At 40.0% G+C, this 132,931-nt stretch overlaps 3 long non-coding RNA genes across 3 annotated transcripts; 2 read left to right on the top strand and 1 right to left on the bottom strand.

Moving 5' to 3' along the window:
- Positions 1 to 73,777: 73,777 nt before the first annotated feature.
- Positions 73,778 to 99,607, top strand: LOC128154149 (uncharacterized). Its single transcript, XR_008239271.1, has 3 exons — positions 73,778 to 73,912; positions 84,316 to 84,485; positions 99,492 to 99,607. It is a non-coding gene; the product is annotated as an uncharacterized LOC128154149 (long non-coding RNA).
- A 179-nt stretch (positions 99,608 to 99,786) lies between these two features.
- Positions 99,787 to 132,191, top strand: LOC128154146 (uncharacterized). The gene is made up of 7 exons (XR_008239263.1): positions 99,787 to 101,901; positions 106,269 to 106,479; positions 108,231 to 108,458; positions 110,403 to 110,492; positions 112,745 to 112,839; positions 115,912 to 116,015; positions 131,368 to 132,191. It is a non-coding gene; the product is annotated as an uncharacterized LOC128154146 (long non-coding RNA).
- Positions 108,217 to 116,130, bottom strand: LOC128154147 (uncharacterized). Its single transcript, XR_008239270.1, has 3 exons — positions 115,927 to 116,130; positions 114,842 to 114,984; positions 108,217 to 108,330 (listed from the first exon to the last, which is right to left on the bottom strand). It is a non-coding gene; the product is annotated as an uncharacterized LOC128154147 (long non-coding RNA).
- Positions 132,192 to 132,931: the final 740 nt, after the last annotated feature.

Raw genomic sequence — 132,931 nt, 5'->3', positions numbered from 1 at the left:
TTACATTTGTAGTTATCTAACATTTCAGTATTTCCAAAAGAAGCAGTTGAATGAGACCCACAAGTATTCATAAGAGGGAGAGGCGTTGTGTCAGATGATTAGGTGTCATGTCCCTCCGGGAGTGCTTCTCTGACGCCTGCCTTACACAACAATGAGGAAGCCATTGCGTGGCAGTCCCTGTGTAGGCTGCAGCTAGTGGCAGCATTTTCTTAACATGACTTGTTGTGGCAGGAAACTAGCAAAGGCAATTACAAGATTAAATGTGGTGTATTTATTGAAAGCATTTGTTAGTAGTGTCGTGGTTTATTTTTAGCTTTTTTTTTTAGAAAAAAAATCCTATTTTTTTATTGCAGGTATTTTATTCATTATATCTTGTGGTGGTTTTTTCCTAAAGCAGTCTTGAGTTTGCATAAATGCTGCTTTTCTAAGTGTCGGTCAGAGTCTGCATGTGGGGAGGGCATTGGGTGGATTTTTGTGCATGTTTTTCTGTTCAGTAAAGTTAGTAATAACACTGTAAAAGAACATTTGTTCTGACAACCTTGTTTTCAGCTTGGAACAGTGTTTGGGTGTTAGGTGAATGGTCAGCATTTCCCTGCCAGTTTGTACCTGAAACTAAGTGTGACTCTACGTAGAGTGTGATTCTTTTCTTAACGTGATAATAGTTCATTACTACGGTAAAAGATTTTGATTTGGGAAAAGGCATTTGCTGAGTGATTTGTGAACTGCAACCTCACTGACTGTCAACCGAAAATGTTACTCTAACAATTACGGTTTTATTTGATGTGTGCACTGTGGTCTTTTGCTTGTTCACAGTTACTGCCTGGGATGCTATTTTACTTTGTACTGTTTTGTACCTACCTAGTTAGTTATTCCGAACTAGTGAGCTTACAGTTTAGATCAATAGTTAAGAAAAAGGAAGAAAAATACTGTTTCTAGTTTGTGGTTGATGGATGAGGAATGAAATAATGAATTGGCCTGGCCATGCTCTGTAGTCTGTGGCAAAGCTAGAATGTGAAACTGTATTCTGAGTCAGCTATTAGATAGGACTCATTGAATGGGAAGAGTTTCAGCTGTACAAAACCTTTTTTTTGTACAGAGTAGTTTGAATGTCACCTAACAAACCAAGTTCTCTTCTTGTTTTGAAATGAATAACCAAGGTTTCCTCTTTTGCTGGCAGACTTCATTAACTGTGGCTTTTTTAATCACCAGGCACTCACCCAAAATAGCCTACACATTGTTGGAGTGTCCTTACTGGTAGGAAGCATGACCTTCTCTCTGATACTGGGCCACCAAAAAGAATGTAGTAAATTTTAATGTGATTGTAACTTAGCCAGCATTTACATAAAAGAAAACAATGATCTTCTTGTTATGGAGATCATTAATGAAACATCAGCACTGGTCTGCAAATGCTACCATGTTGTGATCCAGCTGAAAAAACAGCCTTGTGTAACTTGAGTACATTGCATAACACAGGAAGTGGAAAAACAAACTAAATTTTCAGGGGTTGTTTACATTTTAACTAGATCCGAATGAAAAGTCTACAGTGAATAGCTTTTTGAGTAATTTAACTTATGTATCCTCTGAAGGAATATCTATGAGGCTGAATATATTCTTTCTCACCTGTTCAATGCTGGTATTTGTGGTTGCGTTTTTCAGCGTGTTAATCTAATGTTTGAAATTCAAATAGCATTGAATTTCAGATAAGTCATGTGGCACTGTTTCTGTTTCCTATTGGAGAAGGGTATGAGTGCTCTGCGGTCGGGATATGTAGGTGATTCAAAATTCATCTTCCTTATACAGTCAGGCATGTAACTTTGAAATTTGCTTACCAGTTAGTGTCTTGAAAGATAAAAGCAGTAAGTCACGTGTTGTGATAGGCAAACTCATGTTCCAGTAAACTCATGGAAGCATAGTTTGCAGAACTTGCTTGGTATTTTTTATCTAGCTATAGTTCAGTGTGTTTCAATGCAAGACAAACTCGTTTCCCTTAAATAATATTCTTCAGTTAAATCTCACTGTAGAAAGGGAAAGTTGCAAGACTCAGCAAGATTTCAGGTGGACACAGTCAATCAAGAAACTCTACAACAATTTCTTGTAAGGTCTGCCATTTTCAAAAGTGTTAAATTCCCATAAGGATGGAGTGTGTAAACAGTGATCTGAACCTAGGTTTTGGCATTCAAGTCTGAAATGTTTGTTAACAGCTTTAAAAGTCCTCCCCTGATATTTTTAAACTTCACAGATCAGAGGTTTCTTTAGGATGAGTTACAGCCTGTGGAAGTTTATCTTGTTATAAAGTTTTTGAAGGAAATTGCATCCAGGCAAAAGAAGGTAAAAATTGAATTTGAAGACTGAAAAATCAGAAAACTGAACTGCAAAATGAAACCGTCAGCTCTTGTTATAAGTGTTGTGTAAACTAACATGGGCACAGAGTTCAGGAGACTTATGTTGACTTTTCATTAGCTGAAGATCTGTTTCTGTGACCCAGCTGAAGGGACACAGACATTGCTGACCAAAAAAAGATTGCTCAGCATCGACCAGCAGATTGATACTGGCCCAGATGTGAATTATTAATGCATAGGACAGCCACATTGTGAATTGTATTTTGTCTTTTATTAGTGGGAGAGGAGGGGAGGGTGCTCTGCTGCCTTATTTTAGTAAATAGTGTGGAGTTGTAAACTTAAATTTCTCATGTACTGAACTGGACAGAATTGCAAGGCGCACACTCATAGTTTCTTTGTTATCATTAAAATTAATAGCCATCTGGTGAATATCAGCTTCAGTAGAGATGTTCTTTAGTTTGGTCAGCCTTCAGTGGATCAGTGAGAGGTGCAGGGGATCTGTGTCTTCTCAGACATTGCTTGGCATTGGGTATTTTCTGCCAGCAGGATCTAATGGCAGATGGTGAGAAAGCACTTGACAATGGATATAATTGCTGTATACCATGGGACTGAAGTAACATTCTCAGCCTGTATTATCTGTTCAAATAAACTATGTAATACTAAGTATGCATTAAGTATTGTGGTTTATTTGATCAACAGAACTCTCCCATCTCTCCCGTCCCTGCCTCCCCAAGCCACAGATGCAGCAGTGGCTTTTGAATTGAGTGAGGACACCACATAATTTATGGTTGCCTGGGGATTATTCTTTGGATTTGGGTTAACTTAAAATTTGGCTATGTTTTGATAATTATTTTTTCCTTTATTTTATTTCCCCATGTGAAAGAAAATCTGCTTTTGATATATATTATTACCCATGTATTTAAAATATGTGACAATATGCAAACTATATTTCAAATGGCACAGCACTGGCCAATTTCCAACCTGGGTTACATTTATAGGATAACAGTATATGGTATTGTTTTGTGTTAAATTCTTGGACTGACATGACAGTTAATTTTAACACCTCACCCCCCCATCTTTTACATATAAAACAAATTTTATGAAACACAGCAAATAGGTGAAAGATGCATGCTTCTTAAAAGGGCTGATTGTTTCAGGGAAAATATTCTGTCTAGAGATTTGTTGAGATTAAACTAAGTGTGTTCCATTATCTTATTTGTTCTCTGTGTTTCAGTAAAGTCTAGAGGTCCTTGACAGTTGTGCTAAGTGTTGTATGTACATAATAAGAAAAGCAGTCTTCCCTGCAGTTGAAGAAGGGAGAAACAAGAGCTGGATGTGAAGAACAATTGTAGAAAGCATAGCGCGTGCTTTGTGAATGTAAGTTTTCGGGTTTTTTTACCTTTATAACATACATGTGAAAACAAACTGTTTCCTGTTCTCGTTGCTTCATTTCTTATTTCTCTCTTCCTTAGTGATTCTGTCTATACCAAGTAAACATGATGTAATGAATTAAAGATTTCAGAAACTCAAGTGGGAAACCAGACATGATAACTGAGATATGTGACTTCACCTTTGTGAAAATCTGACCCCGTTCAAGCCAAAAGCTTTTTTTTTTTTTTTTGTCTGCCATTGCTTTTGCAGTGATGTGGCTAATGTATATCCTACATACTTATGGGTGGATCAAAAAATTATTAAAAACGTGGATCCAGCTCCATGAAATAAGTGTTGTAAATACAAGGGAAAGTAAAAAAAGGTGAATAAAGGCAGAAATGCAAATATGTTTTGATTCCATGTATTTTTTTTTTTTAAAAACTGCATTAGATTTACTGCAATTTTCTAGAAAATATGTAGAAATGAAAGGGTCTTTGTAATGCTTAAATGTAGGCCCCAAATGTGTTGTTTATTGAAGCCCTGTTTAATTGCTTCCTAAACCTGGAAGGATGTTAGTTGTTAGTAATACCGTTCCAGAGATGAGTAAAGTCTTCCAACTCTTTTGTTGCTGAAGGTGCCTTACTCTTGGCAAGATCTGTCTTTTCTCTTGTGCTTGCAGCATGTAGGGTGCATGTATTAGGTACGTAACTTCCTATATCTCTTGAAGGCTCATACCAGGAGCAGTCCTGGAAATATAACTAATAGAAAAATGCTCTACATTCAGCACAACAGTGGTTGCCACTTTCACTTAGAACAGGTAATGAGTTGACATGCAGTATTTCAGTGACTGGAGTGCATACACTGACCTTGGGAAACTTGGATTGAGTTTTGTCCTCTGTTTTTTTTTATTTTGCTGAGCAATGGCCTGGAATAGAAAAGTTTGTTACAGTTTGCGATGTGCCACTTTGAGGAGAGAGGGAGGGAGGCAGGCACATCACTGTCCTTAAAAGATGTTTTTTGTGGCTGTCTTTATCCCTGGAAAAGTTGGTTTTATAACCCAAGGCTCTGAATCCCAAAATGGGAAAAGAATGACCCCTGAGTTTCTTTATGAACCTTTGCTTCTTACACTACAGCAAAGAAGGTGTCTTAACAGCCAGATGGGACAGAGACAATTTTCAGTTAAAAAATGTACATTGTTTTTGCACTGCACTCTGTTTTATTTATTTTTTGTCTACTCTTCAGTTCAGTCTCCTCATGTTTCTCCATTTACAAGTCTGAACAAGAAAACAAAACCCTAAATGTTTGCTACACTCGGAATTACCAAACACATTAGAAATCTAAACTGGAAAATGGCTGCATGGTTTGTTTATCCTTTTAATTAAAGGTGGATTTTCCTCTAAAGTACAAAAAATGCTGCTTTTTTTTTTTTTAAGAAAGAAAGAAAAAGGTATTTTCAGTGCAAAATGTGGTTTGAGAACTGTAAACTGCTGAATACCTTATATTCTTAAATTCAGTGGGAATACCTTGGAAACAGCTATAATCCAGAACTCTGAATAATTTACTGTGGCTACTTTATTCTGTGATCTATCAGAGCCAGGCTGCAGTAATTGAAGCTGAAGTAGCTTAGCCACTGGAACTGCATAAGACAATAGGGGTGAATGTATTTCAACAGAGTATAAGGGTTTGATCAAAGTTCTGTGCGTTATCAAAAGTAATTCCCTGTTGTAACAGGAGATTGCCTGCTGATACACATGTTTTTAACAGATACCAAAGCCTATCTTCTATTATTTTTGCAGGAGGATGAACTTCTGTTCAACAGCCCATCCTTTAGTAGAAGTAAGTTCAAAGAAATGTCGAGCAAATGTCGCTAATCCTTTTGAATTAGTGGTGCAAGTTCATGAGGTCACTTGTAAAAGTGATGTAATATGCAGAAAACCTCTAATAACTGAACATATGTTGTATGTAAAGTAAGAAGCAAAGTAAACTGAAACACTGACATGAAATTGAGCGGCATGTATTCTGTATCCACATCAAAGGTCTGGACGGAAGGCATTTGAGACAAAGACATGGAGCTGGTAATGTCTCTATTTTTCTGGCTTGTAGCATCAAACATGAATACATTGTATTCCAACAGTCTGAACTTGAACCTCTTAAAACGGGCTCAGACTTGAGGAGATTTAGCGTTAATGGCACAGTTGCGAATAATTGGGGGCATTTTGCTTGTTTGTTTGTTTACCTCTGTGATCAAATTTATTATGTTTGTGGATCTGTTGATATGCATTTAATGAAATCCCAGGTGTTAAATACCATTTGACATTTTTCATTTTTTTTTCTCCTGAATGGGCTAAGAGGTTGCACGCAAGAATTCCTATGCTTGTTGCAGTTGTATTAAAATGCACAAATTCATTCTATGTTAGTTAACACTACTACTACAAATTAGCATGCTAAGAATTTGTCATCTTTTTTTCTTGAACTAAGCAGAATGCATACCCATTTAGCCTGGTGCTTCATGACATTCAATCCTTTACATTTGCTGCTTAGGTTTTTCTATAAACCTGCACTCGAAATTAGGACGAAAGTAACTGGAAAAGGAGTGCAAAGCCCTCTAAGTTAGCTCTGATTTGGAGAGGCCATAAGGTGCAACACAATACCATGTAGATAAACTAGCATTGATACTTGAAGTAGCAGAGCCTAGCTCTTGGCTGGAGTAAGCAAACCCACTTTTCAGGTCTTCTTAATTTGGGAAAGGGCTGTGCAGTCTCAACTATATGGTTTCCAGGTTTGAAGGTAGCTCAGTGCATCATAGCTTTGGGTGTTTGCTTTGCAGTCCATTCTGCAAAGTAAAATCCTCTGCGATTTCCTTGGTGGAGGGACAAAACGTTGTCCGCTCCTAGAAAAGAAATGAGATTACATTGACTGTAAGATAGGTCCTGTTCTTTGAGTGCATATGCAGCACGGAACGACTGATTAATTGCTTGCCTGTGCAGGATGCAGTCATTTTATACCACTGCAAAATGAGTGTAAAACCGATGGCTTACACTGGGAGGTTTTTAAGTGTGCTTTGCTTTTGTATTTATGACTCCATCTACGTTTCTGAGTTTAGTGGAGCTTCCAATGCAAAGCAACTCTGGCAGGCAGCCTAGAGAGGCTGCCCAGTCTGGGTAATGGGTGGACTGGGATTCTTACTGCCTTGCACTGTACCCCAGTATCTAGTCATGATGCACACAGTACATGTATGGCCAGAAATGGTGAATGAAGACTGTAATATTTTGCCCTTGCTTAAAATTGAATACTTTTGGGAACTTATGGCATATATACATGTAATACGTGTCTTCTCAGATGTAATTGGCAGTTTAACTGAGGACCTTTGTACAATATAGTTTGTAATTTGATTTATTTTGACTATCAGCTACGGTGATCTCTTAGAAAATCAGTATGAAGTAACTTGGAAAATATTTCTCAGGAAATAACTTTTTTGATATCTTCAAGGCATCAGTGTTACTCTCCGTGCTCAGGATGAACAAAGAAATAAATTCTTTATGTTCACTGGGGTCACTTTCTTTTTTTCAAGTGCAGGAAGAGCACAGTGCCTCCCAAATGGCTAAGCATTACTGTGTCCGTAATATGTGTTTGGAGAGCAGAGCTTTTCACCCATCAGCTGTCCCTCAATACATCAGCTGGAATTAGGTGGCTACGGAGTCAGTAACATTAAAATTCAGAGGGAGATGCCGATGTTGGCATAGGATGATTTCTGGTCCTGGAGCCTTCGTGCAAAGTGTACAATATTCCTCTCCTCTAATCAGAAGCAGATCCTCCCCTCCCAGCTGTCCCCTGTACTTTTGCTCACATTCTTACGTTAGTAGCGTGGGCCAGGCAGTGAAAACTTCATTTCCCATAATATCTTCAAGGAAATCCCTGGGATTATCACCACCTGTTACCACTGTGCAGCACTCATGTACTGTTCCACTCTGCAAGGTGAGATAGAAAGTAAATGCAAATGTGAATGACAATTGCAGGAGCAGATGGCTGCAAAAGAGAGCCTTGCAGGTAGGATTTCCTGCCTCAGGATCCCTGTCTGGATATCTCAGGACTCTACACTTCAGTCCGTGTTCTTCCTTTGTTTATTTTCCCCGTTCATCTTTGTATACCTTTTCTGGTTTCTCCGTGTCTCACTAATGCTTTTTGCTCTCTTGTTTTCAAATTGTTTTCATAACAAAAACCAACCGACAAACAAAAAGTTGAATTTATTGTGACAGATCTGAACGTGCAGACCGATACTGGCGAGCCATACTCTGTGGGTGGGATTCAGTTGCCTAAGCATTAAGCCCTATTGTGCTCTGGAAGATGCCCTAGGGCAACTCACTTGGGCCTGCATTTGCCCAGAAGGGCACGAGGTCCTGTCTCATTTGTCAGCCTCATGGAGACATTTTCACTTGCCCTGAGGCAGCTGAAATGCTGCTGGACACCTATGTTTACACAACTGAATCTCACCCACAGTGAGGCATTGCACTCTGTGCAAAGGTTGAGAGAAAGTTTCCTGATGAGGTTTTTTTGACAGAAAATTGGGGTTTTATTTATTCTTTTGTGTGGTATGTGCCTTTCCTGTGGGCAGAATTCCCAAGGAAAGCTTGGTGGTTCAGCTCACTGCACGCACGCACCCTGCCAGAGGGGAGAAAAACATTTTCCAACCAGTTTCATAGCAGCAGTTTACACCAGTGACTCCCGTGCTCTGTTCTATATTATCGCCACTTATGAAGCCTTGCATTTATAATGAAATAATGCGCTGTTTGGAGGATGGTTTCCACTGTTTGTGAATCCTACTTTTTGCCAGAAAAAAACAAAATAGGAACAATTAGCAGAATAACAGGCAATTGCAGGAATGTTTGTCTTCCTATTGTAACCCTAAATTGTTATAATACGAGTTCATCTGGAAATTGAGTAATTGTGCCTTGTGCTCTTAGTGATCTTAGAGCAAGTAATGAGAAGGTAAAGAAGACTTGAATGTTTTAAAACAAAAGAGAATATATTCCTGGAAGAATATGGAACAAATTGCTGTTCAGACCCCTTCTTTTTGTTCTCTGCCTTGCCTTGTGCAGTCTTTGTGGAGAGTGCATAAGGATTTATTTAGAAATGCAACCCTCACTCCTCTGATCATCTCCACATGGGGGCAGAGGTCGGTCTGACGATCATTTTTGCTGGGTGGGGGTATTAATTTTGAAAAGATCTGGGTAACAGACAGCTTATATGTTTCTGAAATTTCTTAATGTGGTTATGGTGGCTTGTGCTTCCCTCCTGTTTCTGAGGAGGGGATTTTCAAAAGTGCTCTGTTGGCCAGAGTCTGTTCCTATTAAAGACATCAGGGAGACTCTCCTGGGTGTAATGGAGGTTGAGATTGGACAATAGTCATCAGTCTTTTTAAAAATCTCATCATTTGTATTTTTGTAGACAGCAGGTAGAATAGTTGAAATGAAATACTTGGTATACAGGCAGCCTGTCAGTAGCTGCTAAGAAATGCCTGAATTCTGCACTGGGAAATATAGTTTCTGGTATGTGCTGACCAAAGTATCACTTGACAGTTTTTATTGCTGGGCAAGAATGGAGGGAAAAGGGAAACCGAGGGTAGAATATATGCTGAGAAAATAGACGCTTATCTCACAAAACCAGATGAAAATTACTCTTGTTTTGTTGCTTAGCTACAGGTACTCATAATTTCAGTATTCTCTTGTCATTATCCCATTCTAATCCCCCCATCTTTTGCTATGATTTATTCCACAGTATGCTTAAGCAGCATCATGCATGGGTGAAATTATTGATATAATTTATACAACATATGAATAAAGGGTGTTGGTGTTCACCTAAGTGAACTAGAACATGTAAAATACAGAAAAGATCTGAAAGTGTATTTTATGTTTTCTCTCAGCCACATCATATTAGCTATGACATGATTGTAGGTATTCTGATTGCCTGAAGATCACACTAGCAATATTTTACCTGTAGCGTAAAACGTAATGTGGACATAATATGCATAAGTAGTGCCTGTTTCCAAGGAGAAGTTAAAAGGAGAGGAAGCAGACATCCTTGAAGCACTCATGGTTTTTGCTGAAAGGGACAGGTTTTATATCCATCTGTTATATCAGTGCACTTTATGTAGTATTTCAAGCCTTTTGGATGTTGTTAGTCCCAAGCAGAATTTTTTTTTTGAGAACTGCTGCAAGATGTTATAAGGGCCATTCAATGCTATCAAATGCTTTTCTGGCAACCTGTGATAGGACAGTCAAAGAATATTCAGATGATCAGGCCTCCTCAGGCATTAACCGTATTATTCCTTGAACATAGATTTTTAACACCTGATTTATGAAACCCATTTGACCTTTCTGTACACTTATGGAAATCTAGTAGTGCAGTCTGACAGCCATGAGTTTTTGCTACCTTTTGAAATTTAGTTAGGAAAGCTATTAGCTGGAAATCCCTAATATGTTTTCCTGTTTTATCTGTTTTGGGATTAGTGTAATCAGATGAGTTTTCAAATTGGCTTGGACAGTGCCAATATTGAAGTATTTCTCCTACAGCTATTCCAGTGCTATTCCAGTATCATCAGTATTTGTCAGTGATAGTTCCTCTTTAACACAATATTACATTTCTAGCTTATCTGGTTTTTTTTTCTAGCCTCTCTATGTACGTAACAATATATATCTCAGCTGTTTCATTCATGTTATTTTGTTAGGAAAAATGGGATATTTATCAGTCTATATTGGTAGATTTCCTAGTAAAAGGATAAAGGGAGGAGTTTTGCTTTTTTCAGCATTGGGCCTACAGATGTTTTTATTAATGAAGTTACTCTTCCAGGAACATTTTTTGTCTTTATCTGCCGCTTTGAAATTTCAGATTTGCTCAGTCACATTTATCTTGTAAAAAGTTTCTGCACTTGATTGGAAGTTGCTGTCACAAATGTGAATAAAAGAGGGAGAGATAATTACTACTTTGCAATAATGAAAAATGTAATTGTGGAGTCAGTGCTACTGGCTAAAAAAGCCAAAAGAGAGCCAAAAAATGTGCTAATGCTGCAGAGTTTGGTTCTGGATGCCAAAATTGCATTTGATCTTCCCCATTGGTATTCTAGTATAGTATTCTAATCCCGTCTCATTCCAGAGAGAACTGTGGCATTTTGATTTATTTTTGTTACACAGTCTACATTTCCCTAAGCTAAGCAGAGTTTCTGGAGAAGGATGCAAGGTCCTTGTTGGACGACATTGTTCCCCATTCCCAAACTGGTCCTCTGCTCTACAAAAGTGAACAAGGCATGCTCTGGCACTTAGGTCTTTTTTCACTGGGCATTATGGCATTAAAATATTACCTCTGTCAGGAAAAAAAAAAAGAAAACCCAAATCCACATCTGACCACCTCTAGCCCCAGCTATAGGTCCTTGCTTAGGTTTACTAAGCTTGTTATATCTGACTGAAGCCTGGAGCTGTTTAATGCAAAAGCTGTCAGGATTATCTTCACCATAGCGTGGCTAAGCTGGGAAGTGGAGAACTAGTTCATCATCTGTCTTCTGGATGGCTTGCTTTGGGGAGTTCCTGGAGTCCCAGCTGGGATTTAATTCTTACTTGCTTTGGTGACAGCTCCGTCTGTTAGCAGTGGTGGCAGTCTCTGGGAGTCATTCCTTCATGCTCTCAAGGGCTCTTTCTTCCCTGTGGTTAATTGCATTGAAGTGAATTAAGTACTAAAGCAGAGTTCGGCAAGGAAACACACACCTTTTAAAAATGAACAGAACGTTCACTCATCATTTATACTGATCCACTGTGAGAACTCTTAAAAAAAGATAAATTAAAAAAACTAATATCTTAGAACCACGCAACTGATGGCTTTTGCGATGAGCTGTGGACATAGAGTGTATTTGGGATGGGTTTGTTGTGACAGGTGTGACTTGCAACATAGTGACCAACATTTGGGAAAAGAGATTTTTGTCTTCTTTGACCCTGAACAAATTTACACACTTACAGGGACTGCAGACCTACTGGTGCTGACAACAGATGGCTCAGAATATTCTCACAGGAGAGCGTGAAGTAAAAAGGGAGATGGATAATTGTGTTCCTGCTATTGGCCCCGAAGTCCAGAGTTGTTACAGGCTGTGAAGCAATGCAAAGAAAATAATTGACCACAATGGATGTGTAGCAGTAACGAGGTGAAACTCCATTGTCTTTTTCACAGAATTGATAGAATGTTTTAAATATTCCACTCTAAATCATTTGCATAGGAGTAAATGAAAAGTCAGAGGGTCCTTAGGTATCTGGTAAAAATTGTTGTTAATTCAACTACTTAGCTGGGGTTGAACATGCAAATCTGAGGAGGACTGTCTTGTGCTTCATTTGTTTATTTTTAAAAGTTTATGCTTCCTCCCATTTGGTTTGGTCATGTTGTTGAATATATTCAACAAAGAAATAGGAACTGTGTGCGATTGGAAGCATTTCCAGATGGATTCTATGTTACAAGTGGGAATATACTCTATGGGATATTTGTGAGAAGGGATATATGCCAATATGCAGAAATAAAGAGTGTACCTATGGCTTGAAAGTACATTTAGCATGGGCTAAGGCATTTAGCATAGCATAGTAAATCCCCAGAATACATCTGAAGGAGTGGAATGCACTCTGAAAGTGATGCTTCATCATCGTTACATATCATTATTGCTAGTGCCTCCCTCCAAATAAAATTTTCGAGGAGGCAGGAAATGTGGAGTGACAGTACACTAAGGAATGCCTTGCCACCTCTCAAGCCACATGGCAAAATTTCTGCTGGAGAATTGGATCTGTTTTGCTTCTAATCTTATGTATGTAGAGCCGGGAAACACATACAAAGGGTATTACAGAACACAGCATCAAAAGAAAACCCTGACGTGCTGGCTCTACAAGCTTCCTCTAGGGGATTTTACAGAAACCATAGCTTCATATCTCATTGCACATGTCTAAATAAATATTTAAGACAAGCATTTTGCATAAGATATGCTATGGTACAACAGCAAGATTATTAATTTATTTGCCCCTGGCAGAAGCATTTCATGGCTGTAGCCGTCATCTCCAATTATTTGTTACAGTGTCTTGACTTTTTTGAGTATTGTTTATCCAACAGTATTTGCACAGAAGCTCATTTGTGAGAGGTTTTAACATTTTTAGAGGTTGAAGTTGGTATGTGTTCAACATAAATGCAAATTATTTTGGAAAATGAGGGCAAGACACACAGATCAAAACTGCCTGTAAACTGCTGGTGAATTCACAACAAGGAGTTGGACTTACATGGGTTTTAATACTTCACATTCCTCCCCAATCCTTTTCTTTACCCTGTAGCAATTTCCAGCAAAAAACACATCTTAGTTCCCCTTGCTGAGACAGACCTAAGCATTCCCTTTCTTTGAGAACATCCAAATTTCCTTAGGCAGACACCCAGGAATGTGTAATTTGAAAAAAAAAAAAAAGTGGGGAAGAAAAATAAGATAGTTGCAAGCGTAATCCTGCATTCATAACCAATTCCAGAAAGTAGAGGCAAATATAAAATGTCCTTTGAGTGTAAAAACTTAGTAGGTAGGTATTTGTAGATGTTTGCATGTGTACATATTTGTTAGGTAAACATTTGATTTGCTGCTCATGTATGCATACTACTAAAAGATAGGTATTTTTCCATCTTGTCTTGCAATAGATACTGCTCTGTGGAGATGACAAATGGATAAATCTCTGATTCTCTCATCAGAAAGAGAATTCTTGGATGCTCCCTCAAGAAAAAATACATCATTCTTGTTCCTGGCTTAAACATACTGTGAAAGGAAAAGGTAATGTTTCTAGGGTGTGTAAGTTCTCATTTTGTTATGCAACGTGTTGGGGGCCTTGTTCTATTCTGTAGCTACCTCCGTTCTGCCAGCAAATCCCAGAACCTCCCTTAAATGTTTTCATGGCCTGTCCTCCCACGTTTCCCTCTGGAGGTGAAACAGCTGCGGGATAGGTCTTTAGGTAGGGAAGAAGGGCTGCCAGATTCACAGCTGTGCAGATATCCTGTGCCCATGTGTGCAGAACACTTCAAACAGTGCACCCAGGGTGTGCCAGGGTTGGTTCAAGATGAACCAAAAGTAGTTTACACCATTCTAGTGTGGATTGCCAGCCTGGGCAAACATCTGATGTTATCTTGATAGAGATGCAGCTGGTCATTGATTATAATGTGGCCCAATTTTCAAGGTCAGTCAATCAAACCCAAAAAATCTTGTAGGGTGAACATCAGCTTTAGTTTTGTTGTTGTTTTTTCATCCCATTATTTGTGCTTTATACTTCTGGTCTAAGCAGTAGATAAAGGGCTTACCAAGCCATGGAGAAACCTGCCATTAACAGTTTTGGTATTGATCTAATATAAATGAATCTCTTAATATAACTAATTTATTTATGAACAAGAGAGTATCCACAGAGGCAAAAAGTAGGGAGAACTTTAAAATAGCAAGATTGCCATTTCATATTTTGTGTGCAGAAAGGACTAACAAGGCTCTTCCTCAGTCTTGTTTGCCTGCTCAGGTTTTGAGGGAGGGTTGCTTTTTTCATAAATTCATCTGTGACCTGGAAGAGCCATGATGACAAAGATTCTAAGAAGATTGTCCACAGAGTCATTCAAACCCCAGGGCAATGTTTGTTCTGTCTCTTAGCAAAGGCTGAGATATTGGATTATAACATAGTCCCTGCCATAAATTTAGTGTTTCCTCTCTTCAAAACCATCAATTTAGGTCGTACTGCCACTGTGTTCCTTCAAAAGTCTTTACAACTGAAACCCTTCCAGAAGGCGAAAAATTGAATTTCCTGCCTGCGAAGTACTGAGAGATAAAATCTGCCTAGTTTCCTGTTTCTCTTCAGAAATCCTACAATTGGGTAAAATATGCCAATTGCATTTTAGTTGGCAATATTTGCATCATGAACTGTTAAATGAAAGTTTAAATTCATCAGCTTCTGATGAATTCTTTTGGTGCTATGTACATTATTTTAGAAACGGCTTTGCATGTCAGATTAAAAAGGAAACTTGCTGTGACAATGAGAAATGCATGTGCAATACCTCTGTAAGCAGTTCAGACTTTACAACTCCAGACTTATAACTTCCTGATGTGAAGAGCAAACTTTCTGTGAATGGAAGATGTCTCCCCTGTATCAAAGCCCTGTCCAAACTAGAAGCACTGCAATGACTTTGTAACTAGTCGAAAACCTTAGAGTTTTTGACTGTCACTTGGTGCTGGAATTTTAATTCTTGGATGTGTGCCTAATTGCTCCATTGTGTAAGACACGTGTCGTGAAGGTGATGTTCTCCTTCCAGCAAGTTTTCAGCTTGAAATGATACAACAGAGGTAGAGGCGTGAAGTAGCACCACAAAATGAGTCAAAGAATGTTAAAAAGATTCAGTTACTGAATCTGATGTAGCCTTGCACACAAAGTGAATTTTTCAGCTTTGGGGAAAAAAAAAAAAATGTGCAGGATTTTCTAAAAATATTCCTTTAGTTGTGATTTTGTGAAGCAGATGTGTAAAGCAGATAAATTAGTACTCAAAACAATTAGCGAACGTAATGCTTCAGTAAGCACAACTGTGGGAGAGAGACTATTTTTCTATGACAGCAATATTTCTGAAATACGGTAGGTGCAGTTTTTTTCATATTTGGTAGTTATTAACATTTCTGAAGTGGCTGAAGCAACTGGTTTGGCTCTAATGTAATGTACTCTTTGAAATGATAGTGTTTTGTAATCCTGTTGTTTGGTGATGAATATTTGCACATTTTCTTGGACTTGTTCCAGTAATTTACAAGGACATGCTTTATAGACTGTGGAAAACCCCAGAAAATTTCTTGGCTGGGTTTACTCAGACAAACTGAAATAAACCTTCAATTCAAAGATACGATACATGCTATTCCTATTTTGGACACTGTACCTTCATCACATGTGACCTTGCTGTTTGATGATTTGGCACAATGCCACAGCATAATTTGATGATCCACTGAAAATCATGATTCTTTCATGTGGAAAACAATAAAAAGCGTATGGTACCAATTATACTTCACTATTTCTCTGAGAATTCAAGCACCAGAAATAAAAAACACCGTCTGAAGACTTTGATTTTCCATTAACCGGAAACAGTTGGTATAAATTATTTTTACTGAAACTGCTCTACCAGTCCTGGGTAATAAAAGAAAAAATAACATTGGCATTTGATTGACTTCATAGGTGCAAAATATGTCATGCTCAGAGGGACCATAAAATTCCAGGTCGGGCAGTGGAATCATTTTATTGAATACCATAGTTGTCATAGAGAAGCTTGGAAGAATGGGTTTCCTGTTACCTTAATTTCTACTGCATGTCTGATGAGCATGATGATTTGCATGATCAAATATACTGGATAATGAATATGATGAGTAGCTACAGTAAAAGTAGGAGGTAAGAAGGGAGGCTTCTAGAATAAGACTTTTGGTGGAAACCAAAGCTGAGTTCTTCAAAGAAACAGTTTTACTAACAATGTATTTCTAAAGCATGGCTTGAGTCTGGGTTTTAGAAATTGCAGAGCTGTATGTATTTTGGTGCCTTACTCTCCCAGTGAGCACTTTCATTATAACTGACCTTACAGAAATCAGTTACTATGCAGGGAGGCATCTTTTGTTTCTTTGTTCTGTAGTTTAAGATAGAATTACTCTGCAGAATCTAGAGTCATTCTGATGTGGCAACATCTCCAGTCAATTGCAATCAAACTTACATTACACTGTGTTTGTCTTAATGTCCAAGATTTATCATTATTGCTTACTACCACATTTGGTAAATACCATTATTTCTATTGTTTCTGTAATAGGAACAACTCTATAAAAGTAGTAGCTTCTACTCAAATAGAAACTTAAACTGAGCTGATAGTAGCTCTCAGATAGAAACGTAAAACACAATACATCTGGAATTATTATAGTAAAGCAATAAGCAAGTCAATAAAATGCTTGTTAACTAGAAACTAAAACAGGAAAGCAAGTTAACTTCCAGTCTTCTAGATTTTGTACTTGAGGAATAGACTCTTACCCATGTAAAATATGACTTAGATCAGTAGGGTTGTTTGTGTAAATAAATACCACCTAGCACTAGGAGTTTATATGCTTATAGATTTACAGTGTAGGTTTATTAGGCAATGCTTATTACTTTCTATTTTTATTCTAGAACTGGAGTTGCATGAAACAGAACAGAAATTGGCTTTCAAACTTGATATAAATCTCACTGAATGGGTTAGCAGAGGTGAATAAGTCAGTGCACAAGAATGGCTGAAGTTCAGAAACAAGAATGGAATTGCAAAATTGTGAAAGCAGCAATGGAGAGAAACAACATTACACTGAAGCTTTTTGTCTGTGGGTAAAGTCTGTGTGGTGACTGATACCTGTAAAAATGAGAAATTTGTTGTAGATTAAAAATAAACAAATAATAATAATAATAAAAAAAAGCAGGTGGGGATGATGAAAAGAAGCCAATAAATCCCTTAAAACTCCAGATGGGCCTCTGTGGGCTTCTGTTAGCATTTGTTGACAAGCAAGACTCCATTTGCATGTCTTCTGTACTGCAGTTAGGATCATTGCTGTGTTAAAATATGCTATATTCTAAAGCTGTGGTGAGAGCAGCAGTGGCACTGAGAAATGTAAGTGGATGAAAGAACTATGTCCAATGCATTTGTGATAAAAGGTTATATTACATATGTCTTCTTTTTTGCAGAGGGTCTTGTAGGAGCCTAGGGCACATGAGAAGAAAGAGATCCTATCTAGGGGTTAGATATACTCATTGAGTGGCATGCTATCAAATTCCTTTAAAACCAGCTGATTTTCAAGCTCCTGCTCATATCAGTTTAATGGAGTAGCCATTATCCTGTGTGCTGGTAAAATACTGTGCTGGTGATGAGGGGGTGGCACTAATGTAACCTGGTTTTTTTAGTTCAGGCAGAGCTACAAAGGCCTTCTGGTTTAGGGTCTCTGTGCACATCCCTTTCCTGATATATGACCTCATGAGCCCAACTGCATGCTCCTGGAAGCTGGTATTGGTGGTAGGTGCCTGGATCTCATCCTCAAAGCTCAAGGTCTGTCAGCCCATGTCCTGATGTTGACCCTTGACCCCGGCTGAAAGTCCGGTCCATTATCTGGGGTGCGTTATTGCTGAGGACTGGCCCTTGGCTACCCAAATGCACCAGTTTTGCCTGATGTCACTTCCAGTAGCCTGTGATTTGAATGGTGACAAAGCAAGCACCTTCCCAATGATTCCTTCTGCAGCTTATTCCCTTCTAGGCTATGAAGAAGATATCAGACCTTGGCAAAATGGGACTTATAGGGCTGTGCCCATAGCATGACTTTCTTCCTTTAGTTCTGGTTATTTGAAGGTGGATAAATAGCTGCATAGATGCAACGCTTACACCTGAAGCAAATTCAGGCAACTCCCATCTGAATTATGATCCTGAGGCCCTTATACTTGCCTGCTTTGCCCAACCAATTATTTCTGGACATCCCCAAGAACAGAAGGGGCATGGGTAACTCAGCTGAAAGCAGTCCTGCTCCATACTGTCCCATATTTCGGTCAGTTAACCCCCATGCCCACCAGGGTCACCAGGCAGGGGTATTATCCTAATGTGCTTTCACTTAACTGGGCAGTCATCAAGATCTAAAGACCCTCCATCTTCCCTCTTCTGAGAGATAAGTGACAGTAGTCTGATGGGAAACAGTGACTTTTCTCTTTGCTGAGGTATTTGGTGATAATCTCATAAAATTAACTGTAAATTACACCTATTTTCTGCAAATAGTTTTAGCTTCAGTACTGATGGCCCAATATACAAATGCTTTCACCAACATAGCCAAATGTAGTGATATTAAGAAAATCATACATATTTGGAAAACATTAGGATTTATTATTGTGAAATAGCATCTGATAGTTAAACTGCCATATTTTTTCCAGGCTTCTTTCATTAGAGAGACTGATGACTATTACTACAAATATCCCACAGAGTATTCAATTATGCTGGAAGGAGGGTGAAAATGACATGCCAGAAGCTACGCAAGAGAGATGATGCACATTATTCTAATTTTATGAGGTTGTAGATCTTGGGAAAAGGAGAGATTTATAATGCCACTCCCTACAATAATTAAGAAAGTGTGTGTCTGATTTATGTATATGTAGTGGGAAGATGGGGTAATTTACTGAAAATATCACAGAAAACAGAATCTCTGAATAAAAATTATCTGTGCTATCAGTGTTTTCTCAAGACAACCTCGCAAAACCACATGTTCTACACTACTCATGAGATAAAAGTTTATTCTTCAAATTGAAAAATACCTTTCTTTGGTTTGGTAGTCAGCCATTGTTTTCTCTTTTGTTTACCATGATTTGAAGCTAGTACATGTTGTATCCAGTGAAAAGCGCCCCTGATAAGCCATCAACATAATGTTTTGTAAATCTTGCCTTCTGAATGCGAACAGAAATTAAGTAGTGTTTCTTTACTTCAAACTAAGCATTGGCGTGATTCAGCAGGTCAGTTAAGTGTATGCTTTCTGGTAGTTCATAAATGCCATTGAAATAACTTTTTTTTTTTTTTTTAAAGAAAAAAATGTTTGTCTTTGGAGGAATTACTATTTTGATGACTCAGGAGCAGAGAACAGTGGCAGGCTTATATACTCTGTTGACTTGAGGTCAGGGACAACTGTATGTATGCAGATCTTGAGGTAGAGTTTGTTGAGGCAAGTTATTTTTCAAAATCTTTCAGACCAGATCTTGTAATTTTTTTCATTTCAAGTACAACTCAAGATTCAGTCTTCAGATGACTATGTAGACAGTGAAATACTTCAAGTCATTTGAATGAAGTAAAATTTTTGTATTCTTCAGATTGCTTTCTTTGGTAATTTACTTCGCGCTTGTTCCAAGAGCACACAGGGAAAGCAAGCCCTCATTAAGAACAAAATGCAGTTTCTAGGGGAAATTATAGATAAAATTTGGCTGGTTTCAAGAGAAAGTGCAAGGACAGTAAATTAATACTTATTATTCTCATAACTGTTAATTAACATGTCAGGCTGTGTTGTAGGATTGATGAGAGTGTCTCATCTGGCAATGTTTTCAAGGGAAAAACAAGTCTTAAGGTTGGTTTTTTTTTTTTCTCAAGTTGTATCCATTTTCTCCAGCAAATTCTGGATTTGACTCTGATCTCGCTTCCCGTTGTTTTAGACTAGGGAAACTGCACTGATGTTAAATAACATTATTTTGTTTTAATACAGGATTCAGTCAGAAAATTTAAAATGGCACCATCGTATGTCTCATATTTGCCATTGTTTGTATTCAGAGTAAATATCAGGAGTGCAGGTCTGGTTTTGGCTTCTTTCTATGCAGCATTAATGGACTGTTTATTAATTCAGACTTTCTAACAAATGTGAAAACTGGCTTCATTGCCTGATTCATAGTTCATTGATATCAGTGGTGGGATTCCCACTAATGGCAGTGACGTTTTGCCACTCATAATTATTGCTATCTAGTAGCCTGGGCTTAAAGTGTGGAAGTAACTAACAATCTAGGTTCATGCAAGGGTGTTTGGTGGTTTTTGTTGTTTTTTTTTTTTTTCCCCTCAACAAGACAAAAGAAAACAAACATCAAAAAGTTTTTGTTTGTTAGCCAGCAACAAAACAGCAGAGGAATTAAAACTGTGTGTATGGGTATCTATATATAAGTATGAAAACACAGCACCTGAAGAGTCAGTTCTTTCTAAAAGTAATTTAGTTTGTATGCTAATAACTTTTCAATATACTGTTTATCTTCTAAAGCAAAAACCTGTAGCTGGCAGATACCCATTATAATAGTGTAGCTAAGTCTTTTAAACCCAGGTAGGGTAATCTAATTACAGTTAAACAAGAAAAAGTAAATGTGGCTTTGCAAGTTCATTTTCTCACATACCTCTCTAAAAAAAGCAAGCATCAGTAAATATCTCTTGGATATGTGACGTGACACTGTCAAGTTTTAAAGGATTTTCTTCATGGTTCTCCAGTGGTGTTACTTTTTGTTCCTACAAACTGGATAAAACCTTACGACTGCTGTTACCTACATCTGTATTATTTATTTTCAATTAAGTGTTCTCATATTTTTAACAGAGAAGGAAATACACTATGTGAAAAACTAGCTCCCTTGAAAGACATTTAAATCATACAGACATACTGTTTTATCCATATGTATGTGCCAGTCTGGCCTCTGGCATAAGTTACCTCATGTATATATTGCATTTATTTGATGATCATCGCAAATTTCCTTCTTTACTGTGAGTAGCTCTGAGCTTATCTCTTTCTCACCAGATGTGTCATCCACTGGGGAGTGAAAAACTAAGTGGACTCTACAGATGATATTTTTATGATGATGTACTTGTGTAAGTATAGTTCTGCATTGTTTCTTGAGACTTTTATTCTCTTCCCCTAATCTCAACGTTTTCCTTCAAATTTGTGCTCTCATAAAGATATTGCTGGCCTATGCCAGAAAAAAACAGATTTGTGCATCTGGTCATCTTCCTGGTAGCACACAGACAGTATTTACCAGGTATACAGGACAGACTTGGGACTCTTAAACTCTTATATCGAGATCGCAACTGAAGATAAACTTTCTTTTAAATCATCTTTCAGTTTCCAGGATTAATGTATGTGTTTACAAAATGACAGAAGCAGCACGTTATTCTGAAGTAAAGTTTGTATATAGCCACGTCAAATGCGTGTATACTCTGTGTTTCAGTATGGCAGAGAAAGAGCTTCTCTTCTCCAAGCCTCAGCAGTCCACCTCTTCTCACAATCACATGAATAATAATAGCTAGCTGTTAGAAATGTTTTGCAGAAAACAAACAAGTAGTTATCAGTTAGAGCTTTTTGTTACAGGATCCCAGGACAGCCATGCACACGAGGCCTCCCGTACGGCTTGGAACCAGGATATACGCACACCTGCACACAGCTCTGGGTGTGAAACAAGGACATCAAGAACTGTAAGTACCCATTTTGCTGCTGGTACCAAATTACGTACAAGCTTTTCACTGCCTGGTGGTATTTTTTTCCCCTCTTTCTGAGTAAGTTTCTTCTAACAGTTGCAGGTGGCAGACCCCTTTTCTAAGCTTGTATTCTTATGTGTCCTGAGACGTCAAAAGGAAATATTTGAGGCGGGGAAGTGAACTGAAGAGAGACAGGAATGCTGTGCAGGTAGGATGACGTCATTCCATGTGACTTCTTTGAGAGAGACAAAATAAGAAGGGTGGGACTTGAGGGGTTGTCAGTGCTGTACGAATGTGCACTTGTGGGAAAGAAGGAAAAGGCGTATCTCATTGAATAGTCTCATTAACACAAATCTGTCTCATGTCTTTATTTTATATATGAGACAAAAGTATATTTGGTCAGCGTGTGTTAAATTCTGTTTTTTAGTTGGAACAGTAGAGCTAAGTCCTTGTGTACTATGAATTGGCACCACTGCACTGAAATCAAGAAAGCTTCATTGATTTACATCAGCTGTTGCATATTCTTAACCAGAAGAAAGTATAATGTAGTGCATGTTTTAGAAGTCCACATCCAAAATTTTTCAAGTCGATTCTTTAGCTAGCATGAAATATCCTGAAAAGTATATTAGAAAAAAAATCTCATGAGTTAAAATGACTATAGCACTCCAGGTGTTTCTGACTGGGCTGTATGCTGTACCACAGTAATCCTAAGGAATGCTTGCTTCCTATATATGTTCTAAACATTATAATATTTAGTATAGCTCCTGTTTTGAGGAAGGATTATTTATGCTTAATCTTGCATACAGAAACCATAGGATATGTATAAACAAGTGGTGTTTAAACTGAGGCTATATACTGAATCTAACTATGGTACTAATGATACAAGAAGATGCAAACCACTAGAAACAAGGTTCACAGCTTTATAGGGTTTACTCAACAGGACAAAAGCATCACACCAAATTAATTGATGCATGCCAAAGCTCACACAGGGGCAGATCTTGAATTACCTGCCACAGCGCTGTTTTGGTCGGAAGCTCCGAGGAGCAGACTTTGAGGGAAGTGTCTGTAAGAGGCAGTGACCCCGCACCCCCCAGATCAGAACTTGGGGGAAACCAGAAGCTGTTGGCCTTGAACAAAGTGAATGTAATTGGTCTCGTCTTGGTCTCAACTTGGCAAAGAGCAGTATGTTAGGTAAAAAATTGGAAGACTGTAGACCATAGGCTGTCTGTGGGCTGTTGCCCATCTTTCATATGATCCATCTTCAATACCACAACATTATTTTTTTTCACAAGATAGCAGGGTTACAAATAGGATTTTTTTCTGACATTAAAATGGTTCCACATTCTCTTTCCAGGACAAGTTACCTCTTGAGCCAAGTAAGCTTCAGTTTGGGTGCATGGAGCCAGGCACATGCTGCTTTTGGCTGCGTTTGCCGGGATTTGGCATTTATATTTCTGTCTGACTCTTTGCCTCCAGTTGTAGCTTTTCCTATTCTTACATTTGCATGTGAAAGGTACTCTGGGTCTTTTGCCTGTATCCTGCACCTTAGGCAGTTTGATAATGGCCTAAAAAGGTATAAAAGAGACTTCTTGGCATAACAGATCATCCAAACCAGGCTGCCAGAGCTGACCCACCAGTGACAGCTACACAGAAGGTCTTTGTGTCTTTACATGTTCAGCCATAACTTCAGAGTATCTTTGTTTATCTGCCCCTAAGAGAAAGGGAAGTGGGTTACAATGTCTTGTCACTGATTCCCTCTTCTGAAAAATTCCCAGGAGTAAGTGAAGTCAAGAGAAGGATGGGCTTGTGCGGACAGGAATGGTGTGAAAAGTGTTTTGAAAGGATGGAAGCAGAGTGTTGGAGAAGGCTTTTGTTTAACATGACAGTGAGTTAAGAATTTGCAATTTCAACCTCTTTTTATTCCCCAGAGTGAAAGATTGAAAAGGAGAGGTTTAACTTTTCGCTTTAAGCATAATGATTTACATCTGAGAGCAGGCACTGGGTTGGAGAACAAGACTAGCAGCCTTTCAAGCCTGCTGTGCCCACAAAGGTAGTGAACGGTGTGCTGCTACATCCCTTATTGATAAGCATGGGTCAGCTGTTCCTCAGAATACAAAGCGAAGGTGAATATTGAAGAGGTGGCACTGAAAAAAGCAATGCAAAAGATTGCTTCTGGGGACCTTGTAAAATGAAGGTTAATCTTACTGTTGAACAAAAGTCCTTCTGGCAGGTTGCTTATACTGCACTCTTTTATCTGACAGTAGAACTGGTAGAGGAGGACAGCTTAGGGGAGAACAAGAGTTTTGGGATACTCCACCATGCCAAAACTGTGCAGACCTTCGTCCAGCTGATGGACAGCTGTTCTCCCCTCCCCGCCCCCCACCTCAAGAAAAAGGAAAAAAGGCTAATTTACCTGGAAGCTTGGAAAATAGCTCATGGTTACTAGTCATGCAAGAAAGAGGGGGTCAGAGTAGGTATAGGGATTATTGGTCAGCTGGACTTTCAAAACTCAAGAAAAAGTTTGGCTTGCATTTTGAGTAAGGTTTCTTCTTATTTTAACTCCACGATGTCCTTGTTGCCTGTGTATTTATTTTGGCAAGTTGCAAATTAGTAATACAATTCTTGTCTGTGACAGTTTATATAAATCATCCTGCATTCTTGAGTGCCCAAAACTCTCACTGGCTTTAATGCAAGTTTATGTTATGCTTGCAATTCATGGCTAGGCTTCATTTTAGGCATCTATATTTAGTTGTTCTAAGGCACTGTTGAGGGAAAAGAATCTGCCCCAATAATACAGCTCCAAAGAATGCTGGTGGTGTGAAACACTGTATTTATCGAACAATTTAGCATAGTGGCAGAGTAAATCAATGCTGGGTCTAAAAATATGCAGTTCTTGTAAAGTATATGTTACACTAAGTACCAAGATGACATGTTGCATCTCTGTGCCCTCTTTTTATCTCGAATGTTACAGTCATATCTGTTAGTTGTTGCACTTGGAAACTGGAAAGCAAAAAAAGTCACATACAACACTGGGTCTCATGATTGTGTTAAGCCGGCCACAAAAATCGGATGTATTTACAGATTAAAAATCAGGGAAAAACAGCTCTTAAAATATATCAGCAACAATAGGATGCATCTGTGTGACAAAATGCACCTGCACTACTGTTAGATTAAAACGGATAAGCTTTCTAAGAGCTGGATGTGAAAATTCCATTTTTGAAAATCAATGAGGCAATAGTAATAAAAATGCCATTATAATTTGAATCAAATTGGGGTTCTACACCAAAAGGGATATATTTAAACTCTCAGTTTTTCAGTCCTTATCTGTATAAAGTAATTCTAGACGGAAAAATGGCAAATGCAATTCAATGTTAATTGTAAACAGATAAGATAAGCCGGAACAATTCAATGAGATTTATACCCATGTTGGAATATATCCTTTTTATGTTATGTGCCATATTATGGAAAGAAAAAACATAGTTAGATCTATACTTTTACACCCAAGTGACTTCTACAAATAAAAATGCACTCACAGAATGACATGACATGATTTATTCCTATGCAGAACTGCTAATGGAGATAAAAGCGCAATTACCCAAGTATCTGAACTATCAAAACAAATAGTTGGATGTACCTCTATTTACACCTTCTCTCTGAATTTCAACTGAAGACCCAAATATACCAATTAATATACTTTATTATGCTGTAGTTCAGTGTGTACCTCAAAAGACCTGTAATAAAGCCTGAAGGATCGAGATAATAATGTGATGCAAACAACTGTTCTAGCTCTCCCACTAACTTATTTTCTAACATATAACCTGTGTTTGTTCCTGGAAGATAAGATCTGGGTTTAATTACATCCTTGGACAACCCATGCAAAATAACAAATGGCAGGAAGGGGGGTACTTCAGGGAGCAAAATATTTGGGTGAACTTCCCCTTCTATCTTTGGAGAAGCCCTGGACTTAAATTTCTCTGAAACATAAGCTGACTTTTCTTCCTGTCCCCAGACAACCCATGAGTAATTGGTATGCAAAAGTAGTAAATAATATATTCAGGTGTTTAATCCACAGTATTGTAGAGCACATGGCACTTTACTTGTGCTCATGTCTCATCTTTGAAAAGCTATGCAAGAAATTAATTTAAGCTGTGAGAGTTCTTGAACATACCTGTATCACACTGAAAAACATGTTTTCCAAAATGATTGGGGGATAGTAAAACTGCCAGTGACTACCTATAGGCTGCGTAACCACCCCAGTCAGTGGGCTAAGCTCCTAGGCACCCAGGACAGGCAAGTACAGAAATCTTCCTGTCTCCTCAGACCCACAAAAGATATCTGTGCGATGCCCAGAAATGTCTTTTGCTCAGCAAGAGCAAAGTTACTGTGTCAGCCTGCATCCTGAAATGATACAGATTTGGACTGCCAGGTCTTCAGCCCTTTCTTGTGTCAGAGGTTTGCCAGGAAAAATTATAAATAGTTTCAGCCAGAGAACCATATGTTCTATGCAAATGAAAGCAAATAGTTCTGGCGTTAATCATCTCACTTGTCATTGAGCGAAACAAAGCTTTAGAAGCTAATTCAGAGATTTCCATCACATCAAAATGCAAGCTTTGCTGGCTCTGCTTACCTGTGTAGTGTTGTTCTCATACATACATATAGATAGGATTGCCTTGACTCAAGATCTAACAAATATATCCTGATTTACCGAAAGTCAGTTGGAAAACACTGTTGAATCCAGACTTCTTTATTTGTTTTGAAAATAACTTGCTAGATGAATGTACCAAAACTTCAGAAACATTAGTGGTCATTAATGGAAAACTGACTTTGCGGTATGTAACAGTGACCCATGCTTTTAGCTCTGTGAGTCTTGCCCAGCTCCGGTACAGCCTCCCGATCTGCTACTTTTATCATCTTTTGTCAGTTTGCAATACAGATGTTGCCTTATTTTTGAGATACAAACCAAACACAATTTTAAAAGCAAAGGATGTTCTTTCTGAAGATTGTAGAGATTTACATCTACGTTGCTCCTTCCCTTTAGGAATCTCAAAGCATTCTACTAGCTTTAAATAGCAATGCTTTGTATCTGTCACCGTACCTGTCATTATCTCATTGTTAGGGTTTGTATGTTTGGTTAGTAACACATGCTCATTCGCCTGATTAGCACCATGCTTTAATTTCATTTAATAAGTATATTTCGGAGTCAGAATGATCTTCATCAACCAGAATAATTTAACTTTGCCATGTAGAATTAATTATGATGAAGACTGTCAAATGAAATGTAAAAAATAATCAGTGGTTCTCATTAAGAGATAATAACAAGATTTTTTTTGTTTATCAGTTTTGTTTTGGTCCCAGCATCAAATTTTAAGAACTGTTACATGTTGTGAACATTCATTTTAATACATTTGATCTTGTCTGGCACCATGCAAATAAATAAAATCCTTAACGTTCTTTTGACAACCAATAATTAAGACTGCAAACTAAATACTGAAAAAGAGCTTTAAGAATAGGTAGCTAATTTAGGCATACATCAGTTTGATGAAATATGTAACACTTGAAAGATTAGCTGAAGCAGTCTCTGTTAGAACTCAATGTCTCTCTCTAAGAACTGGGAGAGTCCCGATACAATTTTGGGAGATCCGAGACAAGAAAATAAAGGAAGTGCTGTTAAGAGGGAAGAAAAAGGAGGACCTGGCAAACTGTGTAGTCATCAAAGAATGGACTACTTTCAGTTCCCATTCAGAATGTCCGACTTTGGGAATCTAACTGTCACCCTAGTTGTGTTTAGGTTTTCGCTTGTTCTCTAAACGTCAGAGTACTACACCCAGTGTTGCTCAGCACACTACCTATGTGCCTGTACTAGATGCAGCTACTTTGATATCTAAAGCTTTTTACTAACGTCTACTGGAATACACACAGGCAACAAGACTGTAACTGTAATGTAGACGTCAACTGGAACGGTATTTCAGGTGAGGACCTAAGGATGTTTTTAAAATCTAGTTCATTAATGACTTGGAGCACAACTGGTGGAATGGCTGGTGTAAAACATTTGTGGAGCAAGTCCAGTTGGGGAGGGGTTTGAAACATTTCAGCCTACAAAAGTGAGAATGGTGGATAAATTGGTGAGATGGTCTTAAGTAAATGCATGAAATTCAATGCACAAATACAAATTATGACAGTGGGGAAGGAGAGATGTAACATACATGTCTAAAAAACGGACCGTGTAAGCAGGCAATAATGCCATGGAGAAGGATGGAAAGAAGATTTTAATGGGTCAAAAAATGAGTCAACCAAGTGATGCTGTTGCAAAAAAAAAAAGAAAAGTTTTCATTCTGGAGTATATTAGTAGATATGTGATCTGTCAGAATGTATGTGTAACTGCTTAGTAGTGCTAGAAGCTTAATGGGAATATGGTGTATAAGCACATTTAAGGTAAAGAAGTTAGAGTTCAGAGGAGAGTGTCAGGGCAATAAGGGATTTAGAAAAACTGGAGGATTTTGATTTATTTTACAGAGAGTAGAAGACTTGGTCCAGCTTATCTCTTTTGATACAGCTGGGTGTAAGAAGGAGGGTGCTGACTGATTCTGCATGTCTCCTAGGGATAGGGCAAGAAGTAGTTTGCAGGAGGAAGACATTTTGATGTCAGGAAGAGCTGATCTCCCAAACCAGACAGCTATTCCAGGTAGCTATGGAGTCTCTTCCTTTGGACACTTTTAAGAGCAAGGCAGACAAGTATCTCCCAGGAGTGCTGGGATATACTTCCCCTGACTGGGGAAACTACTTGGCACCTTCTCTCTGCCTGTGTGCCTGTTTTCTTCCAAGGGTGAGCAGAGTATGGAGGAAGGCAGTAGGCGTTCATAGGGAGTGCATTTGCTTCATGGTATTGCCTCAGCCAAGCAGTCAAAGTTTGGCCTAAAACGTTCTAATTTAATAAAAGTTAAATAATAGTCATAAGATAAAAGGATATGTAGGCTAAAACACAGATGCATGTTGAACTAGTACAGACGTTGTGGACTGGAAAATAATTTTGCAAATACAAAACGTTGGCTAGGTTTCAAATCAGGGAAATTCTTCCTTCTTAAATGTGCAGTTTCAACATGATGGCAGCATTGTTTGTTTTCTGGATTTCCTTTGTGTTGTTACATTTCCAGGATTGTGGTAAACAAAAAGGTCATCATAAACACTTCAAGGAACGTGAGCTTTGTGGGGTTAGAAATGTCATCCTGATTGCCTACAGTTAAATCCAAGAAATAAGTCTCACCCTTTCCAGCTCGTTATTGGGCAGTGAGCCCAATGAAGTAATTTTCCTTTGATTATGCAGCCAGTCCTGAACGTATGAATAGATTTGATGACTGCATGCTGTGGGTTTTTTGGGTTTGTTTTTTGGTTTTGGGGTTTTTTTGTTTTTATTTTATTTTATTTTATTTTATTTTAAGGATTTTATTCTGACTAGAGGCTATACAGTATGTTGTGCTACCCATCAGACTTGGCTACAGAGTCAAGCTTGAAGAACACTGTTCTTTTCTTGCCAACTTATTCAGCCTACAGTTACTCAGCCTACAACAGCTTGTCAGCTCTACTGAAGAGAGCCAAATAAGACTTTACCATAACATTTCTTCCCCTCTCCCTTGCAAAAGACAGTACGTTTCTTGAATCAGATTGGGCAGAAGTTCTTGTGGTACATGGCCAAGAGCTGTTAATATCTCTTGTGTTCAGAAGAGGCAGCCTGGTCCTGTTAACTATTGAGTGCTGAAGAGGAGCCAGGAAGAAAACAATTCTTTTTCGTGGAGTTACAGGAATGTTCTGTTCATAACACATCTATGTTTTTATGAGCTTCAGCAAACTAAACACAGAGGGAGATGTAATTTCCACCATTATGCTGTGGCGAAGAGAAACAGCATGTCCTAAGATCACAGAATGAAGGGCTACTGAACTACACAGGAGGAAAAAATGCTGTTAGGAATAAAATTCTCCAAAGGCATCCAAGCAATACATGGTGTCATTGTCCGATATAAGCTGAGAAGAATGCTCATCAGAAACACTTTCAGGATAGCCCATAAAACTTTGCAGGAAAAGTACATTTCAAGATGAGGTTACTCTGAGCACGCTGCCAGAAACAGAACAGAAACACCAGCAAGAGGAGTGAGGGATAACAGTAGAAGCAAACCTGGCATCTGTGTTTAGGTAAAGACTGACTACCTGTAGCTCTTCACATACCTATGGAGGACCATATGAAGCTAGCTAGTACCAGAATCCCATAGATTAATCCCTGGCAATTTAGCTTGGTCACTCTTACATACATTGTACACTCTTTGGGGTGGGAATGTTTTAAATTCTCTAGTAAAGGAGCCCAAATCACATCTTTCTCCACCTTCTGCAGTTTCCACTTCTGAGAACCCATTGCATACCAATTTTGCTGTTGTGCGTTTTAGCATGACAAAATACTCACTAGTTCATTTCATGTAAGCAGGCATCTTAGATCCCAGAATGCTGAACAAGCTAATGGCACAGTGGAGAGTCTGCATCTGGCTACTCTGGCCATGCCAGTGGTGAACAGAAGAGCAGGAAGTGGTGAAAGGGCACAACAATTATCATACCAGAATAAGAGCAGGACCATCATATAGACCTAGACTATTGTTACAGCTCTAAAATTAGGGACATAATCATAATAAAAACCTCATATTCTAACTTCATTTAGGTTCTCCTAGAAGAGCTGCAGATGCTTTCACCCCACAAACTGTGTTGCCTGGACAAATCTTCAGGAATTGTATTTTTCTCTGTTACCTGCTAGCCATGACAACACATGTGGCTGGGAAGGTTTTTGTGTTGTGGCCAGAGAACACTACAACTCATCTCTCCCTCTCCTCTCTCTCCCTCCCCTTCTCTCCTTGTCTCTCTGCTTCTCTTACCTCCTCCCAGTTTCAGTCCCACTGGGGCTTTTCTTTCAAGTTCTGCTGCCAAATTTTCTGCTTCTCTCCTGTCAGGCATTCTGCTTGTAAATTGCCAGAGCTCTCTTTTCTTCTAAGTGTTTGCTTTTCTTTCTTCTCCTTTTCGCTAGTCTTTCCTCTTTCATTTTCCATTAAATCCTTTTTTATGTCTCACTTCTTCCCCCCCCCCAATTGCCATCTTGTGCAGTTTTTGCCTACAAGTTTCTGAAATTACGATTTGTTAGTGTATGTGTGATGTTTCCTTTTGCTTTGACTGATGTAGATTGCCTTTTGGAGCAAATGTCAATGTAGTTTGTGCTTCCGCGTAACAAATATAATATCTCATGAAAAAAACCTGGGAATATTTATAGCCTGTAAAAGTGCAGAGGTGTGAACTGATTTGAATATTTTCAAATTATGTTTACTCAAAATTAAATTATTCTTTTCCATAAACTTCACAAGTTATTCTGAAGGAATATTGGTAGAGGGAAAAAAATTATTTTAGGAGTAAAGTTTTCTGCAGTATTATATATTCTGCTGCTTTTCACAAATGAATAGGGGACTTTGAAGTGTTCTGTTAAGCTGAGAGCAAATACAGCATGAGAAATGGCATCTTCTCTGTAAATGCTGAGATATGTGTATTTTTAACACCAAGTACACTATTATCAAAATGCTTCCTATCAGTTGTTGAAAACAACTTTCTCCATATTTGAGTAATGTTTTGTATTCATTTATTTATCTAGGATGAGGAATAGCAGCAACACAAGAGATTTTCCTGGGAATGCATCCAAGAAGTGCTGGTGGAGGCTTTCTAGTTAATCAGTTTGTCAAAAGGAGTACTTTTTCCAGTATGTAACATTATTCACTTAATTTTTCATTAGGCCTTTTAATGTAAGTACTATTAAAGCAAGCAGCTGTGGTATGGAAATTTTAATTTATGCCAGATCACTTGAAAGTCCTGACTTTTCATCTGTGCAGCAACAAACTGAACTATAGGTCCTGCACATTGCTAAACGATAGCAGCCACAACGCAGCCAGGCTGAGTGAAGGCGGTTGAACTGCGCACTCCCCCAAACACCACACGCTTACTGCAATCTTCCTTAAAGTTTGCTCTCTGTTCATATATCATAAGTGAGTGTTACTCATAAAGGATTTGGAGTCCCCAAGCATATGTGTCCACTTCCACCATTAAAGTGGATTCAGGTGCTTGGCATGGCTGTCTCCAGGCAGACTTTCCTTAAATAATTGATAGCTGCAGTCCCGCTGCCCATGGCTTTCTGTCTGGATGTACTCATGTTGTGTTTATAGGGCTTTTGTACACTGGCTGACAGAATGTGTGGTAAGGATCTCACACTTTCTTTTATTAATGTGGCCTATTTTCACGTCCTCAGGTGACAAATTATGCCAAATGAGCTTTCTTACACCTACTATGATATGATGAGAAATTCATACATCAACCACAGCTGTCCTGAAAAAGTTGTAAAACTTTTAGTGGTGTGAGGCACTGGGATTTGATTGCCGAAGATGTTGAATGAAAAAAGGAGAGAGACATCTTAGAAATTAAACTTTCAAATATTTAACTGTGAAAAAATGTGTTGCATTTTGACTTACCTGTTTTCTTAAGAGCTATAGCGCTCCTATGTGGTGTCATACTCAAAATCTTGTTACAGGCAAAAGGCAACATATCACATGAGTTGAACCAAGAACTTACCATTAGTCTAGTTAACATTTTGTTACTCCAGTCAAACTTAAATAATTAATTCAAAAAAGCCTCATAAATGATATGGTAAAAACGTTATAGAAGAAAGTCTTCCCATTATTTACCCCTTTTCTCTGGCGTTATATTCACCCTTCCTCTGGGTCCTCAGGGCATTGGTTTTGCTCTTCCTCAAAAAGAAGGGGGTGTTTATAAAGACATGTCAGCATACTGAGGACAAAAAGGGTTATTGTTTGTTATGCAGTGACTACCAATTTGTTCCCTGGGTCCTCCTTTTTATACTTTATAAACAGATATGAAATTTGCCATTTGCTTTGGGCACCTACTGGTATAGTTTGTGAGACCAGGCTTAGTAGACTTGCAGACATGATACTTGCAAACAAAGCAAAACATTGCACTGGCTAGGCCGAGGTCAACTTTAAAGAAGGCCTTGATGGTATAATTCTATACAATTAATAATGGGTATTTGGTGGCTCTTGCAATGCAATGACACTGGTTTCTTGATAAAGTTTGTTTTGTTTGAAAATCAAACTGTTTCGTGACTTGCAAATGGAATTAACCATTTTTCTTATAGCTGCACTAAGTACTGTGTTGTGCTTTTCAGTTGCAGTCGCAAGAGAGGAACTGCAAGTGATGTTTTATGTTACAAAGAAGTAGCTACTCTGTGTATTGGGGCTCCCTCTAGATAAAAGGTAATTTCTATCTCTTAAATATCAATGAAATTAGTGAAATTTTTACAATTTTCAAAATTGCTTTGGAAATTCTCTGCTGCAGCTCTGAAATTTTGAAGGCAAAACCAAAAATTATTTAGAGACTGAGGGAACTGATTTGTGAAAACAATTTGTAAAGACTAAGCATTTCCCAAACAATGGGATATGAGTATAATCTGCATATATTTGAAAGATATGAGCACTTACGTCAAAGGAGAGGACTAATGTTATATCAACCTTGGGAATAACTGATTTTGTTAGTTTTAGTTGTGAAGCATACTTTGGACCTCCCCTTGTGGATTCTTTGCAAGAGCTCCCTGAGAGTCCACTGTTTTAAGCAAGGTGTTTTGTTTTCCTGAAGACTAAAATATGTATGAGACAGTTTGCTTTCATGTGCTTGGAACTACTTGGATGCTTTTGAAACTGTTGTGCTTGAAAGCTTGAAAAATGCTCGTTTTGTCAGGATGCTGTACACCTGTAACCTCCATGGATTTCAGTAATTTGCAGTCTCAGTCACATCAGCTGTTCAGCTAGTTCAGTGTCATCTCGTTAACCACAGACAGCACTTGTTGCCTAATAGAAAGGAACTTTGGCTCTTTTTACATCTTTGCTTCCTCAGTCCATGTAATGGACTAAAGCACTAAATTCTTGTTTCACCCCACAGTTAAGGACCTCTTTATTTCATGACAAGGTAAGGCCCAGTTTTTTAGACAGACAACTGAATTCTGTATACCTCTGGCACTATGCTATAGATGTTTTGTGCCAGCATTGTTTAAATTTTGAAAAAATGGATTTCCTTTATGCATTATGAAAGCAATAAATTCAGTACAGTAGCTTGTTCTGCATTTTTTTTTCATTTGTTTGCTTACCATTTATTAACTCTGGATCATTTATTCTATGAAAAGCTAACTTATAGTTTTCAGTTATGTAATTCTCAGTGTGCTAAAGGCTATTGCATTAAGAATAACCTAGGTATATGCATTCAAAAATTGTCCAATAGTGATAGTTTACTTTCACCAGTTATTATTTCAGGCATGTTTACAAAGAAGAGAAAAAAAAAATAAATTGGTTTGCTTCATTGTTGGTTCAGATCTGCTGTGTTCTACTAGCAAATCTGAGCACATGCTTTGTAAGGGTGAAAACCTGGAGATCCCAGAGCATGATTTTTCCACAGTGTTGGAGGCCAGAGAGCTAGAAAACCCGTTCTCCAGTCCTTACATGATCATTTTTATTTCCTCAAGTAAGGAAGGTCATAATTATCTTATTACTTTATCTTGCATGAGTAACTAACTATGATCACCTTTTAGAGTGGCGATTGTGTGCATGGACCAATATTGATTAATTTCCTTCGGTTAGGATGGCAACATGCTGCAGCAGACAGGACTGTGAACAACACAAGGATGGGCTTTGGGGGGGGAACACAGTTTCTAGCTAAGTAAGCACTGTTCAGGAGCAAAGGAATGCATTATAGCAGATGTTTTCACGTCATTAGGTTCTGTGTTTTGGGTTTTGGTTTGTTTTGGTTTTTTTGCTTTAGAAGGTATCACAGGCTACTGTCTACGGAGTACAATACTGACATTTCTTGAATGTAAAACGGCAAACAAGCATGGTTTGTGTCTGTTTTGAAGATTTGCCTCTGTCTTGTGCATCCTTTTGGTGACTACATGTCTATTTGCTGCACTGAAAAGCTGCAAAGTGTATGGGGAGTCAGTGCTTTCCTACCAGGAGGGTGGTATCTAATTGAATGGCTTCCACATAGATAGCAGTTACACATCTTGAAGAGTACTAGACTTCTGTCCCTTAAGTTACTGTGGAACTAGAATTTTACTATATTCAGATTACTGCCTTCTTTCGTGTTTGGGTTTTGTTGTTGGTTTTGGGTTTGTTTTTTGTTTTTTTTTTAATGTATCCATTCACTGAAGGCCACAATCGAAGTTAATAAAATCTTTGTCTGCTTGAATCTTCCCTCTTCAGGAAGAGTAAACCAGGGAATCAAACTAAGTTGTAGCTGATTGTCACAACCCAGACTGGACAGACCAGGGAGTCGTGTTTAATTCGAAATTCCCTCTGGCTAAATTAAGGTGAAACGACACCAAATGATCAGTTAAAGATTTTATTTATGACAGAAGCAAACTGAACTGGGGAGGTGTGGTAGTAGGTGGCAGGGTTTCTCACAACGGGAACTGGCATAAGACTACTTCTGTAAACTGTGTAACCATATACATCAATTCAGGGAATAAGGAGATCCCTCCCGTTGACTCATGAGGTTCAGAGCAGACCCCCTTGCTTTCTAGACTCCTCCGCAGAGAAGGGCCCAAGGGCGGCTGGATCTACTCTTAGTCTCAGACTTGGTCAACGGTTTATATCTTGAAATGGATGAGGTGTAGGGATTGTGGAAAAGGAAAGAGAGAAGAAGACAGAGAGAGAAAAAGGAAGAGAAAGATTTCACCAGTCCTGGGTCCAGTTCTGGCGGGCTTGCGCACCTGGGGCTTCAGTTTGTGTCCTTTTATTGTCCTTGCCCCTCCTTCGGGTGGGCACCTGAACTCCTCAGGTTAATGAGCAGTTTGTGAGCCTTTGGGATTGGGGGTCATTTGTGGAGTAACTTCTCCTTCCCTGCAGACAGGGCCATTGTTTGATCTTTGTATCAGAACAGCTTATCAGAACAGGGAGCTGGGCAGCCTCCAGCACGCTGTCCCCCTCCTGTTGCTGATGTCTGAGCTGATGGGCTTTTCACCTTGGTTCCTTGCTGTGCAGGGTTTGTCTTTAAGCAGAACTTGCCCCACCACAATGTTTGAGACATTAACTCTTTCAGTCTCTCACACTGATGTGCTATCCTAATTCATGGTTTGCACTGTACTTTGAAAAAAAAAATCATATAGGGTGGGTCTCAAATTTAATTCCTTATGTTTGACATAGTGCTTTCATAAAGGTACTGGCAGGTCTCAGCAGATGTGACGTGGTCACATTCACCATTTCTCTGTAGAGCTCATGAGTGCAAGATGTGGTGTCCTTGGAAAACCCATAAAAACAGAAGGAATGCTGTGAAAAGGCAGTATTTTGCTAGGCCATATTCTGAAGTATATGTTTTGATCTTGCAAACGTATTTTGCATGTGAAGGGGAAATAAATTCATGTACATGACTGATTCTGCCCAGTGCAGTAGCACTTTTGCCCTCAGTGATGGTCTGTGGAATCGTCCTTATTCTGATGCTGGCTCTGAGGTGTTTCCAGTGTGAGGGCAGAGAGGGGGGAAGCGGGGTTATCTTGGGAGAAGGAAAACGATACCCTTTACAAGCCCGTTTTAGTCATTGCTCGGCATAGAGTGGAGATGAGTCTTTAAAAGTCACTTGTGTCTCTTGCATGAGCTCTGTGTGGGGAAAGACACACAGAGTGGTTGTACGACAGCGTGACAGAGATGGGCAGGGTGATTGTAGGTGATGGATTGGGAGGGACAGGCCAGTGCAAAGCTTGACAATCGGGATAAACAGTGGGGGAAAGAGCCGTGTCAGGTTTTGAAGTGGGACAAATTTTACGTGGTAGCAGATGAGCATCTGGCAGGTGGATTTGAAAGGGGAAGGGACACAATCAGATGCTGAGCAAGGATGGTAGCTTGTGCTTGTTATATCTTATGTGCTTTGGGGCAGGGGACGAAAGGCAGCTTGGAAAGCCAGGAAAAGGAGTGAAACAGTAGCTTGGACAGAGTAAGGATATGAAGAAGAAATTGGTGGTGGGAGCAGAATGTAAACAACCGCCCTCAGAGCTGTCATGGAAGACCAATCAATAAATAGACTTTGTAGGTGGAGGCCCTGGGTTTTATATTCCAGGTGAGCAATCTCCTACTGGATCTGCAGAATCCCTAAGGGGCCAGGGGTAAGGAAGAGGAAATGAAGACATGTCAAATATGAAAAATCATAACTTAGTGTTTGGCCGCATTGTTGTCCAAGTCCGTCCGTCACTGTAAGAAACCTCTATAACAAGCATGGATTTGTAATGAGAAGAGGCCACTATATCAAATCGACCTTTTCTGCTGGTATGTCTGAGGGAAAGCAAGCTGGCTAGATACAGTGGCTCTGACATATATTCCCACTTCTAATTAGAAATATTTTATAACCCACATCCCTAATGGAATTTGGGAGAAATTATTGCAAGAATGTATTGTTACAATGTATTGCAAGACCACAGTGGAATAATACTTTTAAACTTTAAACATTCTGCATCTGATCTAATATTGCAGCTAATCTATCAAAAACTGATCTTGAAGTCTCTCAAAAATGGCTGCTGCTGGTATAAATGCTTATAATGAATGCTAGTGTTTCCTTGCTGAATAGGAAAATGGTACTTTAAGTCCTGAGAGTGACAAAACTAGATCAATAGTTTGTGGGAAGATAGCCCCAGCAACATCTGATGGGCACTGATCTTCATCTCTCTAGATGATCAGTGCTGCAGCTCCCCATGTCGAAAATAAGGTAGATGTTGTTAAAGGAGTACCATAGTGTGGGATACTTGGAAAGTAATGGGCACACAGTGAACAATCCAGACTCAATAGAATTGATCAATTTGTGAGCCAAGGATGTTTTGTAGGCAGCAGACTTCAAGGATGCTTTGCTTGTGGACACATATTTAGCTAACGGTAGTAAGAGCATTCCAGATGCCTTTAGAAGGCCTTGAACAGAATAAACAAGATGACAAAAAAAGAAAGATGCTAATTAGAAGAACACAGGTGCGCATTCCACGATAAAGGGAACTTGGCAAAGAACCTCAATTCCACAGCTTATCTTGACCAATTAGACTGAGACAAGTTTCGCATGTTTTAGTTAATACAACCAATTATGCCTTATGTTTATGCGCGTGTACAGTGTTGTTATAACCAATCACTAGGTGTAACTAGGCGCGTGGACAGCTCATGCTAACCAATCTCTAATTTGCTTATGCGTGAACAGTAACTAGAATGAACATATAAACTGAGCTATCTTGGCAATAAAGTGGCATCTGCTTGATCATATTGATTGTGTGCAGTGTCCGTGACTTCCGCGTCAACACCATAGAATCATTAAAATAGGGCCAGAGCTAACCCCATTTGAGACAGGACCAAAACCACTACACATACACTGAAACTGGGAGCCTGCAATTGTTCATGTCACGACACTGTTTTTTTACAGTGATAAATGGTATTCCCATGCACGTGCATTGGGGATTCTTTTTTTCATGCAAAAGTCACTGCTATCCTTTCTTTCTTTTATTTTTGTGAGCAAAGCAAGAAGTGTCATAGAACAAATTTTATAACAACTCTGCAGTAAACGCCTGCTCTTAAAACCAAGTAAAGTCAAGATAAAATTTATTTCAGGAAACGCTGCACCAAACCCAGAGATATGCTATATTTAAATAGTTGAAATATAGTAATTTAGCAACTAGCCAATCTACAGGCTTGCTGGTCAGCAAAAGAGGAGCTTTAAAGCCTGCAGATAATATTGGCCTCGTATGTAAATATGTTTGAGTCATACTAAGTTTTGTTACTTTTCTTATGAGAGAATTTTGAGAAAAAAGGTCTTGGTACTGAGAACAGACAGAACAATCGCAGAGTATATGAGTTGTGATGATTTATTTCTTTTCCAGTGCTTTTGGGCGACATGTTCTTGAAATATTAGCAAATTAGCTTCTCTCAGCTCAGCTGTTGGAGCTGTTGTTTCTCCTCTGCAGGCATCTTGCTATGTCTCTGTCACTATACGTAGTCATGAATGCAGTATTTCTTCTGGCCTCGTATTTCACATACAAACACAAAAAAGAGAAGTTTGGGCTATATATCAGGAAAATGGTTGTGCTGGAACAATTAGATTCTGGACGAAACTGAAGCTGGTTAAGCAAAGTGGACTCTGTGAGCCATTTGGGAGCTAGCTAAACATCAGCGAAAATTATACAGGAAAGAAGTAATTCTGCAAAATGAAGTGTAGAAACTGGATAATACAAGCGATCATTTCTGACAAGATCCTTACTGTCTATTATTCGGATAGAGAAAGACAATGGTCTAGTTAGTAGTTCCACGGAAAAAGAGAATTGAGACACCAGCATTTGCAGAATCTCAGTGAGTAACAATTGCAATTTTTAAGCTATTATTTCACTATTCAGGATTTTATTTGAAATGGAGAAAAAATGCTTTTGTTTACCAATGAAGATGCATGGAATTGACACATGAAACATTCAGGTGCTGCTGGATAATGGCCTTTGTTGTCAGTGGTTAAATTGCAGGAATTGAGTCAATCTCATTTCCCAAAGCACATTTCAGTTAAATTCTAAGAACAAGAACCACTCACATTGAAGCAGCATGGGCAGAATTTTGAGAACTAAGATTAGGTAGCCTTTGCAGATGGAGTAGTTATCCTGTGTTTTCTGCACATTAATATTGAGTTCTCAACAGAAGTCTGCCTCTGGCCATGATTTTTGGCATTCTTTCCTACGGAGCTTTTCTGTTTCTAAACTAGTCATTTAGGGACTTCTCTATTAAAGCTCATACAGGAGAAGAAGTGATAGAGAAGGAAGTGAGTAAACCCAAGACAAATGTGCATTTTGATTATTAGTACTTTCTCATTTGTCACAGCTTTCAAAAATCATTTCAGAAGAGAAATAATTGTTACAATAGCCAGGTCATTAATTTTCTGGGAGTTTTGGGTTCACAAATAAGCATGACAGTAATGGCTATTTGACAATATTTTCATAGTTTAAGAGATAGCTCAAGACTACGCCTCTTTTTTTCACTATCCCATATGTTTTCCTTTTTCAAATTATTATGATTTAAAGGAACGTTACATGATTGTTGCTTCATTTAACTTTTGAGCTGGCAAATAGATAAAGATGAAAGGGATGATACAAGAATTAGCTTTTAAATTGTAGAGCATTAATTTAGAAACAGTGTAGAACAATCTAGTACATGCTGAATGTTTGACTTTTTTCATAAATGCATTATAATTCTCTGGTTGTTAAAGAGAAGAGAGCTATCTAGCGGTTACAGATGTCATCAGCTTTTGTCCAACAGCTATCAAGGACTGTATCCAACTTGAAAAGAACAGAATGGTTTAAATTATCCATGAATAATGCAAGGTTTGGGATTAAGCTCTGTAACATAGGAGGACAAATTCTGCCACCTGCTATGGCTTTACAAACTCATTTTTTGAAATACAGGTTTCTCATCTGACTATTTGAAAGTCCCATAATATTTTTAAATAAAAGTAACAGCCGGAAATGTGAATTGAAGTGGTTAAGCTGGGAAATACAGTCTAATGACAAGTTGTTGTGTAGCCACGGGGAAAAAAAAAAAGGAAGAATAGTTGGCAAGTGGCATACAGGAAATTTGGTTACCAAGCATTTATCTTGTAGAAGTGAAACAAACCCTCCATGGCCTACTTTACTATGAAGGATAATCAGCATATTAGTGGTCAGTGTGATATTCCATGGTAGATTGCACCAGTACGCTCTATACGGCCTAAACTCAAGTAACATTTGTTTGCCTTAAAAAGGCATAAGAAACTCCAGACCTAACTGAAGTATCAGCATTTTTTGTTTCAATAAAAAAATTGGATCAAAACCCACTTGAACTACAATGGAAGTTATTCTACCTCTCAGTACTGGTTTTCTGTCTAAGTGCGAGGTGTACTCTACCAAGTACCTACATGAAAATGAAGTTGTGACTGCAAGTTCAAAGCTGTAGTAGGAGTTCATTTTCATTAATTCAGGATTGTGTTTTGTCCTTTTAAGCTAACAAGGTCTTGAAGAATCACAAACCTCTTAGCTCACACCTGGGCAGGTAGATCATGCAGAAATGAGCTCTGAAATATTTTCAACTCTTCTGAATAATTACAGCGACAGAGATTTTTCCAAACGGACTCTCAGTGTAAGGTATTCTATTGCATTATTCTTCTATAGAGAGTGCCGGTTTCTTTCTTTGCACTCTTTATCTTGCATCCTTCTAAGCACATGCTGTTACCTTTTTTGTGCTACTTCATATTCCCATTATTGCTTCTTCCCTTGGTTAGGCCATTCCAACATAGACATTGCACCTGCTTAGATCTCTTGAAAACTACCTCTGCAAATCCCTAAATCCATTACAGATGCAAATGAGAACCATGCAGTGAGACAGTCTGTCTTTTGGACACCAAATTGTCATCAAAAATCTCACCATCACTTCTTCACCTGCTCATGTGGTACCCAGCTGTGCCTTGTTGGCCTTGCATTTGCCTGTAGTATGGGATTTGCTGTTCATTGCTGTTCAGAGATGAGATTTCCATGTCTGAAAGACTCCGTGTCAACCTTTAGTTGACCCCTGTGTGTTCTTTGAGAGAATGTACAGAATTAGGTTTTGATGGAGGAGAGGGGAATTTTTTGTTCTTCTTCCATGTGCGCTAAAATATAAGTGCATATTGTAAAGAAAATATAGCTGCGTAAGGAAGCAAAGTGGTTAGAGTGAAAACTTCTAATAACTTTGGAAGCCAGTATCTTTACATGTTTTACATTATAGTTCACTGTGTTAACACTTGGCCACAATGCTGTGCATCTCCTAATGCATCAGAATTATAGAAACATCTGGGCTAAATAGCTTCATGCCGATCCACTGAGAAAATTCACAAAGGATTCAATACTTTTTAAGATATTTCATTTTCTATCTAGGATAGTAGGTTGCATTATGCTTATATACCGATTTATGAAACACAGAGGAACATTTTATTTCTTTTTTTGTTCTTCTAGTCTTTAAGTGCCTACAGGGCACGTATGTGCTTCTTTATTAAAGAGCTATGTTATGGCCGGGCCTTGCATGGCTACAGTGTGGGAGAGGGAGCAAAGAGGTTCCTTTTCCCTTTGCGTAGCCTGTCAGAAGCCTGCCAAAAATTACAGACCTCTACAGAGCCAGGAGTAATCCTTTAAAAGAAAGATGTTTCTGCTACATCTCTCTCCTGCTGGCCAGGAGAGCTGGCTGATCATGTGGGAAAGTACCAAATTACCCTGCTGCAGCACAGCCAAGGTGCTCTGGTTTGAAGCCCCTTAGCTGCAGGGATTGCTTCGCATACACTGTCTGTCCCTGGCAGGCCCTTCTGGTTGGACTCCGCAGGAGCAGCACATTCACTGGCATCCTCTGATCTTGCAGCGATGCTGTTCTGCGGACACTCAACTCTGTTTTTAGTGTGTTTGTGTCCTGCTGGTACAGAGAGGATGGTCTGTAGCGGCCATTGAAATCTGCCTTTAGATCTCTCGTAGGACAGCGTGAGTCTTGCCGACTGTGCGGTCTGTAATGATGTAAGTTGATCCCATCTAGTGTCAGAAGGGACTTCTGGTTTCCAAAACTTCTCTGCCTCCCTGAAAAGTATGCAGGCTGTACGTTGCACTGCTAGGTAACCCTTATAAAAACCTAATAGCAAGCTGTTGTTCCCAGGTATGACTTTAGCCTATGCATTGCAGGTCAGTGTTGTGCATCTAAATGTCTTGAATTTCAGTCCAGCAGATGATCAATGCGGGGATCAATCTGGCAGCATGCAAGATAACTACTATTAAACTTTTATTATTGGGCAAAGCATACATCCTCTTTCTTAAAGAGGCGAGGGATTGCTACAGAGCCTTCCTTTTTTCCCCTGGAAGTATTCATGTGCTGCATACACCCTTTAATTGCTTCTTCCTGGCTCCGAAAGCTCACCCTTCATCTGGTGTTCAGGTTGGACTTCAGATGAGGCAAGAAGCTGGAGAAGAGATGTTTTGTGTGTAAGAGACTGGACTGTCCTGCTGGCCTTGCCTTCCAAGGTAGCAAGTTTGCTCAAGTTAACTGCTTGATCAGGACAGAGTCCCAGTCATGGATTAGAGATCTACAGGGTTGAGGACACAGAGTCAGATTGGTATGAGGATGATGTCTTTCTGTGTGGAGAAGAGAATGTCGTCATCCTTGTGTTTGTGTAAGTGTCAGATAAAGCAAATTCAGCCATGCTTGTGTAGCATGAAGAATGTTATACTTTTTTTTTTCCAAGTCAGAGCCTCCAATTTTACTCACATTTGAGAGCAGTAAATTAAACTGTGTCTTGTGGCGGCTGTTTCCAAATAGTCAGACACAAATTTTCTGTTCTGTGTCCTTAATTAACTTGAATGGGTTTTTTTGTGTGGGTTTTTTTTTTTTTTTTCCAGTGAAAGCAATGATTTTTCACCCACTGTACTTTTGTTAAGCTGATGTGATAAGCTCTTACAGTAACGGAAAATCAGTTAATGTAAAATACAGCAGCTTAAAGCAGAAAGGGGAGAGACTGACTGCAGACCTGGGGGCAGCAATACCAGCTTGTCACCCAACACTGATCTGCTTGAGTAGGAATGTGAACTTTGACTCTAGTGTCCATTCTCTCAAAGGTATGAATTTTGTGGCCTATAAATAAAGAGCCTTCCCTTCTTGAGGGAGACCCTTCTATTTTGTGCTGACTTGCTCTTCACTAGGCGAAAGAAATGTAGATAAAGAGGCACAAGAGCAGCAAGACTTCTTGAGGATACACTAGAAGTGTATGTCCTGAAGGTTATTTCTCTTGGCTGCGTAAGCCTGATTGCAATTTCTGTCTGTTTTGGGGTACGTAGCTGAAGTAACAGGCTATACTAGAGGTGTTGCCACTGTCTTGCTTTCCTGTTACAACACTTGTTTCATTAACTCTCAGCAGCCTGGTGAAAACCTGACTGTATAGCCTGGTGGTGGCATTGCCTGCATGGTGGAAACTTGGTCTCTTTCTCAGATTAACATCTGCAAACGGCCTTGTGACACAGCAAGCAATCTGCTATCTGTTTCTTTCTACTCACTAAAGTCAACTAAGTTTTGGAGTCTTGTTAACTTTTGCTTTGGTGTATTTCTATCACAGGAAACTGATTTTTAGACATAGATCAGGAAATGTTCAGAGCAACCCATAGTGTCGGGATTTAATCTATTTTATATGCATGTAAGTGTCTTTTCTAGGGATCATTATCAACACACACCCTTGTCTGATGTGCATTGTAAATAAGTTGTGTGATATGCTTCTGTAAATCACGGCAGCCTCGACCACTTCTGAGTGTTGAGAGGCAGCACAGTTCAACACTGAGAGAAGAACGCTGGCACATAGCGCTTCAGGTCATTGTGAATTTCCCAGCCTTAAAAAAAAGCCATAAACAAAACTGTAATAACTCTTGTGATGAGGCCTCTGAGAGTGTTAGCTTCTCAGGGTCCAATGGGATTTTCTGTGACGAGAACAAAGCACCTCTGTCTGAGGACTGAGCTTTCCTGGTGACTAATCTGAAGCTGTAGACTCAACCCCAACAGGAACTGGTTTCTCTGCTCTGTGTTCCAGCTGCTGGGCCCAGTTTGTTGATTTTACCTTCTCCAAACCTTGTAATATGTGTACTTAAAAGAAAAAAAAAAGTCTCCTACAAACTTCAAAAGATGAAAGACACCACTTCATAAGTCTTCCACCTCTGACTACAGGAAGAAGTGCCAACATGCAACCGTGGTTAGATTTAATGCATTGTTGCCAAGTATTCAGCAAAAATATTGAGGAGTGCTATATGATTTTTGTATGCACTGGAATATAGATGTGGAAGGCATGAATGGGCTTTGCTTCCTTCCTGTGACTGTGGCTTGTAATGACTTAGAATTGCTTGAAATGTTTTGTCAAAATGTGGCATGTTGAAGAAGAAAATAATTTTATTGCTAGAAATTATATTTTTTTTCTCCTTTTTGGAGGTCATGGGCCACCAAGAAAGTGCATCTCCCAATTCAAAAAGGGCACATTTTATTCCTTTCCTCTATTTTTTTTCAACCACCTCTTTTAATTCCTTCCAGAAAGAAGAAAAAAATCCAACGTACTATCATTATTTCATTTATTAAAATCTAGGAAAGCAGTTTGATTTCACCGCCCCACCAGCTTTGGCCGCAGTACATAATGTTTCTGGCATCTGCTTTCCTCTCTGTTGCTAATCAGCCTGGTACTGCCCCTTGTGATGACTGCTCATGTTCTGCCTTGACAGCCCACTGCTGCTGTAGTTTCTGAAACGCCGTGATATAAATGTCCATATTGTAGCTATCTCCCAAAGGTGAAAAGCTTGGGTATGTTACAGAGATACACTCCTAACATTGATCTGTGAGATCTTCCACAGATTGGCATATAGCATTACCTGATTTTGAGAGCCACTTAAAGATTCTTTTAATGGCATTTCTCATTATTACTTTCATTGTCAAAAGAAGTAATAATGGTGAGTATCTGCTGGGGGGGCGGTGTACTTTGGGGTTTTTTTTGTTTGTTTTTTGTTTTTTTTAATCCTGATTTGAAAAATAAAGAAGAAAAAAAATTTTGCCTGGAGTAAATGCCAGGGAAAAGACATTGCACAGTGCATTTCTCTGCATTAAATACAAGATAAGTGATGCAGCTGGACTTGTTCAGTTGGCATTCCAGATGTTTTCAAGCTTAAGTCCCCAAATGTGCTGGTAATTGGTTTGTTTTCTAGCATTCAGAAATACCCATGTATCAGCGAGAATGAATTTCATGTTGTTCCTGCTTTGCATCATTTTTAGATACATTTGTAGTACTAAAACCAGTCCTGCATTTCAAAAATGCATAGTGCCAGGCATTGCATTCACACTGGTTAGGGAGATGATTCATGAAATAAAAACTTTTTTTCTGGGAAATTTATACCTATTGACTATGTGTCCAAGGGGACCACATTATCAGCTCAAGAGAGAAATTCCATTCTAAAAAATCACAGGATGATGCCTTACAGTTCTTTCTTGTTCTTATGGCACCATGGTCTCAATCAGTATTCTCAGGTATTTTCAGATGGAAAAGGATAAATAACGCAAGCTGTTATGTGGATCAGTTCCCTTTTTATTTAGAAATATTTATTTAGGCTTCTTCATTTTTTTTACTATTCTGCAAGGTCCCTACCGAAATTGGTGCAGTGTTTATTTGCAATATTTTGGAAAATACTTGATGCGTTTTATTTATAAGTCTTTTTAGGGGGTAGAAATAAGGTAGGGTTGTCAGCATGTTGAGTCAGTCATCTATGAGCAAAATGCTTCATGGATGTTAATTCAGAAACCATTTAGCAGTTAGATGGCAGGATGTTCCTTAAAGAGGCTCTTTTAAGAATATTTTGTGTTGTGCAACAGAAATCTGGTGCTGAGAGAGAAACAAACTAGGTGCCCTATTTCTTTCACTAATTTCTTTTGTTTACCCTTTAGCACTGAGTGGATTCTTCGTAGCTGATAGGAAAAAATCCTTTGCTTCTTGTTCAACTATTAATGTCTTATATAAAAATTGGTATTCCGAAACAGATTTCCTGAAGAAAAGTGACAATTATGCCAAGCTTCTCTGGGCAGCATAGCACCGAGGTTGTTCACATGGCACTTCCATGTTCGTGTTAAAAGACACGTGGTCTGCATTTTCTGCTATCGTAATGGCAAGAACTGTGGGAAGCTGGAAGAACTAACTTCATAGTACTGTACAACAGATTCAGCGAATACCATCGGCATGCCTTTAGATGGCATTTTCACTAGAATGTCTGAAGACACCTTAAGGTAGGTGATGGTCTTTACTTCTGTTTTACAGTTGGTAAAATTAAATCACTAGGGGTTTAAGTGGTTCACCTGAAGATCAGATAATAAATCCAGAGCATGTTAAAGACCAAACTCCCCAGCTCTCAGCCTCTGGCAACATAGCTCCATTTAGTAAAAAAGGAAAAAAATCCCCAAACTCTTTAATTAGTCATGGAAGGAATAAATGTGCATGAGTTTCATACACTTTCAATCACACAGTTATTTTTCATTGATGCAAAGCTATTCTGGGGTGTGAGTTCACAGGGAGAAAGGGTGACTAAGGTGAGAAGCGTTCAAACAGCTGAGCAAACTGCACATGCACTTTAAAATGCTGCAGGGTTTGTAAGTTCATAAAAACCTTATAACTGTAAGGTTTATTAGCCAGCATAATAATTTTCCAAGGGAAATAGGGGAAGATGTGAGTTAATTAATTCCTCATTATAACACTGGAGAAAGATTATTTTTCTTTTTTCCTGTATGCGATTCACCAATATAATGGTGATCCAGAGTTATGTGGCTACAAAAACCAAACCAAACCAAAAAAAACCCAGCAAGAGTGACATTAGGGTGTGTTACATTACAATGCTTCCAGTAGAGATAACTCATTATTAATGCTCTTGCACACAACAAGGGAGCCTTTGGGGAACGTTTTTCTGGATGATTGTGCCATTTTTCTCATTGACTTGCAAGAAAGCTGCATTCACACGGGAGCATATATAGAGAAATGAACATGGAAGATCAGGGGAATAGATTTCAAAGCAAAATCTACAACTTTTCTTTTTTCTTTAGATGGAGTGATTTATTTTTCTGATTTGAGCTTTGTTAGGAGATTGACCTCCAAGACCATAACTTTTGCAGTTAGAGTAATATCATTGGCGGGCTTTGATGTAGCTGGCAAGTAGGATTCACAAAAAGGTTGTGTTTTACAGATACCTTTTTTTGCAGGAAAAGTAATTTTTTCCACAAGACTCTGGAAGGATTTTATAATGCATATAAATGGAATTTCTTAAGGTTTTGGCAGATTTGTGACCCATGTTAATTTGTATAACTCGTAATATCTCATAGTGAGTAGTCAAGTTTAGTATTCTTGGGCTCACATAAAGATTCCTGGATACAATTCTTTGACCCTGACCTCAGGCAGCATATTTTCGTAGACCAGAACATGTTTTCTCCAGTAGGTGTGGGAGCAAAGCATGTATATTGATCATACCAGCTACTTCTATCTGAATTAAGGTATAATTCACGTGCCTAAAGTGGGTAGCAAACATAAAAGTGTTCAAACAGCTGCATAAGCTAAACAGACATTTTAAAATAATGCCATTTATAAGTTCATACAGCCTCCTAACAGTAAGGCTTCTTAGCCAGTGTAGTAGTTTTCCAAGGGAAGTAGGAGTTGATGTGAACTGATTAACCCTCCAGTACATTGCACACATTTTAGCACTGAAAAAAGTACCACACACAACAGTCCTGAACTGCAAATGTTGGGTAAGCTCTTTTCTACTATTCCATGAATACAGTCTTCACCTTGCATCCAAATACTGAGGCATTTGCAACAGAATATTAGCACTACTGTTAGAGAAATGGTGTTGATGAAATGAAGGATGGAAGGAGAGCACTTTGTTTTGTCATAATTGTATGGGTTTGAGTGTTTAACCTTTCTATTTGCTGCTGAGAAATCAAAAGCACTGGATCGTACAAGCACAGTGATTATCAGAGTCCCCTGATATGAGTAAGTCATGATCAGCTTGTCCCAAGTTACCGACACATACAGCGCCTTAGTAGTCCTCATTATTTCTGTATTTATTTTCCCATGCCTGTCATGGTGACAAGGTTAAAATAACAAAGATAATGAATATTTTTCTGTATAGTTGTGCATTCAAAAATAACTGCAAACTTCTCCAAAATATTAATGAAAAGTCTACCTCTATGAGGAGATGGAACCTGTTACTTTTGAGGCAGAAAAAAGAAAATTTTATATGCAGTTGGTTTTTTTTCAACTGTAAACTGTTATGCTGCTTTAAATAAACATGATGATCTACCAGACTAGTATTAAGATAAATGTTTAGTGGTCTCGGTTAAGTCCATTTCCTGCACTCATTTCTCAGCATGCAGTTGTCTAAAATACGAATGGCAATAGCTGGTGCAATTGTGCGGCATCTGAACAGACACACTGATAAAGTACTTGGTAAAAAAGAAGTAGCTGATCAGACCCATGGGTGGTCCTTCGCAATGTTTTGTTTACAGAAGTCTTTGATGTTATGTGCAACAAAAGCATACTTCTGACAGGAGGTCCGTTTTGGTTTTTTTCTTAAATGTGCAATGTCAGTTGATAGGGAAGACTCCTAAAGAGGAGGGTTCAGAGGGCTGGGGATTAAATCCATTGATGTAACAGATCATGCGCTTTTTCTGTGTGTAACAGAATACTTGTGTTTCCTTCAAGGAAAAGAAAGGACATTTGTCATTTAGAAAGATGATTGTCAACTTAGTTATGTCACCTGAAGATAGATTTTTATCCTGGAGTTGAAAATAGACTGCTCAGCTGAGTGGATTTGCTCCTGAGTGGGTTCACTTACCAGTTTGGGAGACTAAGGGCTAATCCAGGCAAGGGTTTTGGACACGGGGGACTAAAAGCGGTAGAACAGAAGCCAGTGTTACACCACGAGCTCATCTGCCAGCTGCCCTCTTGCTTGGAGTGCAAGTTTCCCACATCTCTGGAGTTTCTATTCTGCATGAAGGCATTGCTCTCCTGTCGGCAGAGAGCACCTCATATACACCTCGCCGGAGCTCAGGAGGGCTCTGTAGGTCATCTTATAGAATCATAGAATCGTTTAGGTTGGAAAAGACCTTTAAGATCATCAAGCCCAACCATCAACCCAACACCACCATGTCCACTAAACCATGTCCTGAAATGCCTTTTCTACATGTTTTTTGAATACCTCCAGGAATGATGACACCACCACTTCCCTGGGCAGCCTGTTCCAGTGCCTGACAACCCTTTCAGTAAAGAAATTTTCCCAAATATCTGATCTAAACCTCCCCTGGTGCAACTTGAGGCCATTTCCTCTCGTCCTATCACTAGTTACTTGATAGAAGAGACCAGTACCCACCCCACTACAACCTCCTTTCAGGCAGTTGTAGAGAGCGATAAGGTCTCCCCTCAGCCTCCTCTTCTCCAGGCTAAACAACCCCAGTTCCCTCAGCCGCTCCTTATAAGACTTGTGCTCCAGGCCCCTCACCAGCTTCGTTGCCCTTCTCTGGACACGCTCCAGCACCTCAATGTCTTTCTTGTAGTGAGGGGCCCAAAACTGAACACGGTACTCGAAGTGCAGCCTCACCAGTGCCGAGTACAGGGGAACAATCACCTCCCTGCTCCTGCTGGCCACACTATTTCTGATACAGGCCAGGATGCTGTTGGCCGCCTTGGCTACCTGGGCACACTGCTGGCTCATATTCAGCCAGCTGTCGACCAGCACCCCCAGGTCTTTTTCTGCTGGGCAGCTTTCCAGCCACTCTTCCCCAAGCCTTTGGGACCAGCAGGCCTGCTTAGGGCAGAGAGAGTGCTGTGTCACCTTTAGAGTGCTTCTAAAGTAGAAGTATTTGCCTATAGCAACAGTGAAGAGTCTTTACAGAAATTGAGAATGCTATTTGCCAGGCACTGTTCATGCTCACAGCCTGAATTGTCTTTCTGGAACCTGTGATTTAAACATGGAAGGTAATTGGCTTTCCTTGCTTGGGGAAAAAAGGGGAACATCTTTGTCTACAGATGGGAAAAAAAGAGAAATTAGTGTATCAGCTGAGCAAAATAATCCTGAGAGTCTGTGTCCAAGATGCCAGCATTTCAGTGTGATTGAAAGGCCAAGTATTCAGTAAGTTTTCCTTGAGATAGGAAGAAACAAGGCAGGTACGACCCTTCAGAGTTGTTTGCAAGGTGAAAAGAGTTCAAGTTTAGCAGGAGGTGTTAGAGAACTCTTATAATTTTAGAAAGTTTCCAGATACTGATGAGAGACTTGACAGCAGAATACAAGAAATAGCAATCCAGATAAAACAGTCCTTGAGTCCCCTTTTTGCTTTTAACTTTCTGTTCAACATCTGTGCTTTTTCCAATAAAATTTTTGTAAAGATAAGGTACAATAGACAATGATCCCTCTGTGGCAATGTTTCTCCTCCTTGATCTTGAAGGGATACTAATTTGAAAGAATCCTGCATTTCTTGGCTTCCATAGTTTATTTACTGACATTGCCTCTGATGCTTGTAGGAAGACCATAACAAGTATAGTACTGTGAGTAATGGTTCATCCGGGGGACTGATGAGCTCCCAGCAAGTCGTCTGATGGCTGATGCCATGTTGCAAGAAACTTAGAGAAGCCCTTCAAATCATCAGGTACTTTTCCCTTTCATGACTTGCAGCTGCAGAGTTTCAAGATTTCTTTTGAATGGTTTGTCATTCCTCTTTGTGTCCTGTGGGAGACCAGAGCCTGCTTTATAAAGCCAGTCTTTATGGGGATCCTCACTGGATCTCACTAGAAATAGTGTACAAGGTGCCATTGTAAAAAGATGGATTGCAGAAATACATATATGTAGTGGATGATAAATGCAGGTGACAACAAAGAAACATTAAAGAGAACCTGGTATAGGAAAGCTACTGAACTGGCTGAGTCAAAGTGTCCTTCAGTAAAAATGAGTGTGGTCAATCAACTTTGGTTATTCCAGCAAAGCACAGAGCTTAGTTTATCACATTTTCAATTTGATCTAAACTTACAGAAACATTTATTGGAGACTTAAACTATACATCAAAACAAAAACCTTGAAAACTTCAAAACTTTACTGGTATTTTTTTGTCCCCATTCACTCATTTGTGTTCAAATACATTTTTTCCATCAGCTGAGGACATAGGCAGAAGAATTAGTATCCCTGAGCTAATAATCATTCTGGTGGGACCATAAACGGAGAGAGGCAGAAAGAAAGCATGCTTCGTTATGCTCTTGAGAGTAAAAGGCAAATAAAATGGGAGCAGGGGAGTCTTTCTCCTTGATGTTTTTCAGCCAGAGGTTAATTCAGGTGGAGGCAGGAATGACATTTCCCCCAGCCGCCAGTGTGGAGATGTGAGCCAGAGCTTTCTGCAGGCCAAAGTGGCTGCATGGTCAAGTGAGGCTGGACCCTTGGCTTGTTAACCCCAACCAGTTTTGGGTGTAGGATAGGATCCCTAAGTGCTCAGCACTCTCAAAAACTCACTTTAGCTAAATGTACAGCGGTTAGGTGCTGGGTTTATGAGCTGGAGAGCCTGAAGCAGCAAGTGGGAGCCATGTCTGCCTGTGGCACCCATCTCACGGTGAGACTTGCGCTGGCTGAGGAGCGCGAGGAGGACCAGGCACGGCGGTGGCAGGGGCAGCTCCAGCCACGCAGGGCAGGAGGGAGGAGCGGGGCTGCCCAGTCGTGATGGGTGTTCCCTTCCAGCAGCGACCTGTGGTTCTTGGCAGCCCGGGGAAGGAAAGGGGCGACACCAGCCAGAGGAAGGGTTTCTGTTTCAGTGCATCAGCCAGCTTTTGGTCACTGCTGCCAAGAATGCAGATTTTATTAGCGCTGCAAAAAGAAACTCTGTTCAGGGTTCTTTATATTTAATTCCAGTTTAATTCAAGAATATGCGAAGCATATTCTCCACTACCCTAATGCCATTTCACAGCCCTCGGTGGAGTTGCCCTCATGTGACGGAGTAGAAATGGGTTCTATGTCTTTGGGGAGTCTGATTTATTTTACCAGATTTGATGCATAAATGGGCAAATTATGGGGGTGGGGGGAGAGATGGGGTAGTGAGAGGAAAGGCCTGGGATATGTGAACTGGTTTCAATAAGAGCCAATATGAAATTTCATCCCCTTCTCCAGAAGAAACCAGCCTTTTCAAAGTCTCTCCCATTTTTCCAAGCTTAAAGTAAGTAAGTAAATAGCTCATGCTCCCGCTTGTTGGCTTCAAACGGAACCCAGAACTGGGGGGTACAAAGGAGATGCAAAAGGCCATTTAATGGCTTAGAAGAAAATATTTCCAAATGGATCAGGATGAGGTAGGATTGGTTCTTAAGAATTTCCCCATTTGGTTTCTGTAGCAGAGGATAGCAACTGAATAATTTTGTTCACCTATTACTACATTTGCCGTAGCAAATGCCAGGTACTTGGATAAAGAAATATTTAATTACTAAAACTTTCATTTACATTAGCTCTAAAACCTCATTTTGTTACTTTCTTTAATTATCGGAGCCAAATAAACATCGAAGAGTATCTCTCACTTAAATTTAGGGCCTGATTCATCCAGATAATTTAATTAAGCGTGAGTATAATTCACAGCACATTAGAAGTCCCACTGAGACCTACTTTTGCCATTTTGCAGTTGTTTCAAAGCTGGTTTTATTTCTTGATGCTCCAAGACAAGCCAAGCTGATTTTTTTTCAGTTCAGCTCAAGTTGTGAGCAGGGGAGAAAGGCAATTTAAGGTTAAGTGGAGAAAAAATTTACAGACTTCTTGGGGAAAAGCTGAATGAATTTTAAGTAGCAAAGGATGCAGAGGAGCAGAAGCGTGTGTGAGCTGGGTGTTTCTCAAGCTGCAGGTGGATGCTCATTGCTGTATATGGCAGTACCTGAGGTGTTGCCTGGACAGGTCTGCAAAGGAGGGGATAGGAGGCGGCGCTTTATTAAATATCCCAGCATCACACAGGGCTGGGCTGTGTTGTGCTCCTCACCAGAAGTGCAATGATGAAACCTTTGCAAACATGGGTGTTAGTCATTGCATGCTGGGTGGTGGCAGAAACCATATCTCCACTTGATTGCTCACCTCGCTTGGCTGGGTAGCTCAGAATGTCCTGGAGGAGACTTTCTCTGCTGTCCCAAAAAGGCTGATGAAGCTGTGACAGAGGGCTTGCCTGGATGAATTTCTATTAAAAAGTTTTAAAGAAGCACTCACCTTGACGTTAGCTTGGTTGGAATATGTATTTTTAAGATCCAACTTGCTCAGAGTGTGGTCCTGCTCGCTCTGGTATGAATAACTCCATTATGTCAAAAAAAAAAAAATTACGACTGCATAAATTGGAAGAAACTTGGATGCTGTGCCTGCCTTTCAAGAAATTGTGAATGCAGTTCAGGAATTGACAAATATTTGGTATATAAATTGAAAACACAGGGGCAAAATTTTTTATTTGTTGTTATGGATACAACAATGTTATAATTCACTTTCTTTTAGCTTTAAATAGTGGTCTAGATAATTAAATATTTTGTTTAAAAGCTATTAAAATCATACTGTAAAAATTAGTGCCAGTCATATATAAAATGTGGAAGAAACTTAGCCTATGTAAAATGGTTTTTATTAGAGGAAAATACCTAAACAACTTTCTGGAAGTTTTGAAAAACTTTGACTGAGCTTCTGCTCTAATGATACAGAAAATGCTAAAAGATTAGCATTAAAACAAATATTTTTTTGGTGTAAAACAAGAATAATTAATCATCATGTTAAAGGGGGATTGCTATAACAATGAAGCAATTTATCAAATGCAAATGCAGGGTTATGAATAGGCTCCAGGAAAGCTCTTAGCTTCTTGTCCAGAGAACGCAGCGCAGAGCTACTTTCCCACAAAGTTAACATTATGTCACTAACAGAGTTGCTGGGAAACTGGGATACTTGCACGTAGAAAAGTTGTTTGAAAAATGTTTCCATTTTTGGATTTATCAACACGTAACTCTGAAAAAGATTCTCTTTATCTTCTTGCCCATTCCCTTCTTCTGTTTCCCCAAAATTTCAAACGGGAATGGTGCTGCCTCAAGTGACTAGTGGTGCTTGGAAACATTTTAACTTTGTAGAGTAACATTTAAATGCAAAATTGTTACTTTAAAAAATATTAAAGAGATAGTTCTTTAAGAATAGCACTGCTGTGCTTTCACACAAAAAGAAAATGCTTTCATTTGCTACCAAAAGCTATTATTTGGAGAATAATGCCTGAAGCACTTGCATATTGTGTTTGGGGGGAGGAGGAGGCAGATAAAGTCTTTTTCTCAAGGAATTCATATTGAGAATCCCTCAACTTACGCTGGGGAAAAAACACGACAATGTAGTCAGAGAAAAGCTTGATCCATTGGCAGCAATTCTTTTAGCTTACAACAGATAGAAAGGTGGGTGGTTTTCGCATTGTTACTGATCTTTAAAAGGCCAAGGAATGTGAAGCAAAGATATTAGTTGGCCTGTAGCGCCTGAGTACTGGCAGTATAAATGGCTGAACCAGGTTGGGTCAGGCTGCCCCTCCAGGTCTTTTCCACTGTTGGACGAGGGAGTGTGAACTACTGCTGAAATCACTTTTCCTTTGATCTCTTCTACACAACTGTTCTCAATCAGCAGATCACTGTTGCTCGGTTAAGCATGTTTGCTTGGTTTGCCTGTTCAGCCCCAGGCTAAAAAAAAAAACCAACCCAAAAAACCCAACCAAAACTCAAGACATAGCTTGGCAGAGTTCATTTCAGAAGCAGATCAGCTGGGATATACCTGGTCCTGAGTAAGTGTTTCCTCCAAGTGACTTTTTACATTATTAAGCAGGATGTGGATGGTACCTGCTGGATTCTGCACATACTCACTGATCTTATTCAGCTTAGCCTCAGCTGGTCAGTTGAACCACAGCCTATGAAGGGTGTTGCAGAGCTGGGTTTGTCAGCCAATACTTTGCATTTTCAGTTTATCGTTTAGAACTGTTTACAAATGTTCAGAGCCTTAAAATTAATACAGATTTAATATAGCCCAACTTTAATAGGGCTTATAGGGAGAAAGGGAATGAATTCACTATCTGCCTTTAATTCTAATGGGCTATATTATTAGTCTTCAATTGATTGTTAAAGTTTTAACAGAGATTTAATAATTGTATGTATTAATAGTCCTGAGGTACAGATATTGCGTCCTGATTTTCTGTGGGGGATGTATCTAGTTGTATGAATTATCTCCTTGCATTAGGCGCTGGTTTCATAATTCTGAGACCTGTTCCCATCAGGTCCGACACAAACCTTTTCTTGGCAGAAGACACAGCAATTTTTTCAACAAAAGTAGTTTGTGGATGCGTGATCTGGAGGACTTTGTGTTTTAGCCATCTGGGGTGGCAAGGAACCACTGGCCTCCCATGGGTGGACAAGGAGTGCAATATGAAAATGGAACTTGAAAACAAATAGGGAGAAATGATATTTGAATTTTTGTATTTGAGTTTTAGTAAGCCTTCTTACTACAGCAAAAATTTGTAATATAAATAAAGATGAAATTGTACATATGCATTTAAGTACTTTTGAAATTCAAGTTCATTGAGGAAAAAAGGAATGCACCTTAATTGTCCCTACACTAGCTAAGATGGACCACAGTGTATAATGGGAAAAAATAATTAGCTGCTTGGGGTGGTTTAATCGTACTGTGAATATGCCCCAAATCTGCAGTTGGGTAGCTAAAGTAGGAGTGTCAGGATCTTTCTGAATAGCTTGTTTTCAGTTAATTCAGACACCTGTGTTTCTTCTGTTTATGGTAGCAGCTCTTCTTTTACCTTTCCGCCTTTATCTGTAAATGGCTTGTGGTGTTGGAAAGATAACTAAAATACCAGGGAGCTGTAGAAATGTCTTCCAGGACACAATGCTCTCACAGAAGACATTGGATTGAGGGCACCAAGCACAAATAGCACTTTGTTTTGTAATTTTTCCTGGATTATCTGGCACCTTAGTTTTTTGGTTAGGTCCTTATCCTGTGAGAGGAACAAACTTACTGCATCTAAACGGATTTGTTATCATCTCCATAGATCTGAGACCCTGAATGTGCTATGCAGGATGATTAAGTTAGTGCTTGTCAAAAATGCCATTCATCTGTTTCTTACTTGCCCTCTAGATTTAGCCTCTGCTGGGGTAAGTAGCAGACAGACACTAAATGTGCACATCTCTATTTGTTCCTGGGTGTCTTGACTTTTGCATTTTGCTGCTTTGTATTTAAATGAGCTCTAGATACTTTCCAGTCATATTCCACATACTTCCCCTGTTTTTCCAGAGCAGGTGATCTATCAGTGGTAGCTCTGTCCGTCGTAAATGATTTTAACTGAATTGTTTGTTTAATTTGCAGCATATCTTTTGTGAAACCTGGTCAGCCCGTGGAAACTACCGCATCACTCCTGTTTCTTTAGCTGCTCCTAGTGGAGAAGTGCAGTGTGATTCTGAGTCAGCAAAGGGAACCCAGCACGTTTCCCAACAGCCAGAGGAGCAGGCTTGGGAAAAAGACAGGCAAACCACTAATGAGCTAATAACAGTAAACAGAAAGGAGGAAGATCAAAGCGGAGCAGCTTGAAACGAAGGGCCAGGTGGACACCAGAAGGAAATGCTGAGCACTCTTGCTTTGGTGATGGGGAAAGACAACTCCAGAGCAAACACATGTGTACAAGGAATGCATCAGCTGGCAAGATCGTGGTGAATTTTTCAGAAAGTAGCCAAATTGTATTGCACAAACTTATAATTCCTGGTATACTAAAAGTCACAGCAGGGATGCTTGCTTCAGTCTTGTCTCTGGTACTTCATGGTCTTCAGTGAGCTTAATGCTGTCCAAGGGGCTGGGGAGTGTGGAGGAAACTATTCCCTTCTTCCTAACTGCTCTTCACACGTCCAAAGACAGCTGCAAAGAGGACTGCTTCTCTGCTCCTCGGAACAAGCAGCCCTAATTCTTCAGCCTTTTCTAATAAGCGGCCTTACCCATATCCCTCATCATTCTGTTCTCCAGGTTTTTTCCATTCTGTCCACATCCTCCTGGGATGATGGTGCCCACAGCTGAGCTGCCTGCTTCCCACCGCTGAGCCAAATGTAAGCGTTACGCCATGTGTTTTGCAGATGATACTTCTGTTTATTTTTCCCAGAATGGTTTTCCATTTTTTCCCAGCAGCATGATGTTGTTGACTCATATCTATGATTTAATATATTATAGCTCAGTAGTGAAATGGTTGGGAGTTTGGGGTTTGGTTTTGGCGTTTGGTTTTTTTTTTTTGCTTTTCTGGCTGCTTTAAGAAAAAGAAGTGCTATAGGATCACTGGCAGATTTAGCTTATTTAATTTATTGGTTTTCTCAATGCTAAGATTGAAAAGCCACATTCACAAAAGTACCTGTTGATGTTATGAATGTCACTAAGACTGTAGTAGGCTATCAGAAGACTTACACAGCTCCTTCTTTTAATCGGTATCAGGCGAGAGATTTGTGCTTGACTTCAAGTTTGTCTGTCTTCACAGAATAATTTCAGTTGTAATTGTTTTTATTGGGTCTGAAGTCAGACTTTTGAAAGTGGAGTTAAAAATCTAGTCCTTATTTCTGCTTGTTTCAGGAAAGCAAAAAGATTGCAGGCCCTTTGCTGTCTGTGCTACAGCAGTCTGAACTTCTTTACAGCCAAAATGTTATCTGTGTGTCAAAGCTTTTTCTCCTCCTGTCAACAAATCCATGTTGATTGAAGGCTCAGTTTTGTTATGCATGCTTAAAACTGTGGTTTACCTTGCAGGTCTACATTGAAGCCATTATGTCGTGAAGAAATATCAGAGAGATAAGAAGTCCTGCAAAGCCATAATTTGCGTGCAGGCTGACATGCTTCAAAAGCATGGACAGGAAAAAAGGTATTTTTTATTATTCTTTTTTGTAGTTTTTAAACAATTTGGATACACATGAGTACTTAACCTCTTGAGACCAAACATACGTTAGTATGAAGTAGCAAACTTGTATGTTTATTGCCCATTTCATGACTACAAGCTAAAAATATATTGACATCACTAGTTAAAGTTTGATAAAGCTAGTTATAGTTGTAGAAGCACCCAAGATGCTGGCCATGTTGGCTGCCTTTCAGTACATGCCACTGAATGTTGCAGTGCTTTCCAGTCAGACGTTAGAAACCATTTCATGAGTGCATATAACAACCTGGCAAAGTTTCCTGCCACTGAATGTGCACTGGCTGCATAAATCCCAGGGTATTTATTCCTGTCTCTGTCATTTTCTTCTTAGGAAACCATTTAATACACAGACTATATCTTCTCCACACGTTAAAGTGGTAAAAGGGAAAAAAGAAAGAAAAAAAAAAATCTTCCAATAGCTCATTTTTAGCTCATGTTTTTTGTTTCAAATAAGCTTGTGGATGTTGCAACAGCTGTAGACTTTGCAAAGCAGAAGTGTCTCTTGATTTAGTCTGTGACATGATTTTGCTCATTCTTCCACTGCTTCCTGAGCTCAGCATGTCTCAGTGTTGTTTGAGAGAGATACCGAGTCAGCTGGCTGCTTTTCCAGTCAGCATTACTCTTGTTATGCCTTTCTCTACAGACAGAAACTTCTGTGTGATAAGAATAAGTTTTTTGGCTCTGAACATTCATCAAAAAGCACCATTCCTCTAATAAGTATGTTAAACTAAGATGTCTGATGCATGTCCAATTTGTCTCCTGCACAACACTCTTCTCAGTTTGCTGCTTTAATGCAGCAGGATTGGAAATAATCATACTTTCAAACAATACCACGTGGCTGAGCACGCAGTATAGAAACCAGAATATTTGAAAATAGCAACATTATCTGTATCATACAGGCAGAGCAGCCCACGAGAGAGAGTTTTATATCACAAACGTAGTGGTGGAAATCAGAGTCAGTCCTCTCGCTCCCCGTCCTGCATTCTGGGCAGTAGGTCTAACAAGAGCATGAATGGTTCAAGGCTTCTTTGTTTAGCTTTTGGGTTTTTTGGTTTTCTTTCTTTCTTTTTTTCTTTGCTGCTTTTGTAGATTATCCCTCTCTCTTCTCAACAGCCTGCTTGAGGCTGCTGTACTCCTGGTGGAACCAGACACTCACTTTCATCCCAAGTCTCTTCTGCTTTTTTACCGAATTTACTTCCTGCTTCAAACTGGTCAGGGGGAGCAGTGGTCGTAGCCAGGCTGTGGTGGACGTTAGAAATTGAGAACAGGAGACTGTGATCTCTTACCAGCAACAAGAAAAGTCTGTAGACAGCTTAGCAGCCACCAGATCTGGAGATCGGATGGGGACCAAATACTGTGAGTGTTGCCGATTCATGCAGAATTATACTGGCATGGGTATTTCTAACTTAAGGGAAAAAAACCCTCCCAATAAAGAATAGGGTTGTTTTAGTTCTTAGGACATTTAATGATGTACTGGCACATAGTAACTGCACTATAAATACAGTCTGAAAAAATATGAGCTTAGTTTGGAAGCTGCTCTCAGCTAAATTATGGGGTTTTGATCCTGACCTAAACTGATCCCACATGTTCTTGGATTCTCCCAACGTTTGAGTGCACAGTAAATCAACTGTAGTTTTTGCTTTTTATTGCAAAGAATGAACAGAAGAGATCAGGAATTATATGACTTTGGCATCTGTTTATCACATGGTTTAGGATTGTTTTATATCTTTTTAGGTTTAAGGTTTAAATAAAGTTTAAAACAGGTATACAGGATCAAAACTAGTTAAGTGGCATCAGTTTGCAGAAAGCAGTCTGAGGTTCACCAAAGCATTCATTTCAAAAATATTCAGTGCCTCTACAGAGAAGAATGCTAGTACTGATCTTACAAGTATTAATATGTTCTGCTCACACGTATTTCACATTGTTGACTACATGAAGAAATAGTACCATAGTAGTGAACAGTAAAGAAGAAAAAAATATCAAACAACTTCCTTGGTAATAATACCCAATGCTTTAAAGCAACAGCTGTTGTACCCCTGGATTATGCTGCTTCTGCTTTGAAAAATGTGCATGTTCAGTATTTCTTCTTTTTTCTTCTTCTAAGGCCATCTCTTCCCTCTTCTTGTTATACCAACTTTAGTGGTTTTATTATAAGCGAGTGTCTGTTCTGCAGCATGGATCTTAGCCTTCCCACCTCAACTCTAAAGCTCTTTGCATTTCTGTTCATGGACATATTTTTGTCATCTGATCCGAGCTCACCTGCCCTCCAGCATTTTTTTATTATTAAGATATTTTGTACTTTTTGTCTTTGCAGCCTTTACCTGGTGACTTCTTCCTATTCTTTGGCTTCTTTTTTGCAAGTTTGGTTTTGGTTTTGTTTTTTTGTTTGTTTTTTTTTAACTTGAGAGTTGGTATTTATATTCTTTAATGGTAGTATTAAAGTATGGCTAAACTATATTCTTGAACTTGGCTTTCCTAATGGACTGACTTTCCCCTCTGAAACATTAGTCTTGCAGCATGGTTTTTGTGAGCTGACTGCCCACACAAGTCTTTTGCCATGTGGGCTGTAGAGTCAGCTTGTCTGAAGTCTTACTCCATAATTACCAGGTAATAAAAGTTAACTGCTCCATAAAACCACATGGAAGAACCATGCTATTGCTGGCTTGTCCTACTCAGCCGTCCTCTTCCTGTGTGCTGGATCTTTGGGGCAGGGGAAACAACTAACCGTGGTCCCTTTTGGCTCTCTTCTCTGTGTTTCTATGATAACTGGTGACCTGGTTATGGGCTACTGAAGTCAAGGCTCAGAGGACTTCTGTAACAAACTGGGAGCCTTAAGCAGTGAATCTGAACTAAACAGTTCCTATTCTATTTATTGGGGGGGAGGAGGTGGGGTGGATAAATAAGTCACTCCAAAGTTATCCTCTAGCATTTAACTGTTTTCTAAGCACCTTGAAAAACGCTTCACCTAGTGATGCTTCAAAGCTAATCTACTGCAGGACTAAATCAGCTGGTGTACAGTGAAGGTGTCCAACATGGGCCCAAACAGAGGGCAGCTTTGCAACTCACCTAAATTGGCTGGGACTCAAACAGGCAGAACTAGTCTTACTTCTGGAGTCCAGTAGGCGTGCATAATAATTTGATGGAGAAATGAAAAAAAATGTCAGGTTTCTGCCAACCCGTTAACAGGATTTATATCGCTGTTGTAACTCATAATTTGTACTACTGTGGTTCTGGTATCTTCTTTTATCACGTGCATCTTTTGCCTCGTTTTTTACTTCTCAATGAGATAACAATCCCCTTTTTTTTTTGGCTTTTTGCTTTTTTATTACTAAGTAACTGAGATTTCAGTCTTCCTCAGGGGTTGCAAGTATATCTGCACAGAGTTCCTGGGAGAATTGTGAAGGATTTTAAAAATTATACAGAAGGCTATTAAAATGGAGGGTGGGTAACCTGGGAGGGGAGGCTGCTGAGTTGTAGAGTCAGGCAACCAGAAGGGATCTTAGGATGCCATTTAATACATGCTCCTGCCCCAAAGTAGAATATTTACACTAATATTCCTAATAGATGCTTCTCTAAACTGTCCTTAAATATCTCAAGTAAGGACAGCCCTTCAGCTTCATTAGGCAACTGCTTACCCTTAATGTTAGAAAGTTTTTCTTAATCTTGAGTCTAAGTATTCTAGGTTGTCATTTATGTCACGTCTGGATCCCAGACATAACCTGTTTGGGATAGTGCAAAAAGAATTCAGCTTCTTTCCTGCTTGTTGCACTGATTTTCCAGGAGTGAAGAAGGAGAGAAGCAACAACGTGAAAGTTACTTTCAGAATGAAGTAGCTATTTTTCAATCTTCTGTCAGATTGATCATTACAGTGCCGGTAATGCTGGCAGACACTTCAGGGTCTCCTCTTTGCAAGAGGGATCACAGCTAAGTGTTTCCTGCACTGAAATCAAAATCCTGAGCCTTCTGCAATGGCTGCACACGGCCATTCTGCTTTTAGTTAGAAACCAACGAGCCGTTACGCTGAAATCTAGGCAAGGGAGCTGTGAAGGGAAGACACATGAGAATGCCTTGATTAATAGCATCCCTAGATGACAATGGCTGTTTTATAGTTTTTTATAAGGATTGTAGTGTTTCTCATATATAAAAAAGGACAAGATGTGGTTGTAATTAATGGAAAGGCTCTTTGCTGAAGCTGTTGACTGTAGGAAAGAACCCAAGGGTTTCTCAGGCTCCTCAGTTGTAAAACTAACTAAATACATCTAGGGCTGCCTTGTGTCACTCCATGGCATCTTTCAGAGCTGTAATTAGCAGATACCTAATGAGTTGTGGCTACAGCGTGTGGATCAGATGACTCAAATATTTACTTTAGGCCTCTGATTCCCTTTCTCCACGCAAGGGAGAATAATTTAGTTTTAACATTTAGAGACTCATTTTTCTTCTGTTGTCTTGCTTTGAAACTTCATTGCTTTCCAATAGTCTGTCAGACCGAGTCCTCTCTAGTGTCTTCAGCAGCAAGGTACATCTAAAACATTTAGTGGTGAGAGTCCTTTCTTCATTAAGCTTTTTTTCCCCCGCCCCCAGAAGTTTGCCTGAAAGCTGTATTTTCATTACTATTGGTGGACTCTAATGCATAAAATGCCGTTGGCCCTTTGACAGTTATAAAGGAGCGAATGACAGAGTGACATCATTACCCTCCTTGCATTTTTTAGCAAGATTGTAGCTGTCCTATTGCTTCACAGTGGAATTTGTGAGCATAGGACTGCATCTTGTTAATGGTGGGTGGAAATAGATCAAGCCAAGCTGTATTTTTAGCTATAGAAGAGATTCAGCAATTTCACCAACAGGGCAGGATAAGAATATTTAGGAATCCAGAGCCCTGACACCTACCTGGCACAACAGACTTCTGCCAGAGACCATGAAGTGTGATGCCAATAATCAGTTAGATGTGATTTACTCTTGCGAGCTCAGCCCAGCGTACAACACCTCTTTTTCTGTACTGACTCTTTGCTTTCTCCCTCCCAACTTTGTATTCATGTACCTGCTTGTGATGACTGAAGGACGGGGCAGACAAATAAGTTTCATCATCGTGTTGTGACTATGGAAGATCTTTTCAAAATGACCCACTGCAACAGTCAGCATTAAATTGTCACCATTCCTAAATGTCAGAATATGCAGGGCATGTGGGTAGAACAGCTATTTGCTATTTAGCCTTGGAGAAATATAGTATGATCTGAGTGGGGAAAGTGAAAAATTAGGCTGTAACTGTTCTTTGCGGCCTAGATTGAGTGGTGCCAGATGATAGCGTAGCCCTTTATCTTAGCTAGGATGGGGTGGTTCTGCTTGAGGAACGTTGATGTCGCTGTGATGTGTCCGTGGGGCACCAGTGATGAAATAGGAATGCAATTCTCTAGCCTAGATTGGAAGATCGTAGGCTGGGTGGGGTGTGCAGCAGCAAACCCTCCCGTGCTTGGGTGCACGTTGCACTCTGTAGGGCCAGGGAAGGTAAGGGGCAGCTACAGCCGTTCTTCCACTGATGTCTTCTTGGACAAAAGTTGTTAACACCTCACAATGTCAAGGATGGAGTTGTTTTCAGGACAAGAGTTTGTGTGTCAGTTCAAACTCCCCAGTTTGAAGCCTTCCCATTTTTGTCATTCCACAGGCCTGCCTTCCACAGTCTTTCCACAGCCCATTTGAAAACTTTGAATATTAGCTTTGACAGTAATTTCATATTGACTGTGCTTAAGTTGACCTTGGTTTAGAAATTTCCCAATAGCTCCCTGTCCTCAGCCACCTCTACCATAAAGAGTAAATATTCAGATAAGAATCAAATATTGAACCAAATCAAAGATAAATATCTTTTGGTTAGGTATTTTTCTACACAGCTGGTTGTTCCTGAAGACTGTTCAAAGCCATTTTTTGAGAAATAACTGCATGACTTCAGATGTGAGAACAATGGTACATCTAGACACATAACTGCAAATAGTGTATTACAAGCAACTTCTCTTACATGTACCTGAAATGGATTTATTCCTGGAATCAGCACTTTTCTAGACATGTGTCTCTGGGGACCTGAACTGAACGTTCAACAAGTTTTGAATAAAGAAAGAAAAAGTGTGTGGGAGGTTAGCATGTGCTGTAAGAGTATCTGTTTTATAACAGTCATGGTTGTCACAATAAACATGATTAATTTGTTCTTCATCACCAGCCACTCCCTTAATTCTTTAGATGGTGGCAAAGATGAATAGGGAGTAGTAAGCTTCATCCTTCTGAAAAGCTGTGAATTTAAACAGTGCCAATCTCATGGTTACAGGCAGTTGACTGAATCACACGTGAGTTGCAATCAGACCAGTAGTCCTTTTCCTAACAGTGATTTTTAATGTGCCAGTCTTATTTTTCCCTCAGCCCAGCCATATTTCTTTCAATGATGAAAATAAGGACTACTTTTTTCTTTATCAAATTTGCTTTAGTCTGTGGGCACTGAGTGATTCATGTAAATTATGCAGTTTACAGAAGATAGGCATTACTTCGGCTCTAAGTTTCCCTGAAATACACAGGTTAGTACTAATATCTTTGAGTCTACCCTCTCACTAACATCCAAGCTCCTATAAATCAATTTCACTTTTATTTTTAAATTTATCTTGATTTTCGATAAAATTACAGAGAAATTATGCCAGTGGGCTCTGTTAGGCACCCATAAAATAAATTGATATGTAAAACGTTCCTGGTTATCATCTACAGATTTTCTCTTCTGTTGACCCCCTGCTCTCCCTTCTGACGGACAGTGTTGATTCATTCTTGTCAAACTGCTGTTGGTTATTTTTTGCAGTCATCCATCTTGTCCATCAGATGTTGTTTATCTGGAATAACATGTGCTTACCCATTAATTAGCAAAGTAGGTCTGCCTGTTTTTAAAGAGGCCTGGATATTGCTGGGTTAAGTTGCATTCCTATCTCTGCTCTTTGGATATGTGTCAGGTAACAGTTGTAAATTTTGGGTTGTATCTTACAAGTGATCATGAAATTTGTTTGCTGATTTACACAGATGGTCAAAATGGGCAGGCAAAGTTTTGAAACACAGTGGCTGTCCCTTCTCTTTAAGATATTTTATAATGGCAGTTTGAAAACTCTCCAAACTGTATGTTGAGTAATGTGGCTGTGATTAGCAGAGTTATGAATGGCACAGTCAATTTATCTAAACTGACAAAAAAAGGGGACTAACGCCTGTGCTTGAGAATTGACATATGAGGATTTGGCCAATCCACCTCAAAGTATAGAAAAGCTATATTCTTTGTATCAGTGAACAGGACTCACTGCTGCTTAATGTGAGTGAGGCTTCAATGGACTACCTGGAGTGTGTATAGATGCTAACTTAAAATAGATGCGGTGATGTAAAGTGTTAAATGCACGACTTGTGTGGCATTTCAAATCCCATTTGAACGTAAAATTGAAATTGTCATTTGTCATAACCCAAAATGAGATATAATTCACAGGCAATGAAAAGGGTATTAAAGAAAAGGATATGTGGTTTGGTTGTACTTCACAAGTAAAAACCAAGGTTACATAAATGCCCAAGGGACACTACAAATGCATCTGGTGGCAATGCTAGAGCCAAATACCCAGTCTCCAATGTACCCTCCCAGTTCTGGATCTTCTATCATTAATATACCAGAAATATCCTTTCTAGTATGGGAAGGTGACAGTGATTTGCCATATAGGCTAAAGTTTTGGGGGTGTGGGGATTTGGGGGGTTTTATTAACCTTACACAAAGCTTTATAACTAACTTGTGTCACTGGTGGGAACACAAGTTTCCATGAATCATGAAGTAGCTAAGTAATTTTTGCTAGTAAGATAGCCTGCTTTGGCTGTCAGTCAAGCAGATCTTATTGTTCTATTGGTTGTTTTCAGACATTTTTTAATGGACTGAATTAGAGGAAAATGCCTCTTAGCCAGGATCTTCTTGCATTAAAGATGTTGGTAATTCTCACTGTGAAAGCTTCCCCAAAATGATCTGTTTAGTATCTGTTTAAAATTAATGAGAAAATCCAGAACTAAAACAGGTAATGAGAGTCAATTAATTACTTCAAGCTATAGGGAAAGTAATTCCCAACAGAATAATTTAGGCTATCAGCCTGCAGTCTACAGCTGAGGGACTGAACTGCATAGTGTTATCTACAGCTGGCAACACAACAGCGTAAACTTGCCTGAGCATCCCTACTCCACCAGAGCTCACAACTTTCAAAGTAAATGGGTATGGTCAGGCAAAGGCTGGAAATAGTGAGCCCGAGAGATGCATGGCAAGACCAGACACTTTCTGTTAAAGCCTTCTACCTCTTGGTGAAGTCCTTGGGCAAAAAACTTCGTAATATTCCATCCTTTTCTTCCAAAGAGGTGACTCATGTCTGGGATCCTGCAACTTTTCCTAAAAGGGGAAGACTGAAACTCCTGCTGTTGTAGAACTGAATTCAATGTTTTTCCTCCCTTCAGACCAACATTTTTAACTGAACAAGAAAACTGGCAGATATTCTGTCAGGTTTTTTTCTTGAAATTCCAAACCGTTAAAAACAACAAAGCCTGTGTCTGAGTTACAAGTTGGGACATGGATAAATGACACAATTGTGTTTGCAGAGGAACAGATGAGTTGACCTTTAGGTCTTTTCAACTTGCTTGCAGTGACTGATGTCAAATTAGTATACAAAAAAATATCAAATTGCTTCATAATTTACAAAGTAGCTGCCAAACTGTTAGTGCAACATAGTCGAAGGCTGTTTTATTTCTAATTGTGAGGGTTTGGATATTTGTGCTGAATGAGAAGAATGGGCTGCTTGTTAACCTAGCACACCAGCCCTCTGCGGTCCGCCTCCCAATCTGCCGGCCAGTCTCCCCTTCATAACCTTGAAAACGGCTCAGCAATTTCAACCAAACTTGAGATGGGATTTAATCACCTTTATTGCCTAGGAGGTCTATGAGCACTGGGAGCTGGGTAGAAGGAGAAGATTCATGTTGGTGCCCACACTGACAGAAGCACCATCAGAAACCATCAGTTATCTTGTAGGTTTGACAGGAGCTGCTGAGCCAACCCATGTCTCCAGCTCCAGACTAACTGCTGCAGGTATCCACAACTCAGGCTGGTGTAGGGGAAGAGCAGATGGCCAGGCTTATTGCACTGGAAGGAGATTTAGGGGACAAAGGGCAAAACCAGATAGGAAATCAAGTGCTGCTAATTTTGCTGCTCATGGAATAAACTTTTATTGTTGGAATGGCAGAGCAGCCCCACAGGTCACTTTCTGTCAGGGTGAGATACCTCTCACCAATCTAGTTTTCAAATTAGGTGTCAGTTTGGCATGTGTGCTCTTTTTTAGTTCTTTTTATCTCTGCTTCACAAGACTTATAAATATGATCAAGGATTCTAGGAGTTTCTTTCATTTTAAAGACATTTATTGAATATATATATATATATAATATTAGTGGAGGGAGGGCATAACCAGTACTTGTGTACCTCTTGTGGGGCTCAAAACATAACCAGACTGGTATTTTACACTCTATGTGTACTTTAATGTCCTTATAAATTGTCTTCAGTTGACTTTGAAGATGATCGGAGTTACCAAGTAACTGTTTTGTGAACAGTATTCCAAGATACAGCAGTTGGCGAAGATAACACAATAGCTTAATTTCATAACTTGCGGCATGTCTCTGCAGAGTGGACATGATTTAAAAAAAAAAAAAATAAAGATCACAATGCATGAATGTTATTGACAGATCAGTGAATGTAGAACCATGTTGCAGCCAGTAAACTCCAACTTTCATGCTCAGTTGGATAAGCGTTCGGGCTGATCAGCTCTTTTGAAATCTAGTAGAGGCTTTTTATTATTCTGTAGGCTATTTACTCTGTGACTAATGTTTTGGTGATTTAGAGCAGAGTGTGATGTGCTGATGTGGAAATAAGATTCTGTAAGACAGAGCAGCCTCAGCTGACGAGTGAATTTCAACTTTCAGCCTGGCTGGGGTTTTTTTGTTTGTTTGTTCAGGGGAGGGGGGGAATACTGAAAAAATTATGCATTACAACAGTGAACACTTGGCTGCAGCTCTCATCAAGAGACAAAGGAAGTCATGCCTAATGACTAAAACAGACAGCAGGTTGCAAATTTGGACTTCATGATGCATTCCAGTCAGTAACATGAAAGACAGGAAATATCTTACATGTGCTGCCTTTGGGGAACAAGAGAAGATATGGAGGTCAAGCATGGCTCTACTACATTTGCTGATAAATCTTTTCAATAGTGGGCTTTTTTATCTTTTTTTTTTTCCCTTCCCTGAGCAGCGTGGTATTGCCTGCAAAGCAGTGGGAAGATCAAATAGCCTTTCAGCCAGCTGCTCAACATTGGTCACTGCCTTAGAGAACGATGAACCCATCAGCGCAGCTGAGTGCTGCTGTACATCACCCAGCACATGCAGAGGTAAGCTGCGAATGACCTTGAGCACTGTACCAACAGCATTTGGCCAAGATCAGTAAGAATGTCAAGCCGTTATCTCCCAGTGCAATCCAACAAGCTACTGGAGACAGGGATGACTGTGGAGCAGTTTTTAACTGCTTGCGTTTGAAAGCACATCTAAATTCAATCTAGTGAAATCACTACAATGTTAGAAACCCCTTCACACTCTTTTGTAAAAATAAGATAGCAGACTTAAGAGGGTGTCATTCTTTCTGGTATCAAAATTTGGGCAAGTCACTAGAAAAATGGTGATCTTGGTGTGGTAATGAACACAGTAAAATGGTGGCTTTTTCTATATAAATTCTGAAAGGCTGTAAAAAATGGCAACTTCACAGTTGCTATCCAAACACATCATAATATAGCAAATTACATTATGTGGTTCCTAATATTTTGGCTGTTATTGTTACTACTAGAATGACAAGTTGGCTGCTTCACAGGTTACTGAGCAGCAGGATCCTTGCTCCGAACAGTTGTCATTTAAAAAAGGAAGGAGTAGAAGTGAAGGAATAAGTTCCACGCAATCAATGGATTTCTCTTGCTCATCTATTTAATTACTTTATTGTGGTGATAATGACGAAGATTTTCTATATGACCATAGCAAAAAATTAGCCCTTCTATGTCAGGAAGAATAAGCTGTCTAGACTTTTAGGTTAGAGAAGGTAAAGGGAAGAATATAGACATGCACAGGATGAATCTCACAGTAGAATATTTCTCCAGTAATTGCATTGACTTCACAAGGTCTACAAACGTCCTTAGATATAAGCATGTAGGTAAGCACTTTGGGTTGGAACCAAGGTGTTTATGAATGGAAATGACATAATTGTGTCCGTGATGCTGCCAAGGTGTACCAGCGCCACCGTGGCTCAACTCTAGTCCTCAGGGTGGTGGTATAAAACCTTGAAGAGCGTTCGCTGCCTGCCATGACACAGCTTTGGGGTTCCATTTGGACATGTTAACAGTTTAAATTAATGGTTTTGACTGACTGTAAGTGAGAAATTCAGGGATTTTAGCTCTTCAGTGGATAATTTTCTTTTAATTAATATTCAAGATATTTTCATCTGTCCTGTAAAGAAATCTTGTGAGATTTCTGGTTCTAGACTGTGCCAGGAATGCAGATATGCATGGGAAAAATAACCAGAATATACACAAAATGGTTGGTTCAAAATGTGTGCCAGAAAAAGAGAGAGAGGGCAAAAAGAGGGTGTGTTTTTTTTCTCCATTTCCTTAGGAGCTAAAGAAAACTATTCATTTATTTTAAAACATGTAAGCCTTTTTCCTGAGTCCTTTTTGAACATTATAATAATCTATGCAGTTTAGAAATACTAGGGCCAGAGTAAAGACAGGACTTTACCTATGCATACGTAGGGTTTCAGCCAGCTAGGGCTGGAGACTTACGTAAGCAGGCAGTTGTGTGCTGAATTGAAGTTCATTCTTGTTTCAGCTGAAGTCAATAACAAAATTCAGAATAATTTCAACACTATAGGTTAGGAGATGCAATCCCTGGTTTAGAGTGCAATAAAAATCTACTGGAAGCCCAGAGAATCAGCAAAAAAATACTTTCAGAAGTCTGGATTTCCTCTGCACAGTGAATTGTCAGAACATCTTGTTGCCAAACAAGGTACAAATTAGGTTGTTAGTTTCCCAGCTGCAAGTTATTGGTGTGGGGAATGACACACATCAACAAAGCTGCTTGTGCATATACATATTTCTGAACTTCAAAGAGCTAGTGACAAGGTAATTGTTTGATAGATGCAGTATGTTATGGGATCGCTATCCAAATAACGCGAACGTCAATATTTGGTCATATTGTCAGCGTATGAGCAATCTGCCCTCAAATTGTGTCTGAAAGCAACAAAACCACATTTTCTCAGAAAAAAGTTGCATTTGCATGTTCAGTGGAGAAAAATCTCCACTGGTGATAACACATTGTGGTCAAGTTTCTCAAAATTGCTGAGTAACTTCTACCAGACAAATACACACTGAATATATTCTGTGAAAACTAAGCATGGGCTTGGCTGGTAAAGCACAACCCTACTCAGACATGCTTATTCTTTACATGAACTCAGGGAATGAGTCTTGAAATTCCAATTCAGTTAGTTCAAACTTGCATTGCTCTGAGTAACACTAGGAGTTTACTGAGTTAGTGAATAGGATCGCTTGTTTTAATATGAGCCTTTCAGACAGCAAATTATAAAAAAAATCAGTCAGATCAATAATGTTGAAAATGTCCATTATTATTATACTTTGGTCTGCTTTCATTTTTTCTCCATAATCATGTTGTCATAAACATTTTTCATTGAAAATATGAACAACCCTTTTATTTTTCCAATCCAATGAATTTCTAAGAAGATGAACTGAGTAACATTTCCATAAATCAGAAAGCTTTAATGGTACCAGGGAGGAGGGAACTTGTTTCAGTTTGACAGAAGATTTTGCTCTTCTAGAAAGTTTTTTTTACTCTGTTGTGTTTTTATGCATTTGGGCTATCCATGAATGAAGTTAAAAGGCAGTTTTGATGTATGAGGTAAGAAAATGATCAATACTAGATTTTAAAGCATTTAAGATGACTTTGACGTTAGCAGTGTTAGTGCTGTTAAACCAATAAATTAGAAGTGAGTCTACTTTATATTAATAACAAATATAAGCAGGCTTGAAATTTCTGTAAAATGCCCATTCACATTTCCTGTGCACATCAGTGAAAGATAGCTGTGATGTTTTCTCTCGTATTTTTCTGACTCAGCCAGCATTTCTATTTATATAGGCATTTTCAATCCTTTGCAGAAGTATTTGAAAACATGCACCCAGCTAAGAACTGACATGCAGGGTCACATCCTAGGAGACAGTTGGAAACATGGCTATAGCATAGCATGTACGTTTGGCACACACATATATATAACATATCGCTTTTTGTAAAAGGGATACAGTGTGGATTTTTCTGTGTACGACTTATTTGCACGTATAACTTATTAATGAGGCCTGGGGAGATCCCACACTCCAGTCTCACTCTTACCACATCACCAGCAGCGTATCTAGCAAGGATATCTGCTCTTCTACGTGGCGGGCAGCTGATTTTCATGGTCATGTCATAGCTGGATGTCTGGGGATGGGGGGGATGCAGCAGCAGTCGTTGTTGCCAGACAGCCAGACACATCTGGTACATGGCTGCGGTTCTTCCCCACGTGGGATGTGTTTCCAGTTACAAGGGGGGAAATCAGCAGGACCCTCACTCAGAGAAGGGGAAGGCGGGGGTGGGCAGCTCAGCAGTTTTTCCAGGGTGCAGACCTGCACCACCTGGTCATGGAGAGGGGCCTCTCGGAAAAGGCTGGCAGAGTGTGGGCAGCAAGCCAGTGCTTTTCCTGCTACAACAGGCTTTTAGCCTCTTCTTGCATGATATGAAAGAGTTGCTTTATTTAGATGTTTTGTACAAAGCAGTTTGTATCGTTTTTGAAGAGCAATACGGTTTACAACGCAACTATGTGCAAAACAAGACAGAAGGCCAACAAGCAAGCCCCAGCATCTGGCTCAGGTGCTGACGCCCGTGTGGCAATGGCTACCGAGTGCTCAGCATGAGCTGCCTTATCCCATTTCTCAGCTCCAATAGCATGTTACATCTCCTTTTTTGGTTGGTCTGTTGTTTTTTCTGGGGGAGATTGTTTTGGTTTTTAAGTGTGCTGTAACCTCAGGCTTAAACAAGGCAGTAAAGAGACTGCATGATGACAAAAGCAAAATACATACCGGAGGGCTCTAAGTTAACAAGGAGGTTGCTGTAGAAAACTTACTAAAAGCTGTGACCCTTTGTTTTGTGGACACGCATTAAGTCTTTGTGAAATTCCTTCCAGTCCTCAGGGATACTTACAAACAGGGTGAGCAGGTCCTCCTGCAGGTTGGGCTTCTTCACTGCTTGTACTAAATCTTTAATAAATATCTTAAGTAACATGGGGTTTGATAGAGAATTGCAAGGCGGTTAGATCTTCATCTTATGTCACTATAACATTAATATTTGCATCTAGTTTTGGTTTTGGTCTCCTGTTCCATTTTTTATGCAGAAAAGTGTTTCCTTCCCCTTCCATGTGATGCTTTGTCATGAGTCTTCTGGGAACTGAAGTGAACATTATCAAATCCCTCACTCATCAATATTTTTTCATAAGCAATTCCCACAACTGGGAAATAAATGCAAGACCATTACACAGCAAATCAACAAAAAGTCACAGCTTGCTTTTATATATATCCAAGAGTTGAAAAAGCAAAATCATGAACCTGTTCATAATGCATTAACCTGTTCATAATGCATTACCATAGGATCTGTAGATACATACACGTTTATTAGACTTACTATTAATAAATATTTCCAAGGGAAATGGATTTCTTTTCTTCAGGAAGTCTCCCTGGTTATGAAGTATTGTTTATGGCTTAAAAGATTATTTCAGCATCTTCCCACTCAGATATTAGTGTCTTGAATCCTGCACTATAATTAGCTACATGTGCATACCAGAGTTCTGGTCATTGTTTTTATCTATAGTGGTCTGTCATATCTGGCTACCTTTAAGCTCATTGTTTCTTGTTTGTCACTGTGTTCCTCTATTTGTGTATGATTGTATTTGCTGAACACCTACAGCTAATGATACAGAAGTGCAAGTCTTTAGAAATATAACAGAGAAATTCATCTTGGGAAAAGTATTATGGATTTTTAAATGTTATTGCATTTAATAGAATCACACTGACCTTCAGAGAAGTTTCAAAATGGAAGATGGTCTGTCTTAGCCTACTGTTGCTGTATTTATGTTATATTGTAAAAGGCATGGTCACTTCTGGGTAGGTCCTACAGAAAGGTTAGGTTCCTGAAGAAAGACAAAGAATAATGCCAAAGTCCCAGCTGGGATCCAGACATTCTTGCAGGATGGTGCACTGACCTTCTGTGTGTACTTTCATTCTGGTTTTCTTTGCTTCAGGTTCCCAAGGTGGGCAGGGTAACACCAGAGCACGCACCCTGAGCTGCCCTTGCCAGTGTCACCTGTCACTCCTCAGGGATTTGGGCTGTTTGGCCAGAAAACGGCTCTTCTTCCCTGAAGCCCGCCTGATTTAAGTGCATCTTTTCTTCAAGGTAAGTAGCAGTTAAATAAGGAGCAAAACCTGCATTTCTCCTGTAGCTTTTCATAAATCATTCTACATACAAGGGCAGATTTTCAGCAACACATGCTGATGTAGCTTAATCAAAAGCTTCATGGAGACCTGTGGATCAGAGCCGTGCCAGCTTACAGCAAGCTTTCCAAGGGGAACCGCTCTGTTGTCTTGAAATACAAAGGGCGCACAATGAGCATGGTGTTTCTTAGGGAAAAAAAGTCGTGTGAGCTACAGAAACACACAAAGAACAGAACATCTTTATTAATCTGAAGAAAGCAAACACCTGAAATGTGCCTTGAAAGATATGCCAGCTGCTCGTGCACCTTAGTTTGTTTTAGAGGGAAAGATGGGCGATAGGGCACTTTGTTTTCAGATGCAGTCGGGCCTCAGCCACTGTGAAATAATTCTGCGGTTGCTGATGAGAGGGTTTCCTTAACTGAACTGAAAATGTTTCAGCAGGTCTCAGATCCCAGGCACAAGACACCAGTGACTAATCTGCTCAGTTCACAGATTTCCTTGTTCTCTTCTCCCTACTTTTTTTTCTGTATTTCTTCTGAGTTATGTTTGTTTTATGGTCTCTGTAAGCATGAGGAGAGCCAGCAGGGCTGACGGAGGTAACTGAAGCTGGTACATCCCCTATGCAGGTTTCCAGCTGGTGTATTTTCCTGTCTCACACCAGAGTCCCCAGGCTGTTCTTGCTCAGATTAGGTGATGTTATCAGCCACTGATCAGGCTTTTGCAGGAAGTTACATTTTTGTGAACCAAAAAGGAAAGGATAAGCAGATCTGTGTTTTATTTTTATTCTGAAAGGGAGACACAAATGCTGGAATAAGACTACGTTGTCCATCCTTAAGAGTGGAGTACTTCCTCAGGGTCAAATGTGGGATTTGTATTCAAAATTTATTACCTATTATTTTGTTTCACATTTGTCAAGTTGTGATAGCAAGGTGCAGCCAGGAATAACTAAGGCTGGCTATTTTTTGAAGGGCAAAAACTTGTTAAGACTTTGAAGAGGGCTCATGTGTTTAAAATCAGAAGTACCAAGGAAAAATTGATTTCTGAAAGTTCAAGGGTGGGAGTTGGGCTATGCGAGGAAGCTGTGCTGGCTTTTCAGTTTGGAGTTTCACAGCCTGTGATTACACTTAGAAATGTGTATCTGTTGATTCAGTTCTTTACAGAGACCTCAGCTGGGATAAACAGGTTGTGGTATGTGTGGGAGGATCTTTGCCAGCAGCTAAAGTCTGTCTCGGAGGCCAAGCTGCCCATAGGGAAGGGGCTAGCTTATCCTGATATTTGGATGGGATCAGTATTTGTCGATCGTAATAGCAGGGCTCTGCACCCATATTCCAGTTGAACCTCAGCTGTAACATGACCGAAATACAGGGAGAGCAGTATTGCGGCCTTATTGAATTCATGTTGGCACCTTGTCATTTGAAGCTTTTCTTTGTGTACCTAAAGCAGAGCAGATGTTTTTAAAGCACCCTTATTTTCTCCCATCTATTACAGTAATAAGCAAAAATACTTTAGAAAGATAGATCCTCTAATAAGACGTTCCTAATGAAGAATTGCTGCCTGTCTTATACAGTTTCCTTCAGACTATTGTTGTTTAATAACTCAAGTATGTGATTTGTAGCATCCTTTTGGGGAAACTGTCCTACCACGTAACATCCTTTTTGGAAGGCTGTTTGCAATATGTACCTGTGAGCTTCCTTCGTTCAAATTCATGTTGCTTTAAAGCTGTTCCTCCGATGTACACACGCATTTTGCTTACAGCAGTTTATCATTTTCTTTCTTGGGAAGCTTGCAGGCTTTCTTTTTTTTTCCCTCCTAAGCTGAGAGTTTTAAACCTAAGGAGGACCATGGGAGCAGTTTCCATTAAACTATTCCAAAATCCAACTGTGGCACTGGAGCTGTTCCCTTAGACTAAATTCCACCTCAAATAGCTGGTTTTCCCTGATATTTTTCAGGGAATATAGTAAAATACTATGTATTATCCTTTGTTTAGTGTCACTAGTGCCACACTATACAGGAAGTCCACTTGGCTTGTCCTGGGGTTTAAAAAAAAGCCTAAACTTGTACTTGACACTTTTCTTGTCACAGAGTCCTGCATGCTTTCTTCTCTCTAGAAAATGGTTCAGTGTTGTTGGTGTCTCTTGCCATTATTGCCCCATTTTTCTACTTTTAACATATTTTTCATTAGCGTGCCGTAATTCATGTTGAAATTCAGTGTGCTTGCATGTATTTTAACTTTTTGGTCCGTTCTTGCATGAGCTCTGACTTTACTCACACACAGACAGCAGGTTAGTAATAACAGGTTTTACTGAGCATTTGTGGGTTTTATCATAATTATCTTTTGACTAGACAAAAGAAAAAATAAAAAAGGAAGATCAAAGCACTCCCCTGTGCACACCCCACAGGTTCCCAACCAGAACGGAGTGACAGTGATGTCATGCTGGTCATTTTGTGCCTCACGGAGCCCATGGCAGAGTGAGGCATCTCTGTCAGCCGTAGCCATTTTTCCCTGCTGGCTTCCCCAGCCACCCATGGCCTTGGCTCCAGCGGGGCAGGACCCCTACTCCAGCCCCGTCCCATCTCTACAAGCTGACAAACCCTGGTATTGGCCCTCGGCTTGTTTTCCAAAAGTTAATTTGCTATTTTCCAACTCTTAAAACACATTTTGACCTGCCTGCATTTCTGTAAATATCCTCCTTGCTTGTCACAGCTACTTCCATGATAAAATGACTGCTCGCTTGATGTCAAATAATTGGCAGGAACAAAAGAGAAAAATAATCAAGACCGGTGTTTTTTCCTGTTTCTTGACTCTAGACATTGCTCATTGAGGATGCAGATCTGCTGAAAACCAATACTATCTAAAACCAAAATAGTTTCCCTTTACTCTCAGACTAGCATTAAAAAACAATTAATCTCTTAAAACAAATTGATTCAAAGTTCTCAAAAAAAGGAATGTGTTTAAAGGTGAATGGGAAGACGTATGTTTTTGTAATGGATAGTGTGTTTTTAGGTAGTATACATTTTATGAAAGTCATGAAGTTTTATGAATTTTAATGAATGTCCTTCTCAGAAGAACTTGAATCTTATTGTCAGTATGTTATCTGGGAAAAGGTCACCAAATCTCTTCCTAAACAAGAGGAATTTGCAAATGGGAGATTACATAGGTTTGGGAAAAGAGTTTAAAATAAATCCTTATGTGCACTTCGGCGTTTGCACTGAGGAAAGTACACGGGCAATATAGCAAAACCAGTTGCCTGACTTCAGAATTCTTTTGGTTTTTCTCTGTGTCCAAAAACTAGAAAACCTCTATGCCATGCAGGATTTATCTTCTGTTGCAGGAAGTTGATTCCCTTTCTTGAGACAAGTAAGATACGACCTGCTTGTTATTCTCAGAAGCTGCAAGTTGCTAAACTTCAGATTCATAGCTGAACTTCAGAAAAAAAGGTCCCTGAAATCACTGCATGTCTGTGTCTTAGGTGCTGGCTGGCACCCAAGCCATAGGTGTGCCTCCACTGAGCTCAAAATACAGTACACCAGTCACCCTGATGTGCACACTGAATTTAATTCTAGCTATAGCTAGGGGCACAACCATGTTATAATTCCTGGTTCAAACCCCATTACGTTTATGGACCAAGCTTGCAGTATGATCCTGTGAAATGACACAAGATCTGTTTCAGCAGAAACTGGGAAGCAATGATTTTTATCAATTTTTTTCCCTGTTAACTTTAAACTGTTGACATGGTGCTAAATTCGGTACGCTGAAGGTGTTTCCATGTGTCACTTCTAATAGGATACAGGTGTCAGACAATTTGAGATTATTTCAAACCTAATTTTCTTAGAGTGAAGATACAAACAGTTACACCAGAAGCAGATGTTGGGCCTTTCTCACCCCTTCGAAATGTGGTTTGGCATCCATCCAGACTGAGTCTATGGGGAAAAAGAGAAAATTATATTTAATTTTAGCTTGCTTGGTTTCCTCCTTTCAAAATCTACATGAATGTGCAATAAAAAACCCCATCCCTTTTCCCTCTGCTTACACAGGGACTAAGTATCTTGTTGCAAACAGATGGAGAACAGGCAGGTTGGGACATGAACAGCTTTCCGTCTCCACACTATCACTATGTGGCCCAAAATCTGGCATAAAATGCTATCTTTTCCTTTTTGCCCTCTTACCACTGTCTCTGTCAGTTACTTTTCTAGTGCATTGGTTGGAAGTAACAGCCAGGAAACAGAGGTGGCAAGAACTGCACCTAAACAATGGGTTCAGGGTCCTGCCTCTGGTCCACCTCCATTGACCTACCTGGGGGTAGTCACAGTGACTCAAGAGAGAAAACCTAAGAGCATCTCCTTCCTTTTGCCTTCAAGCTGCTATGATTTTCCCTAGCTTTTCTTATTTTTTGAAGCGATGGTCCTTTTCCACTGTGTGTTGTTCATGCAGTTTTACATATGACTGGAAGTAGAATCTCAGCTATATGGCATGGATACAAAAACTAGATCACTTGTTGGCACTGGGCTTTCCTGAGGCTGGTACGTGTTCTGCATCAAGAGTAGCTTCACTGAGTTTAGTTACACTTCATCGGAACTCATGTAGGTGACAGAAAAATTGAGCTCGTAATCGTGGTATTACAACCTTGTAGAAAAGACAACCCTATTCTGAGGTTCACCATGTGAATTTTGGGTTCTGCTGCTCAAATACATCTTTCTCCACCTGCTTGTAGTAAATTAATCTTGTAACTATAAATCCCACTTGTGCTACAACCTTATTTAAAGTCAAGTTACCATAAAATGGTACAGTTGAACAGTTTTAGTCCAAATAACCACACGTGAAAAACACCCTTAAGGATTTAATAAAATGTGTTGTGGAGATGGCTATCCATTTTTTTTAATCAGTATTTGTTGGTCATGCAAATGCTACTGAAAAGTTGCCATCATAACCTAACACCACATCCTTTAAGAGTTAAGAGCCATAAATGTATACTGGGAAGTGAAGGAGTGGCATATTTATATCATCCAGCCCTAAATGCCAGAGGAAGAAGGGCACGAAGTCCTTCCACAGATGGTGAGGACTCCCCAGACTGGTAAATACACAAAGGAAAAATTGGCAGATGGTGGACAGGAGGCATTAATGCCGCTGCTCATCTGCTCAGTGTCGGTACAGATTGCACCGGGAAGGTTCTCGAGTCAGCTCCCCGCCAAGGCCACTGATGGAGGTGGGTGAATATGATCAATAGAAAGCATCAAGTGCTGGCTTGCAAATCAAAGGCAAAACTGGAAATGCCACTCTGCAAATGGCGTTTTAACTGCGCTGCCAGGAAGTTATCTAGAGGCATTTGAAGACCAACCCGGTAACAGGAAATTAATCAAAAGCATTTTTGAGCGGATCCTCGGCCGGTGAGTGCTGCTGCGCCTATTTATACTGCTGAACTATGGCAATTTACCCCCGTTAAGGATCTGCTCAGATGTCAGATACTAGCCACTGCCAGAACAAGTGACCTTTCTGCACAGTACATTAAGAAGAGAACAAAAAGATGGAAATTCCCATTTTCCAAGCGTGGTCCAAATAAACCTCTGTGCTCTTGTTAGACCAGCTGTGTTGAAGAGGAGTGATTATAACAAGCCTTTTTTTTTAGCCTGCACCTGTCTCTCCTTCCGCAGCTGAGGACACACTGGAATCTACTTCCCTACAGACCTGATCCTGTAAAAGCTTCAGGTGGAAATTAAATTCATCATTATCTACATCTATTTTTACTTAACCACTTGAGGGGAAAAAACCACCTGAAGGCCAGCAGTTACTGGAATATGCAGTAGCTAGTCACCTGCAGTGAAGAAAAGCTCCCCAATTTCTCCATCCCCAAATAGATGAGATTTTCTTTTTTAGTTTTCATTCTTATGGCTGTCAAGGTCTTGCAAAGGAGAGAAGATCAGGTGGCCGTTAGCTGCAGTCAGTCTCTTGAGGAGGTGACAGTTTCACTCCCACCTAAGCGGAAAGGTTCCCTCTTGCTTTAGGCACAGCCACAGGGATCAAAGCAGTAACTCTGTTTTATCAAGAAATGTACAGGAAAGAAGTGTGCCAAACTACTGTGGAAAACACGTAAGTGTGATTTTTCTGAGAAATTTAAGACTTTCCTAGAGCAAAACTGGGTTCAGGATTGTCCCTGGAGAAATGGGAGACTGCAGGACTGTCATTTTTTCTCCTAGAGTATCCCTTTGTTTTAAAAATGTTTAAAGTCTGGGGGGTGCCATGAAATATTCCACTTATTCTATGTAAGCAAGCAGTGGCATTTCTAAAGCATGGGTTTAATTTAAAGTATCTCCCCTCTTTTGTAGGAATAACTTTTTTATACTTGGTTATTTTGCTCAGGTAATTCTTACACATTGATCTCATCCACCTTCGGAGCTGAAGTTTCTCCATATTCCCCCAGTTGCTATTCACCTATGAACATGCATAGTGGCAGCAGTTTCATTTCTGGCACAGTGATACAGGAAAACTAATAGCTTCAAAATTGGCATTATTGGCATTTTTTTTTGATCCAAAATTATTGGATTTTTCTTCCTTTAAAATGTGATGCCTGGAAACTGACTGGCACTATATAAGCAAATTATTCTTTTTACAGTAAGTCAGACATCCCACATATTCTATATTTCTGGGGAAGAAAAAATCAAAGTAGAACTTGAATTGTTTTGTGACAAGATGCTGTATATGACTGAGGCAAGACAGCATGATGCTCACTGAAAATTACTAGCCAAAAACGTGCATAGCACTAAAACATGTCAAAACAGGGTAAGAATAATAAAGTATTATCAAACAAAATGTTGCTTCATGTTCATCCAAAATGTCACACTAGGTTTTATTATGTGGCAATTAGGTACAAGGTTCTAAAAAGATTAATTTTCCAGGGGAGTGTAGTTATTTCTATTATAGATTAATTCTACTCTTCTCACTGCCTACTTGAAATAAGGATAAAATTAGATTTTTCAGAATAATATTTTTTAATGCAAACAATCCAAATGCATTTAATGCAAACAATATCCCCCAAAATGTCTTACCACAGAATAAAAGCCAAGCTAAACAAGAAACTTGGAAAACTGTTTTAAATATTTTAAGAGATAAGTTTTAGAAAGATGCCAGACTTAGTGAGGATTCTTTTGCCTCCTAAAAATAGTTACTGATGTATTTATCTTCTATAACAGTAAGGCACTCATTGCAAGGTTTTTTTAATTTTAAGGCAGTACTGGAACTTTGCATAGTTTGATTCTCTGTCATCTGGGTTTTGAGCAGAATTACATCCACAAGTGCAGCCGTTCAGGATTATGACTGCATGATACAAAATGACTACTTTTGACATATTAATCAGCTAGTGAATAGAGTCTCTAAAAACTAGGGATACGAACCAGGAAATGTTATTCATTAATTTTGTTTATGGTGATTTAATTTTAATTATAATACTTTAAAGCTATTTAAATCTACAACTCCATCATACGTCGGTTAATGTAGCATATTTTTCAAAAATAATCAAGGCCTGGTAATATAGATCACTCCAGAGCCTGTAATTAAATCTTTGATGAGAGTTTCAAAGTGTTTTTTAAATGTGCACGCGGCTTACAAAAAGTGCTTTTACAAAAGCTCTACTTCTGTCATTGTGACTTCGCAAATGTTTCTCTGGCATTGTCTAAATTTTTCATTCAAATTCAAAATGGAAATGTTTGTAATTGAGTAATTGCCTTGCAAATAAATATTCTCTGTAGGTAGGAAAACCAAATAATTTTCACACATGTTTTCCTGCGTAGGTGGTGATAAGGAATATTTTTCTACAGACCATAAAGGCCTTTAATACTATTAATGCCATTATGCCTTGCAGAAATAGGGTGTTGGTGATACCCGTTTTGGGTGTTTTCTTCTCTGAAGAGACGGTACAGGGTCTGATCTTACAGCTGTAGTTTTGGCACCATCACGATGGTTAAAGAGGAGTTCACCCTGCCACTGACAACAGAATAAATCTCACTGCTGTATGCACCCTGGGGAAGGATTTCATGAGCTGGAGGACTGTTCCTCTGCCATTTGCTGTTCTTTATTCTGTAGGAACCAGTGCGCACCATTTATCCATTACTCTCATCACAGGTTTTGTTCACATCCGTGCCTTCTCAAAAGGCGCTCAAAAAGCGGCACCCTTGCAGGGGTCCATCAAGAATCATCTCACCTATGTCAGCAAGCCCCCCAGCCCTGCACCTCTGACAGCAGAAAAAATGGGGTGGAAGGGGTTTTTTTTCCTGGAATAATTTCCTTGTAATTGAATTACATGTTTAAGACAGGCTTTCACTGCCTTGTGTTTCAACATAGGAGCTCACAGGTTTCCAGTGATAAGCAGGCTGGCTCTAGGCAATTAGAAAGCCTCAGGGTTTTAAGAGTCTAGTCACTAAAATATGTTACAGCTCAAGTCATTGTTTAACAATCCGAGTCTCTTACAGCTGTGAAACACTCCCATCATCAAGTAGGTCTCTGGGACTCCCTCAGGAACGGCAGGCTCTAGATATCCAGCTGCTAGGAACAAAAATAAATCTCTTTGAAGACTTATTTGCCATCACATTGTGTGAGGACTTAGGAAGGCTGAAATATTTTAATCATTAATCTCCATTCATCAAATCTTGTCATTCTTAACAAAAATCCAAAATAGTTTCAGCTGTGAGTTGAATGTCAATGACACCAAATTCTGTACATAGATATCAGTTTTGTGGTTAAGATATGCTACACGCAAGCCGTGCCTCTTGCAATCAAAACAATTCCTGCCCATGCAGAGACACTAGAGAGCATTTCATAACTCATTGTTATTTACGCTCCTAGCTATCGTGGAAGAGTAACAGCAGAACTTTAATAGCTGTTGATCACAAACCTCTGTTAACCAGTATTATAATCTTTTCTGTTAATGGTCAAACAGCCTATGGTACTGACACAGTGTTTGTTATCATTAACACGGTATAATACTAGCAGCAGTAATCACTGCTATTAGAAGTGATCACCTCATAGAAATATTCATTGTAGAAGCTTGGTTGGGAAAGTATCTTAATGCCTGATCAAAAACTCAACAGAACCTGTAGGTCTTTATTTTAGTGGAGTACGAAGAAAATCCATTTTTCTTCTCTTTTTTCTGAGCTGCTTGTTTTAAAGTAGTGACTGTTTCTATTTTTTTCTCAAGATTTCTAATTCTTATTGCTGACCTAAAAAGAAAGGAAATAAAAAACAAAGTCAAGGAAAATTTGGCTGGAGTTAAAACATTCCTTGACCTCTTCCTTGCTAGTACTTGTAAACATTAGATAAATTAATAGCAAACGCGTTGCACAACTTAGAGGTGAGTTCTTAATGACTTAAAGACTTTTAGGCTGGCAAATATTTCCAAAGGGACCCCAAGATATTTCTTTAGACTGGTTTTCCTCGTAGCGTTCCTTTTTTTTTTTTATAAGCAATGTTTTCCTTCTCCCAGCCTTCCACCCTTCTTTCTTGAGCAACCCAGAGACCATTAATGCTATGTTTGTGATGTTGGGCTAGTCTGTGATGTGCAGTCAGCAGAAGAAAAGGTTACTGCATGTGGGAAAACACGCTTGGTCTCTATATGCACAAATATCTGAAGTGTGCACTTCAAAGGAAGAGCAATTTACTGCTGGCCAAGTGCATGGCTATTGCATGAATGTCCTAATGATTCTTTGCTCTTCTAGGAGACAAACTCCTCCAGACTTCACAAAAACTTTGCATCAGCACTTCTTAATATCCTCTGTCAGAGGGACAAAAAGCCCTGCAATCATTTAGGGGGAAAAACCTTATCCCACTTCAGAGACAAGATAACTTTTGGGGGTGCAGAGGTTAGGTTGTCTTCCTAAATCGATACAACATGGGGATGAGGAATAAAAAGGCCTAGCCCAAGAGTTATTTTCAAGGGCTTTTATTTTCTTTTGAAGCACGAGCCAAAGCCCATCGCAGGCTCCTGTGGAAATGTTCACATTAACATCAGTATTTAATTTTTCTGTGTTTTGCATCTATTTGAAGAAGGACAGAGAATAATGTTAAAATTGCTATAAACCATTAAAAATATTTCGACCTGCTCTTGAATTTTTACTTTTTTTTTAAGCTGTGTGGTTTTGACTATGGTTTTATTTATGCCTATTGCTGCAAGTAGGGATGAGAGCCTGGGCAGTGCTTATGCAGAGTGACGAGGAGACTCTTGCAGTAGCCCTGCTGACCTCACCTTCTTTCGTAGTGCAATTTTCCACCCAGTTTTCTGTAGCTTCTGATTTTTTTATTTAATTATTCCCTTCCAGAGAAGACTTTTCCTGTATCGTTATTTCCAAGAACTTTCCGTCTGATTTATTTTCTATTTTCAGTACTCAATGAAGCAGAAAAACAATGTTAGTCTTCGGTGGCCTGGGAAAATAACAAAAGTTCGTGAAGGTGGTCTCCAGATGATACAGCCCTCACCGAAGCAATTGTGCCGTTCTGCGTTTCCCCCAATGAGGGAGCAAATCTATGATGGCAGCAGGGCTGGCAAGTGCAGGTAAGCTGCCTTCACTGAATGTGCTAAGAAATCACCAATGCAAACACATTCCAGCTTTGACAGTATTCAAGTAATGGCTATTACTGCTCCAGGGAGGAAATAATTAAAGCCATTTCTTGACTCTGACAGTTTGATACTGGTGGTTTTCAATAGCAAATTACCAACATCTGTACAGCAAAATTCAGCTACTGCAGCAATTATTCAGCAGCACTAACCACAGAGGTGCTAGGACTTTTTTTACTTTCTAGATGTCCCCTAGTTAGATGTGACCTACAATTGAGACCTAAACTACACGCGATGGCAAACCAGGTCTCTTGCATTAGAAATGTAAATGAAACCATAGGGAAAGCTTAATATTCTGTGAAAAACCCAGTGGCAAATGCATCAAAGACAGAAAATGAAAGACTGGAAAGACATCTGAATGTGTGTGTTAATTACATAACAATTTCAAGTTTCCAGAGCAATTCAGAAGTAAAATTTATACAATTCATTCAATTCCACAAAAATGATGGCTTTTCATTCCCACATACTGTTATAATTGTTTTGCATAGTAAACACAAAGTAAGTGCGACTGTACAAGCTAAAAACTCAAATCTACGCACCGTAGCAAGCAACACAGCACTGCAAATTTTCATTGCTGGTGAAAGAAAAAGGTAGCAAAAAAGTTAAATAAGCTGTGCATATCTCTAACTCAAATATTTCTTTTAGAACATTAGCTAGAAAAGATAATCGAAATCTGAGGATCTGAGGAATGAGAGGCTGTGATATGAAATATTTTTCTGAGAGAATTGGGTTTGGATTGAAAATAAAAATACTGCCTTAATATTCCACTGCTTATATTGTAACTAAGTGTCTGTCAGGGGTTTACGTTATAATCCACTTTGGTCGAGGATTTACTGATGTATAAAACTTCAGTTTAGTTTGTAAATTGGCACTCTGTCTTCAGCTCTGTTTCACTGTTACTTAAGCCTCAGAACCCGATCAAGGCATAGTACAATTGTTGTAAAAATACTCAGTCATTTTAAATTAGAGCTTCAAACTTCAGAAATCTTTTGGGTGGCCGGGTGGGGGGGATAAAAATAGCTTGTACACCCATCGTCTGATAACTGAGAGGCTTTAAAATATCGCTGGAATCTCTGATTACTTTGGCTGAATAGTGACGGCAGGACAGACACAAGAAAGAATATGCTGATTTCTGAGATAACGAAGTAATGAATGCCTCATTTGCAAATATTTGATCCATGTTAGTGCAAAGATAGAAGTATAATCCATTGCAAAATTACCAGCCTGCCTGTTGAGAGTTGCTCTACACGGCAGATCGTCCCAGATCTGCAGCTGGGTGGAACCTGCACTAATCCTGTCTCCAGCTACTTCACTGCCAAGGAAGGAGAAGAAGAATGATTATCATGCATCAACCTCTTCTTGCCATGTAGTTACCAATGCAGTGGCACGTAAGGGCAGATCCCCAGCTTTAGGAGATTTGTGATTAAGATTTTATACAAACTGTGCAGTGTGGGATAACAGACAATTAAGAAGGAGTTACTTTGCATGACTGTGCAACCTGAACTGAGCCAAAAAATGTTATATGGCTGAATACACAATTTGTTTTCATGTCTTTATTTCCTCTTTTAACATTTCCAGATAAATACTGTTTATAATAGGTAATAAATTTGTACTTCTGCTACAAAATAAGCACATGGAGCTTGTTAAATTGTAGAAACTTGTATATTGTAAGCACAAAGTGTGGAGAGAGAATGTATAGAAGACAATTTTCTTTCATTTCGTTTGTGCTAGAACCATAGGAAACCAAATAGTAGTAAAGTAAACTTTTAATGCTGCTGATAGATTATAGTCTTTATGGCCCTAATCAGCTAACTAGGCTGTGGCAAAAATCACCAATAGACGCTGGACAATTAAACCCTTACTTCCCTTTAGAGAAGAGAGAAACATGCTTGGACTCCTAGGAAATCGGGGCGAGTTACTCAGATCAATTTAGTTTAGATATTGATATGCAAGTGCCAATCAGCCTAATAATGCATTTAATTGATTGTAGACCGTTATATTTTGAAATTGATAAGGAAGAGAGCATCTTATTGTAATGATGCATTATCATAACATTAATACAGCAATTTTCAGTCATGGTGCAGGTTATGGTCAGATTTAACCAGTATCTATCATGCAAGTCCTCCTTCTAAACCTCAGGAAAAAGTAGGTCACTACATTTTTTGTGGTAGTAAAAAATTCAAGTGAAGATAAATTAATTGCAAACTAAGTAGACTGGGAAATATTTGTACAGTTTTGAAAAGGAAGGGAAGCTGCTCTATATGAAGTCAGATGCATATTATATAGAAGCAAATAGCTAAGTGAATATTTCTTTTCACTCTTAGTCTTCATTTGACATGAATGTGGACAGAGCAAGTCTAGATATTCTGTTCACATCAGTAGTATCTTAAGACACTGTGATGACTTACTGCAGTGAGACCCATATGAATCAATATTGATTGGCCACTTACTTTAAGGCTACTTAATTAAGAGTAATACGATGGCGCAGCTTCCAGGCAAACCCACAGCACCTTGATTTATGAGCTCGTTTGGGGGAAAGGGGTAAGAATATGGTGTAACAGTTATTTTTTTTTGCAATTGATATTTTTCTCATGTAAGGTTACATTAAGAGTTTAAAAAGAGGAAATGAATGGGTGCAATAAATAAACTAGAAAGACTATTTTGTTGTTGGAGAGGACTTTTGGCTTCTTAGCAGGGTACCTAACTGTCTCATTGTATATCCAGGTCATCCCAGAGCATCCAGCATGAAGCTGTCTAATGTTAATGATAAAAGAAAATTACTTCCCTGCAACTGGGGTTGGAGTGAGCGTAAGTTGCATCACTGTTTTGTCATGTTGGTCTTTTGTTTTGTGTTTCTGCTGAATATATTTAGTTCCACAAACATATCGAATTGTAGCTATTTATTTACAACATCTCCATTTGGGGAAATCCACCAAGCTAATTTGAAGTGTATTTTTTTCTAGGAATCTACATAATTCACTCCTTATTTTTACCTACCTCTTCCTGCTTAGGGAGCAGTCATTTATTTTTTTTATCAGGTTGGTTTAGGCAACAAGTTGTACTATATCTGACAGCCTTGTGTATTGTGTATGTTTGTTTGACCGGAGCCATGTGCAAGTTGCATAGCAGAGAATCCAACCCGCTGTGTCACTAACGAAACCCTGGGGCTTTGCACCTCCATATATTTCTGTTTCTCAATGGCCAGCGAAGAGGAAAAGCAAGGGAAATCTCACAGAATGAATGCCATAAGGAATTGTTTCTCATCTGCTCATATTTACACAAAAATAAATATAGAGACTTATGCCTTTACAAGTTCAAGTCTTTGAATGGAAGTTTGTGCTTAGCAGGCATAAGTCAAGAAGTCACTTGCAACAGAACTGGGTTTGTTTTTTATCATCACTTGCAATATCCTGAATCTCTGCTAGCTATTCCAAACAGTTTGGTGAGCAAGCAGATGAGATGTCAGATGACAAAGTATCACTCTCTAAGGGGAAAGTCTTGGATGTAGTTAAGATAAAGGCAAGATGTAGTATAGAAAAGTGTGATTTAGGCAGTGAATTGATTTTTTTTTTTTATACAACATTTCTCGAAAAGCAAGAAACAAACCTTAGAAAAGATTTTTTTACATCTGATGCTAGAAGAAACCAAACTTTTTTCGTTTCCTTATTGTACTAAATGATAATTTGTGTCTTCTGAACATTATAAATAAAGCCAGACAACTCCATAGTTCCTGGAGAATTTTACTGATAATCTTTTAACTGAAGTAATGATCTTGGCTGAAATCATCCACTCCGTTCTGTTTTTTTTATTTTTGTTCAGATGTTGGCAGGCATCAGTTATCCGTATTCAAAAGATTGAATTTTTGAAGGTTTTGAAGCTTAGAAGCTATGGAACTTGCTGCTTAAAGTATTTCGTCTTGGAGTTTTGTCAGGAGTCTGAAAAATTATGCTTTGTTTCTTGAGTCATCTGTAAGGGACATTAAGTTCTCTCAACAAACATGTATTTGTAAAGAGTTCCTGAGAATGACAAATATTTTATTGAATACAGAGAGTATCCTTCATAAAACTCTTTGAATTGCTTGCTTACTCATTCTTACCCTTCACTTATTTTCTTCATCATGTTTATGGCATCAATGTTACAAGTCTTTGAGGGATGGTGTCTCTGACCTTACATTTCAGGAAAGACCAAGGTGCAGTTGAGCTTATGAGAAAATTGTTCATGCCCTTGATGTGAAGCTGTATCGTGCCGCTTCTAGAAAAGCATCAGCGTTGATTCGTCAAAGGCTTCCATTCCCTCTCTTAAGCTCTGCGCCGGGTTACGTCCGGTCTGTTGCTCCACCAACTGCAGAGCAAACACAGGAGAGAAAAACTCTTTCCCATCTCTCTCTGGTCCTGGCCATGGTAAATGCATGATGGTATTAATTCTTTCTCTGGGATTGCTTTAGTGACTATGATAACAGAAATGTGATGTTTATTCATATATATGAAGATAGAGGAAGAACAAATGTGACACATTCAGAGATAAGTTACTCTCTGCCGCTTTGTGTTAGTGCTAGAAGAGCACGTGTTCGTGCTTTAGCAAATGTTTGCACGGAGATTTAACTGGGCAGAAGCCCCCAGACTTCTGTGTGGGTGAAAACATTGCTGTCTTGTGATCTAGCATGTACACAGACAACACTAATAAATTGCAGTACTTACTGGGATGTTTCCCTGTCCTATTAAAAAAGAAAATTATATAAAGTAGTACTTCTCTCCACTGCCATCTAGTGAAGTTATTACACCACGTAAAGGCTTTGATACTCAGTTGAGCATTATAATAGCTAACTACATCTTAGTAGCACACATGACTTTGCGCAGAAAATAGGAGTTCAAATGCAGAGTAGCTGATACTTATGCTTAGGGTAATAGCAAATAGTACAAAATAAATGAGATATAATAAATTTAATAATAGAATTTTAACAACAGTTACAATGATAGAGATAGTCAGAAGGGTTTACACACGTTAACAGAAGAGCAGAAGTGATTGGCAGCACCTAGATTCAAAACACAAAGTTTTAAATAAGGCAAGGACCAAATCTCTGCAGGTTGATGGAATGGTTTAAATTCAGGCTTTTTTTTCAGAAAGTACACAGGTTTCCTAGGGATGAAACCAATACAAGTTAAAAATTAAAAATATAACTCTTGTGGCAAATTTATCATTTCTGTTTTGTGAACCATCCTAAAAGACTTTAAGCTTCAGATGAAGTTATTGTCTGTTTTTACTGAAGGCTTCCAGAACCTCACAGAAAGTTTATTCTCACATAACATATCCCTTCACTAAGGTCTGAAATGGATCTCAGAGGTCATTTGGGTATTTCCCTGCCCCAAATCAAGCTCATAATCAAGAAAGTATTACTCCCTTCTTCATTTTCATATATTTTTCAGAGTGTTGTCATGCAGCCCCTCAGTTTTCTCTAGCTTGAGCAGCTGTAGTTCACTCCATCCTTTCAAATACGTCTCTGATAGTTCCTGCTCCGCCTCTTATTATGTCTCATTTAGCAGTCCGTGTCTTCTGCTTCAAGTCCATATCTTCCAAGTCCACAGAGTGATGCTCAGCAGAATCCTCACTGAAGTTCTTTGCCCTAGAACTTGAATGGTGCTTTTTAAAAACAAGCTTTTGAGATTTTCAATAATCCCCAGGTTGTTGGGCAAAACACACCATGGGTGTGCTCTGATGGTTTTACTGCTTCCACTGCCAGGATGGGCACCTAACTGGGTTATGCAATGAGCACATTACACCTCTCTATTTCTGTTCAGCTGAATGAGATTGATTTTGTTTAAAGATCCTTGACTATTTTGTAACATATGAGTAGGTCAACCCATTTTTTCTGGATAGTGGAAATAGTTAAAATAGGACATGCAGCTCTGGAGTCATTACTCTCTTCACATATCATTTAGTGAGCAAAATCTCTCTTAATACTCTTGTGAAAGTCGTCTTAAAATCAAAAGCTGTTCCCAACACAAGAGACTAAAATTAATTTAAGTTGAAAAAAGACATAATATTAACATGTTTTAGAAGAAGGAAAAATCAAGACAAGTGAAAACCAGATCCCTTTGGTGGCCGAAATCTGTATTTCTGTTGCCATAGCTGAGCAGTACCTTTGCACTCTGATGCATTTAACTTCCTTCCATTTCAGTTTCACAGGCACGATGCAAAAGCACTAATTCATACAAGGCTAATCTGTACACTTCTCTGTGTAGCTTTAGTAGCAGCATGGTGGTTTATTTATCTGTTTTTCAGTTTTGTTCTACCAAGTTTATTTTCCACAAAATCTACTAGGCAACATTTACTGGCAAACTTTGTGTGTATCCTTCAGCCCTAACTGAATATTATCTTGAAATAGAAACAAGAGAAGAGTTTATATTTTAACTTGGGGTTGACTGCTGAAGTCTGTGCTTCCAGGCAGGAACTGTATGTGTACAGACTTGCTGTATTTTCTAAAGTTGTGGAAAGGAAGTGAAGCAAACTGGTCATCTGGCAAATAAAAGACAAGTGCAGGGTGGAATAAGTTTCTGGTTATTATTTATTTTGGAGGAAACTCTTTTTTAAAGTCTGCCATTGAATCATGTCCTAAAGTGTAAATTATAGAACAAAATTTCCTAACTCTGTTTGTTAAAATATTTGGGAAATTCAGGAGACTGAATTCAGGAGAAAAATCTAATGCTTGTAGTTCTGAATGAGCTTGCTATATTCAGTAATTGGAGCAGTATTTAAAGAAAAGAAGCATCCTCTCTTTAGTTTACTGAGGAAAGGCTAAATAGGATTGAGTTGTAGCTGCTACCCCCCTGAGCCAAGCTAAGTGACTAACAGAAGAGTTGTTTTACCTGTCTCTTGAGACAATGAGTAACTGTATTCTAAATAATCTTAAATCACACAGTCTGCCCAGGCATATTTACAGTATGCCACGGTAGCCAGACAATGACCACGTTGCTAATTATAAGTGAGCAAGCAGTTTGGTTCATTGGCAACTTTAGTACTGATCTTTTGCTGAGTAACGTTTAATTTTCAGCCAAATTGCATTTAAGCCTCTTTGCTCAAGGAGTTCCCTTCCTGAGTTAGAAGCAATGACATTTGAACACTTAATTGCATATTGCCATAATACTTACACTTCATTTCTATTGGAAAAATACAGTTCTGAGCAGAAAACTTCCACCAGTGCATTATCTTTATTTAGAGTTTCATCTAGAATGTTGCAAGTGAATGGCATATAGAGAACCCACAATGTGGTTCTTAAGTAGCCCTACTATCAATAAACAGCTAAGAAAGTACATTATGTACTTAAAGATATCAAGCACGTCAGGAGGAAGAAAGAAATTGAATTACTGTGGTATTGCATGGTTCACATTGTATTCTCAACCAAAGTTTTAATTCCTTGTTTTGAAGTTGCCAAGTAAGGTTTTAGTATTAAAAACTTCTCTTTTGTTCTTTCAGTGATTGTTTATGTTGGATCTCACGTGCTCCAAGCTTTTTTATTTCCCCCCAAACCATCAGAACTTGTAGACATTCCTACAGCTGATAAAGCGATGTAAATTGCCTTTATGTCTCAGGCTAAAAAGCAGTGTGGCAGATTAAATGGCATGCCCCCTTTTGAAAAGTAACAGGAAAGAAAAACTCCATGAGTGCAAAGCCACTTGTTCTTTACTTTGAGTAAGCCGCTTGATGGATAGGTAGCTATAGAAGAAGAATGAATACAGGGCATTTTATTGAGATGCAGGGAAGCTCAAGATTGATTACATATCCTAGTTTTGTATAGTGCTTCTTCTACACATACTATTAAGTCCAGACTGGAGAACAAAGGTAAAATACCGTAGGATGTGCTGAACATGGCTTTGCGCTGACTTCTAATGCTGTATTCCTTTCATTGCGTTATTGTTTTTAATTCCATACTGTAATAATGTTCTGTTGAAAAGGTGAATTGAGCTGATCAGGTATATGAATATTAGGCTATGCAGAATTACTGCAGTTGGATTTTATAAAGCAATACTGCGGTTTCTCATTCTGCCAGTAAGTTGAATACTGTTCTATTTCCACAAGAAAAAAAGTAATAAAAAATGGGACAGCAACAATAATCTTTAAATAGTTCCCAGTGAAAAATATATGGACTTTACTTCTAGCTCCCAGTAACATATAGTATCTGCAGAAATGGCTTGTTTTCAGTCAAACTTTTCTAATTACGTATCAAACCAGGGTTTTTTTGTTTGGTTGTGTTTTTTTCTTAGAAGTCATCCTGGCTGTTACATCCTTTCTTCCTGCTTTCCAGTAGAGTAGTAATTGTATTCCACTTCGTACATTGGGTCTCCATTACATGTAAAAATGGATGCATATTAAAAAACGTAGGGAGAAGGGAGAAAGATCTAAGTTGCAAACTTTGAAGGTGATCTTGTCATGTAAGAACAGTGCCAGACCCAAGATCCACCTCGCCCAAAACCCTGTATCCTAAAACCACCACGAGTGAATACTTAGGAAGAGTGTAAGTATACACAAGCAAATAGTGCTATTTCAGCTGAATTCTTTCCTGGCATCTGTTGCTACATTGGCTTAGGATCTTCTTGAGCCAGAGGTGGTGCAGGCTTGATCCAACTCTTGATGAATTTTTCTCCTGTGGATTTTCCCACTCCCTCTCTGAATCCAAGGAAACTTTTGGCATTCTGGTCCTGACTCTGCAAAAACCTCTGTACACCTGATTACAGTGGGTTGCAATCCGGAGCAATTTTGGGGGTCCTGACCCTTCCGAAGTTGACTGACTTCCCCTGACCAGGACTCCATGCTTGCTTCCACGTGCACAGATTGTATCTGGCGTACAGGCTGTCAGGGAGCCTGGTTCTTCTGAAGGAATGGCATAAAAGTAAAGACTTGTAGGGAAACTTACTTGCAGTCTACCTGTCTTAGAGTCTCTTAGTGGACTTAAAAGTAATGTCATAACGATCACTTCATACTTGTAGAGAAAAGCGGAACTCGTTGGCAATATATTATTGTGCAAATTTATTTATGGTTTGCGTTTTCTTTCCATTTACTGAAAGAGTAAGATGATGAAGTAGAAATTTTTTCAAAAACAAATGAGTGTTTTTTCCAGGAAGAAGGCATAGAGATATTACTAATAAGGGCAGTTTCCTTTGATGTCAGGCCTCACACTGCATAAACTTCATCGACCCATCATTAGTTCTTGTCATCTCTTAGGGTCTTTCGGCTTGGGGCCAAACAATTGATACAGTAGAGAGCTTCCAGCTAAAACAACAGCCTCTGCATCTTTATCTTCCCATCCATCAGATTGTTGGTGGAAGATAGGGCTAATTTGTCACTCTACCTACTTGGAAAAGTTTGATAAATGGCTTAATTAGTCTTTGTCTTTTTTTTTTTCTTTTTTTTAAGAAATCATATTTCTTGAGAACTAGAGGTTGGGAAAACAATGGCTAAGGATTGAATTAGAAAAGGAAAATATTTTTTCTTCGGTAAAGATCAGAGGAAACATGACCATTATGCAGGCACGAGGAGAAATGGAAAGAGTACAGTTGGTTGGAAGGAGTTACAAGGAAAAAAAACCCAAATCACCCTAACACGCAAGCATTCTGTGAGCTGTGCAGTTACCCAAAGACTGCAGGCAGACCATATCTCTATAGAAACATCAACTTGTAGAGTGCCATTTTAAATACGCTGCCCCCCAAATTAGAGTGCGCTTAAGCCTTTGTGTTTAGACCTCTAAAACAGATAGCAAGACACCATCTTACCTAAAAGAAGAACATCTAAATAACTAATTAACTACCTCTGTTTAATGCTTTTTAAATCTTCCAGCATGTCACCTATACTGAAAAGGAACCAGGCTTTCCAGGAGGCTCCTGAGGTTAGTGCCTACGCTGGTCAAAGCGAGGACTTTGCTTCAAATCTCATTCTTCAGTTTTGGGACAAAAGGGGGCTGGTCCAAGGCCACGTGCAATTCTTCTCGTGATGGGTCAAGGACTGCGCAAGTCTGGATCATGGTTTTTGAATGTTCCTGCTCAGAACGTGCTAAAGGTAAAAGGATATTTCCATTTTCTCCTTTTTGTGAGGTCATTTCATGGCTTATGAATCAAAAACCTATGTAGATTAAAATCAGTGGTTTTGATGCTTTTTGAACTTTCAGCCAGAAAAAAAGGAGAGAGAAGCAGAGTAAAGTTCTCTCAACTGTTGTTTCAACCACCAAGTTTGGATAATTATCCCTCCACTTTGCATGCATAATTATGACACGTATGCACATGTATTCACACATCCGTGGATGTGTCTGTGACACCCGGCAAATCTTAGCAACTTAGATATGTCTGGACTTTGTAATTCTAATCATCTTTTTATGTAACTATTCCATTTGGGTCACCGAGGAAATCTATTTCTCCTTTCTCTGGTCTGACATAAATTAACAAGGCAACAGACAAACTGCATCCTCCTTTTTTTTTTTTTGATAAACTGTCCAGAAATTGGATGTAGTTCAGAAATAATTTTCAAACTGTTTAACCTCTAGGGAGAAACTTACTTTAGCAAGGAAAAGACAAATATTTTTCAATTAAAAAGATTTAGAATCCCTTTCTCTGTAGTACACTAATCTGAAATGACACTGAGGGGTAGTAGGCCTGGTATTAGTGCTTCCCCAAGCAAATGTCTTATCTTTTGCACTAAATTAACTGTGTCTTTCTCACACATCCTAAAGCTGTCAGTTTGGGCGTTCTGTGTGAGGAAACTTCTGATTTAGTTTCTGAGAAGAAAGGCAAAACAAATGTGTTTAAACAATAATGACCTCTTACGCCCCAGTCTCCACAGCCCTTTCTGAAGTGGATAGCCATTAACATTAAATCATTAACACTCCTGGAAGGGTCGCGGGGACGGGTTGTGGGAGTAGCCTCTGTGTGGGTCAAATCCTGGAGGCATTACATGTGTAAAGGCACAGCGGCAAATGCCAGGATAAAGTGACGATGAATCAGGATAACAGAGAGGTCTGCGTAAGGGCACCGTTAAAGAGAGTTTAGCTGGCCAGCCTTCAGGCAACCAGTACAGTTACAACCAGAAATGATTGCGGGTTACTGATCTCTCCTGACTTCTTGGTGGCTTCTCTGAGATCAAATAATCGCAATGCAAATGCTACATTGGAGGTGTTCTCCATCTCTGAAAGCCAAGGTCACCAAAACGGGACCTTGGCGACCCAGAGCCAACAAGCGCTGGCATGCTCCTGGCATGGCTTGCGAGGTGGGATGGTGCAGCTCCAGCGCTCATTGCCATTTCAAGAGCAAAACATGGAGTTTGGTACTTTCCCCGCACCAGTCTGCAATCTATCTATGAAATGTGTAATAAGTCATCAGAAGCCTTGCTTGGGCTACTCTTGCTTGCTCTTCATTGCTGCTTTCACCTGGGACTGGCAGGAGGGCCACACTGACCTTCAGCTCAGCAGATGTTGTTTGCAGAGCCAGTTTTGCAAAAAATGCCTTGTGCCATTCTGCGTCACCCTGCTGTTGATGTTAGTTGCAAAGTGCCCTGTATTAGCATTTGTAGCTAAGAGCTTTAAGTTGGGGCTTGTTTTAACTATGGACATCTTTAATATAATAGGGAAAAATGATGTAAAAAAGCATCTCATGACCATTTGATATTCCTGTCTGTAGTTTATTTCTTTATGCAGTCTTTTTACTATCTTCTGTTAGAAAATCAAGGCGGGTACCCTGCAAACGTTTTCCACCTCAGGGAGCGATTTGACACACCCTGACTCACATGAACAGTGCAATGGTCATCACTGGACCAGCTGTTAGGGGTGAAGCTATTCATGCGCAGCTTTACAGGATCTGGTCCCAAGATAGTAACTGCCCATACCACTAGTGAACTGAAGGTAAATTGTACTTGCAGCTTTAGATCTTCACTAGGAAATCTGATTTATCTAATTGCAGAATCTAAAAGTTCAATAAAGTGGCTACACATTGGGACATGAAAAGTGCATTTACAAGATTATTTTTTTATTGAAGGGAAAAAACATCAAGCATTTTCTTCTGTATAAAGAAATGTCTTAGACACGAGCTAAAAAAGGAATATGCCAATCCCTGTGTTGTTGGTTTGCTATTTAAAGTAAGTGATATATGCAATATGTTTTACTATATTTTAAAAATAAGAACTGTCAGAAATAAAACTCACTAAGTCTAGAGTAATTCTTTTTGGTCTAGAGTCAGTTGCAGATATTAATATTTGAAATTAATTCAGTATGTTTTGAATTGCTCTGCCACTTAGTTTACTTGGAAACTAAAACCATTTGTAACAAAACAGCTAGACTGGTTTTAAGTCAAACCAGTGTATAAGAACATGTAAAACTAATGGTGCACTTCAGACTATTAAAGAAGAAACTTCTGGACTATATAAATGACAATTATTTCAATTTACATGCATTAGAAACCAAATCTAAAACCCTGCACGTACTTTGAAAAGAAAAATATTTCTCCACACTTTAGCCTTATGATTTGCAATAAAAAAAAATTCATTCAATTCGAAGGAAACTCAAGGGTCAGAGGATGAGATTTCTACAGATACTGAGCATCCAGGAGAACTGGCAAGAGTGGATTGGAACTAACTGAAAGTTTTGCAGCCAAGTCTTTTGTAAATCCAGACATATCTACAGTTTTTAGCCTGCCTAAATTTGTTATGATATGGCACAGAAGTAAGCATATTCCATATTAGTAAATCAGCGGTACAGGTTGGAGAGTAGAGCTAATGGAAGCCCTGATTGTGAAGTGGACACATAGACCGGTAGAAAGCTTTAGGCATTTCCAATATCGCTGTTTTGCTGTGTTGTAGGACTGGAAATGATCAGTAGCTGGAAGTAGTCTTTCGTGTCTCATATGAACATGCAGCAGTTAGTCTAATATGACTGTTTTGGGTTTGTGTGGCGAGTTTTTGGTAGCGGGGGAGGGGCCGCAGGGGTGGCTCCTGTGAGAAGCTGCTGGAAGCTTCCCCGGCTCCAAGTTGGACCTGCCGCTGGCCAAGGCCGAGCCCATCAGTGACAGCGGTAGCACCTCTGGGAGAACAGATTTAGGAGGGGAAACCTGCAGTGAGTAGGGGGATTGGAATGTGAGAGGAACCCCTCTGTGGATACCGAGGTCAGTGAGGGAGGTGGGGATGCCCCCGCAGCCTGTGGTGAGGCAGCAGGCTGTCCTCCCAAAGCCCATGGAGGGGAACGGGGGAGCGGAGGCCGCCCCAGATGGCCGTGACTCCATGGGAAAGCCTGCGCTGGAGCAGCCTGTGACTGAAGGACTGCACCCTGTGGAAGGGACCCGCGCTGGAGCAGTTTGTGAGGAACTGCAGCCCGCGGAAAGGACCCACATTGGAGAAGTTTGTGAAGGGCTGTCTCCTGTGGGAGGGACCCCACGGTGGAGCAGGGGAAGAGTGTGAGAAGTCCTCCTCCCCCTGAGGAGGAAGGAGCGGCAGAGACAACGTGTGGAGAACTGACCCCAACCCCCATTCCCCATCCCCCTGCACTGCCCGGGGGAGGAGGTGGAGAGAACCGGGAGTGGAGTTGAGGCGGGAAGGCGGGAGGGCTGGGGGGAAGGTGTTCTAAGGTTTGGTTTTACTTCCCATTATCCTTGTTTTGATTTGATTGGTAGTAAATCTAATTGATTTTGTTTTTTCCCCTAAGTTGAGTCTGCTTTTTACCTGTGACCATAAGTGGGGAGTGATCCCTCCCTGTCCTTGTCTCGACCCACGAGCCTTTCTTTGCATTTTCTTCTCATCCTACCGGGGTGAGGGGAGGAGTGAGCGAGCGGCTTTGTGGTGCTTTGTTGCCGGCTGGACTTAAACCACGACAATGACCATGATACCTAACCCTCACATGGTAAGTGATATTGCAAGGTATTGGTTCATTTAATGATTAGATGATTCTCAAGCATTTAGGGAGATGAATATGGTTTCTTCAAGTTGTCAGGTGTCCTCTTTTTTTTTTTTTCTTTTTTTTCAGTAGCTTACTACATGTAGAATGGGCTCAGGTTTCTTTTTTTACAGGTATATTTAATACCATTTGCAAAATGATTGTAAATCTGTCATCAATTTGCTTGTTTGTGTGTATGGTCACATAACTTTAGAAGAACCTGTTACATGTGAGTAGAGATGAATAGCTCATAACCTGTTAAAATTACTGTACAGAAGTCCTATCTAGCAGTCTGTCCTAAGACGTGAAATGAAGCATACTCTTATTACTTCACCTTACAGCAAAGATATAGTGAGTTTTATTCAAACCAAATTCTTAATTATTTTATTTAGAGCCTGAGCCAAATCTGTACTCTTAAGTTCTTCATAAAATGCTTCGAAAATAGACTTTTCAGTAAGGATTTTCAAAACGATGCCTTCATTTTTATCCAGTTGAAAAGTTTAGACTGAACAGAGCACAAACAGAAGTAAAGGGCCAGATTTATTGAAGCATAAAAAACTGCACAAATGGATCCCAGGTGAAGTTCAGTCATGAGTAAAGACTTCAGGATCTGGTCATAGTGATGACCTGCAGATTGCTTAGCTATAGAGCAAGTTCACTTCTGGAAAGAGTAGGTAGAACCTATCGTAGTAATGACCCTTTCCCCGAAATGAAGAAGATTGCCAACCTTCCACCGTCTCATGGCACAGTAATCTTTGAATAGCAATTTTAGTTATGGGGAGCTCTAGCATTGGGATTTGTCAGGTAAATGGGACTTCTAAGTAAATGTGCATTATTAACGGTTTGATCATTTGAGTGATGGCTATTTTCAAAGGGGAGAAAAATAACACAATTAGGAAAGTGCTTCATTGTCTCTCTAATGAGTTTGATAGTAACAGATCTTCTAGTTCCTCTGGTCTAGTATACGGAGATAATCTCTGCCTGAAGTTTTTAGTCCATTACATATTACTATGAATTAAATTAACTACATTTTCTTTTCAATACAGATTCCTGTTGCTCCTGGACTCACTAAGAAGGTAAGAGGGAAACACAGTGATGACTGGATATAAAACCAGGAGCAAGGACAGAAAGCAGAGGATATGTACGTACTCAGAATGGTTTATATATGTTTGCTTTGATCTTTAAATGTAAACCTAATGCTTATTGCAAGTTAATAATTGCTTACCAGAACCAGATTTGCCTTTCACTGTAGCATCAAACTTGAGGTAATGATAGCAGCATGAAAAATAGCTTCTAAGTTGGCAACATGAAAAATAGCTTCCAAGTTGTTAATGCTTTGGACTCTTTTGGCTTCTCTTTGCCTGTAGAACCAGAAATGAATGCATTATCCTTTCACATTGCTTTGATAAATCTCATTCCCTTTAGGATTAAACATTCCTGAACGTTTTTATGCCTCACTGAGCTCTTTTAAACAAACATAAATTAATTCTTTAGCTCAAAATTTATACTCGTGAGACCTAATTCCCCTTGCCCCTAGCATTAGGGGCCCTCTCTGGAAGGAAACGGGAGACCTGGTTACCTGGGATATGGAGAAGGCTGAGGTACTCAACAACTTTTTTGCCTCAGTCTTCACCAGCAACTGCTCCAGCCACACCGCACAAGTCACAGAACACAAAGGCAGGGACTGGGAGAATGAAGAACTGCCCACTGTAGGAGATCAGGTTCGAGACCATCTAAGGAACCTGCAGGTGCACAAGTCCACAGGAACTGATGAGATGTGTCCACGGGTCCCAAGGGAACTGGTGGCTGAAGTGGCTCAGTCACTATCCATCGTATTTGAGAAGTCATGGCAGTCCAGGGAAGTTCCCACTGACTGGAAAAGGGGAAACATAACCCCCATTTTTAAAAAGGAAAAAAAGGAAGACCCAGGGAACTACAGGCCCATCAGTCTCACCTTCTGCCTGGCAAGATCATGGAGCGGATCCTCCTGGAAACTGTGCTAAGGCACGTGGAAAATAAGGAGGTGATTGGTGACAGCCAACATGGCTTCACTGAGGGCAAATCGTCCCCAACAAATTTGGTGGCCTTTTGCGATGGGGTTACAGCATTGGTGGATAAGGGAAGAGCAACTGACATCATCTACCTGGACTTGTGTAAAGCATCTGACACTGTTCCGCATGACATCCTTGTCTCTAAATTTGAGACACATGGATTTGGTGGATAAGGAATTGGCTGGATGGTCACACTCAGAGTTGTGGTCAACGGCTCAGTGTCCAAGTGGAGACCAGTGACGAGTGGCGTTCCTCAGGGGTCAATATTGTGACCGGCACTGTTTAACATCTTTGTTGGCAACATGGACAGTGGGATTGAGTGCACTCTCAGCAAGTTTGCCAACGGCACCAAGCTGTGTGGTGTGATTGACACGCTGGAGGGAAGGGATGCCAACCTGGTCTAGTGGAAGATGTCCCTGCCCATGGCAGGGGGGTTGGAACTAGGTGATCTTTAAGGTCCCTTCCAACCCAAACCATTCTATAAGTCTATAATTATTCTAGTCATGTTCCTTTGTGCAAAGTGACCATAATGTTACTCTTCTGATATCTTACATACCTGCTTTGTGCACTTAGAGAGGTACAGAGATCATGCATGGCACTGAGCAGTGGGAAGCAAGACAGTTTGATTCTGCAGTGTCCTACAGGGGCAAGTTGGATGGTTAGATGTCAAACATCAATTTTAGATGCAAATCCAGGACACTTTTGTGCTTTGTGCAAGTGGAAATGCAGGTTTAACCACTAGGTACTACCTACTCTGTGACTTAGCATATCTCCACTGAATTCAGGCTAAGCTGAATGCACATATAGACAAGAGTTCACACCTCAAATACTTATACACAAATATCTGCAAAATTGTTACTGGCATAACATGACTCAGCTCTCTTGAAATAATTGAGCCATCTGATTTATACCACTAATTTTTGTTCACTGTGCTGTAAACTCCTGGAAGCTGACCCTGTTCGAAAGAATATGATATAGAAAACAGATTTTTTTTTTTTTTTTTTTTTTCCCCCTGCAGGGAAGGTACCCCACTGAAAATAATATCAAACTTAAAACACTACAAATCTCTACGAGAGTGCTGCAGTTCCACACAGCCAAGTTTTCCTTTGCCTTTATGGACACGCTAGGTACCTCTCGACTTTGCTGGTGTGTGTATTCATTTATATTCATGTACACAGTGCTGATCTCATTCGAAATAATAGCATGTGCTGCTGGTCATCCACGCATGCTGCGAGTGGCCGCTACCATACCAGCATGTGGGGGGAATCCTTTGGTCTAACTGGTTTGCTCGCTTGCAGCCTCCACGCAGGGGCTTCAGAGGTAGAGAAGTGTACGGCGAGGAGCCGAGGGGGACGACGTCTGCTGCCCACCCTGGCACCGCTCTGCGGGGCAGCTTCTGGACAAGGTACTTGTGGGGAGCTGGGTTGTCCAGGCTGCCTTTGGAGGGGACCCAAAAAAGCTGAGCCCTCCCTCCATGTCTTCACTGCACACTAACTAGGCCTCCTCTGAGCTGATCCAAGCAGATGACGGGCAGTCAGTGAATTTGGCGTGGGAGAAGGTGGTTTTACAGGGCGACATGGGCAGAGCTGATCAGGTTTTGAATGGCTCCCCAGTGGTGACCTCTATTTCTAGCTCCTTGGAAGGATATCTTAACCAGCCACAGTCCTTTTGGTTGTCTGGCCCTCAGTCTTGGCAAAACAATTTTCTGAGGTGGCTGAGGTCAAAAAAATAAGAATTTTGTGAGCAGCTCAGGTTTTATATTATGAGAGTTTGCTGTGAGATGACTTATCTGAAGCCATTCTCCATTTTTCCTGTTTGCTTTTCTAACTGCCTACTATATCAAACCTGTATATTTACACAAGGAAAATCTCAACAAACAGTTCATGTACAGTATTCAATATTTGTATAGTAGCTTAGAGGAGGTAAGTAGCTGACAAAGTGCATGAAGGTGATATAGACTTGATAGAAGGTGAATTCTTGTCCCACCAAATCTTTGTAAAGAAATCAGTGCTCAGGAAGAAGGAAGGAATGATCCATCCCAGCTCAGACAGAGCCTGAAGCACCTATATATTAGTTTAATAATTCATCTTTTCATGTTTAATCTTAAGTTATGTGTTCTAGTGATGTAGCAGCACTTGAATGAGTGAGATGGCACACCAGATAATATGAAAAAAAAATTCAAGTGAAAAAAAGAAAAACACAATTTGTGCTTCAGATTATGACTATTTTAGAATTAATGGTACATTAAAAAAGGCTATCTGCTTTTTCCTTCACGTGTGTGGCATGTCATATAAAGGGACTATGAATTCTCTGGTTCAGGAACAAGGCTTTATATATGATATAGTACAATTCTGAAGTACTGAGGTGTAATTGACAAAAACAATCTACAGTGAGATACAACTGATTTGTCTTTTTCTTTGCATTTGACCTGATATTTGGCTGCTAAACAGTCATCCTGTAATTGGACTTACACAATTACACTCTCATTTCCTTTGGTGACAGGGAAACTGCTAAAGGAAGTCTCTGCCATACTCGGTTTAATTTACATGATCATCCAAATGCACAGATGTTTATTCAAGTCTCCTCTAGAAAAGGAAGTGGGACTCTCCCAATCACACTGCTGTGACATTTCCAGTGCTCTGGACAGGGCAGGATCTGTGCAAAAATGCTCTCCCTTCCTTGCACTAAAGTATTGCTACACTGTTGGTATTAACTCAGCCCCAGTAAGGAGTGAAAAAATGGGAAAAAATGTTTTAAAGTAGCCTGCAAAATATATTTTTTTTTCTAAGTGGCTTGATTTTGTGTTTAAAATGTAAAGTTTACATGATCTGCTTTTCTATTCAAATTGATATATGTATTTCTAACTCGCATGTTGTATTTTTGCATATTATGGGTTAGTTAAATCTAGAAGCAGATAAATGTAATTCCAAAAGAATTTAGACAGAGGTGACCCATAATATTAAACTTTAGTGCTTTCATATACTGGCTTCCTATTAGATTTCATATAGTAAGTTTAGAATTTGCCAGTGCCATTATGCTTATACTTAAGCATTATTCCCTGCCATTGGTGCGTTTTTACTAGTTACAAATTCAGTCATATTCCTGTTACATCTATTATCAGCTGAATGCATTACATATTAAAAATTGACCTCCTAAACTTTTCCAGGTAAAAACCAACCAACCAAAACAAACTAATAGCAAGTAAATGTGATTTCAATAGCAGTGGGTTTATGGCAATTTAATTCTGTTGAATTCAGAATTATACCCTTGGTATCATTGTCTTTTTTAAAAAAAGGAGCTTTTTAAGAAAAAAGGAGCCATAAGGAATTGTTATCATTGCTATGAAGAAATGTTCCACTGCCAGAAAAACTCTCTGTCTCACTAAACAATTCAGGCATCTCTAAAACACTGAGAGCTGAACAATTTTTTAAAATTATTTTTAGGAACACAAAGTTACCCCAGAACTTTGGAAAATGTTGGACCACTGTTAGTACTCTGGGAGTTTCTGTACATAAGCAAAGGATTTCTGCCATTCTTCCCAAATATTTATATTTACTTTTAGTGTGTATGTTATCCTTAATTTTTCTACGATATTTGCACAACCCTCTTGAATTTTTTTCAAGATTGTAAAACAGGTAACATTCAAAATTCACTTTTGCATTGTGTGTACAAACGGACTGCAGAGAAGGCACTGTTGTAAATGGAAGAGACATTTAATCTAATATCTATTCTAATATTTAATCTGAGGAGAGATTAATTTAAACAAAATACTAACCAAGTTTTAAAAGTCCAGCAAAAGCAAAACTTACAGTTAAGAACAAAGAAGCTGTGAAAGCTCCATATCTAAAATGGTTTAAGTGTCCTTTTAGAAACTTTGGCCTGGTGCCAACATACATCCACCCCCATATTATAACTGTATTTTGGAAAAAAAAAAAAAAAATCACCATTTGGGAGCTATATTTCCTCAGGTAACATTGGTAAAGCACATAAAATTCCTCCTGTTTAAGCCAATGTAAGCTTGTGAAATCTGTACACTTCTATGAAGCATTTATAAAAACGTGATGGTGTTGGACTCTGCCTGCAAAGGCCTTTCTGTGGTGAATGCCAGAAGTAGTACCACGTACAGGACATATTTTTAATATTGACGAAAATGGAAAAAACAAGCCCAGCCAAATTTGTGCTCCAGGCTTGGACTGTGAACACTGACAAACTCTCTCAGCTACGTCCAGCTGCGGAGGACGGGGAGTTCAAGAAGTGCACAGTCTATCAATGGCTCCTGTGTGCCTCTTACTGCCCTCATATCTGAATGTCCGCCAGTCATCTTCCTAACTCTTCTGTGTGGTAAGGAGTGATAAAATTTCAGTTTAAAAGAGAAAACTGAGTTTCAAATATACCAGCACTTTCCTCCCTGGTGGTAGAGGAGGCACGTGGTAGAGGTGGTAGAGGAGTGAGTGATTCCACCCACAGCCCAGACTTCTCTTTTTCATCTCTCTCCCCATCGAAAGTAGAGGGAGATGGAATGGTAGGTTAAACCAGGTGCCTCTCTTTTATATGGTTAAATTAGGAAAAATGAATCTACCTTAACTGACTTCCCCAGCAACACACATAATGGTTAGCTGGGGCAGTGACTAACTAATCCATCCGCTGGTATCCTAATTACAGATATCATGACAGTGGTTTTTTTGCCTTAGTGTATGAGTATGGAAGAAAAAGCTAAAGAAAATTAACTTTGGTTGACCCAAACAAGCAGTTTTTTGTCTTTGGTTGGTTGTTTTTTTTAACCTCTTCTTTTAACATGTTCTGATTGTTCTGGAATATTATTCTCAACCAAAGTCTAACTTTTGAAAATTGTAAGTTGTTTAGCTCTTTCCAGCTTCTAATTGTTTAATTTAGTTCAGTTCCAGCTTGCAAACAATTTCCTCTCTAGAGTTGTTTTCTTTATGAATTATATAAGGAAAAAGAAGTCCTTCAGCCCTGAATTTAAACACCCTGCCTCGGTACTACTTCTCTTGTGGGCAGCGGCACCATTTGTGCAAGGGAAGTAATGAATTCTTATATGATCTTGACATTAGAACTAGCAATATCTCACACTGATAAAGTGCCTTAAGAAAACAGTGGGATAGGCTGGTACATGTACCATAACGTATTAAATGAATATAGCCAGGATAAATACCTAAAAATGCCACTATGTATTAAATTAATGTATCAGCAGTGAATGACTGCAATTCCCACCTCCTTGAATTTCAGAAAAGAACTTCCATTTTCCTGGAGGGCCTCTCTTTTAATACGGGGGCAATTGAGATTGATAAATAAGCAAGCAAAACCACAAGTCAAATGGTGCCAGGCTCCATTCTGAATCTACTGCATATGATCCCAACAGCCTCAAACAGCCAGCAGGCAATTACTGTTCACAACAGCAAGGCATCTCCAGAGTGCTGGGTCTGCTGTGATCATTTATCAATCAGCTCTGTGTTGAAAAATTCATCACTGTAACTGAAATTCATATTTTGTTCTGCTTCCCTGAAATGCAAGGTGAGCCCTTAACGTGGCGATAGCAGCACCCTTCCCCACCAGAACTTTACAAATCTCACTAAAATCTTTCTTTGCCATTTTGTCTTAACAATAACATGCACTGAGCACATAATACAAGGAAGGGTACTTCTGGCATACAACAAAGTTAATAAAAGACCTTGTACAAAATTCTTACAGCACGTAACAAGTTTCCGTTCATATAAATACATATATATTTTTTGTTGTTCTTTACAAATGCAGAAGCATGTAGCATGGTAACATGCACTGTACTACTCGTGCACCTGAGCAGCAGACCTCTGCAGGGATTTTGCTGATTATCCCCAAGAGCATGGACGTGGGGGAGTGGCAAGTTGGGCTGAGCTTGAAAAGGGCTGTGCCGGAGAAAGTAGCAAGGACTGTTAGAGGAAATGGCCATTTTCACTAACGTCTTACAACTGAATACTTTGACCTGGTTAGTATTATCTTGATGATGAACACCCTGCTCCTCTTTTGTACAACCTTGTGCTCTTAAACCCACATTATATTATGTACATGCATACGTATATAACTGCTACAAGATTTTATGCCGAGATTCCAAGTTTTACAGCTATACAGGACAAAAGCCGAGTCTGCATATTGCAAAGTCTGTGTGGAGTTTGTTTGAGGATGCAGCGATCAATACAAAATGGAGAGGTTTCATAGTTAAGACAAAATTAAATCTTAACTGTCTTTTTCACAGAATGAACTTTCTTCTTACTGCTGAAATTACTAGCTGGGCCGCGAGGCACACCACCACTGAGGAACAGAAATTCCTTAGGTCTCCACTGGTGCTTCATTTATATCTGGCCTAAGAAACAGACAGAATAGAGTCTGGACTGCAAAGTTATCATTATAATGTCAATATAAATATAATTACATTTTCTCCAGCAGTGGAATTAGTGCCACTAGGAAACAAAATCATTTTAGGTTTCTCCTGCTGCGTTTGTATGAGCTTGGGGTCTAACTGGCAACCAGGGAAATTTGGCCTTTGTGCTCAAATAGTGTAATTCTATGCTTTCCATTTTGAGATGAAATTACTACTAGTGGGATTTATGCCATAGGAAAAGAATTTTTGTTGCTAAATCTTTTGGTTGTTCAGGCTGCTTTGTCTTACCGCATAAAGATAGTTATTTAACTGAATTCGCATACATAGATATACAGCTAGAGATATGTATATATGTGTGTGTGTTGGTTTGGGTGTCTTTTTAGGGAAGCTAGTGTGAAAGACATTATGATGATGTGAATCATTATGATGAGTGCAGTTTTTATGGAAAAGATGATGAGCCTCCTGGTACCTATTCCCTGTATCCCTGAGCACACTCATTTTCTAAGACTCTGGAGGTGGACAAGGGATCTCAGCTGTCAGGTCACCAATTTTCACCCACTCTGACATAACTTTCTAGACCGCTCTGAATACAAACTGCTCTGTCTCCGCTGCGAGCATGCAGTAGTGAGCCCTGGGATGCTGCTCCCCACGTCTCCTTATTGGGGACCCAGACAGGGCGTGCTAAAGATTTCCTGGCAGGCCATGTGCCCACGTTTTTCCTGGTGAAAGCAAGGACTGGGGATAGGAAAGGGGAAGGGCTTGGTTAACCATAGCCTTGTAGTCTCTGTTTTAGTGTACAAGTCAGTTAGGAAATAAATGAACTGCTGCAGATTCCTGGAGCATTTCTTGTGCATCAGGAGATTTGCTTTTCCCTTAGTATCACAGAAAACATGGTATTAGCTTAGTGATGGTGAAGACCTAATTCTCCCCGATTAAAATTGTACCTCCTATGCCAGTACTGCAGTGGACTAAACTGTTCTCAAGAATGTTCTCAAATGAGATAAAATCAACAAACTGAAGCCAATTTCTCTTACGCATACCTATAAGCCTCTTTCAAAAAAGTCTGAAGTTATACTACATGACAAGTATTTCAGCTGCTGCTTTAGCATTGTCCAACTGCAGTGATTTAGAGCAAAGCCTTGCCTGCATTTCGATGAAAGCAAGGGGAAAATTTGTGCTCAGGCTTGCCTGGCCAGCTGGATTCTGAGTGCAAATCAAGCCCTTGTACTGCCCTTATTCAAGTGATAAGGGTACAAATAGGGTGAGGGTAGGTTGGCATTTTAGTTGGGATCAGAAGTGCACTTCTGAAGCGTATCTCCTGATTTCTCCCACTTACTGTGCTTTTTCTTGCACTGCAGGTCAGAGCACAGGCATCAGACTTTTGGGTGAAACCAACATCGGAAAGGTACTCCAGGAGGACAATTCCTGTGCTCCAGCCCGTCGGCACATGGGACCAGACTGGAAAACCCAACCACACGTACAATATGGATGTGAGGTCCTCATTACCAGCTGTAGATCTGCTCCCGTTTGGCTGTTTAGTTTTCTAATGTAGATACAGCCATCTGACACCCAGAATCCATCAGCAGGTAAAAAATTATTATTGCATTACAGACTGTTGTTTTTACTCCTAAAATTGTTCCAGATAGGCGCTGGAAGCCCTAAGATAATATAACATTCATCCCAAATGAATTGTTCTCATGATTTAAACTCAAGGCTTTCAAATCCTTAGCACAGGGGTTTTTTTTTCTCCTCAGCCGAAGAAGTAATTCTGCTTTTGAGACTCTTTGCTAGCATATGCATGTTAAAAAAAAAAAAAAAAAAAAAAAAATCTCTTTTCCCCTCTGACTTACATGCCAAATGTGCTTATTTACTCTTAGGTAGAATGAATCTTGGCTTTAATTACTTTTATACTAATTACATGCTTTTAATCTATGGTTTAGTGATTTATTAGTTACAGCTGCAGGGAGCAAAATACACATAGTCTAGGGGAAATGCAACCCTTTGTAGATGGCCACTGTAGGTCCTTTTTAAATCCTACCAAGCCTTATGAGTTAAGGCCTAAGTAGTTTATAGGCTTTGAACAAATGAGCACATTTCAGTCTTTAAGGATATCATTGCTATCTCCCTATTAGGTATATAGCACTCCCATTGTTAGTCTAACAACTTTAGATATTAAAAAAAAAAACAACAAAAAAACAGTTAACAAAAAAGTTTTAAAAAAAAGTGTAAAGCCCAAAAAACTTGTCACAGAAACCTTAAGATCCTGTACTTTCAGACAGGATTTTGTTCAAACTTTCTGTATTGGTTTTAAATTTTCCTCTTGTTTTTCTGTCATTGCTATGAAATTGCAAGTGGGTCAGATTCCTAATGTCAGGATAGGATAAATTAATTCACAAACTTTCTAGGTATCTGGATTTAGTTTTAGTTGGACCGATTTCTAGTATGTATAAATCATACACTTGTATCACTCTTCCCTTCTGAACATCTGAAAATGACAACATTAAAGAATTAGTCCCCAGAGCATTATTATCCACTTCCAACTGATGGGGTACAAAGAGGCTTGATGACTTCTTCAATACACTGTGGTAAAGCTGGGAAAGGAACGCAGATGTCCTGGGTCCTCATCCTGTCCCTGAACCACAAACCACACGTCCTTGCCTTATTAGTGACAATCACAGCACATGAAAACAGACTATTTATATCTAAATATTTCATCTGTTCTCACTCATTATTCCCTAACTCACCAATGTAATTGTGTTGGCAAGGCGACAATATCTTTTTCCCAGTAAGCGCAAACAGATTGTTAGGTTTTCTGCCGAGATACAAGCTGCAGAAGAAGAGCTCCCAAATAGCTGAGATCAAAAGGACTGTTTTTTCATTGAAACATCCTTGGTAATGCAGCAATGGGAGAGAAGATCTCTTAGTATCTTCCTTGGTTGACTCTGACAGCTGTATTAAAAGCACTGATCAAGAAAGGTTAACATTGTAAAGAATATTGACCCAGAATGAGTTAGTTAAGCCAAAGAGAAGAAAAAAAAAAAAAGGGGGCTTTAGAAAGTTCTGTTTTTTCAATTAGTTCAATTCCTGCTCAATATTCCAAGACTTTTGTGCAGGGGATGAACCTATCCCTTCTGCAGCTCCCCAGTGGGATGGCCCCCGTCCTGGAGTAATTTCCCTGCTTGGAACCTTAAAGCACATGCAAGCGTGAAAAACCCATTAGGTGGCGGCTGTGGGCAGGACTCAGGGGTGCTGGTGGCTTCGGCCGGGTGTCACAGCTCAATTCCCATCGTTCATGCACCATGGGGAATGCTACAACCGCACATCTGGAGCCAGCTTGCCCTGGAAAGGCTCACAAGCCTGCAAACGAGAGATGGGATCTCTGCAAAGTAAGTGCAGGTCTAATGATAACGCAGTTGAAATGAGCAGGGTATTTATTTAGCTGATAGCTTTGGCTGAGTTTATACTTGATGAAGCAAACAGAGCATTGCTAGCCCATTTGATATGCTGGATGTTTCTTTTATACAAACAAGGGAGAAAATGGAAGAGGCTATAAGAACAAAAACTCGCAGTGGTTGAAAGTGTTAAACTGGATCCATAACGAGAAGAACAAATTGATTAAGGTAAGCTAACAGACATAAAGAAATGCAATTTTTCCACATCAATACAAACCTAGTGAATTGTATTAGTTTGGGAGGTTTGCTGTAAGGTTGTAGCCAGATCTATTTCTGAGTTCTTTCCAAACACACTATTCATAATACTGTGTAAAAGTTAATCAAGCAATATTTAGCAGTCCTCCAAGTTTGCATTACAAGCAACTTTGGATAGAAAAATAAGAAGATTTGTGCAAGATATATCTGAGATGCGCATTTCATAAATATTGTTACAAATTGTCTAAGTGATTACATATTCTCTGAGTAGCAAAAAATCATGGTAATTCTGGTAGAATACTTGCTTCCATATACAGGTAATAATGATGCATCCTGGGCAAAATACAAAAGTCACTGAGAATTTTGCTACTGAAGTCAGTGACGCCACATTTCACTCTATATAAAGGCAAGGACCTCAGCTCTTGACACTGCTTGGGCTACCTCATCCTGGGACTGAAATGGCAGCTACAATCTGTGTCTCAGATGCAGACATCTTAACATTGTATTATATATATGCCATGTGTACAATCCTTTTTATTTTTCAGTGACATGCAGAGGCATGCTTGCATTTGTTGGTATGTAGACAACACATACACTAGTTCTTCTCAACAGGATACTGGAGTTTATTGCCATAAAACTCTGGGTTACTAATTCCAAGCAGACTCAGAGCAAAGGCTGAGAATACAACATTGACTCACAGTGTTCAGGTTTCAAAAATGATCACCGACTAAGAGGAACATTTTGGCTGGAATTTTTACCACGCCCCCCCCCAATGTAACCCTAAAAACTCTCCCCAGTAGTGGAACACAACTAGTTGTATTTGAGAACATTGGAGGGAGAAGGCGGCTAAAGAGCACTGTATTTTCATTTGTTGCTAGTCAGAAACACTCCACTGTACATGTGCTCTTTTGTTTTTTCTTGTCCAGTGTTTAGTGACTCAGTACAGTCCCAGTATGATATTGAAGCCCTCCCCTGTTTAACACCGCAAGCGAAATGGGCACCATAACCTCTGCATGGCCCTGGAGCTGCATAGGAATTGTTTCCTGCTCTCTGCAAAGGAAGATGCTTTCAGATTTTGCTAAATGATAACAAATAAGGAAAAGGAGGCCTCCCCTAGTTCTAGCAATCCTATCCCTCCCACTGGGCTTTCCTGGAGGTGGCAGAGTTGAAACTCCCAGGTTTTATTTTCAGAACATGGTCATTTCTCATTTTGATATTTTAAAGTAAACAATTCTTGGTTCCCATGTATTATTCAAGTAGAGAGAAGTGGGTATCCAGTGCATACATAATCAAACACCCAGCCTGCACCAGACAGCCTTCTTGGATCACTTGAGAAATTTCCCTATTGCTATTGTTATCATTCTCCATTCACTTCCTCCAATTATTTAACACTTCAAACATTGTATCCCATGTTTACCCCACAGCTGTGGGGTGAAACAAGCAAGAGCTGTGTTCCTTCAAGCTCCCTTGAACAGTGCTAGCCCACAGGGGAAGAGAGGTAGCTGCACAGATGTTGCTGGTGTCACGTTAATACAGAAATAACCTGCTGAAAGTAGATTTGTTTTCAAATCTTTCAGTGAGAAAAGATCAGTTTCAGAGAGAGGAATTAATGATTTTTTAACCTGCCTATCATGCTCTTTCTTTGCCGGAATGCAAAATCATTATTGGTGTTTCAAGCTGTAAGGAGTAATGTTGAGGATATTTTCGTTACTGCCAAAACATTTCCATGAAACTGCTATTCAGATCAAATTAACTCAAAACTGCAAAGCATGTGTGGATTCCAAATTACTCAACTTGGAGACGTTGCATATTGAAATTACACAGTAGAAACCAGCAAAACACTACCATTGCTTCAGATTCGCAGGAATGGCAAAAATAGCTCTTAAAAGAATTCTTCTCCTTAAATGCAGTACTCTAACAGACACAGGATTTTGCTATATTTATACCAGTATTTCACTACCAGAAAAAAAATAGCTTTTCACTCTTTCAGGCAGACTGGTTAGTTCTGACTATTGTTTCTACAGCACTTTAAACATGAACAGCACTGCTCAAAGAGAACAGTGGTGTGGAAGTGATGCATTAGGAAACTAAAGCACAAAAAGCAAAGAGCTATGACTATTTGTGGAATGACAGACTGAAAACATAATTTCAAAAAGTGCAGTAAACTGTCAGAGCTGGTAGGATCCCATTAACTACTCTATTTATAACCCACAATTATCTTTCAGCAACACACCAGTTATGGAAAAGACTCAAAAATAGCACCAAAGAGAGGACCGGGCAATTCTGTGAATTTCAACTCTTTGATGAACCATCATTCAAGGTATTTCAATGTGTTTTCCTTTGCATAATATTCTAAATAGCATTATTGCTACTTTTCAATATGGATTCTGTGTTGCAATGAAAGAATGATATGACCATGTGTGACGGAAAAGGACTTAACTGCAAGGTTCAAGCAAAGGATTTATTTGAACTTCACTTACAGACTTAACATGCCACTATTGCAGGTTTTACAGATACAATGGAGGAATGCACACTTGCAATTTTTTAAGGCAAGAGTAGTACATTATTACAACCACAAGCACACATGCGTTTACAAGCTTAAAGCATAAACAATTTTCACTTACCCCTCTAGGTAAGGGCTTTCAATCCCAGGGAACTTACCTCAACCGGCATCCCGATCAAGGGGGGGGGAAGGGTTTCCTTCACAAGCCAACTGTATAGTTGAAGTGACTCCCCCATTTCCAACCTGAATCTTAGAGTTTTTATCCCCTGACTTGTGGAATGGTGTGTATGACTATGTCTGAGTGTGTTGCCAAAATCTGGAATAAAACTCCTTAACAGCAATGAGAAGTTGAGAAGCAGGCACTCCTTTATTGAAGCGCTGGGCACACGGGGGATCGCTCCACCTATCGTGTGCATCTGTCTGGTTTAACTATGCAGGTTAAATGCACACCTGTTATACATATTCACTAGATTTCTGAGAAATGTTATACATAATCATTAGTTTTCTGGGAAACTATTAACATATGTAAATGTCCTTTACGCAAGCGCAGCGAAGGTCTCTGGTGGTCTTCCACAGTCTTCCTCACTTGTCCGCTTCTTGACCTCTCTTAGGTGATTCTGCGCAGTACGATTCTCACCATCATCTATATTAGTTTACATAAAAATGCATACTATGTCTATTCTTAAATTTAACCTTTCTAATAATTGGTCCTTCAGTCACACCATCTTATTAATATTCTTATGTTAAAACAATCATTGGTTAATCTCACTTAACTCTACTGATTGGAATCCTCGATAATTAGATCGAGGTGGGAAGGGTAAGGGGTTTCCAGGCAGCAAACTGGTGTCCATAACAGTTTCCCTAGTTTCCTAAACCAAAACACTACAAACCAACAAATCTTTGTCAAAATTTCTGTGGTTAACTGATTTTAGACAATACTTGAATTCTTATAGTCACACATAGTACATTTTCTAAAGTTCCTAAGTTCCTATGACTACATTTCAAACTTAACACTCCCATACCTAAGCTTCACAATTTTCTACTTCTTAATCGAACCAAACTTTTTTATATATAATTAGATTTTAATTTCTTTATCAAAATATTTTCAACAAGTGGATTATGATACATGCCTAAATGGATTATGTGTATCTGAGTGGAGTTTCCCCTTACCTTTCCTTTGTTGGTCTGTGATTGTTTGAATACACAAGGTTGTCATTTGAAACTGAAGCTGAAACCCTCCAGGTTTGGGGGTTTTTTTACCTTGCTTCCTCAGGCAACTGAATAGTGGTTGGATTGAGACTCAGGGCATACTATTTGTTAAGGGATTTCAAGGCTCAGTTCAGGTTTTGGTTCTTTGAATGGCACAGCCACCGCCCTGTTTAGTTTAGGGTTTATCAGACAACCCAGGGCTAAGCTGTCTACACAGCTCCCCGTGAGTCATCCCTGCCGAGAGACAGGGCCTCAAGGCAGTCCAAGGCTGGGTCGCTTTTGTAACCCCCCATGAGTTGCCTGTGTGCACTAGACATGGTGAAACTCGTTTGTGAGCTATGAGCCGGACAATCCACACACCATCTTAAAGACATGCCTAAGAGTACCGTGGTTCCGTAAAAGAACCATAAAGGTAATTTTCCAAGAATCACAGGAAGGGCTGTCTAATTTGGCAATGGAGGTGAGGGGTCATTTCTCTTTGGTAGAGTGGGGATGGACAGATGGAAACACTACATGTAGACAAATTCTAAAGTGATAAAACCAGAAACTTCAAACTCTGCTGTCAGAAAAGAGTTGACAAAGAAAAGTGAGGGCTGTAGAAAGAGCTTACCTGTGAGGAATATTGACTGTGGCACTGGAGTGGGGTCCTTTGCCCTTTCAGCCACTGGTAATTGGAGATTGACATCTAAAATTTGTGTGCTTTTTCCATGCAAGTTTGTAGTTGATTTGTTCTCATTCCTTCAGTGAAATATCCTGAAAAGCAATAAGAAAGCTATAGGATAAAACAGGTTCCCCAGACGTCGTGAGGAGTGCTCGATGGGTGTTTGTCTGTAACAGGAAATATGTGCTCTTTCAATATGGTATGTTTTATTGTGGCATAAAATCAGTGATTTCAGAATCAACTTGATAAAAGGATATTCTGCACTGGTTAGTGTCTGGTGTATAAGAAGAGCCATAGATAAGGCATCTTGTCTAGAACAATCTGATATGCTCCTCTGGGAAAGGGAAAAGAAATTAAAGAAATAAGCATATTGGGAGGAATGAAATACGAATGATCTTTTCAGAGGCTGTGCTTTTTCCACTTTTTCTTTTAATATGCATGCAATGGCTGCTAAATAAGCAGAATATAAAGAAGAATGTCCACAAGCATACACAGTGCACACATTTCAAAAGAATCTATAAAACTTACTCTGTAACATGCAGATGAAGCGTTTTATCCTTAAAAGGATTAAGGTTTGCATGTCTTGGAGGAGAAAAAACCCACTTCCCCTTCAGTTTCACAAAATCAGACCAATTACTATGTTATTAGCTATTAAATTCTTTATCCAGACTTAGCAGACAGAAGCAATGAGCGATGCTACAAAACACACAGGACAGCATGGCATTGGCTTTTTAAAATTAATACAAGTTTCTTCTAATAAAATCCATCTGTCATGCAAGTTGGACATAAATTCTTGCAAAGCCATGATTTTGATGAGAAACTGGCTAAAGGTGAGGTAGCCCTTTAAAAACAGAGATTATCTTGTAACCTGGGATTTCCTTCCTAACTTTTAAATTCAGTTCTTTCTGAACAGTCCTGTCCTCTGTAATGCCAAACACTCTGGAAGAGTTCATAGTCATCTTCTATGTTTTCCATGGTATTTTCATTGACTGAAGAGATGTTCGTCTCCTCAAACACAGGTACAAAATACACACCTGCAAAGCCAATGATCTGAGAATGCTTGAAATGGTGATGGAGCTGACTGCCACATTCACACCTCACTATCTGGAGTACTTTTTACATGGTAGGTTTGGCAATGCTCTTGACATCACCCAGAAGAGAGTGCACAAGGTTTCCCACATCATCTCTGTTCTTACAAATTCTTGTGGCTTCCAGGAGGAAGAGTTAGCTCTTTGTTCTCCACCTTAAAGAAAAAGAAATTTAAATTATGGCTCTGACTCAGTAGGGCATTTCAATACCTAGTTTAAAGCATCCAATGAGCTCCAGTGAGTACAGAAAGTGTGTGGGCAGTCTGAATGACATAGGCACATACATAAATATTCTGCTGAATGAGGCTTCAAACATGCAATTAGATAAAAAGGAACACAGTAATTCCTTTTTTATCCCTTCTTTTTTCAACAGTATTTAACTACATTTTTCTTGAACAGGTGTGTGAAAAGCTGCACTATTGTAGATAAAAATATATAAAATGTGGTAGATTAAAGATTTGGAAATTAATTTCTCAGGGGACCTTTTCCAGTCTAGACTTTATTGACATATCCCGCCAATTTGTTTGTCTGGTCTCCCTGTGAACATAACATTTGATACTGTAGGCAACATAAAGATCTTTGATAAGCTTGCTACTTCCTGCAGCACTCTGTGTTCACAATGAACTTTTTAAATACAATTTATAGCTTTCAGCTTTCCATTCACCAAGAATGGAGATTATCCAGGGAAATATCCAAAAAAAAAAAAAAAAAAAGCATTAGTATAGTTGGAGATCACCTAAATGCACTGATCATAGAATCACAGAATCATTTCGGTTGAAAAAGACCTTCACGATCATTGAGTCCAACCATCATCCATGCCTACTAAACCATGTTCTGGAGTACCTCGTCTACATGCTTTTTGAATACCTCCAGGGATGGTGACTCAACCACTTCCCTGGGCAGCCTATTCCAATGTCTGACAACCCTCTCAGTAAAGAAATTTTTCCTAATATCCAACCTAAATCTCCCTTGCCGCAACTTGAGGCCATTTCGTCTCGTCCTATCACCAGCCACCTGACCGAAGAGACCAGCACCCACCTCACTACAACCCCCCTTCAGGCAGCTGTAGAGAGCGATAAGGTCTCCCCTCAGCCTCCTCTTCTCCAGACTAAACAGCCCCAGTTCCCTCAGCCACTCCTCATAAGACTTGTGCTCCAGGCCCCTCACCAGCTTGGTTGCCCTTCTCTGGACATGCTCCAGCACCTCCATGTCTTTCCTGTAGTGAGGGGCCCAAAACTGAACACAGTACTCAAGGTGCGGCCTCACCAGTGCTAAGTACAGCAGGACGATCACCTCCCTGCTCCTGCTGGCCACACTATTGCTGATACAGGCCAGGATGCCATTGGCCTTCTTGGCCACCTGGGCACACTGCTGGCTCATATTCAGCCGGCTGTCAACCAGCACCCCCAGGTCTTTCTCTGCCGGGCAGCTTTCCAGCCACTCTTCCCCAAGCCTGTAACATTGCATGGGGCGTTGCTGTGACCAAAGTGCAGAACCCGGCACTTGGCCTTGTTGAACCTCATACAATCGGCCTCAGCCCATCGATCCAGCCTGTCCAGATCTCTCTGTAGAGCCTTCCTACCCTCAAGCAGATCGACCCTGCCTCCCAACTTGGTGTCGTCTGCAAACTTGCTAAGGGTGCTCTCAATCCCCTCATCCAAATCATTGATAAAGATATTAAACAGAACTGGCCCCAATACTGAGCCCTGGGGAACACCACTTGTGACGCGCCACCAACCAGATTTAACCCCATTCACCACAACCCTCTGGGCTCGGCCATCCAGCCAGTTTTTCACCCAGCAAAGAGTACACTTGTCCAAGCCATGAGACGCCAGCTTCCCAAGGAGTATGCCATGAGAGACAGTGTCAAAGGCCTTGCTGAAGTCAAGGTAGATAACATCCACAGCCTTTCCCTCATCCACTGGGCAGGTCACCTGGTCATAGAAGGAGATCAGGTTGGTCAAGCAGGACCTGCCTTTCATAAACCCATGCTGACTGGGCCCGATCCCCTGCTTGTCCCAGACTTGCCATGTGAGTGCTCTCAAGACAAACCGTTCCATAATCTTCCCTGGTACCGAGGTCAGGCTGACAGGCCTGTAGTTCCCCGGATCCTCCCTCTGACCCTTCTTGTAAATGGGAGTCACATTGGCAAGCCTCCAGTCCTCTGGGACCTCCCTTGTTGACCAGAATTGCTGATAGATGATGGAGAGTGGCTTGGCAAGGACCTCCGCCAGTTCCCTCAGTACTTTTGGATGGATCCCATTGGGTCCCATAGATTTGTGAGTGTCCAGATGGTGTAGTAGGTCACTAACTATTTCCTCCTGGATTAAGGGGGGGTATATTCTGCTCTTCATCCTCGCCTTCCAGCTCAGGGGGCGGAGTACCCTGAAGATAACTGGTCTCCCTATTAAAGACTGTGGCAAAGGCGGCATTAAGTACCTCACCCTTTTCCTCATCTCTGGTGGCTACGTTCCCTTCTGTATCCATTAAAGGATAGATATTGTCCTTGGGATTCTTTTTACTGTTAACATATTTTAAAAACATTTTTTTGTTGTCCCTTACAATAGTGGCCAGATTTAGTTCTACCTGAGCTTTTGCCTTTCTAATTTCCTCTCTGTATGATCTAACAAGATCCCTGTGCTCCTCCCAAGTTGCCTGCCCTTTCATTCAGAGATGATAAACTCTCCTTTTTTTCTTGACTCCTAGCAAAATCTCCCCGTTCAGCCAGGCCAGTCATTCTCCTCAGCGGTTTGACTTGCCGCACATGGGAATAGCCTGGTCCTGAGCCATTAAGATTTCCTTCTAAAAGGATGTCCATCCCTCCTGGACCCCTTTGTCCTTCAGGACCGTCTCCCAGGGGACTCTCTCAACCAGTGCCTCGAAGAGGCCAAAGTTTGCCCTCCGGAAGTCCATAGCAGTGGTTTTGCTAACCCCCTTCCTTGCCTCACCAAGAATTGAGAATTCTATCTTTTCATGGTTGCTAAGCCCAAGATGGCCTCCGACCAGTCCTTCCCTGTTCGTAAACAGTAGATCTAGCAAGGCTCCTCCCCTGGTTGGCTCACCTACCGGCTCTGTCAGGAAGTTATCTTCCACACACTCCAGGAACCTCCTAGATTGTTTACTCACTGCTGTGTTGTATTTCCAGCAGACGTCTGGAAAGTTGAAGTCCCCCATGAGAACAAGGGCACACGATTCTGAGACTACTGCCAGACACTTGTAGAATGATTCATCCGTCTCTTCAACCTGGTTGCGTGGTCTATAACAGACTCCCAGCACAATATCTGCCTTATCGGCCTTCCCTCTCATCCTCACCCATAAGCACTCCACCTTATCATCACAATCATGTAGCTCTGTACAGTCAAAACATTCCCTAACATAGAGAGCCACCCCACCACCTCTTCTACCTTGCCTATCCCTTCTGAAGAGCTTGTAGCCATCCATTGCAGCACTCCAGTCACGGGAGTTGTCCCACCATGTTTCCGTGATGGCGACTAAGTCACATCTATCTTGCTGCACGATGGCTTCCAGCCCCTCCTGTTTATTGCCCATGCTGCGTGCATTGGTATAGATGCATTTGAGCTGGCCTATCAAACCCACCCCTAACATTGGCATGCTGCCCCCAGGCTCATCTCTGGTGCACCTGGTTTTATCCCTTACCCTCTTCAAACCTAGTTTAAAGCCCTCTCTCTGAGCCCTGCAATCTCACAAGCGAGGATTCTTTTACCCCTTTGACATAGCTGGATACCATCTGTCCCTAACAAGCCTGGTGCCGTGTAAACCTCCCCATGATCAAAAACCCCAAAATTCCACCGATGGCACCAGCCTCTGAGCCACATATTAACCAGGTGTGTTTTCCTGTTCCTTTCAGTATATTTCCCTGCCACTGAAGGGATTGAGGAAAACACTACCTGTGCTCCCGATCCTTCCACTAATCACCCCAGTGCCCTGAAGTCCCTTTTGATTGCCTTTGGATTTCTCTCTGCAATCTCATCACTGCCGATCTACACAACCAGCAATGGGTAATAATCAGAGGTCCGAACCAGACCAGGGAGTTCCCTGGCAATGTCTTTTACCCAGGCAGGCAGCAGACTTCCCTGTGGGCTGGGTCAGGTCTGGATATTGGGCCCTCTGTGCCCCTCAGAAGGGAGTCGCCTATGACGATTACCCTCCTTTTTCTTTTTTCAGAGGTTGTGAGAATGCGTGAGGCTGCCCGACTGGGCCTAGGCACCTCCCTAGATAGGGCTTCATCTACACCCTGATCTTCATTGACCTGGTCCTCAAGTTCCAGAGCCCCATACCTGTTGCGTAGGGGCAACTGGGAAGGTGAGGGAGACCGGGAGGGGATTCGCCTGCCTCCCCGAGCAGGGACCTATATCCATTTCCCTCCATCTCTCAGGTCCCCTCCTGCCTGGTGGCAAGAGGGCAGGGGAACCTCCGCTTCTTGCGGAGCCTCCATCTGCTGCCTCTGCCTCAGGGATGGTAGGGTGTGGGACCATCAATCTATCTCCCTCTCACACTCCCTGATACTCCTCAACCTTTCCACTGCCTCCTTCAGCTCTACCACTAGGCACAGCAGATCATCCACCTGGTCACACAAGAGGTGTCCCTGCTGCCCTCCATCATCAGTGATAGACTCAGGCACTCCCCTCAGCCAGAGACCTGGACCGCTGCACATTTACATGGGAGCTCTGTCTGTGTCACCACATTTTTCCTAACAATGGCTTTCACCTGAGTGGCAACCATACCTGGGTCTCCCTCTGGGCCGACACCCACCACTTGAGTAGCCTTCTTGAGCTGGGAAGAGGGGGGGGCTGCGCCCTACCTCCACTCCCTGCCTGTGCAAACTGACACACCACGCCCTTTCTGACATGCCACGCCCTGGTCGCCACGCTCCTGGTCACTGGCGCTCCTCAGGGACATTTAAATCTCCCGCAGTTGCCCACGGCAATGCCCATGCCACCTCCAGAGCCTCTCTCATGAGAGCTGCCAGCTCCGGCTGGGTCCCCCTGCTCTTCCCCAGGGCTCCGGGGCCTCGGGGACCTCCCGCTCCGCCTCAATCCCACGCTTTGCCGCCCACTTACCGTCGCCTCCACTGGCCTCGCGCCGACCAAACGCTGCTGGCAGTTATGCCGCGTTTAAATCTCCCACGGTTGCCCGCGGCAACACCCACACCGCCTCCAGAGCCGCTGACTGATGCGGGAGATCATCTTGAATCTGTGTTCATGGATGTATCCATAGTAGGTAGTGTTATTGGAGATGTCTTTGCCACCTTTCGAGTGGAACCGTCGAGAGAGCTTATGCCTTCCCTGTGTGTTCAGTGGTGATTCCAAGATAGGCTTTTTCACAGTGGCTTTTTTTCCTCACCAAAAAAATGAAACTCTTCTTTAAAGACTGTTACCTTTGTCAAACTGTGCAATTTTCACAAAAAGATTATTCTACCGTTTCCATACTTATGAATTTCCTTCAGTCTTACTCAACCATTTTCCATAAACACATGGGTAAAAATGTGACTTTTAAATGTTGTGGGATGCTTCCTCAAAACTGGTGTACTAGAAGGTGCAGAGCAATCCTGCAGCAGTTCTTAACGAGTTACCCTGCCTTCAGGGAAGGCTTGCTTTCAACTTCCAAAAGTTAAAATTGGCCAAGTCTTTAGTCCTTGAAGAGACAGTAGAACAATAAGTATCTCTAGAATGTCCAATAACCCCAAATCCCTCATAGCATGAAGTTCCAGGACATACACATAATTCAGTGCCATCTTCTCTGCATCACTCCCATTGTGCATGTTTTCACCATGTGCCTTCAGCCCACGGTAGACTATTCTCAGCTTTAAAATCTCCTGTTAAGACGAGGCATCTCTGAGTAGTTACTTCTGTGCTAACATCCTCTCATCAAGTTTACCCTCTACATGGTAGATACATACTGCTGAACCTGTAGGGTTTCATTGTGATCTTGCTCATTACCTCAGTCTTCACCCTTTGGTAGCTATTTACACCAGTACCAACAAACCGGAGACTTCTGCATGTGGACCGCTGGAGACAAAGCTGCACATAAGAAATAAAAGGCATTTTCACCAGAAAGATTCCAGAAACTAAGCTGATCTTCAGGGGGTGATGCTGACTCATTAATGGTACTTCTTGCAGTGCCTTTATTGCTTTTTAGTTAAGCACACAATGTATCTGTATAATTAAGCCACAGGCGTAATATGGGACAAAAGGCACATGTGGGGTTTTTGCTGTTTTTAATTTTCTTCCTTCTAGTTATTACTGGGCCCACTGTAGTGGAAACAACTAGACATGAAGAAGAGTTGTGCTCGAATTCTGCCATTTTAGATTAGTTTGTAAAATTCATGCTGTTTTCTGAAAATACTACAAGTATTTTTTTTACTACATTTTACTACATCATTTACTACAAGTTAGATAAAGCACCTTTTTTTTCTAAATGCCTTCAATTAGTCCAGATATTTTGGTTTAAAAAGAAAGGCAAGAATGTTTGGAATTCAAATAAAAAAATGACCTGGGAATAGAAGAAATCTAGGAAAACTGACTCCTGTTCTCATCAGACAGATCAAACATTGTTCTAGAAAGTTACTGAAACCAGCTGTAGGAATAATCAGATCATAATTTACACAGGGAAGCATAGCTAGCTAATTATTTAAGATCTTCTGAGAAGCTGCCACAAGGGGCAAAGGTGCTCAAGAGAGCTGATTTTGAAGAAAACTTAGTGAAAGCTGAGGACCAAACTGACCCTTGTGCAGGAAGACAGGGAATCACAGGCAGAGATCCTCTTGGCTAAGCAAGAAGCTTTTTAGTGGTCCAAAATGGAAATGAGACCATACGGGGAGCAGAAACAAGGACAGGCAAGCAAGGGGGCATATATAAAATTATTGCTTGGGTACTTACTGGTGAAATGGGGAAGGCCAAAGCCAAGTTGGAGCTAAAAATAAGGGATATGTAAAAGTCACAAGGGGCTTCCACAAGTATGCTAGTAGCAAAAGGACCGTGAGCTTTTCCTGCAGACTGATTAGAAGTTTACTGAGCGCAGTTTCGATGAAGAGCTAAGCCCTGTTTTGCAGACTTCATCTGGGCTCTCTACTGGCCAGGCTGTGGTGCATGGACTTGTTTCTGCTCAGAGAAGCACATAAGAAGAGATGAAAAGGAAGCTCGCTTTTTGTGCTCTGTGTGTTTCTGAAGTACCCATCATTGAAATAATTCTGTGCTGTCCACGCATTTAGAGAAATGTCTCCCCTGGGTGTGCACAGGCAGCTCTAGTTTGAATGCATGATACCTCCGAGTTGGTCTTCATCATCCCCCAGAATCACGCTACTGGAAATCACAGCTGTATCCTTTAGCACAATCTTTCACAGCTCTCCTGTGGTTATGCCAATGTCACACAGTGGGTAATAGTTAGACATGGACTACCTAATGTGACTGCAGCTGAATTAGGTGCACCTGAGCTGAAGGTACTGAAAGCCATTTAGTCTAGTGCTTGCCCCAAGACAAGCAGCTAATTTTTGAGCTTAGTTCTGTGCAGTTCACGATTCCCACGTTGCAGGGACACTGTGACAGCCAACATAGCAAATTTGAAGCTAGCCTTGTGAAGTTGATGTGAGCTGCTACTTCAAGGCTACATGCCTTGATGTTTATTGAGACCAGGCCAGTCATCCACAAGGCAAGCCAGCTCTATTTCGAAAAGTGGCTTTACACTCTCTCTCACCTATAGGTACTGAATGAAGCTGAGTTCAAAGCTATCATACAGCTGTAACCCAATTGTGCCAAACATTCTTCAGATTAAATATCCAGACCTAATTATGTTGACTTTCTGTGAAGAACCTATTACAGTATGCCAGTGATTAATGTGGCACTTGCTAAGCAATACCATTTCTGCTTTGAAACTGTTCTGCAACAGTGGAAAAAAATCTTTCTTTTCCAATGTCTCTAAATACTGCACTAATTTTGTCAACATGGTCTGTAAATGGGCAATACTTCAAATTCTGCTATGGGGTAAAGGGGTAGCGTGAAATAGTTTTCACGAAAAATCTATAATTTAGACTACCTGTAGTCTCATTAACCATAATTACTTTGGACTAGATGAGTAATGCTTGAGCCTATAAGCTGGCAAACAAATGTTGTCTATTCAGAGTCCATTAAGAAGTTCTGTTTTGCTTCAGTCTCTGCCTCTCCCAAATGGAAAGTGAGATGTGGCGATCTTCTGTGGATTTTGTGGCATTCTCTTTAGGATGTTTTTCATACTCTGTACATTGTGTAATAACAGAAAAAGCCTCCAGGCTTGTAACTGCATTCCATCTTTTTATAGAGCGAGCTACAGAAATACCGGAGCGCTAGCTAGCAGTCCAGCCATGTACACAAAGGCTGGCCTCCCCATGGCCCTGTAGACATTTTCACCCATCAGTCTAAGTTCCTTCCTTCAAGTCCTGTTAAGTTTGGTTCACCTCTCCTTCCTGTCGTATCTCTGTCTGCAGAACCTCTGAGGCCAGAGATTACCCGGGACATGGCTTTTAGACATACCCTGTAATGTCCTGGCATGGTGGGCTGGTAAGCTTCATTGTTCTTCAGCTGTATTCTTGTGTGGTGTTGGGGTTGGAGGAAAGAGGCTCCTTCTAGGCTGCTGCTTGCTTCATTTCATAGTGTGATTCCCAGCTGGCACTCTCTGCCGCTCACCTACCACAGTTTCGTGTCTGAGGCTGATAGCTGAGGCTTTTCCTATTGCTTCCTAGTGCTACTTTGGGCCTTTTGTGAGGATTTGTCCTTGCTTCCTTGCAGTCCTCTTCTATTCCCCTTTCACTCCGCTCCCAAGCCTGCATTGCCTCGATCATCCCACCACTGGGATGGCTGCCTCTCATCTTCTCTCAGGTGGCTTTTATGTAGCTGGACCCAACTGTATCAGCATAAATCCAATGAGTGTCACTGGTTTGCCTTTGCTGATCCACCTTCCCACTAGTCAACAGCACTCTCTTTTATCACATCAGGGGTGAGCAATAGCAGTTTGGCCAACTTTTCTTTTTTTAAAAGAGCAGGATCTGGAGTGAGCCAGTGTTTGAATTATTATCCAATATAGTGGTTTTAAGGATGAACTCCGTAAGTCAGCGATGCCTGTGAATAACGTGTTATTATAACTAGCTGCAAGCACCATTTTCTGTTTCCTGCTGGAGGATTTTCCTAACGCTGCTTCCAGCACTGCATTTAGATTGCCATCTAACAAGGCAAATCCTATTCACCTATTTTTTTTAATGCTGATACTTGTTTCTGTTTTGTGGGGAGTTTTTTGAGGTATATACATCCTGGGAATCTCTGAAACAGTCTCAGCAATGGTACTAATTACTGCAGGCATGCTATTCTCCAAAGGCACTAAACTTGGGCAGAGGTATGGTTAGTTTTTTAGCTGGCACGTGCCAATTCAAAACCAGTTCAACCTGCTTTTCATGAGTTCAAAATACCGGGGTTTTTTTCTCCCATCTTGACTTTTTTAAGCCGTTGCAGAGGAGAATTATGACGAGAGGAAGACACAGATCTTGGAGGAGATAATGCCTTTCAAACAATATGCCTGCTCTTCTAGAACTAGTTTTAGTGTAAAATCAAACACAATTGTCTGCTGTCGCTCAGTGCTTCGAGCCACCCAGGAGAAGAGCTTGTCCTACTAACCCCCGACAGGAAGTGCCCCACTAGCATCACACACCACCCAGCATCACCTGGGCAAGGGTTTTATAAAGCACAATCACAGCAAAAGGGAACAGCTGGGAACTTCACTGTTCTCATGGTTTTCCACAGGTGGTCACTGAGTCAAGTGCTCCCACAGTCTGCCTCCTTGTTCCATGTTTCTGCCATGTCCCAAATGTACTTTCTTAATACCTACTTTATACTTCCTGAGCTTTTCTTAATGCATCCAGTTCATTCCTAGATTCTCTGTGAAGGAAGATACTCAGCCGCTCTGGTTGCAGGCTGTGTGGATGCACAGCTTTCAGCTGATTTGGTGAATAGTCACCAGCCATCCTCTCGTCTTTCAAAAATGGATGTGGGGAGACAAGTCAAACTTACAGCGAACCTGCAAAACCGTATGCCTGCGCTCATATGCAAGCTTGCAAAGAGATGGGTCCTGATTTCATAGAAAGTAATGGTGTTTCACATTGTGCTGGTTTTTGTGAACAGTTGCTATGCAATTTTTCTTCAAACAGCTACTCGTCAACAACAGTAAAATGAAACCATATGATAGTTGTTATTTCCAATGTCAGCTGCTAGTGACCTAAAAACCCACCTTCCCTTTACGTTTTTTTTTTTTCAACTCAGAGTAGAAAGTACTTTGCTGAGGAATATTTTCTTTGTTTTGCTTTAATTTATGTTTGTTTGAGACCCAGTACAATAGAAGTTTCCTTTTAGTGGGAGGCTGCCTGGCACTAATGCAATGCAAGCAATAAGCAGTAATAAAAATGCTTTTTTGTTTGCAAGTCACAATAATATCTAACAAACATTCACTTTTTGCCTCTTAAACAGAGCTGATTAAGTGATTCACTTCATGCACGTTCACTACATCCGGATGTAATTCCAGTTTCAGTAGATAGTTGTTTTTCAACAAATCTTTGGCAGCCTACTTTATAAGTGGTTTTTGGTAGGCAGTTTTCACCATGTAGGATTTTTGTGATTTGTTTCATTGACACAATGTATTACAGCTAGGGTTAGAAAAAGGTCTGTGTGTCCTACTTGGCCACGTGAAGAATACGAGCCCCCAACACCAGGGAACCATATAAATGTAGTAACAGTACACAATATAAAAGCGGCACTTGGATGCATCAGGAAGGGTATTTCAGGTAGTGATGGGGAAGCGTTAGCACCGTTGTACGAGGCCCTGAGAAGAGTGTTCTGCACAGGGAAGGCTGCGTAAAAATTTGACCACCCATGGTTAAGAAAGATGAGCTCAAACTGATGCTGGAAGGGGTGATAGGATGATGGGAGGAATGGGAAATCTGTCATACAAGAGAAAAGTGGAGATCGTGGCTTCCACAGCCTGACAAAATTAAGAGGAGATACAGTCAGTGTCATTAAGTATGTTTTGCAGATGAGTATCAAGGGAGAAAAGCTACCTAAGCAATCTAAGAACAACCTTGGTATTAGGAACAAGCAGGGCTAAATTGGCTATAAGTACATTTAAGCTGGAAATCATGATGGTTATAAGCGATGAGATCCTGGAACTGCCACAGAGTAACAAGAGTTGAGCATTAACTCTTTTTAAGACTGAGCTCACTGAATTTTCAAAAAAGGGTGAAGTGAGACTGCATTTGTTATAGTCCCTCATGGCACCCTCCCTTTGCACAAGACAAAAACTGCCTCTAACCCAGGGGTAACTTGGATTTCAAGTTAGTATAAGCAGAACTTCATGGTTTTAAGTTCTTTGGCATAACCAGGATTACTAAGATTTACAGAGCAATGGTATAAGCTAATGGAAACAACGCCTAATTTTTTAAGTAAATATCAATGCTTCAAATCTGCTACATTTTTTAATTAACCAAAAACCTGGCAGCAACTTGAATGCTGGTGAACAGTATGATACAAGAAATTGAAAAAAAACAGTGTAAAACCAGTATTTTTGTCAATGGATATATTCAGACAGCTGCGAGCTGAAGAGGGGAAGCTACATGATAAGTTTTGTGACTTGTGTCATGATGTTTTTGGTGAATAAATGAGCAGGTTTGCATATGGCCCAGAAGGAAAAAAGCAGCAATATTAGGGAAACACTGTATTTACCTTGCATAATGAGCCATATTCCAATGAATTCCTTCCTGTAAAGGGGCCTCTCTGAAATGTGCTAAATAAAATAATCCTCTGACCCCTTCCTTTTTTTCTGTGTCCTTATAAGCTTTTTAAACTGTACCCCTGCAAAACTAAAAGAATCCTATATTCTTCCAGTGACCTAAATTTGCAGAAAGACAAATCCATTGCCTTCAAACTGCATGTGAACACACAGCTTTGTAAATTGCAGATCCCCTCCCTCCCAAGCCAAAGGAAATTTCTGTTAACCGGTATCATGATTGTCTTATGGCAGCATATTGGGAAATACCCTAGTTTTTTGCTGTCCTGAAAAACTACTTTCTTCCTTGCAGGACTCTCTAATTCTCTGAATCATCAACCTCAGAGGCAGGTATTCAGAGGTGGCCCAAGCCATCTTCCTGCCTCCCCTGTTCCTGTGGGTAGCATTGCTCTGAAAAAGGATCTTGTATGGACTAGAACATCCATGGGGCTACTTTAATTTTCATCATTAAAATAGAAAGGTCAGGATTAAGAAATCAGCTGCACGTGCTATTTGACCTCTGCCCCTCAACATTCCCAAAATGCTGCCTGTGGTGTTCAGCCACCTGAGTCTCCAAGAAAGGAAGAGAGGCTGGAATAAACCCCATACCCTGGTGCTACAGCATCAACTAGACTTTTAAAATTTATGTAGGATTCATTTTTTTGCCACAGAGGTAATAAAGTATGATTCTAGCAGGCTCGTAGACCTGGCATATGATCACTGGCCTCAAAAAAACCCCCAAAGAAATTAATTCTTTTGGAAATATATGTTTCTGTACCTGGACACCATGATCTCATCAAGTGGTAGAGATGTACAAATTTTCTTTAGCAAGAATGTAATATGGCTTGCTAGGAATAACCTTTATGTATCCTTGCGTGTATCTAGCATTAACAAATTAAGAAATACTTCACACCTTAAAAAGTTTCTCTGGGAAGCTTGCTTTCTCTGGCTGATAGCAAGTTTCCAGTAAAATCAGTTTGTACTATAGATGCAGCGGAGTTTTTGTCAAAAAGAAATTCCTTCCAAACCATGGATAATCATTATCCACTATGAATTACCTAATTATATTTTGGGGTTTTTTATTGTGTGGAAAAAGAAACAAGGAGTTTTCTTGCCAAATCCTTCAGAAGTGGCCTAAATGCCCATTGTCTAACAGAGATCACAGATTCAGACTGCTGTCCCATTGTCCAGCATCGGTGCATGCAATAGCCTGGCCTCATAAAACAGACATTTAACTGAACAGAACCAATTAGCCTTCCATCGTGGCCCTTGTTCACAATAGAAAAAACAGCTGATGTTCCCTTAACTTGAAACAATGGGAGGATATGCATGGGCTGTGTAACTCTTACAAGCGGAGTAACTCTTTCCAGAGTGGGACCGTGAGAAAGTAAAGCCCGTAAATGGCCTTTCAGTGGATGAACTCCTGAACAGTCTTTTATAATGTGAACTCATCAGTCAGCTGTCTGTGGATGCAGTTTTCTTTAGAAAATCTCAGTTCAACTGCAACATGCCAGTTTTTAGTGATAAACCATTCTGCTGAATGATATTCTGTCTCAGCACTGTATTCACCCCAGTATGGATTTATTCAGCAGCATCTTTTCCCTCCAACCCTCTTTGACATTCCTTACCATGCTTGTACCTCTTACTAATGATCTCAGAATAGCAATGACCACCGATGAGAGCATGGCAAGAACTGAATGTTGCTCCTAACAATGGCAGTGGGACTTCATTTAAGATTCGAATGCTGAGAAAGTTCAAGTGAAGAAGCTGATGAGCTCAGAAATTCAGCCCTTCCATATGAATCCAGTAATTTACTTTCTTTTGACTACTTTCTCCTCCACCTAGTTGGGATCTTGCCACCACGTCTAATAACTGGATACCCAGAACCCAGCTAGAGGTCCTGCTAGCAACAAGACCACGTTCAAAAAGTGACCCCTCTTCAAAGTCAGTGTACAGCATTTTGTCCCTTCCCACCCACAATGTTTTCCAAGTACCTTCAGGCAATAGTTCACCACTTGCGAGTATGAAACTTTGAAACAAAGAGGCCTTTGCTAATGGCAAGGCAAAGATACCATTAACTTTGGGAAAACAATGCACAATAAATAAAACCATCTACTTCATTCAGTACCTTTGGCAATGGTCCATTGACGTGGTCGCCAGCTGATGCTGTGAATTTCCTGTAGGCACACATTCTTTCTGAGCATCATTTCTTCTTCCCTAGCTGCTAAATTTCGCTCTAGTTTAGCACTGTTTGGACGCCGTAGCTCTAGAGGTCTGACTCCCTGGGCAGGCCTGTTTCCAGCCCCCTGCAAACTGGCATTCTGTCATTTTCTGAATCTCCTTCCTAAAAAACAATCTGAAGGTTTCTTTTTATTTCATGGCTGAGTAAAAGAGTTTTCAGTAAAGATCACAGAATGGTTTGGGCTGGAAGGGATCTTTAAAGACCATCTAGTCCAACCCCCAGGACATCTCACTTTTGCTGCTGTTACCATGGTTTGCGTGAAAAAAGCTTTCCTTTCTTCAGCTCCATCATGTATCTGTCTCTCCATCATGTCTACTTATTAAATCCTTTGCAAGAGGTCTTACAGAGAAGTCGTCCCACTACAGGATGCTGAGAAGACTGGTAGGGCTTTGTGGTCATTGAAATGTAACTATGATGTCTCCCCAAAGTGCCACTGGAAGAACAAGGGGTGAAAGACAAAGAAGGGCTGTATTTTTTATTAACGAACAGATGGTATTAGAGAGCCCCTACCTCTCTGGATTATCACTGGTCCATCCAGTGATCGGGTAAAACAGCTAAACAGATTAACTAGTCTTATGGGCATTCCTCTCTTGCTCACCAATAGATGGGAGCAGAGATTTCTCTACTTGTGAAATTTTCAGGCTACAGCGCTTGCAGTTTTTTGAAGACTACAAGGGGAAAAAAATAAAACCAAACAATGACGATATAACTCATTCATGTGTCCACAGGGAGAAGTATATTGTTTCATTTAGTAGCATAGAAATGAGGTTTGTAATGGGAGTCAAATGGAAACCAGGAGTCAGCATTCTTGAATTCTTTAACCTTGGAAATCTCTGTTTTGGTATCTAGCACTGGCTAAAGGTATTTAATACATTTACAACCTCTCATTGTTATTTCCCAGATATAAGTGTGTTTTGCTTGGATCCAAGCCTTTACAAAAGCAAATAAACATGTCCTAAACTTCCATTCATATTTCTTACGAGATCAAAGAGGAAAAGCTGTCCAGATGTAAATAGCTAAGCCTCTAATGAGATGATCAGTGAATTGTTTCTCTTGTACTATAAGCATTTAAATTAAAATATTGCACTTAATGCACTCTGCACTTCTAACTTGTATAGCAGGATCCAAGCATCTAACACAAGCCAGATGAATAACTTCAGCAATTAGCTTTCAACATAGGTCCCTAGCCTCTGACCTTTCTTGTTCATCAGAGGCAAGCCAAATGCTTTGTTAAACAATATTAATCGTGCCTGGCACTTCTCTAGCGCCAGAGACGTCACAAATAGTTTCCTACTAGCAAGAAGCTGTTTGCAAGAAGCAAAATCTCATGTGTATTTTTTATCCAACAGGAGGCTGACTCAGCCGTACTGGAGGTGAAGAGAAGTCTGATCTGCTTCTCTCTGTGCGAAACTTGGAAATGGCAGTGGAGCGCCTACACAGGTACCACCTGAATGACACCGCCCTGTGTTGCTCTTCACCATCTTGGGCTTAGCAGCTCCACTAGCTCAGGAGTGAACCCACTGCACTCCGCTACACCCTGCACTTCCCGATCCCTGCAAGCATCCTATCTAACTTCACATGTTTAACCAAAGCACCCAGGTTAGCACTCCTTTGAGCTGTCAGTGAGAGAAGTGTCTGGGAAGACCCAGCTTAGCTGTGCTGAGCTGCTTCCTGGCACTGCCTGCTTGCACTGAGTACAGGTGGGGTCTGGGGGTAGTAGATGCTTACCCTGGGGGGCTTAGCCCAGTGCCATGGTGAGGCAGGATGAACCTGGGACAAAAGGCTTGATTGCTGCATGTATTTGAAGACCAAAAGCTGCAGCTACACCTGTGAGGATTTTTTAAAATCCCTCACAATTGATTAGATTCACAGAGGTCCTGAGTCACTGACTCAGGGAGCTGCCAAACCTATGATCCTGTGCCATTTAACTAGAAAATGCTTTTTTTTAAACCTATTTACTGAGATCAATTTGAATAGCTTGGCATTTGTTTGCTAGGGGGATTTTTGGTTAATTCTCTCCGTTCATACCTAAATATTTTGTGCAAGCACAGTGGGAATATAAGTGCCCTTCGGGCTGCCTGTAAAGACAAAGGTTGATGGGACAGACAGTAAAGTTATCCCATCATTTTCCCTAGTACCTCTTAGCTCATCTTGCAGTCTCCAGATGGGCTATAAGCAAAATAAATGTTCTGCTGGCAAGAAGAAAGGACAACAGTAGCTGGCCTCCTGTTAAATGGAGTCCTGAAGTTACTGTCTAATTTCAAGGATTTAAACATGATGCATCACATTTTGCCTGCACTCAAACTGGTGTCAAGTCACTGTAACTCCAGTGACCTCCACAGACTTTCTCCTGTTCTGCAACATTGTGAGGTTAAAGGCTGTTTTTTTCATGAATTTCGGTGCTCTCCTCTCCTTAGATACAAGATGCCAAAAAGATTAAGTAATCATAGCCTGTAGTAGAACCTACCTGTAGGTGATTGCTACTTACCAACTGGCTAGTCCTGGTGTCCTCAATTCTGCAAAAAGAAATTAAATTCAGAATGTGAAGAAAAAACTCCTCTCATTTACAACAAAGGAGCTATTGGTATTATCACTGGTGCTGATCCAAGCAGACATACTAAAGTAAACAGCAGCATTTGCCTTGGCTTCATGGATTTCACATTTTTTTAGGTCTACATTTAAAAGAATATCAGCAGCTCAGCTCATTTCACAGTTAAACACCAAATACGTGCTTAGGAAAAGTTTGGGTTGATACATGCTAGTCAAAATCGTAGTCTGAGCTCTCCTGTTTCTTTCAGCTTGGCCAACAATAAATGTGTTGGAAATTCCTCAAGGGAAAGAAGATCTCTCTCCTGCTAGCTTGTGAGTAGGTGCTTTGGGACATAGACAGATGTTTACAGTATGTCAGTGCAA

The sequence above is a fragment of the Harpia harpyja genome, chromosome 2 (assembly GCF_026419915.1).
Source record: "Harpia harpyja isolate bHarHar1 chromosome 2, bHarHar1 primary haplotype, whole genome shotgun sequence".
Taxonomy (NCBI): Eukaryota; Metazoa; Chordata; class Aves; order Accipitriformes; family Accipitridae; genus Harpia; species Harpia harpyja.
This window is presented reverse-complemented; position numbering and strand designations above follow the sequence as displayed.